This window comes from Electrophorus electricus, chromosome 15 (genome assembly GCF_013358815.1).
Source record: "Electrophorus electricus isolate fEleEle1 chromosome 15, fEleEle1.pri, whole genome shotgun sequence".
NCBI classification, from domain to species: Eukaryota; Metazoa; Chordata; class Actinopteri; order Gymnotiformes; family Gymnotidae; genus Electrophorus; species Electrophorus electricus.
Window position 1 is genome coordinate 12,893,882 of NC_049549.1, and position 117,835 is coordinate 13,011,716.

General features: G+C 38.1%; 4 protein-coding genes and 1 long non-coding RNA gene across 7 annotated transcripts; 2 read left to right on the forward strand and 3 right to left on the reverse strand.

Annotated features, from left to right (window-relative positions):
- Positions 1-16,026: 16,026 nt before the first annotated feature.
- polr1g (RNA polymerase I subunit G) lies at positions 16,027-18,157 on the reverse strand. The gene is made up of 3 exons (XM_027005860.2): positions 17,958-18,157; positions 17,673-17,805; positions 16,027-17,461 (listed from the first exon to the last, which is right to left on the reverse strand). The coding sequence occupies exons 1-3, from the start codon at positions 18,040-18,042 to the stop codon at positions 16,756-16,758; spliced, it is 924 nt and encodes a 307-aa protein (XP_026861661.2). The 5' UTR covers positions 18,043-18,157; the 3' UTR covers positions 16,027-16,755.
- Positions 18,158-18,522: 365 nt separating this feature from the next.
- On the forward strand, positions 18,523-28,477 carry LOC113574736. The gene is made up of 3 exons (XR_003410349.2): positions 18,523-18,599; positions 19,164-19,239; positions 28,337-28,477. It is a non-coding gene; the product is annotated as an uncharacterized LOC113574736 (long non-coding RNA).
- Positions 22,297-41,594, reverse strand: gpr4 (G protein-coupled receptor 4). The gene is made up of 2 exons (XM_027005858.2): positions 41,530-41,594; positions 22,297-25,291 (listed from the first exon to the last, which is right to left on the reverse strand). The coding sequence occupies exon 2, from the start codon at positions 24,807-24,809 to the stop codon at positions 23,718-23,720; it is 1,092 nt and encodes a 363-aa protein (XP_026861659.1). The 5' UTR covers positions 24,810-25,291; positions 41,530-41,594; the 3' UTR covers positions 22,297-23,717.
- A 6,185-nt stretch (positions 41,595-47,779) lies between these two features.
- Positions 47,780-65,569, reverse strand: eml2 (EMAP like 2). Of its 3 annotated transcripts, none has more exons than XM_027005810.2 (22): positions 65,372-65,569; positions 62,393-62,578; positions 61,951-62,077; positions 60,982-61,086; positions 57,213-57,241; positions 56,277-56,406; positions 55,832-55,981; positions 55,001-55,070; positions 54,667-54,777; positions 54,378-54,473; positions 53,729-53,863; positions 53,476-53,575; positions 51,882-52,036; positions 50,615-50,740; positions 50,353-50,484; positions 50,042-50,109; positions 49,643-49,731; positions 49,350-49,447; positions 49,166-49,253; positions 48,983-49,078; positions 48,553-48,683; positions 47,780-48,459 (listed from the first exon to the last, which is right to left on the reverse strand). In XM_027005810.2, exons 1-22 carry the CDS (start codon positions 65,439-65,441, stop codon positions 48,334-48,336), a joined length of 2,418 nt encoding a protein of 805 aa, XP_026861611.2. In that variant the 5' UTR covers positions 65,442-65,569; the 3' UTR covers positions 47,780-48,333. The 3 variants fall into 3 exon arrangements, with proteins under 3 accessions (XP_026861611.2, XP_026861612.2, XP_026861613.2); XM_027005811.2 differs by lacking the exon at positions 65,372-65,569 and adding an exon at positions 63,503-63,617; XM_027005812.2 differs by lacking the exons at positions 60,982-61,086; positions 61,951-62,077; positions 62,393-62,578; positions 65,372-65,569 and adding an exon at positions 59,684-59,800.
- A 31,722-nt stretch (positions 65,570-97,291) lies between these two features.
- Positions 97,292-107,023, forward strand: gipr (gastric inhibitory polypeptide receptor). The gene is made up of 13 exons (XM_035534286.1): positions 97,292-97,348; positions 98,421-98,517; positions 98,837-98,944; positions 99,107-99,228; positions 100,588-100,694; positions 101,583-101,736; positions 103,634-103,793; positions 104,659-104,719; positions 104,804-104,873; positions 105,364-105,452; positions 106,011-106,149; positions 106,283-106,324; positions 106,688-107,023. Exons 1-13 carry the CDS (start codon positions 97,292-97,294, stop codon positions 107,021-107,023), a joined length of 1,542 nt encoding a protein of 513 aa, XP_035390179.1.
- The last annotated feature ends 10,812 nt before the right edge of the window (positions 107,024-117,835 follow it).

Here is a 117,835-nt window from a genome sequence, read left to right on the forward strand (position 1 = left end):
GCCTAAAGCACCTACCTGGGTCAGAATCTCAATTTACTACCAGAGCACCTAGAGATTGTGGCGATTCTCTATGTGGTGTGCAGTCTGGTATTATTCTAAATGCTATTATTATTAGTAGTACTACTCTTATTACAAAAATACCATCTCCATCAACATTATTTATTAATATAATTTCACCCATAAGGACTGAGGTATTTCATTTTTTTCTTAATCTGTGAATTCAGGTTGACATGAATGTAAAGACAATATTTTGGATTTAGTTTTTTATTTAAGTGGATTGAATAGTGTGTCACAGTGTAATATATGTCTTATTTAACGTTCAGTGACAACCGTACCGTCGGCACCATCGGAGAGAATAGGAGCAGAGGTTAGATATGGTGTACTGTACAGTGATATTATTACATGAAAAACACACACACACACACATACACACACACACACATACACACACACCTGCACATACACACACACAAAAAGGGAACTGCACGTATTTGAGTTAAAGGTAGACGTGACATCAGTGGGACTAGACAATTTACGGACATATCTAATTATAGAAAGAGAATGTAGGTTTTTGCACAAGTCTAAAGGGAGTAAACCCATAATGAGAACAAATTGTAAAGTTTTCAGTCTCTTTCATGTGATCAAGGCCCTTTTTGGACTGGTTCTGTCTTGAATCCCATATAACATTCAAAAATGTCCTCTTTTTCTGTATTAGAAAGTGTGTTGCACTTTTATATTTACTTTCAGTGAGCTAAAGTTTCAATCATCTGCTCAAATCCCCTATCAATGCATACAGAAGGTTTGAGTAGATGTTTCATATCAAATAGAAATATGTCCCTTAGGGACCCTTGCCTCTCTTTGAAGACATATACTACTGAACAACAATAAACGAGAACAAAATTTCAGTTCTAATGAGCACAGGGAGGCCTGTAGACTGGGCAGACAACTTATCCAGCTGCCATCTTAGCAATGAATACAAAATCATGGTGGCAAAGAGAAGAAACAAACCGATGCTTGCAGTCTAATAACTGGTTCATCATGGGTTGAGTCAATTAACTATTCATTGCCTATGAGTCAATTAACCCTGGTTTGGCAAACTGTTTTTGGTGTCTGTGTGAAAGAACTCCTTGTACTCATCAGAACTGCCTGTGTGCAACATACATGCTGCTAAAAGGGAGAGAAAAGTATCCTGTAATACTGCATTTCTTTTGTTGTTAGAATACACTGAATTTTGTCTTAATGCACTGTGAAGTGTGGAGGCCATGTTTGAAGGCCAGAAGTCAGGGTTTCACATCATAAAACAAGCAGTCTAAAGACAAAACAAAACAAAAAGAGAAAGAAAAAAAAACTTGTCAGAAGAATGTACAAATGGACAAATTTTACAAATTTCAAAATAGATACCAACCTCTACAGTCCCAGTGCTGTAGGATATTAGGAGACAGGAGCTTAGGACAGACTAGTTTACTACACTACACATAGAAAGGAAGACATAGGTAGTTTAATGAATATCAAGCTGCTTTGGGCATGATATTGCTATATCAGAATTTCATTTGTCAGCTTCACTATTAATTCTTGCCATCAAAGGCCTTCCCCCAGTTTTGAAGTAGCAGATTTAAAGCTAAAGATTGGTCCCATTTCCCTTATATATAGCTTAAATGGCCCACAATCGTGGCATGGTTATGCCTTAACCGGCTTCGTCCGGAACGACAAGGACAGCAGAGAAAAGCAGCATATGAATCCTACAAATCAAACTCCGTTTACCTTAGTAGTGAAAAGCAGATTACATATCAGGACAGCTCCCAGCATTTCAAAACATCCATGCTTCGGCTCTAAAGGCTAGAGCGCACCTGCAAATAGGCTGGAGCCACCCCAGAAGCAACACTAAAATGCCAACAGAACCGAAGCAGAACGTAGGCAGCAGTGTGGTCTCTCTCTCCCCACCGACAAAACCTAGGACTGTCTTCCTCTCAGTTGCTAATGGAGTACCAGGGAGGGTATATCTGAACCAATTGGTAAGGAGGCTTCTTTATTCCCATCTAATGCCATCCACTTCCCTCACCTCTTCTCAACCCTGCCCTCCCACTTTGCCTTTATCCGTGCACCCCCATTTTGACACATCAACCCAGAGAACCTTCCTCTCCCATCTCTCCATGGGTGGCGGTGTCTGGTGCTGCAGTGCATGCTTGCTTGCCCTTTCACAAAACAATGACTCTACAGGCAGAAACAGGCAGATGTGTCCTAAGACATTACCATGTGGAGAGGAAATGTTTGCAATAGGCTCCGGTGCGGCTCCAGTAAGGGACCTGTGCATAGATGCCAAGCAGGCCTACCGATTTAGCGTAAAGCACAGCACCGTTGTACAGGACCTCAAAGCCAGAGTACCTCTAGCTGTTTTAGAGCACAGATTATCACCCGGCTGATTAGAAAATGTTGGTTTCGCGTCTCGCTGAATGCACTAATGACGCTCATTGCTAATTACACTAGCTACTGCAGTAAACTGCAGTGTAGATGATTTTTCCAAACAACTGAGGAGAGTGGCTATTAGGGGCTGCCATGTTTTCAGTACAAAAAGCTGTGAAGATAATGTCAAGGAAGCAATGGAAAGGAAGGGTCTCCGCATTTTAGAGTGCACCCATGTCTCACTCTTTAACCTCGGTGCAGCACGTAATCAGACACTTGGGTGCAGAAATGTCAGAATCAAAATCAATTATGTCCCTCATCATAAATGTCCCACTGTGCGCGCGCGCACACGCATACGCACACGCACACACACTCACTGACGTTTTATTTAAGGGGAAAAAAGATGGAGGAGGCCTCAATAATTACAGAGAATTTGATTAATAAGAACAAGAAAAGCAAGATATTACTGTGAAATTTCAATGTGAAAACTAAGAAAAGGTGCCAACATAGTGTGCCTAGGAGCAGCTTCCTGTTTTGTTTAATTTTTTTCATTTTTTCTTCTTTTTTTTCAGTACTTAGAGCGCATATTATGAGGGGCATCTGCATTTTCTTTCTTTTGTTAGTAACCGGGGAAATAGATAAAATGTGATGAGTACTGGAAGCAATATACGTAGTAGCATGTTGTCCTGTCTTGTCTTTTATTCTGTCTGTGTAGGAGCTTTCAATTTACCTAGGTGTTGAGTAGGTTTGCATATTTAATATTTTTAAGTTGTGAAGATGCTGCTATTGAATAAGTGACGTACTAAAATTTAAGATAAACATATCTGGTCAGTTGTTTAGCAAGATGTGCTAGTTCTAAGAGGTGTAATAAATGCTACATGATAAGATAACTGCTATATTAAACAGATTAAATAATCCTGTGCCAAAATAGATCTTTACAGATTCAGCAACTGTAAATGTGTGATTTAAACACCATTAGTTACAAGCAGACATAATTTTATAAATTTAAAAAAATGTGAAAAGTGCCAAAACACATTTAAGATATAAATAGCAGGGGTGACAGTGAGTTTTTAAAACTAGTAGGAGCAAAATAGATGTTAGTGCTGTTAAGTTGAAAGTTTTCTACCCCTTCAAGAACCAATATGAGAAAGGTCTAATGAGGGAATCATCTTGCTCACTAAACAAAGGCATATAGTGCCATGTGGCCATTACTGCTACGTTACTGGGGCTAGAAGACTGCCATAGACTTAGGCTAGCATGGTTAGAGTTTAATAAGTTATCAGCATTCTTAATACAGCCTTTTCTAGTTCTGAAAATGTATTTTGTGAAGATAGATGTTATCTTTTTTTGCACGTCTATATTGCATGATATCAAAGTGAAGCGTGGATTTAAAAAAAAACTTCAAGAAACAAAAACAATACAAAAAAATTAGGCAATGTGCATTAATTTTGAGGACAAATCTTTGCATGCCAACATTTAGAGCACTGGACTTCATTTACCCATTCTAACCTGTCTTTTAGTTCTGCTAAGACCAAGCTGATACGTTTTTTAGCCCATTTGAAGGAACCAGAATCATTCATACATCAACCAAATCAGTCTTTCTTTTTACTTTAAAATTTTGAAATAATTTGCCTGAGAGGCAAAACATTTTGAAAGAAAATTGTCCATTTTGTGATTAAGATATTTAAGATTAATGAGTTAATAACATAAGCAACCTAATAAAAATTGGGTTAAAAACTATAGTTCTTTTCTCGCTGAAAACAAGGCCCTGTCCTTGAATGTACCCACCCCGACATAAGTATGCATATAACTCTTTTGATCGTGATTTTTGGAGTATGTGTTTTTGTATATCCCGTGCCAATACTAACATCATTTCGGCAACCTAGTGCCCTGTACTTTCTTTATCTTGTCACAGCATCATAACTCACATTGACCTCTATCTCATTCTTACGATGATACGCACTTTATATTGTACACCTCGGTGCACCTACTAAGGCAGCCCAAATTCTCTAATGGTGAATGAGTTGCCAAGTTTATCACTTGCTCCCACTGTCTCTGCCAAACAGCTTTGGTGACTTGCATTCTGTTATGTCTGCCCAACCCTACGCTGACATGTAAATACTTTATATGACAGGTCAGCAAATGCTAATCTCTACCCATCACCTGTAATCTCCAGTATATGGAGAATATACGAATGCTCTTGTTTTGCATTCTTCGTAGTGAGGCCACAAAGGCAGTGTCGTCCTTGAGTTAGTATTGTTAGACGCATGAACAGCATGTACAAAATTTTGTCCCACTTATCCAAACAGGCCAGCAAGAGCAGGATAGTATATACAATCTACAGCATTTGGAAATGCACCTTGTTAATTTTTTAAAATAATATTTGGAAGAGAAATATGTGCCAAAAAGGGGGCAAATACAAGCCCATGACACTTTTCTTTTAGGTCCATGTTGATGCATATGATCCAAACATCGCACTGCCCACAGCCATGCTTAGTGTCAGGTATTTTGTGAACAAGTTTTTGTTTGTGTCTTTGTTTTTGCGCTGCGTTTTATTGAGGGTGTCCTGTGTTTTGTGCATACCAGCTTGTAGCATCTTTTCTGAGTGGACATGTTGTGGCCTTTCTTTGCCAGTGTACATGCAACATGTTTTTTCTCCCAGTCTGGCAGCTTTGTCTCATGCAGTTGAGTGAAGACGATTGCAAACTTATGGCTTGTCTGGTTCAAAAAGGTTGTTGCTTTTAGGTGGGCACATGGCGAGAGCAGTCCGCTCTCCTGCTGGCCCGCATGCCCCCAGCCCAAACCCGCCCTGACGACCCTACCTCCCAGGGCAGACCCCTGGGATCACTCTTAAGCTTGTACCCATCAAAGCACCAGCAATGTTAGAACACATTTGTCATATCACTGTTCTTTTCTCTTTTTTATTTACCTGTTTTTTATTTGTATGACACTCTCTAACCTAGACCAATTATAACAAAAATGTCATTCATAAATATCCTGTTTACTTCCCCTTTCCCCCTTTTGCACTTCTCACTGCCCTCTGTTTTTCCAACCACTACCCCCACTTCTGCTGACCTTTCCTGACCTTTCCCCCACACCCTCCCAGGCCTTCTCCTGAGTGCCAAACAGCAACAGTACCATTCCAAACGTTTTTGAGTTCTCTTGTATGTTGGACATCCATCCGGACGCACCCATGAAGCCAACATGTTCCTCCATAACATGATGTCAGTCATGACGCCTCAGCATTTACCCAAAAAGCAACCAGTTAAAAAAAAAAAAAAAAAAAAGCGAAACCTGGAATAACCCGGTAAAAGGCTGGCTACCTCTCATAAACTGCTTTTCCTAATCCTCTGTCATCTCTTCAACCTCCAGGACATCACTGATCGTGCGCCGTAATGTTGGGCGCACTTGTCACTCTCCTCACCCCAAGTCTCTCCATTTGATTTTCGATGGGAAACATTAAAACAACAGCAACAAAAAAAAATTCATTTCAGTGACAGTTTGTTTTTTTTTCTTTACCATAGAAACATGCTCAAAAAAAAAAAGCTGAGGAGTATAAACGTCAGCTGCGCAGCCATCTTCTGTCTTCTGAACTTTGAACTTTTCACCCCTCATGAACTTTATTGACCTTCTTCCTCCCCTTCTGTGTTCATCAACTGTTTGGACTTAAAATCTCCATTCCATCTCCAAACCTTTTTGAGACTGTGCAATTATAGTTGATATCATTGGATTTCTTTTTTGTGTTAAAATCATCATTGGGGACAATTCTCAGAGATAAAGAATAAAAACAAAACAGAAACAAAAAAATATAAACAAGATCCAAACTGCTTCTCCACAACTTCATTTTTTCCTCTCATTGTAAATATTTTTGTCAGATTTTGTTGAACTGTAACCAGAAGCGTGTTCAACAGAATGGGGCTGGCAGCATAAAATCAGTATTGTGGAGTGCTCCAAGTGACAGTGTTAGAACAGACAATTACTAACAGTATGGCATCCAAAGTCTGATGTTACGAAAACAGACTATAGAATCTATTTTTCAAAAAGAGCATTTATAAAACTCATTTTGAAAGGGTCACTTTGCACCAAATCATTAATTTAAAGTGTGTGTGTGTGTGTGTGTGTGTCTATATATATATATATATATATATATATAGAGAGAGAGAGAGAGAGAGAGAGAGAGAGAGAGAGAGAGAGAGAGAGAGAGAGAGAGTCGTATGCAACAATATTAAACTTAGCCCTGTGAACTTAACCTTATTCCTAGTTATTGCTATTGGACAGTTCATTTTGCCTTGAGTGCCATGCTCCTTTTGCTGTATCAAGCGCTTGCTAAGATTAGAGCTTCACTTGTTGAGACAACTTCATATTTGTGACATTTAGCTTAGCTGTGGGTTACCATCTCTCTATCACAGGTGCTTTGTCAGATTGCTAGATCAAGCGCTGTGTCTGTCTCATAACAAATACAGCTCACATCAGTCCATATCCGAAACATTTCTCTTCCTCGAAACTCATGCTCATCGCGTTTTTGTGCAACTAACAATAGAGGTAGACAGACAGACTGGGTTTCATACTTGAATTTATGATAGCTATTGAATTCACTGTACATATCAGATGTGTTGTGTGTAAACTGTGTCCATTAGATGTCTTTGACCATAGGAACATCAGTCCTGTTTCTCTGTAATGAAGAAAGATTGGCCATACCCATGAGTCATGACAACGCTTTGTGCTCCACATCTAATGTTTCTATGCTGCCAGCTTTACTTTCTGATAACCCTTCATGAGCTTATTTATTTTCAAACTACTATACATTATTAATAAATGACAACAACTAGAAAAGGGAAATGACTGGAAAGATGAATTACTGTTTTGTTTTAGTACTTTAGTGGTTTCTTTTAACACCATTCATTAACTGACTTAAAAAAAGTATTGAATATTTAATGTAATTGTAGCATTGTGTTTGTAAAAAAATAGTGAGTTGTGTTTCTTGACTTGTGGATTACCAGTGAAGTCAGCAATTTAGTGCTAATATATATTAAGTCGTTTTTAAGATTTTTTTTCCGACAGCAACAACAGTCATTATAAATGTTCATTTTAGCATCACCTGTCTTCTGTTGTCTTATTCTTCACCTCCCACTACACTCAATCTCATCAAGTAACACATTGCAAGTTTGTGCCTGAAACCATGTGCTCGGTTCTGGAGGGACCATGCTGCATGAGCGTGAGTGTGTGAGTGTGTGTGTGTGAGAGAGAGAATGAGAGAGAGGGAGGTAGGGAGAGAAAGAGAGAGAGAGAATGAATGCAGCTGCTGTGACATACTTGGGTGGGTGGTTGTTCTGTCCTCTGTCCACAAAAGCTAAAATCTGTTGGGTTTCCATTTACCAATGGAACCTGCTGATGTTATAGCTGATACCCATCATGTGAGCCTAGTTGATTTTTGGTTGTCCATAACCTCCCCTCTCCCAGCCACTCTCTCCACCACTCCCTCTCCCCCTCCAAGTCATTCCCTGCCACACACTCCACACCATGTGATGTTCTCATTGATAACATACTACCCAACCAGATCCACCTTAACTCTGTCTCCATGCCTCCCGAGGAGGCGGTTGCCAGTCAACCTTCCTCCGCTCATGATTCGCCACCATCCTTTATTGGCTGCCAGGGCCAGGCCCAACCCGACACTTCTAAATTTTAAAAAAGGAAAAAAAGATTAAAAAAGAAAAGTAATGTAAAAAAGGAAAGTAACATAAAACCAGACCAGTGATTCTCAGGGTGTCTACTTGATCTACCTTACTTTGTGATTTTGCTGAATCACAATCCAGCTCTCCCTCATGCTTTCTAAGGAGCCCAAAGACATTACAATGTATGCTTATCAAGTCTTCGAAAAGAATGATATGCACCCACTTAAAGAAGCAACGCAAAATGCTGTAATGTTTACAACCTTAACGAGACCAACGCTGTTGAAAGAATGTGCAGGAGTTAAAAAAAAAAAAAGTTCTTTAATAATGAGAAATTCCAAAATGACTTGGTTTTAAATGATTATTTCTATGTGACATGGAGTAATGTGATAATGGCACATTTGGAAACATCGCATGTTACTATTTTTTGCAATGACACATTTTTTTAAATGGATGGTACAGTGTATAGTTAGAGCTACATTTAGTTGCTAATAATAAAATACAGTGGTGTCAGTGTTTGTCACCTATCTTGAAGAAAGGTACTGGAGAACCGTCCAAAAAATGTGATTGCTACTGTACAGATTTTGTTCACACGGTATTTGTATATGGTGAAGGTGAAAATAAACAACGTAATAACTATCAGGGAGAAATTATTAGAGTCTTATGCTAGGGTGCATCTAGTTATCATAAGGGGTGCATAAGGGACTGTCAGTTTCATGCGTGATTAATCCGTAATAGAGGTAAGTCAACTGATGAAAAAAGTATACTTGACATAAAAACTGAAAGTGTGGGAATACATGGGGACAAACAACAATTTATGCAGGACAAAGAAGGGTGAAGAAAATACGTTGATAGTCTTTAGAAATACAATTGCAATTGGGGAAGCTAAGCTAAAGACTAGGTTTTAATGAAAGAGAACTTGATGTGAGAAGGGTTTAGGGAGAAACTGACTATAACACAGTTTGCCTACTAAAGCCTCTACAGTGCGTTCAAGACCATTAACTGTTTGGTATTCCGATGCACCCAATGCCTGGAGCACAGTACCTGAATGTTAACGGGAAACATTATGCCTGCAAAAACATCTATGTGGTTCTCTTGGTCATTCTCCATCCACCCACTGTTGTTGTAAACCAGATCATCCAACCAGCAAAAGCCACCATCACCTTCCCAACATGTTTCCCAGGCCAACATGCAGTCCAAGCTCCTTTGAGGGTCTCTCTGATTGCCATTGGTCAAGCGTAAATTAGTCCTTTCTTGTTGGCTACTGGTATGTTGTTAGCTGCAGTGGAGACTCCAGGGAATGCAGCAATCACAGCATGACTTAAAATCCTGTCTCATGAAACCAGCTCATAAAGTAAAGAAGTACCTCCAAGAGTTCAGAGAAGGGTTTGTTTAGCGAACAACGCCTATTGAATGCACAACATGCTAAGGGGAAGGAGTAGCATGAGCTAATAACATTCCGGGGGAGTTAGTATTCACTCCCGGAATGCCATGTTTCCAGGCACTTTAAGATGTTTTAGGACTGGGTTATAACAGGAACTAAAAATCATGGCCCAGTGAAAGCTAAATTTACCAGGCCTAAATTTAACAGTACAATAGCATGAGTTGGGGGAGGGGGTTGTGTTTTTTTAATCAGATATCATGTGACTCTATAGCAGTGTCCATTAATGAAGCCCATGCTCCTGGCTCCCTTATCATGATGCAGAATAATTGGGTCTTTCAATAGACCCACCATCTAACTCTCTCCACTGGGACTGGAGCACTGATCAGGGGGAAGACAGAGCTCCGCGGTTTCTGTGTAGCCAATCTTACTAATTGTGCACCTTTTCCAGCTGGAGGCCGCATTGATTTTCCTGCTCCTACTTGTCACCCCATCCCCCTTACCCTGCCACCCTATCTAAAGACCCAGAAGTCCTTGCTTCCTCTAAGCCCAGATGTTGCAGTCTGGTTCTTGCTGTGCCGCCCCCTGTCAGAGGCGGCGTGAGCGAGAGAGAGCAGCAGCAGACACAAATACACTCTCAGCCCTCATGGGTGGGCTTCCCAAGCTGGGAAGCAGGCCTTTGGAACATGTGCAGAGGTCTCCAGCTTGCTTGTCCAGTGCTTTAACTGGACTCCTCTATGTTAAGTGTCTGTCATTGCTTTTTGCTCTGATCTTTTGCAGTTGTCAAGAGATTAAGTCCATGAAACCATAGTGCACTCATTAGTTAAGTCATTAGTTACTTAATAAAAGTAATTAGTTACTTACGTAAGTTACTGATGTTAGTTGAAAAGTGGCTAAACTGGCGCCTTACGCAGATAATTTAATGTGCTTATATATAATGTCTCAACTTTATGACATATTTGGAACATAATATTGAAAATGATTCTAATTAACTTTATTGTTACATAATGAATACCTAATGATTTTTAGGATATGTTTAAAAAAAAGTACTGGATCCACCTCAAGTTTAAGCCTCAGCATTATTTCTTACAAGCATGTGCAATGCAAAGCATTCTTTAGAAGACTAAGCAGTTAATTCTAATATACACAAGCACTTAATTCTAATAAAAAAAATTTAAAAAAATAAAAAATTTTAAAAAACACTGAAGACATTAATCTGCCTGGATTACAAAAGCTGTATTTCTTGTCCAAATTTATGAAGTGCTGTGCAGACACAAAAGTGGAAACTATCAGTGCCCAAACTTTGGCCCAAATGACCAACAATTGTAGGCACCTAAAAGGTGCAAAGATTGCTTTTCTTTCTAAGCATTTTATATACAACAGAAATTGGAATTTTTAATTTTTCATAGCTTTACTTGTTGAAGATCAGTAAATACACTGGCAGTACACTGTTGTTAGTGAGTGTTTTATTTTTAATATTAATATATAATGTGAGCAAATCAGGCAATACTGACCATGTCTATAAATGTCAAAACAAACTTGATCCCTAGACTAGCAGTTAGACTCAAGATTGTATTAGCTACACTTCTAATCATTGGGGGAAAATACAACAAAGCTACTATTAAGGGATATTAGTTACTCAGTGTGTACTTATAAATAAAACTGTGATCAAACCAGACAGCTAATGTAAAATATTGACCAAACAGAGCAGTATGTACAAAGTGTATGTACACAACCTTTTCATTTAAATGCTGTCCCTATACATGATTATTAAATATTTTTAAAACATGCAATTAAAACTATAAAACATACTATAAAGTAGCAAAAAACTGTTCCAAATGATAAACTGTGAAAATATAAGGCACCAGGCTTCCACGATATGCTCACATTTTGAGCATCATTGCATATTTTTACCAAGAGATGACGATCAGTAATTGCTGGTACAAGGCCTAAGCCATTTCTCAACCTCCTACAACTTACAGAGCCCAAGAAAAGTGTGTGCTACTGACGACCTGTGTGCAAATCAGAGCATGCAAGTAAGATCATGAATGGCCCAGTTTCCACTCCTATTCTGCAATGTTAACCCATGCAGCTGTTTCACATGCATTTGGTGAACAATTAGTCTGTGCTCCATACTTTTACTGGCATTTAACATGAGGCTGAGAAATATCTCCATATGTATCTGACTGACCAAAACACCTATTTATTCATTCCCATTAACTTTATCTAAAACCATACTCTAGTTTTATCAGTGACGCAAGCAAATACTGAAAATGATTGTAATAGTTTTATATGTTTTTTGTTTCTTGCTGTTGTAATATTTCTAACAAATGAAGCTGACAAAATATAAACAAGTGTTTATTCATAATATAAATTCAACTTTTAAAAATTGAAGAATGTTTTATGGTATGTACATAAGAAAGAAATAAATTAAGAACATCTGAAATTGCAATGCAAAGCTGTGATTTTAAAGCACTGTAGCGCATACAGTGATTTTGTTTTATCAATTTTATGGTACATCTGATGTGTTCTGCATTTCTGCAGTTGTTTCTTCTGTTCTTGAGCATATGCTTTAATAAATACGTTTTTCTACAGCATACTGGCAGAAACCAAGCACTTCTTGGAAAATCATTATGCCATGCCATTTCCACATTACTTTAATGATTTGTTATTAGGCTTATGTGTAGCTGTAATCAAGATCACAGTGACAAAGAGGCTTGACCATCTGTAATTTCTCATCGTTTTTTCACTTCTACACCAGTGATATGTGTGACCTTGTTAACATGCCGTCTAGCGATCAGTGATATAAATGAAAAGGGGCTGTGACTATTTGTGCTATTCGGAACTGTGACTACACCTTGAAACAGTCAACTGGGTCACTGGTTGCTAGGGGATCCTCTACCCTCTCAAAATTAACAATTTGTGCTACTCAAGATTCATTTAAAAAGTATTTTTAGTGTAACATGTAGGCTGTCATGCCTGCATTGTAGTTACAGATGTACACTTAGATATATACATTGGTAAAGCACTGTAAATGCACAAACCTTTATTGTACATATATACATACACAATACACAGATAAAAGTCACTGATATTTTTATTAAAACGTCTTCAAAATCCACTTATTCTGCAATAAAAGGCATGAATATTAGTCAAATCTGAGACTCCACACAGGACTGATCTCAGCCAAAGCATGTTAATAATCTAGTAGATATTTCAGGACTGGGCATAAGACAAGCATAGACAACTTATGAACTGCACTCAGCTCATAAATAGTTCTATATTTAAGAGGCAACTTCAACAACACACCCATGATTTCCTAACAATGTAGAGTCTAAGCACTCAGCAAGGATTATATTCTATGAAGGGGGCCATTCAGACCCCAGGAGGTTGAACCGTGCTCTCCTACTGACTCCAGGCCTCTCACCGTCCAGTGGCTGCCCAGCTGCTGAGGGCAGCATCAGTGAGGACTACTTTAATGCTGCAGAGAGACATGCATCATATTACAGGGCCATATGAGAAAAGCCAACTTCTTGTGACCTTTCTGAGGAATGCCACTCAGGCCAGAAGCAGCGTAGAAGGAAGAGTTTGCAAGGTACTTACATCATGAGGGGACAGAAAATACTGACTAGGTCCTGCTCTTGCGTACAAAAGCTGCTGAAATATTTGAAAGTGCATGTGTGTGTATTAGCTTTACACACACACACACACACACACACACACACACACACACACACACACACACACAAATCCAAAACAGTTCTAGTTAGTTAAATAAACTCTTACATAAACTCTTATGGAAGCATGACAATCTGCATAAATATAACCTTATTTAAAATCCTATCGTGTGTTATAAAGCACATTTACGCAAATGCCAATATCATGTAACACTTCAAAACAATGTTGAGTTCATTGAGCAGTAAAGTTTTGCACTCAATGTGTTGCGCTTTTGCAATCTTACAAAAGTAAAAAGGCTATAAGCACTTGACAGACTAAATCTGTCTTCATCATTCTTCCCTATAGCTTTTGATGTATATCCCACAACTCATTTCATTTAAATCAAAGAATCAACACAGCTTTTAAAATTACCCTACTTTATCAACAATTCCATCTTTCTCTATGATTTTAGCACCTGTGGCTAACACCTGAAGGTTAACTCCAACAGCATTAGAGGGAAGATATAAAAAGCTCTTATGACCCATTTTCCACCAGCACTTCCCCGATTATCTAGTCCAGCCAGGGGTACGAAGAAGACATGGTGAAGACATCAGCGCTAAGCACCAGGTAGAGAGGCAGAAAGAGAGAGAAAGCGATGGGGGGAAGGGGGGGGGGGGGGGGGGTGGAGTTAGCAGCCAAGCTGTGACCCTCTGACAGATGGCCACACAGCAGGCCTGGCTGAGCCAAAGTCGGTCTACCTCGATGGGTCACGCTGCCCATCTCTACTGCGGTGAACCCTGGCCCTCAACAAAACGAGCCTCCACTAGAAGGAATTCTGTTGGACCAATGTCTGGGCCAGGAGCAGAAAGACATATAGATTTACCCAAGGCAGCAACTAAATTAGTGTACAGAAAAACATCTTTGAAAATGCTCACAAATATTTCAATATTTGAGCTATGTTAAAGTAGCAAAAACATGAGATGGCAACCATACATTCTGATGTTTGTAGGCAGAACTTTCGAAACAAAAGATTAGACTAAGCAAGCCTGTTTGGTTTTTTTTGTTCTGAAAACACATTCACAAACAGGTGTATTAAAAACGATATTTAAAAAAATAATTCCCCCAAAATCCGCAGTGCTTCGGTACTGAAGGATGGACGGGGATAGTATATGTCAAGCCCTATTATGGGTAGTGTCTTCTGACATTTTTTATCAAAACAAACAAAAAAAAAAAATTGGAGGTGCTTTGTCTTAGTATTTGCTTACAAAAACATTAAGTTCAGTTCAAATGAACTATTACACTCCTGTGTAGTCGTTAAATTAAACAGTGGTGGAGAAGCCTGAAGGCGACGGCAGGGTGATGAATTTTAGGCAGCGTCCTTGTGTAGCTTCAACCTCTAAACACATTGAGGAAGGTGAGCGACGCAACAATGGGGCAAAAATGGCATTGTGGTTGTCATGGAGACTAGCTGAAACGGGGCCGCTTTCATAACATATGTTGGACTTGACTTGTCTGTAAGCGCATAGCAACAGTAGCATCAGTACCCACCCCCACCGCACATAAAGGGACACGTGCAAGTTCAATTGGAACAAAACCAAAATTCTGTTACAAGACCTCGAACGTTGCCAAATTCGAAATCGGCCGAGAAAGGAAAACGGAACTGATCGAGAATGGGCGTGATGTTCAAGATACATCGGCTCCACGTGCGTTCCAGCAGTGGCGGCAAGGGGGAGAGCGTTGCTGAGCGCCGAAGCCGGGCGCGTCAAGCCAGGGCATTAGTATGCCAGCAGGTTGCTGGTGCGGAGCGCGGAGGCGCTACGTTGACACCCAAATGCCGCATAGGCCAGCTCGCAAGCCCTCCACTTGCATCAAAAAGACAATGCTGAGCACGAGCACGCAGTCCCACCATGCAGAAGGGTATGATCGGCGCGCCATGGCAAAGGGCTGGCAATTGTAGTTGAAAGAATGGAAAGAGGAAGAATGCTGACATGGAAACTATATGCATATATATTTTTGTCTGGTGTAAAAACAACAAGGCGGCCCTTTTGTCGACGAGCGAGGGAACGCTTGCACGCATCGATGTGCGCATGCAATGCCACTGCCATGGCGCTCCATGGTCCTTGGCAAGTCCACGTTGCCATAGCAACCCCACCCCCCCACCCCGAATGCCGCAGGCCGGAGAGAGAGGAAGAGCAAGAGAATTGAAAGAGAGGTTTACAGCATAAAACAGCGAAGGATTGCTGCAGTGGAGGGGGGGGGGGGGGTCCAGGGAAGAGGAAGGCACGGCGTACAAATGAGATTGGCTCTAAAAATTCATTACACCCCCTCCAAACCTTATCGTTTGCATCGGTCGGTCCACGCGGGGCTCGATCGCCTACTTTGCAGTCTGGACACGTTGCTCTCAAACTTCAGACTGCATTCAATTCAATTATTTATCGGTCCTGCCAGATAGCAGTGTTTCGGTGTCTCGCCACGCTGATGGTACACCAGCGTCTCCTATAAAAACAAAAAACCAAATCCCCCCCCCCAAAAAAACCCCACCATCATTATTGATGGAGTGCGATAGAAAAACAGACTCGGGGAAAACCTACTCAGCCCGCACGCCACCCGATGTCTGCCGTCGGGTTCTCATTTCTACGTCCGTGTTCACAACCGATGACAAATCCACCCTTAGCTACCATAAGGAACATGTATAATTTGTCCAAACGAAACAACTGTCACTCTATTCGATAGGTGTGAACTCCATGAAGTAATTTACTGATACGGAATATTAAATATTGTAAGAGCCAAACAGGACACACGTGCTTTATTTGTACTACGCTTTAACAGGGTACGCGAACCAACAGCTACTGAGCTTATCCTGATAAACGTACGTCATTTGCAGCAGTGTAAGTTTAAATGCAACTGTGAGGCTTTCACTTTACTAATTACAATTTAATTTCCACAGTAATCCGGTCCTCAGTACTGTACAGTCACACACAGAACCAGCAGGTGCCTGTCATTATCAAATCAATCGAGTATATGAAAAGTGATCCCAATTATGTGTACCGTTAAAAATGATTCGGTTTTGCTTGAATAATACAGAATACCGTGAAATTACTAGCTGCATGAGCGCAGAGGCGGAGAGCAAAAGCATTAAATCAGCAGGTGTAAGAGATGCTCAGTGCTCATTAGAAAACAAGGCCATACCTCAGTGCAGAACTCTCATCAAACCTCCGGCATATCCTGCCAGTGGAGGGAGCAATGCAAGTGGGTCATACCGCCACCTACCAGTGCATTCTAAGCATTGCACAACTGCACCACCAATTTTGATTGATCAGGTTAATATCAAATGCCAGGCACTGCCATCTTATCATGTCCAAGCAGTGCAAAAAAAAAAAGGACAATTACACATTTGGTTTCAGCACGGGAGAGGTATTACATTAAAAGCGGATTCAAAGGCACATAAACACTACATTTAGGAACACATTTTCATATTATCGCTGCCCTCTTCAGTGGCACAAAAAAATTCAGTCAATGTTTTGGCCTTGGTGCAGGTCTCGATCCAGGTCCATGGCCGTTTGCGGCATGTGGAGCATTTACCGACGAAACGGGTAAAAATGACATTCGTTACCATGCAAATATATCATGACCCACCCCAATTCCCTTCTACTCATGCAGCGTTTTCTTCTTTTTCTTCTTCTTCTTTTTTACTGAGCGGTCAACTTCATCATACGAAGTGTCCACAGGTTCCCGTTTGGCTATCAAGCTAGCATCGCATTCTGCCTCGTCTGGACAATCCTCTGTTGGCTTCTCTTTCTTCTTTTTCCTTTTCTTCCTTGTCGCCACAGTCCCATCTTCCTCCGCTGACTCTGGGACTTGCATCTCATCACAGCCATACGATATTTGCTCTCGTTTAATATCGAACACTTCAACATTCTCTTCTTTGCCGTGTTTCTCTTTTTTCTTCTTTTTCTTCTTTTTTCTCTGTTCATCACATCTTTCTGAGTCCAGCTTCACTCTCACTGGGGACAAGGAAGAGGCTGAGGTGGTGGCCCCTGCTGCACGAGTGGCCATGGAGCTACCAAAAGGCTGGAAGCGCTGTCTGAGGTCTGACAGCGGGACGCATGGTGCAGGGGCTGTCGGGATGGAGAGGGGGCGCCGGCTCCCCATGCAGTCCCCGTAACTCTCACTGATGCTGAGGATGCCCTTAAAGCTTGAAGTGGAGAGTGTGCCCTGGTTCTGACAGCTGGAAGTAAGAACATGGACATCAGTAGGCCCTGCACAGCTACCCAGAACGCTGTAGAGCTGTGGAGTCGCTCCAGTTGCCTGGATTGTCTTCAGGCCTGATAAAGACACTTTTAAATCTGTGAATCTGAAAAGCAGAGAACACAAATGATTAATCCTCTTCAATTAATACACTAAGACAACAAATTAAAGATTCACTTTTGTGTTGTTTGTAAAAAAAAAATAAATAAATAAAAAAAAAGAAAGAAAGAAAATTTCGTTAATTCTCAAAAACAGCTCAATTAATTTAAAGCAGGCAAGCAAACAAAAATTTCTGCATGCTAGTTTTCTACACTCACATTTTTGGGTCGAAACGAGACGGCGCTTTAATGAGCCACAGCTCTTTGTTTTGTTCATCTTTGTCCAGCAGAGCGCTTGCAGCGGAGTTATATTTAAGAGACACAAAATCGGCAGGGCACTTGTACTTCGAAACTGAAAAGAAAATCAAGTTCAATGAGATTCACTGACAGTAGCCGGCCGGGAAATACTGCGCTGATTTCAAATGAGAATGATAAATGTTAAAGGCAGAACATTTAGCTAAAGGTAAATATTGCCTGTTGGATGCTTGGCCATCCTGTATTCACCTCTCTTGTGCTTTTCCTGTGAGTTTTGTGATGTTTCGTGGTGGTCGTCTTTCTCACTGTCGGACGAAGATATGTCACACGACATACTGAACCTTCAGTAGTTCTTCAGTACGTGCTGCCGATAGTAAAAACTATATTTTTACTTCATCAAATTGGGCTGGCTAAACATAAGCTAACTTGATGCTAACCCGAAGCATGTAAACCACATGGTACAGACAAAACCTTTGACTCGGAAACCCTTGTCTACTGTTATTGCAAGTGAATCATGGTTGCGTAACATTTACGCACATACGTAGAATACCGAATTATAGAGTCATCTTGAAATTCTTTAATTTAAGTTGTTGTAATTTATAAGCATTACCCATTACTCATATCTGTTTTTATTGCTTAAGTTATCGAAATTGTCCTATTTAAAAAGCGGTTATTTGAGAAAGCATTTTCAAATGCGCTACTCATGAGGGCGCACGAAGCAACGAATCAAGTTTGTGTGTGTGTGTGTGTGTGTGTGTGTGTGTGTGTGTGTGTGTGTGTGTGTGTGTGTGTGTGTGTGTGTGTGTGTGTGTGTGAGTGAGGGAGGATATACTTAATGCGCATAAAAATGCATTTTTATTTCATGCAGTCAACAGGAACCACCATTCCGTGGTAAGCAAAAGAGAAATAAAGTTGTTAAGAGTATAACTATTAAAACAGAAAACGTCTATCTTAAAAAAAATCCCCCAAATAAGAAAAACTAATAAACTATAATCAATTACACTTAATTAAAGTGTACTTTATTACGTATACCCTACACATATAAGTTATATAGCTTATATGGTTAAATATTTCATTTGGAATATCTCTTTAAACGGTAATATGTAAATATATATGCTGAACTTTATATCCTACAGGCGAGGAATCAAATAGACATAGATTAGGTTTGTACAGACATTATATGTTACCATATGAATGTAAATGCCTGGGAATAGCTGACACCTCTAAGGAACTTGATAAAATATCCACTTTTGTGGAAGGCACCATTCTATTGCATCACATGGATGGTGTTGTCTTATTCTGCAGTGTTTATTTTTCTAAGGTCATCACGGGTTTGAAACTGTGGGAAAACTCGCCATGCAGCATGTAAAGTATAACCATTATGTAATTTGAGAGGGACCTCCTTAAACTCAGTGCTCCCTGTCTGATGTGATGCATATATTTACATCTACACAGGCTTCCTCCTCCAGGCTGAATGGGATACTTCTGCAAAGGTGGAAACAACAGACAGGACAAAGTTACATTTGAATGGGTACTTTTTTTCTTTCTATTTTAGAATTTTGCTTGTATACAAAGCTCCAAGCAAAATGTAAAGTTGTTTTCATTTATATTCAGAAAAGGACAATACAGTTGAAAGCTCTCCTGGATAGGTTAAGTAGGTTAAGTGTTTGCTACTTTATGTTCATATCCAAAGTATCTCTGTATCTTATGTTACTGTCTTTAGGAATAGTTGACAACTTTCTAAGATATCTGGCATTCATATGCACACATATTTCCTATCACAATCATTACTTGTTAATCATTACTAAATTTTAAGGGTAATCAGCAACTCATATCAGTATAATGACATGCGATATTAAACATTGTACAATGGACTGTGAAAAAGGTGATGGATTTGTTTTGACATGTAAACGGCACCTCAGCACACGCACGCACACATAAGATGACAATATTCAAGGCTGTATATATGTGTGCATACAATAATTTGCTTTAAAAGAACATTCTGGAGCATTTTTTTCTTATTTGTGTGAAAAGAGTTTGAGGCTTGGCCTGGAGAATTCTGTTCCATGTGCAGGAGGTCATCTTTTGGTGTTCCTCTTTTTAAGCATCAGTGCATTTTAAGGGGCTATTCACAAAGGAGATGAGAACATGGGGGATTTAAGTCCACCCCCATCCTCCAGTCTCACAGTCAGCAGGGAGTGCAGCTGTGTACTGAACTAGTGTCTCAATAGGACCCCCAGCAAACAATGTGACATTAGAAAGAAGCCAGGCATACCCTGGGGCATAATTCCCACACCTCCCTTTGCAGATCCTCAAATCACCCCTCACTAATTGTAGAAAGACTTTTAATGTATAATTTATGTATATATTACCACAGTCTGTTTTTATAGGGGTTTTCCTGCCATAGAACAACTGTACCAGGTATTTGTTTACCAGTTTTACCAGTGTTCTTGATTGTTTAGTTCAGTTGTGTTAGGTGCTGAAAAGGATTGTCTGGTGGTCCCTGAGGGTTGCCCTGTACTATTCAAGTCCAATTCAACACAAATTGAAACCCTAAGAGTCTGAGAGTGGTCAAATAATTCAGTCTAAGAATCCATATCTGGGTATATTTATTCCTATATCCGTTACTTAAAATGTCATTGTTTAATTTAAAATCCAATATACTGGAATATAGAATGCAAGTAACAAAATGTGTCACAGTTCAGATGCTTATGCACTCTACGGACTATAGCTTCAGGTATGCAATTTCTTATGGGAAGGGTTGTTTAAGTGCTTCACTAGTTATTTAGAAAGTATTACCAGAAATTAAATGAACACATGCCATAATACAAATATAACAAACATATTGTCTTTGTGAAATCCCTGCTGCTACAATCTCCCAAAAACTAACTACATCTAAGCAAAATGTTTCTTCATAATACATTTACATATTACAAAATATTATCACAAACGTGTAGGACATGACCCTTAGCATTTGTGTATATAATAACTAACGGTTTTGTACTGCAATCAAGTTCATACCAACCTGAAGACAAAAATGTATTATAGCTCATCTTAATTCTCTCACATCTGGCAGGGTTGAATCACAGGGAGCCAGTCTTACTATGAATTTACTGATGTCTGTCCTCTCAGCACTAGCTGTTTGGGAAGTGCATTCTATAGAAAATATGTCAGTACAGTACAGTCTTTCTGTAGTGAGCAGAGCATAATGTGCATTATCTGGACATAAACAATGGTAATTAACATGATTTGCTTATTTGTTTTCAGCAGTATTTGAGACAACTATATAAACCATTAATGCCACTATATTAGTCTTGGCATGGTTTCCAAAAAGTAGGTTAGTGTATATACAGAAATGATGATCCCTTTTCTAGAAACTTTTGCATTTTGATGCATTTAAGGTCCAATCAAGAATTGCTGCTACTTGAATGTGAGGTTTTAAGGACTGCAGCAGCAAAGGTTTTCAAACAATAAGATCCATACTTCAAGTATAGTTAATTTATATATAAATTTACCTTGCTCTGTGTTAGCAAGTTCTTTGCTAATTCTGGTGTTACTGTAGCAATGTATTGTCCATTTCTTGGGAGGGCTTTAATGATTAACTAGCATAGCTCCATCTTACACAGTTAGCGGTGGCGTTTGTTTATGCCAAATGTGACACATTGAAAACCAAAGATATAATGTGACTCTTTGTAGAGGCAAAATGGTTTGATATATGTTTATGAAGTGTAGGGGAAATGTCTTCTTACATTTAAATAAAACCTTTGGAAATCTCACTTTCTAAGATTTTAGAGTAGCAAGTTACTAATAAACCCTCATAGTCATAAGTATATTATCAACAATCCATAAAACCTTTATTTTTCTCTCTGACAGACACTTTAAAACCATGGTCTGAATACCATTTGACCTCCTTGTGCCATCACTTATAGATTGCATCACTAATGCAACACAAGTTCTTTCAAAAGAAATTGCATTGCAACATGTTTTCATCTAATGTCTCAGTTACTACCTAGTTCTTCCTCTAGGACTTACAGCAGGCACATCAGTGCAATTTGCCATCTTTAGATAAAAGCACATTGACCTTGCTACTGCTCAGGTCACTGGTCAACCTCATTGAGCTAGGGTGACAAGGTACAGACAAAATGACAAGGTGTTCAATTTTAATCAGGTGAAACATGACCTAGTGACCACTGACCCGGAATAGGCAGCAAGCCTCTCCAGGGATACATGGGTCAGGAAGTCAGCCTTAGCACAGTGTGCAGGTTGATTAACAGGTGAGAGGCTAGATTGGCTAGCGCAAGCTCAAGGTGCACTATATTGATGTATGTTTTCCTCTGTCATCAGCCAAGCACTGCTGTTTGGTCACGCCTCAAGAGAACCATGGTTTAAGGCTACATAATGATAAGAGCTGTGCTGACATGCAACTGGTAATGTTCAGCCTTGTTCTGGTGTACACAAGCACTTTGAACACCCTGTGAAAAGACCAAAGGCCTACTTATTAACACTTGCACGTAAGCTCTAATTTGCGTAGACTTGCTTTGATTACATTTCCAGACCCAGAAAACAGACTAAATATCTTTGTCCTCAAGAGTCTCTCTTCTGCTATAAAAAACAAACCTGCAGTAGAAGGAGGAACCACAAACAGAATAAACTAATTAAACTGGTAATTTATTTCAGTTTGACTGGACAGGTATGCTTAGTTGAGTTGCAAACCTCTAGCTGATGGAGAGAATTCAGAATTTACAGTGAAGAGCCCCAAGAAGGCATCAGGACTCAATTGTAAACATGTGCAAAGTCTATTATTTGGACACGTTTTCATTTTGGGTCTCTGTGGCTCAAACAAACAGGAGACTGAACTGAATGAGGCATGTAATTTAGTAAATAACATGCCTCTTCCTCTCAAGCATCATGTAGACAGGTCTCAGACATATTAATGATATTTCACTCAAACTGTCTTAATATAAGTCTCAGGTACTTACAGGAGTTCTTGGAATATTGTCCCATTTTCAAAACAGTTACTGCAAACCCCCAAACATGATCATTTATGCAAAATAATACATTTAGCCTCCAAAATGTTCTGACACCCAAAACCTTTATCACAAATTTTTAAAGCGAATAACATCACTCAGTAAAAAAAATGCATTAGAAATACATTTTAGTGTTCAGTGAAAAGCAACTGGATACTAATTTACACTACAGTATATCTTTGCACAGTATCTTGAACAATATGCCAATTTGCACAGTATGACATCATATATCACATAACTATTTATGTTTTTGAAAAGCTCTGTGGTAAAAATAGAATTATACGTAATGGTACAGTAAGGAGTTTGAAAAGACAACATTTTGCGGCTCACAAAATGAAACAGAAAGGGTAGATCACTCTCATTATTGTACATGTAATGTCTTCAATTTACATTCAGTTTTCTGTACCAGCCATGAGGTACAGGATAAAGCATGTGCAATGTTCTTTTTACGAAGGATGTATTTAGATACAAGGTGAGGTATGTAAAATGGAGGATAATTAAAAAAATAACTTAATGATTTTCAAGATTAGCATATATAGTGTGATGCACTAAGAAACTGTTTAGTCCTATATTGTTAAGGGGTTTGCAGCATAAACTGTTTCAGAGAATGCAAAGACTGTTTCAGAATTCACAAACAGCCCTGCCATGATAGCCTGTATTTTCTGGCCATTTTGTACTTGTTTTGAGGTTTATTGTGGTATGAGCTATAAATAAATAAAGGAAGATGCTCATAACAAGTACTGATGAATCACAGTAGCAGGAGTCAATGAGGATAAAGAAAACAGTATCGTCTGCAAATGATAAAAATCTTAACAATAATAAACAAGGCATCCGGCATAACATTCAGACAGAGGAGGCATATGCATCAACAGTTTATTCTAAAACAGGCTCTCTGTTTGAGAACAAACTGGTAGCACACAGTCCCTGAAATTTGCTTGACAAAGTTGTCCCTACATATGGAGTCTTCATTTTCACAAGCTTACTATTTAACACTAAGTTTGGTCATCTGAAGGCACTCTTCCTTCAGCACCTCAATGTCATTTTTGTAGGCATTTGTTTTGACCTCGCCATAGAGGTCAGGCTTCTTGCTAGCCAAGGGTGTTTCCACAGTGATGGACCCACTCATCAGTGTCTCTGTGACCTGCCCCCTGTGGAAGAGGCCTATCAGGGCGTAGAGTGCGCGGCTGACATCATTACGTGCCCCTTCGTTGACAAAACAGTAAAGGATTGGGTCAGCCACACAGTTGAGGCTGGTGAGTGCCAGTGTCACATGGTAGGCAGCAAAGAGCCTCTCCTCTACACCACAGTCACAAGGGTTGCCAAGGAAGAGCACGCTGCGCCAAAGCAGAAGCATGTGGTAGGGCGCGAAGCACAGCAGCACAATGAGGATGAGGCTGAGGGCCAGGCGCTTGATCTTGGCCTTCTCCTGCCGCTCAGTGGAGACGTTGCCACGCACTGCCTTCAGGATGCCTCCGTATGCCGCCAGCATGCAGCACCAGGGAGCCAGAAAGCCCAGAAAGATGCGGTAAAGGTTCATGCCTGCCACCCAGTCCTGCATCGGGTACCTCTCGAAGCAGAAGGTGCGGTTCAGGCGGGCCTCAAAGAGCTCATCATGGAAGAGAGGCGCTGAGTTGGCCACCACTTCTATGACCCAGATGACAACGCTGACCAGGATGGCTGTCTTGACACGCCGCACCTTGGCGAATTTGAGCGGATGTGCCACTGCCAGGTAGCGATCCACGGAAATGCAGCAGAGGAACGCGATGCTGACATATATGTTTGTGTAGAAGATGAAGCCGAAGAGCTTACAGGATCCTGGCCCATGGATCCAGTTGTCATGTTGGAGGAAGTAGTCAATCCACAATGGCAAGGTGGCTATGTACAAGAGGTCTGCCACGGAAAGGTTGATTAAGTACACACCAAGCTCATTTTTTTGCTTCACCTGCATGTAGGCAGCCCACAAAGCTGTACAGTTCGTAGGGAAGCCAAGGACAATGACGATAATGTACAGCACTGGCTGGAAAAATGGGTCAATGTTTGAGTCAACATTGCAGGAGTCTGAGATGTTGCACATGATCTCTTCTGAATGCTTTTAAAACTTGATATAATAATCAAGAAAGAGGTAACTCTCCTAAGTCCTGAGTCAGGCCATGTTTGGTCAGTCTTGCCATAAAATATAAGCACTGCTATGGTCCATATCTACAAAATGCCTACATGCCTTATAGTTTTTCCTCATATGTCTTCAGTGTACAACTCTGGCACATAAAAAACAACAGTCCATGCTCATGCATGGCCAGCTGAGGGCATCACATGTCTCGGTCACACTTCATAGATGCACCTTTAGCCTCCCGGCGACTCATATTTCCAGCTATTCCCATGTGTGCAGCCTTGATGGTGAACTTGCTATTAATCAGCGAGTGAAAAGCAAATGAAAAAGGGTCCGCTTCTTTCAGCAGCGTGTGATGTCTGGCCTCCACAGCATGGTCTCCTCCATCTGAGTTCTCACTGGACACAGCTCTCTGATTTATTTTGTTTGGCCCCATCAGCTATGTCCATCTGCAAAATAAAGGAGATGTGAGATAATATCAGTATGCACCAGGGTTCCATGCTTGAAGCTCTGAGCCTTTTCATATTTTTTTAAAATGTGCTAAAACAGCAGGTGTTAAATTATTGTCTTTAAATAATGGAATGCTTGAGTTTATTTGAGTGTGATGGACATATTATTTGAAAAATGTTTGTCTGATACATTACATTCAGGAGACATCAGCTTGATGTCAGCAGCAGAATGTACTATAATGGGCAATGTAAGGCATGACTCAGTGTTCCCTGTGCAAAGGTATATAAGTGAAATCGACTGACCTAGAATTCTAATTGGAAAGATCAATCTTACAGAAATAGCTTGTATTGTACGTTTTCTCCTTTACTTATTATTGGGTTACCAGTATCAACTGCTAAAGCCACAGTGCTCAGTGAATGATAACAAAAGCATTTTTGTTAAGAGTGTAGCCGTTAAACTATGCTGTCGTCTCAAAGCTACACAGAGGAAAGCAAAGCTGTTTTTGGGCTCAGGGCTGTTTACATCTCTCCTGGGACATAGGCTTACATGGACAATGGCTGAGCAGAGGAGATAAAATGAAATGTTGGGTACGTAGAATTAGCAAATGTCAGTAAACAAGGTTCACAAGAGGTAGCTGCTTCTAAACTTCAGTGCCTCTGTACACACTGACAAACCTGACAGCATTTTGCTAAATCAATTTATTCATCACTCTAGCAAAAATACTGAAGTGTACACAGATTGGACCACATCCCACCATTCAATTACAAGCTTATAATCAAACTGCTCTGTGATGTTATTTATTTTTAACAATAAATATTTTAATACTATTGTATATGTTATCATGAGGGATGGCTGACATTGATGGTTCCTTATACATCCCTAAAACCCGGGAGAAATTTCCAAGAAAGAGGGATGTTTGGCATCTACACAACTACAGATTATTTTAGGGTTGTGTATGTGGAGGAAGAAGAAAGGGAGTTTTACATGGTAGATATGACGTAATCTCCAAAAAACAATTTCAAACTCTGATTTAGGCAGCAGGAATGCATCTTCTATCAGGATGAATAAACATATGTTGTAGTATGTTGCAATATAATCCAGCTGGGATAAAACACTTGAATTCAGGGTTTTCACTCAAAAATGGAAAACTGATTGAAAACTGATTGATTATTCACTGATCCGACAGTTACACAATATAAATTATCTTCATAAGACAGGACAAATCATGTGAATTGCATTTTACATGGATTTTACATTGCATTTTACATAGACTAATAATTTTATTATTGGAGACATAGCAGGAGTAAACACATAATCAAAACAAATAAGGCCTGTCTTAGATTAGAATCATGTACTAATTTTGTTGATAAAAAATAGTTACTGACAACCTTATCAGTTTCCATTTTTACCATCAGAATAAAAAATGTCACAATAATCAGGCTTGTCTCAACAGGCTTTGACTGACTCTTTGTACTTACGAAGCACTTATGAATTTACATTTGCATTTGTTACTGTTGTCTAGAGAGGCTTACAGAAGTGCTTTGTAGTCTCTATCAAATATATATCCTCATAGACAGGTTAGTGTCAAAAATTCTATCAGGCTAAAGCCATGGCTAAAGATAGAAAAAGGTATTATTGTGCATATTTACATGCTAGGTGACTCCAGCCAGTGACTCAGGCATACGAACAGCCAGAAGAAGTACATTGCAGTCAGAGGCTCAGAGGCGAATGGGGTTTGATCAGTGCTCATGAGTTAGCTACTTCTCAAGTTCAGATGAGGCTTATTAGAGAGGCTTCCCTTTGTAACAATGAACAGTAAACAAAACAAGGGATAGCAACTATTGATCCAATTCAAATGTATTCAAGTTTTGTATATTTCCTTACACTACAACATCATATACTGACATAATGGCAGAAAAATAAGGGTCATCTCCCTTGATATATAGTTTATTACACTCTCTATTTAAATCATATTACACAATCGTCCATTTTCATTTTAAGGGGCAGGGTTTGTGAGAAAACAAAATCCAGAGTGGAAAATGTGGTTGGGGTACATTTTCAATCTTTGATATTATTATTATTATTTGATATTATTATAGTTTATATGGAGTAGAGCCTCATAGAGTGTCATAGCCAAAGGCTGCTGAAAAGATGCCTGATACTGATCATCATAACAACTGTGTCACGTAGCCAGACTAGGCCCTCATCGGACTACACTACCCACAAGCCTCCTGTGTCTGGTTTTCCCTAATGGTTCTCCTTATTGAGGTTCCATTTGTATTGTTTGTCCTTGCAAAGTCTCGGTTTGCCTGCCATATGTTTCTGAGCCGTTGCATTAGTACTCTCTGGATAACGTCTATATGTTTGTTATTTGGATTCACTCTATTTCCTATTCTCAGATTGGATTTTGCCTGTTTTCTGACTAAACCTTTGGATTACCCCTGTTTATCATTAAACTATGTCATACTGCATTCTACTCCATCTCTGCTCATCCCGTCTGACAAACTGCATATTCCACATAATGACATTATACCTGTGTTTCTTTCCAGCTTGTTCAATAATGATAAATATCAAAGTTACAAGTGTCCAATCATATATCGCATATGCTTCCAATTGAGAACAGTATAAAAATTATGAAAGACATCTGAACAGAGTCATTGGTGATCATAGCCTGAGTGACCAATTCATTATTATGTTTGATTTGGTAATGAAATGTCCCAATTAGAGACATGGACGTATGGAAGTGAGCCTGACATGAATTCTGCACATGTATTTATTTTTAATGTTTGCATTTAAATATAGGATATGACAATGAAGTGTGTTCCTCTTGTTATGTATAGCATATTGTTTCATATCCTATTTTATCATCTTGTACCCTATCATATAAGAAACACTAGCAATAAAACCTCCACTGAAACAGATGATATTGTTTGATGGACTTGATGAAAAAATATTCCAGAAAAGATCTTTTGGAGCTACACAATCGAGTGATAGAGTTGTTATTACATTTTGATTTATATCCTCTATCTCTTTGTTTTTGTCAGACCAAGGATTCTTCTGAACAACAACAGATTGTGAAGCCCAGCCCAGAACTAGAGACATCTCACAAGTCATCAGTTAGGAATTTCAAGTCACTGCTGGCTGTTTCCTCTGTTAGCATAAATAAAGGCAAATGCAAAAATGAAACCTATTTACCACAACATCTTATTGGCCACAAGTACCAGGCTAAAGGATGCAGGCAGGAAGGCCACACATCTCAGCAAATTTAACCATTTTCAAACAAACAGTGGATACCAAGTATATAAAGGGTACATTTAAAATAAATAGTCATATACATGTATTCACTGTAGGGCAGGACACCATGGCAATTTCAATACCAAGCAAAAGACAACATAAACACTTACTTTCTTTTATTCTACACAACTTAGAACTGCTGGGCATAGCTTGGGCTTTCTGTTTCCTTGTACAATTGAGCCCTTGCAATGACAACTCATACATCATACATTTACTGTTTTTTAGACATTCTACAAAATAAAAACAATAATATTAAGCATTATTGCAAGTTTTATTTTTAAAAGACCTACATGAATTAAGTAAATGAAGCATATTTAGCATTCTAATGTAATTTTAATATAAAAGTTGTACAAAATCAAAAACTAAAATAATTGATTACACAAAAAGAGAAAATGGTTTTTCGTGGCAAGGGCTCAATTTTCCAGCAGCAAGCATTTTACCATACTAAAAAAAACACTAAATCTTCTTGGCATGCAATGAATAATTTGTCACTATTACAATAATTGTGATTCACATAGGAATTTAACTAACAGAGGAAGTGAGTGATTGCGAAACCCAGGAATAGTTCAGTGTGAAGGAACAGAGCCAACAGTGAGAAATAAGGCTCTGAACTCTAAAACAATGAAGGAAGGAAATTTTCTATATCCTCACAGGTTTTTAACTGTAAGTGCCTGACCATAGCAGCTGAGTTCTGCACAGCACAGCACAGCATAAATGATCAGCACAGCATAATATGCTTGGAATATTAGTATATACCAGTATCATCAATATTACCAGAAAGGAAACTAAATCCCACAGTTTCAAAGACAGAAGAGCAAGCTGGAAAGGTCAAAGGAAAGGAAACTTAAAATGCAGGGTTGCACAATTCATTTATAAAGGACTGGGCAGAGTACTGCTGATGGTAATCTTAAAATAAAAACACCATGGTGGATGATGTCTGGAATATGGCCTGCTAGCCTGGATGAGGGGATTATTTTACTTCCAAACACAAAGGCCCTGCTGAGACTCACAGCTACTGCTCCAGCACAATGCATTTCATCCAGTATGCTTACCAGATACATTTCCATTTCAGAACCTCATTTCCATGCATGTTCACTTTTCTGTTGTTCTATATCTTTCTAAGAAGGTAGAGGGATGCTAAATGGGTGAATTTCCCGCAGGATTCATAGTTGTGAAGATTCAGTCAGTCCATCTAGACTAAAGCAGGAAGTTAGAGTAATTTCCATAATTAATTTAAATCTGAGAAACCATATGTAAATATTAATGGCGAGTGTACTTGTAATGTAAACACGCGTCACTACAAATGTAGAAGAAAAAAAAAGAATGCAAATTAATTGAATTTTTATATCTGGAAACTTAAAACAACATCCCCTTTGTGTGTGGCTTATTATTATTATTATTATTATTATTATTATTATTATTATTTAGAAATTGTATTATAATATTGTCAATCTCGTATCTGTATATGTTGAGGGAAAAAAACGAACTGTGAAAAAAAATAACCTACCATCGATGATGGTAAATCTTCCATTCCATATGCTAGCTAGGAGAGCATTATTCAGAAAAAAAGAACTAAAAACAGCCAGAAAATCCAGATCGCCTTTAAGCTGCCAATTATAAACGCAGTTACAGGTATAAATCATTACATACTAGTTGTATCACTGAATTACCGTGATCCTAATGGTGTTGAACTAATAGAACTGTAAATTATTGTTTATATTCAAACTGTGAATGTAATACAATAGACAATTCTTGACAGCAGGTATTACTAAAATTCAATTCAAAATTCATCTAACAGAATAAGATGACAGACTATGACCTTTTACTCATCTGTGTCCACTGTTCATTCTGTCTGTATGCCGCTTGAAACAGGTCTATTAAATTCTACTGACTGCAGTGTAATTAATATACCTACTAAAAACATCAGATCAGATCAGCAATTAGGCTAAGTGTTAAAGCTAATGCAGAAGTGAATATCAAGCTCTTATCAAACCTCTTTTTGAAAAGACATATTGGGGGCATATTTTTTCAGATATGCAGAAATAACATGCTGATAGGCAAGAAATAGTATCTCAAAGTCATCAACCAAAAACCACAAGAAATTGAGTGTTACTTGTTATCAGCCACATATTAGAATCACACTTTGTGAATATGCATGATGGTTTAATTTACCATTTAACTGAGCCACTCTCGGCATAAAATATGGTGGTCTTTACAGTCAAGCCAAACTCACTCAGCATGACCGAGAATGTCAGCCTTATTAATGAAGGCCTGAAAAGCCACAGACATAGTCAAGACTTGACCCACAAATTATCCCACTTTTCTTGGCAATTATGCTGTGCTACTGACACTATGACAATACACTATTTTTATATCATGAAAGGAATATAAATGCAAATAACAATGGCTTTGTGAAAACCCTTTGAAACAGAATATTGTTCAAGAACATGATGCACATGATACACATAAAGTAGAACTCAGAACGTTCCACTACAAACTCTTAAACACCACAACTTTCAAAAAGGGTGTCTCTATTTAGTCATGCCATATCTTTGTTGATTCAGTTGAGTGAGTACAAGCAGGCTGCCAGATGGCCTGCATTGAGCCATTATTGGCTTTGTGTTTGTGACAGGTGTCCCTGTAGATCATCCTGCAAGGTTGTACTAAATAATGAGCATACACACAGTCCTCCCCAATGATGTGGTCTCCTCATAGCCCTCCATGACTCCACACTGCCTCCACCTTGGTGTGAATAGCCCCACATTATAGCCTCAGACTCACAACAATATACACAGTATGAAGACAGAGAGCCTGGCAGATTTATAAATCGAGGAGAGCTGAGAATTGACCACTCAGTTTCCCGGGGAGGAACGAGATGTTGGATGGAGAGAGGAAGGGGTAGGGGTAGGGGGAGGGGGAGGGAGAGGGAGAGAGGGTCAGAGAAAGAGAGATCATGAAGCTTAGTCATGATGGACAGTGGTAGCTCAGTGTTTAAGGTACTTGACTTGTAATTGGAAGGTTGCTGGTTCAAGTTGCCACTGTTGGGCTGAGCAAGGCCCTTAACCCTCAATTGCTCAAGTTGTACTCAGTTGTAAGTTGCTTTAGATAAAAGCGTCAGGTAAATGTGAGGACTTTGACAGAGTCCATGATTATTCACTCTTTCATTCAGGGAGATCAATAGTATCATTGAATAGTATAATTCAGTCTGGCAAGATCAGCTGAGGGTTTTTTTGTGAATTGTACTGAGGAAGAACAAAAGGACAAACAAAAATGGTCACAAAACTAATTCACGACATTTCTCCAAGAGAGCTAAGATCGGACAAGCTTTAAAAAGGGCTTTGGAAGGGTCTATGACAGAGTGAAGTTATTCTGGGAAGTATACCCTGTGTTTTTTTACTCACTAACAGCAACCATAATCAAAAACATTTTCCAAAAAAGACCAAAATGTAGATGGGATGTATTCATAGATCATTATACAGCTAAAGGCTGATCCTGCATTTTTCAGTTTCCTAGAGCTATTGTATTTAGAGGCTAAATTACAAACAGTGACAGTTGATTTAGTACATATGCACAAACAGGAAGGACTGAACTGACAAGTTTCTCTGTAGGGAGCAGCCTAGAGGGTGTGTTTGAGTGACATCATGCAGCTTTTTTTTTTGGCAAATAGTGATTTGAAGATTAGAGAAAGCTGTATGAGAGTATGAGACTTATATTAACAGAACAGGCTTCAAACTGGCCTGGTTGTGAGTTAGTGATCATGAAGCAAACAGTCTATGGATCTGGGGGCTAAGGCTAAAATCTATTTTTCAGAAGTGGTTTAACTATGTTCCACACTGTTCATGTCCACAAAAGTGTCTGGGAAGGGACTAGAACATGATTCCACTTTATTTCTTCTTATAGCACAGCTGTTGTATATATGATTAAGACAACAGAAGCAGTAAAGTGCACAATATGCTACAGTACCTTTCAAAACAGTGTTTATAAGCTTATAAGCTTTATCAATGTAAGTAACAATAGTAGTAAGTTAATACTCTAACCATATTGTATAATAAATTAATAATAGTCACCAAAACACACACAAATATATATATATATATATATATATATATATATATATATATATATATATATATATATATATATAATTATGAGAAATTTACTTTTTTCAAAAGTATAGTAATAAAAGCCTTCATAAAATAAGAGTCCATTTTCAAGTAAAGGGGAGAAGCAAGTAGTTGGCACAAAAGGTTCTAGATATTAGCTAGAGGTAGAGTTTTGTTATGCATTACAAGGAATGAAACATCAGCTTTAATGGGCATGAGGGCATAACAGTAGCACAGGTCAACAAAGCACATGTCAGGCTGGTTCTACATATAAGATGATATAGTACAACTTAGGGAGTAAAGCAAGCCAAATGGAGGAAGGAAGTGCTTCAAACAACCAGAAATGAGGTGCAGCAAAACTACACTCAAAAAGTTCAAGTAAATGTAGAAAAATCAGTGCAACACTCACTCTGCCAGGGTCAATTCTAAAATGTATTAAATTAGAAAACATGATGCTTAGGGCACCATACTTGGCAAGACATGAGATGGGGCCATGTATGTGGGCTGATGCTGCCAGGCAATATATAACAATGTGACTTCATTTTTCAGTGTTTCTGGAATCGAAGTTGATGTGTGATGTAAGGGGTACATAAATGTTGTAAGAAAGTGCTACAATAAAGAATGTTGTCGGTCAGTGTAAAAATTTTAATCTTCTGAATTTGCCATCTTTCAGTACTGACAGTGAAAAGTCCTAAAATCCTATATCTTCTATTACAGCTGATGTTCACAAGTGAAGCCAACTGTAAAAAAGTAACTTTAGCTTTTTACAAGTAAGTTCTTAAATTGGAAATCAAGTGGAAATCAAGAGGTCCTTAAAATTTTGTAGCTTAAATCAAACACAGCATGACTTATTACATTAGAACATTTCTGTATATATCCAGTTAATAAACCATCATTAAATGTTTACATGGATTTTCTCCAAGACCTCTGTGTGAAACATGGAGACGTAAATGCAACAGAGCACTTATGCAGGCATAAACAATATTAATAAAGAGCTTTTAAATAGTTATATTGTTTATTTTATATTATTCAATACAAAATATGACAGGCTTTATGGAAAGTTTTTTTAGTTATAAGCGGGTTAATTGTTGGCACAACCTGTAAATATGGATTTTATTATATTTTTCAATAAAACATACCAATACTATAACAATGATGTTTAAAAAGGGTACAAATGTGTGACTTATATCATATGGCAGGGTTTGATATTCAATTTTAAACACATTCCCTTTGTTTTGGCTGTATACTTCAGCATGTTAGATTTGAAATAAAATGTTTGAGTTTTACCTCATAGGCTCCATGCTTATTATTTATTTGTTAATCTTAGGGCATGTTAGCAACTACTATGAATTATTTAGTAATTACAATAAACAATAGTTTGAAAGATATGTAGTTAAAGTGAGGAATGAGATTCTAGACCCACAAATGTGTATTTGGAATGTAAGGAGTTAAAGTACATAATGAACTTTCAAAGGTATTTCCCTCTAAACTGCCTGAATCAAAGCCTTTTTTAAAAGTCACCCCGCTCCTGTGCTACAGTGGACCAAATGTAATTAATTTAATTTTACATATATATTGTTACATTTAGTGTTTGGCAAATGTTTTGTAGTCAGTGACAGTTTGACATCTCTGACCCATCTGCCACATCACCAGATAGTAGATATCTTCCCTGGTGATGCTCTGCCTCACCTGTAATTTCTGCTTGTTTGGAGAGCTTTGATTATATTCCAGTGACTTTAGCAGCTTGGACTTCATATTAATTATTATATTTAAGGCTGATTCAAGCATCTTAGGCTGTCCCCCCTCAGACATGCCTCTTTCTGCTCTGGGTTGTGAGCAGGTGATGATAGGCTACTAATAATCAAAGGTATGTGTCTCAGTTTGCCAGGAGTCTATCAGCACAGGTCAAAAAGTGAAGAATAGTTGACTCAACACAGCCATAAAATGCTATGCATTTCATTCCACTTTCATAACTTTCATAACTCAGACCCTACAGAAAGTTCTTCTCAGTAATCTCATCAAGTATATCTACCTTCCAGCTAGGCTATTCCACTCATCTTGTGTAGTACTGCATGTGCATGTAGTTTATTTATGTTGTGAATTTAAAGATGGACAACATACATGCAACTTAAAATGCACATTAAAAAACTGACTCTGATCAGCTTTGCCCTAATACTGGTCTGATATTAAGATTATATGCTGCATTAATATGTGGAACTGATATAAGAAAGCAAGCTTACATCTAGTGACATTTTATTTCATAAACTACCCTCAGTGATCAGTAAGAATCACAAAGAACTGTATTTTATATATCATACTAGTAATAGGCCTTTGAGTAATTGATAGTGCAAAATATATGCACTATATGGCCAAATGTATGTGGACACTGCTCCAAATTATTGAGTTCAGGTTTTTCAGCCATATCCGTTGCTGACAAGTTTGTAAAATGATGTACATTGCCATGCAATCTCTAAAGGCAAACAATGGCAATAGAATTGAGCTCAGCAAGTAAGAGCTCAGTGACTGTAACCGTGGCACTGTCATAGAGTATGCCACCTTGCTAGATCTGACACTGTCAACTGTAAGTGTTATGGATTAGAAGCAACAACAGCTCAGCCACGAGGTAGTTCACCATGCAAACTTACATAACTGAGCTGCAGCGAGCACATAAAAATCATTGTATAACTCATTACAGCGTTCCAAACTGCATCTGAAAGCAACATCCTCACAAGATGTTCATGCTGGGAGTCTCATGATATGGGTTTCCATTGCTGAGCAGCTGCTAAGATCACAATGCATAATGCAAAGCATTAGCTGGAGTGGTGTAAAGCACACTGTCACTGGATTCTGAAGCAGTGAAAACATGTTCTCTGAAGTGATTAATCACACTTCACTATATGGCATTCAGATGGATAAATCTGGGCTTGATGGATGCCAGGTGAATACTATCTACCAGAATGCATAATGCCAATAGAGAGGTTTGGTAGAGGAGGGATAATGGAGGGGTCTGTGGCTGTTTTTCAGGGTTTGGGCTAGGCCCCTTAGTTCCAGTGATGGATAATGTTTATGCTACAGTATAAAAAGACATTTTAGACATTTATATGCTTCTAGCTTTATGGAAACAGTTTGGGGAAGACCCTATCCTGTTCAAGCATGATTCTGCCCCTGTGCATGATGTGAGGTCCACAGAGACTTGGTTTGATGACTATGGTATAGAGGAACTCCTGTGGCCTAAGTCCTGACCCCACCTCAATGAACACCTTTGGGACAAATTGGAATATCAGTTGAGAATATCTTTGCCTCATCTCACAAATGCTCTTTTGATTGAATGGGCACAAATTCTCATGGATAGAGACACAGACCTAAATATTGTACAAAGATGTTCCAGAAAAGTGCAGAAATCCATATTAATGCCCATGGTGTTGGAATGGGATGCCCAACAAGTTCATATAGGTGTGGTGGTCAGGTGTCCACATTCTTTTGGTTATATATTGTATTATTAGGTTCAAAATATCGGTCCAACACACACAAATGTGGACCAAATGCATTTCTCAATGTGGAGTTACAGCTGAACGAAGAAAGAACAAGGCGGCACAAAACAGAAACTGCAATTCTAAACTGAACTGACAAATAAGCACTCTCACACTATATTTATCAAGTACTCTAACTCAGCAGGTTGCAGAACAGATAATGGCTGCACCACCAACAACAATAAAAGGACTGTAATTTTCCCCTGAACATAACTGCCTTTAAAATAGAATGTGTTGACTGTGACTGATGGATGGGAGAGAGATTTTCACTTGCCCAAATTGTGATTGTCACCAAGAGTCTAATGTAGATGCTGGTCTGTTCAAACAGCAGAAGCCTTTAAAATATTAACATTAAGATGAAAAAGAACTAATTCAACTGGGTTGCAATGTACTCAACATAATGGATGAGTAGGCAATTAAACAGGACCCCAATGAGTCTTTCCCTGTTCCCATTCCCTGAATGGTGTATCACACCATTCATCCTCGGCCTTGTGACAAAACATTTGCAGTAGCTGGGGTAAAAGCTGTATAAGTCAGTAGTGTTTAAAGCATTTTTTTTATAATGTGGAAGGGATTTTACCACAACTAACGACATGTTATTCATAGAGCATTGCATGTGACTCACACTGCCTCCCCATGAGGTTGAAGGTTTCAATTCTGATTAAAGAAATATGCGAGACAAAAGCCTATTGCTCCAAAGGTATCTTAAACTTCCACATTATCTTAAACTTTAACATTAACATTTAACTCTATAGTTTTATCTGGGCTTAATATACTGGCATTTTCAAATATAATATACGATCATTCTGTCCCTGTATATGCCTTGGAACACTACAGAAAAGAGAGAATCTGATATTGTGTGTGTGCCTTTATTAATCAACAATATTTTAGTCACGTTGAGCTGTATTCTACATGGTAAATAAAATCCCCTTTGGGAAAGGAAATGGTTTTTTTTCATCTTTACTGGTACTTCTGAGAAATATTGTTAAATGAAGCTTTAACAATATTGTATCTAGATATGAAACATGTCTTAAAGAAAATCTGAAAATATCGTGCAAGCTTTTCACCATACATCTTAACTATCAGCATGTCCCTAACTAAATTTTGATAAATTCTGAAAAATAACCTAAACATAAGATCATTTTATAACATTCTGTCATGTGGTCATACATACTATAAATATGAAAATTGGAGAGACCACGATCTAAGCAGTGGAAAGCATCTTTACATTGTGTCCAAAATGCAGGCTGACCTCAGCAGGTGAGCTGAGCAGCACCTGTCAAACTCTCTTGGCACCAACACAAGGCAAGTATTTAATAGAGTTCTAGCAGCCTGTCCGTTTCATGCTCCAGTGGATAGGCGGCAGCGTGTCTCTAGCAAGCTCGGAACGGGCGCCCTACTGGGAGAATTAATGATTTCAAGTGGCACATTTTCCACTCAAAGTTTCCCCACTCAAGAGTTTTACTCACAAGGCTAAATGCAAATCAGACTGGTCTGCTGCTGTGGACACAGGCACAAACTCCAAGGGCTTTTGCTAGAAGTAGATGTCTGATTCAGGTGTAGCAGTATAATGTGGATGCTACAACAAAGGAGTGATGAAGAGTCCCAAGGAGTCCTGACAAAAAATGGCCTTTTTTGATACTGTGGAACAGCAGACTGAAAAGCTGTCTCATTATGACATTTTTTGTTTCCCAAAAATGCTTCCACATCTCAAATATTACCTCTAGTTCAATTTATGTTCTTATGTGTTTACATTATTTAAACACCACTTATTTATTTGGTGTTTAAATAACATTATTCAGTAACTACTATTAATTATTCAAAAACTATTGTGACTTTATATCAACACATGAAAGCAATGTAGTTGTCAGAGTGAGGAATGAGAATCTTGACCCATCGCTGAGTCCTTGGAGAGTAAAAGTTCAACCCAGCCTTTTGACTGTACATACACACCTCTGTCGCCTCCACAAACAGCAGCATTAAAAATAATAAAAACATAACGTCCAGAAGAACCTCACCACAGAGAGGGCTACTAGGAGGGAAACAGACTTAGAAGGTGCTTTATAGGATTGGGTTCAACAGCCTAATAGGCAGAATATCTCCATGGCACTGTTCAGTAAATTAAAAAGCCTGGCCATGGCATAGTCAAAAGAGAGAGCTCTTTGTCCATAACCATGCCTAAATAAAGGCTTTTTTAATTTAATGAAGGGTGTCATGGAGATGTTGTTTTTATGCAATCCAAGGTGCTGACACATGCTATGAAAATATCTTCAATCAATTTGTGACTAAGTCATATGATAAAGATAAACCAGATAGTTCAGTAGTGGGGCAAAATATAAAAAATACCAAAGATGAAAAGCAGTAATCATGATTTGTCATTCTGTGTGAGAAACTGCACTTAGAGTTGAGATTGGGAAACAGGCATTTGGCAAGCGGTAACCTGAAATTATATTCATAACATGTTGTTATAATCTTAGAGACCAAGCTTCTGTTCCTTGTTTGTGTGTGTGTGTGTGTGTGTGTGTGTGTGTGTGTGTGTGTGTGTAGGTGGTTGTGTTTGTTTTTATACATTTTCAGAACCAAAATATCCATGATTGTGTATGAAAATCAGATAAAAACAGGAGTAGCTTAAGGCAAATTGCTTTTTATAAATGCTATGTTTCAGTTGTTTTTGTTTTTTTTGTTAAAATGAACAAGCAAAAACAATTTTAGTTACTCAGGTTAAGGTTATTGTTAAGATCTTAGATGATTACATGATTCTTATTGCATTGATGTAGTTATTTGGTTAAATGAAACGTGAAATATATATGACCCCTTATTCTGATAAGGTATAGACACAAAAGTGTGTGTGTGTGTGTGTGTGTGTGTGTGTGTGTGTGTGTGTGTGTGTGTGTGTGTGTGTGTGAATATGTGTATGAAAGAGTGGGATAGAGGGATAGATAGAAAGGGCAAGTGCAACTTTTTCAACAGCTCCTACATTACAGCATAAAATTTCGAAAGCTTAAACGAAGATTTATTTATTATTTTAGAAGGACATCAAAACACTGAAGTATATAAACTACTTTATATTTACTTAAAATGACATTGTTTTTGCCATCTGAGAAGTTATAACAATGGCATGCAAGGAAATTCTGTACATAAGTACAGAACTTCCTGTTTTACATATAACAACCACTTTATAAATAAAGTCAGAAAGTCTCAAATAAAAATGGCCTGTATTGAAAACAAAAATGTAAATAAATGTGGCATCCAAACAAGCAACTTCAGAACATGCAAATCTTTTGAATGTCCTGTGATTTTCATACATCCGTAACAGCAGAGCTAATATAAAACCTATGGTGTACTAAACTAATGCTTCACATCGATTTTGCATTTATTTTCTGCAAGCTATCATCACAGCCACTCTATCCACCTCACTTTTCTTTCATCCTGAAGACCATGAGGGTCTATGGGTTACACTCAATGCAGAATGTCTTGAGTTACATAGATGAAGCCAAGAACACATACATACAATAGATGCTTCTAGCATCTTCTAACATCACTAAAAGTGAGCAGTTGTTAGTCGGTGTGGAAGGTTAGTCGGTGTGGAAGGAACAGGGTCATGTTTATATTGTTCTCTGCATGTCCAACCACTTGGAATGTCAGCTGTATTTCTCTCATGAATAGCATTGCTGAGGCTGTGGTGTTTACACATAACTGTGGAGTGAACTGGATATCAAATATCACTCTATGCGAGTTATATTAACACTGTGTATGAAATTGTTGGTTAAAAGTAAAAACAAAAAATATAGAATTTGAAAAACACTGTGCAATCAATCTGAGGGACACTGGTCATGAGGTTTATACAAGGATTTGACTTAACGGACTTACCTCTGTAAAACAGTTTGTACCGAACATATACTAAAATAAATAAATATATATATAAAAGTTGTGTGTGTGTGTGTGTGTGTGTGTGTGTGTGTGTGTGTGCGTGCGCGCACATCAAAATACAAATTACTTACTTGTATGATCATACTGGTGGTATGTTTTATCAAAACACCTTACATTGGTTCTGTACTGCTGTGATAAAGACTTTCCCTTTCACAACAGACATTACCCTTCCATAACACCCTCAAACACCCTCATTAAGCAGGAAAGAGGGGGGTCAATGGAGGGAGGACACCATTGGCCCATGGAGTAATTAGTCTCTTCTCCTCGTCATGTTTTAAATGTCCACTCTTATCTCATATCCCCAAGAGGGCAATTACTGTTCATTTAAAGGAGATTGATTAAATGTCTTTGAACTTTTCTCACAACACCAAATAAGAAAATCAGACATGAATGTGAAGAAATTACCCTTAACAAGCACTACATGTTTCAAACTGCTGCACTCAAAAAAAAAACCCAAAAAACAAAAAAAAACAAAAAAAACACTGGGCTGCAGAGCACACAGTTCAGTAAAATGCCTATAAAGTCAATGGCCCATCACATCATGGAGGAAAGGAAAATCCATGCATCTAGAGCCTGAGACTGGCTTTGAGAGTGGCCTGAGAATGTTTGGGATGCAAGAACATGGCTGTTTGCTAAAAAGACTAAAGAGCTATACTGTGCTTTCATGAATATTTCATGTATTCACCAAAAAAGGAAGAACAGCTACCTGTCGGACTTCATTTATTCATTAAAGGCTTCACATCGAGTCATAATGACGGATAAGTAATATTATCATTATCTGTCACACAGTCACAGCAAATAGTCCACTGCAAAACGTAATGTTAAAATTAATTTCCTGATTTATCCTAAACTCATACAGGACACCATACCCTACAACTTAAGCTTTGACTGATATGTACAGCAGTAAAAGATATACACTTATGTAGGCTACGTAAGTAACAAATAATTTATTGTTATAAGTTCTCTTAAAAGAGTGGGACGGTCAAAAAAACAAAACAAAACAACACCAAAAAAAAAAAAAAGCCCAATTCAAATCACCGCGGTACTGAACAGACGTTTATGGTGGGAGAACCGGTATCATCAAGATCGTTAACTATTTGGCTAGTTTTAAATATTGGTGTGAACAAGTCCAAGTCCTCTCGTTTTCCACAAATGAGGTACATCGTGTTACCATGAGGTAAAGGTTTTTTAAAAGACTTGTACGACAGAAAAGTGCTTTTAATTTAACAAAAATGTTTTTTAAGGGAACCATTACTAACAAAAACACATAACTGAACTGAAGCACTACGTTCCATTGTACAGTATAGACTGGGCTCTCAACTTAAAAGCTTCTCAAAAAAAAAAATGCCTCTAGTAAAATATCGTTAGGTAGGTACTTACTGTCTTGTACGTTCCAGTACAGCTGAGGCTGCCGAGTTCCTTGTCATTCAACGCGCTGATCTCCGTACTTCCCCTGGAGAGAGTGGTGCGCTATTTTGCAAGCGGAACTTAGTGACAACCTCCCTTGCGCGTTCCTTCCCTCACACGAAGGCGCCATGAGGAGCTCTCGGGTATATACTGGGGGGGGGGGGGGGGTCGTTAAACTTGTGAGCTTGTCTATTACATTTCCGTGCCGTACATGATAATGAACTCCCCCTTGATTCGAACATCTAAATTAAGATTTGCTTATGAACTAAAACACCTGTTCATTAAAAGCACGAAAGCACGTTACAATAAGGAAGTCTAAAATTAGCAAACATCCTTATTTATATGTTTATTCTGCATCCAGAAAGCCTATTTATTAGTGGCAAGACACAATCTGGAATGTAGTGTTCTGCCTAAAACAATTTTTATCTAGGCCTATAAATCAGTTTAGGGTAACTTCTCTTGAAGAACTAAACTTTATAAAATTACATTCTATAAATCCTATAAATACGTCAAATTCTACCAAATTAAAGACCCAGATTCCTAGTTTTTCCTTAACCTGCCTTTTGCACCAGAGGACCTGCTTTAGTGTTCTATCAAACGTGTTTTCAAGCCACGAAGGCTGTGGCTGTGGTATTTAAATGTGCAGTGCGTTAAAACACGATTCTCCCCAGGGTCTAGAAACCTCATTAGCATGCGCTCTTCCCTTTGTATTGCACCACTCTCTTTTAGTAAATATTAGAAGATAGTAGTATATTCAGAAAGCCTCTTAACAGAAGAAATAAAAGGCTCACAATATTCTGATCACATAACCATGAAACTATAAATAAAGAATTATTTGTATGATTTATGGTATATACAGACTCTTTCTAGATGATGCCTCATGTGCTAGTCATAATAATTTTTATGAACTATTTTTGTGCTAAAAATACTAGTTTGAAAGAACATGCTCCCAACCCCTTCATTCAGACATGCTTAGTATTGGAAGGCTGCATGCTGAGGATGCAACTTTCGGTATCTAAAATTATACAGCTTTTCTTTTTTAGTCTTAATTCTCATGTATCCTTTAAAAACCCTGGCTGTCTTTTTGACTCCTCGATCACCTTTGAGGCTCACATTTAGTCAGTAACAAAAACTGCTTTTTATCATCTGTGTAACATTACACACCTAGGCCCCATGTGCAGTGATAATGACTCCAGAATTCTGATAAATGCCTTCATTTTTTCCTGTATCGATTACTGCAATTTTATCTTCTATGGCCTTTCTGTCAAATTGATCACCTGTCTCTAGTACAGCCAAAACTCAGCACCTAGAATTCTCACATCTACCAAGTGCACTGCACATATTGTACCTTTCTTTCAACAACTGCACTGGCTCACTGTCATCCCTGACAATGTATAAAATTCTGCTTCTAACTTTCAAAACTCTACAAGGTCTGTCTTTTATCTAGCTTTTTGAACTTATTCTCCCATACTGTCCCTCTCATACACTTAGATCTTCCGACTTAAGGCCTGTCCCCCAAACTAGACATTCAACCATGGGTGGGAGAACCTTTGGTGTCGCTGCTCCCAAACTTTAGACTGCTGTAGCCCAATCTCTCTGTAACTGCTAATCATCATTTTACTTCAAATCTCAGCTTTAAGCCTTCCTGTTCACCTCTCTTTATCCTCCTTCATTTCTTTCCATTTTCTCATTTTTTTTCTCCCATTGTAAAACATCCTTGGGTTTGTAAAAGCTGCTTTATAAATCAGACTTCTTCTTCTTCTTCTTCTTCTTCTTCTTCTTCTTCTTCTTCTTCTTATTATTATTATTATTATTATTATTATTATTATTATTATTATTATGTCACAAATGTACTGTACACACATTTGTTATCTATTTCTATATATGTTATCTTTCATTTGTTTATCTTACATTTTTGAGTATTATTCATTAGAGCTTATAAAAAATCCTTGTCAGACTATTCATTGTTTACTGTGCAGTGTGTATGTTTGTATGAGCTGTATTCACCTGGGCTGAAGACATCATTCCCCCAGGCTCCACCAGCTACGAGTAACCAGCAGCAGGTACACCTATGGCTGTGATAAATGTAATGTGTCAAATGTACCGCATAAACAAGCAGGATAAACACTGCCAATTAAATCTCTAAGGAGATCAGCCCACAGAATTAGCACTGGGTAGAGATCAGGGATGCACAGAGGAAGGCACAAAAGACATCATGAATGGTTATAACAGTTTCTTTCAAATGTCGATCATCAAGAGTTTTTATGAGGATACATAATTGTCCTCTTATTTCTTCAGCAGTAGTCACACATATAGTTTATAGTAATGTTGTTTATACAGAGCCTTTAAGAGTGTTGATATAACAGTTTTTCTCTGTGGCCCATGCACAGAAATAACCTCATGTAATCCAAGGAAGATGCAAGAAGGTGCTCTCTGTAGCCAATCCCTGCTACTCTGTGCTCAGGGATCAGCTGCACAACAAACAGCTGTTCATCTTACATGTTTGTCTTTTACCAGCTAACATATTAAAATGCTGAAATTTAGCCAGATAAAGCTTATACAAATATCTATCCCACTTTGTCAAAGTGAGGTTGAGGGAAATGTCAGATGAATTTACTTAATTTGTCATTTTAGCAAGGTTAACAGCCCAGATCTTGCTTTAAAATAAAAAAGCAGGGGTCTCAAAAGCAACTTTTCATGTTATCTTTTTTTACCTTAGATGTAAAAGGAATTTGATTAATTAAAACCTTCACAATTTTAAAGGCTAAACTGGTTTAACCAAATGCACATATGCACACCCACACACACACTTATAGCTATGGTCAAGAGGAGGACAGCAGAGATGTGTGAGCCAGCTTAGTTGCGAACAGTTCTTGTTCAATTTCCCTGATTTATAGACTAATCTATTCCTGATTTGCGCGTGAATCCTCAGCACTCTCTCACCTGAAATTCAGCCCCCATGAAGCCCCTGTAACATGATATACATCAGCACTAATGTTCTGCCCCAGAGCACCAGTGCAAAAAATCCAATTATGTCATTATCTATGCCAGTGTCTGGCCTATAAAGTATCTGAAATGTTTACTGGAGGGGACCCTGTGAACAATTTATGAATAACCCAGAATGGGATTGATTTTTGTTTTCAGTTGGAGATTGATTCAAACGTCTTCTAAATCAGGGAAAGTAGGTCTAGTATCTATGTGACAAAGTCATAATGATTCTATTTGCACTGGAAAGCCAGTGGACCAAATGGGATTTAATGTATGTAGAGAGCTGGTCTAAGCATGAGCAGGGCAAACATTTCTACCTTTTTTGTTGAAAGTGTACAAGTAAAACAAATCTCAGTGAATGTTGCTAAAATGTTGTTCTTATCAGGTTTGTGTTATTTCTGCACTCAGGCATCTAGGCACTTAAGCCCTGTGTAGGCGTTTGCCCAAAATGCCCTTTGTACTTCATAGATGTAGGTCTCTTGAGATACCATAGCAAAACCATAAAAAAGTTACCAATACTGATATTAGCATTAGTGCATATGTGTATGTTGGAGGGGTGGGGTGTAGAAAAGCCTGTTGTTCTTTGCACTGAAATGCTTAGCTTAATCTTCTGGAACTACATTACAGTTAATGTACAGTTTCTTTTGTTTTTGTGTTTTGTTTTGTTCCTGACCCAAAAGACGCCACTGACACAAACCCATTTGAAGATGGCATTTAACAGTCTGAACACATTCTCTTAAAGATGGAAGATCAACTTCCCTGTTGATGCTGGCCTGCACGCACACTGTACAGCTTTGCTAATGCATGGCTTTGCTTATTGTGTTTTTTCAAATCTGAGGATAATGGAGATCAGAAAAAAAAAAATTAGTGTTGTTACACACTGGAGTCTGGGAGGATAAAAAAACAGGATTACAATTAAAAACAGAATATAGTCAAATATTCTTGTTTGGTCAAAGGATATAGGCATGAACTATAATAGGTTATGTGCATCGCTCACTCACCATATCATAAGGTTTAACCAGATGAATGCAATCATATGACTGAGCTGAATGTACCAATGTAGTATTAATCTCAACGGGAAGTTTCATTATGCCATGTTATTACAATATTACAATGTACTGAAGGATATGAATGTAACATAACCATAATATTGACACTCATAATATATACATTTTTATGCATGACCAAAAATCAACAAATGTCCACCCCTTTCTTTTGTTTGTTTTTGTTTGTAATTTAGAGTCTCCATTCACACTTGAATTGTAAATGGCTCATATGACAAGTGGGTTACTAAGGGGATTACACTTTAAATTTAGGCTTATTATTTAGTTATTAATCTCAAGGAACATTATTTAGTGATTGCTATAACTGTTCAGTAATTGGAGGAATAGGTAAAAACAGGTGTAGGAGATGTGTGTAGTTAGAAGATTGAGAAATGAGAGTCTGGAAGTTTGGGGCTTGGTCTAAGTAGGCTGCAGGAACTTACCTTTTTAAACCTACCTTCACAAGATTTATTCAGTCCACTTGTACAGAACACAGTACCCTCCATTGGATCAGTGAAACCTGAGGAGGGCTTTACTGCACTGAATCCATTACTGATGTAATTACATTAGCTTCCTTTTAGTTTGAGTGCCACTGAATCAAATGGCAATTGCAAAAATGCATAAAAACTGAGTGTAAGGAGAAGCATTAATTTGTTATGGTTAAGAAATTCAAGACAGATAAATTATGTGTCCCAATAAATAGAATTCTGCATTAACACTTGGAAAAAATGTCTTGCTGACATGTACAGTAAACAGAAATAAGAAAAATCTGAAAAGAAGAGGATTTAAAATGTCTTTTTCTTTTTTTGTTTTTTACTGTATTTATTTCACATCAGAAAGACAGGGACAAAAGACGGGATGACAACAACGTCTCGCAAAACAGAGACTGCCTTGTGGCATGGCTTCTTATAACTTCATTCCATTCTGTTTGAAAAGAGAAAGTGGAAGAGAAATGGATAAAGAAACTTGAGCAAGGACTATGATTAGAGTGATGGGTCTTCCTTTGAATGACTTAAAAGCAGGTCTATTTTGAGATGTCTTTTGTTTAATTTTTGCCTAAAAAGCACTTCCATAGGTGGCTGATCCACCCAGCTGTTAAGAAAGCACCATCTAGCTAATTCCACTTATTAAATGTTTGTTGAAGGTGGATGAAAAAAAAGGTTTTTCGTGTCCCCCAAAAAAGCATACATGATTTGCTCTCTAGTCAGAAGCTGGAGATAAAATTAGCGCTTCCACAAACTAGAGCTTCGAGAAGCCAGCATTTACCATACTGTTGCTCAGCAACCAATTAGCAGAGACATTCCCTTCCTCTATGAAGATTAAAAGCACTACACCATCTACCTGCTTGTCAGTGTTTAAACTATTGTATGTTTTGGTTTTTTTTGGTTTTTTGCGAGGAACCTGTACACATCAGTAAGACCACATTTTTGAAACATTTTGTTAGGCATTTTCACAAGATTTACAGAGGCTGCCATTAATTTTGAATAGTTTTCATTTTAACAGTTACACTTCCCAACTAACTTGGGATAGGACTGCTCAGATAGGAGACAAAATGTGGTTGGCACTTGCCTGCCCAGAAGGAAGCGAACAAGAAGATGTCCCTGGATTCCTAATTCCTCCATTGTTAAATATCTGACAACTTTAGGAACTTTTTGACAACTTTTAAAAATGGACCTGAATAGGAGGAATTTGAGTGGCAATTGTGAATGTGAGTAAATATGAAGTTGTGTACCTGTAAACTCTGGGACATGCCTATTTACATGCTTTTTAAACAATATTTTGGGAACCCATATGAAAACAACAGGGAGGGTATTTTTAGTGGAAATCTGAGGGTGGATGTTTGTTGTTCAGACTTACTATATGACCTTTCTAGCTTCCTTTATATGTTGGCAGTAAATACTGGAGACAATGCTCAATCAATCCCAAAAGCTCACTACAGAGATAGCACCCTCAGAGATTACAGTAGCTGCCTGGGTTTATGGAAGTAGGCAGTATGCCATGTATACTGCTCCATTAATATTCATAGATTTTTCTGGCATCACATGATATACTGATAGCTCAAACTAAACCTCCACATACTCTTCATACTCTTCATATTCTTTAAACCTTACAGCCAGCAAAAAAAAAAGGTTATGTGACATACATAATCGCAGAAATGTCCCACTGACATTTGAATGGCTGCTTAAACATAATGTGAATACAGTAGAAACTTTATTAACAAAATGAAAGCAAAGCACATCTTAAGTTCATTTCTAGTTATGCATGAAAAGCTAAGTGCCAGAACATTACCATTTACTTTCCAAATCACATGTACAGTCAGTGACTGCATAATATATTTTTCTTTATGGGCTTTTTCTTTATGCAAACAGGAGGTTAGAACTCTTGAAATAGATTTGAAATAAACAGGCTGAACAGTTAGGGCATGCTTCTTCTCCTTCACCCCAGATCCCTTCAGTGGTGCATTTGCATGATGCACAAGATATTTCAGGCAAAGGGCTGCTAGTAAATTGAATCAATGTCCCCACTTTCACTTATTCACACAATTAGTTAAGAAAAAAAGAAAGGGGGGGGGGGGGGGAAGACTGGTGCCAGACCAGCACGTAAGGTCACTCGTGTTAAAACATACAGTGATACAGCAGATTATAGACCAACAGGACAGTAGCAGTGCAGGGTATGCACAGCAGTGCTGCCCTCTAGTGTGCAGGAGGTTACAGTAAATAAGCAGCGAGGGTTGTACAGGAGTAGCTCAGAGGAGCGCCCATTGAAGGATGCTGGTATCCTTGCCTCCAGTAGAGATGAGGTGACTGTCATTGTGGAGAAAGGCAACGTTGGTCACATGGCTGCTGTGCCCACCATAAACGTGGCTGGGTGCCTGAACGGGTGGAAAAGAGTGCATTTTACAGACAGAAATAAATTTCTACAACATGTGTTAATGTGTTTGCAAAGACAAGTGCAGGAAGCTCACCCTCGGCTGGGAACAGGGATTGGAGAACAAGTGCACTTTGCCGAAATCATCACCCATAGCCAGCACTCCACGGTCATTTGACCTGCAAACAGCATTGATGTCTGTGCCGTCCGCACCGTCTGGCCAGATGCCTAGCAACATGAGGCAACGAAAAATATTTTCACAACACAACCTTGGTCTCAGCTCAACCTCAAATACAGAGGGTTTAAATATCATATGACGAGGAGGATACCCAAGTAGACAAACCAAATGAATGCAGATAACTAGTGAAGGATAGGGTTGGATTTTTTTTTATCTAATCCTGAATTTTACACATTAATGCATAACATGGGGGTCTGTGCTGAACAACTTTATCCAAATTAGGATTTTAAACAAATGTAAAGGGGTTATGTTTGATTACTGTGTGAGCATTTGCTGAGATTTTACTTACCAAAGACATTGATACCTAATACACAAGTGGAAGTGGCCCATTCTAGGTTGCGTACTACCTCCATGCTTGTAATATGTTTCCCTGTGGAAGCTTCCCCTTCAAAACAGAGATCGTTCAGATTTAAAAAATGAAAATTTTATCTGTATTACCTTATAACAAAGTCACACTGACAAAGCAACTTACAGAACAAGATCTCATAGTCCCCTGAGTTGGTGACAATATACTGGCTGTCAGTAGACCAGTCTAGATGGGTGACAAAACTGGAATGTCCCTGTGTAGAGAGATACGAAGTGGTGAAGACAAAACAGATGGAAAACCTGCCATAGAAGATACAATCTTCTAAAACATGATGTAAAAAATGACTCACAGTGCATTTGCCTACACGGCTATATTTCTTCCCATTCTCAGTCACGGCATAGATGTAAACAAAGTTGTCATGGGAACCCACAGATAGGTATGCTCCATCTATGACAGAAGGCACTGATGTTGAGTACCACATGTAACATGAGCAGCACACATACATTTGAATATCAGTGGAAATGTAAAATAGGAGCTTTGTCTGTCTTCATTTCTTTGTATTAATGCACTGATCTAAATTCAGTCTTTGTGCAATAGATGTTCATTGTTAACTAACACCCAGGTCATGGAAATTCTGCTGACCTGGAGAATACTTGACAATGGAGATGATTTCACTGCCATCTGTATGCATAGAAAGAAGGTCCCTGGTGTCAGTGTCCAACACTATCCACCTATAGAATTAACAAAGGTAGAAGATTTTCACATACCAGTTATTAAATTAGACTTTAAAAAATATTCAACAACAGGTAACAGTGATTAAGATTAAGGAATCCAAACAAAAATTAAGATCCAAGTTCTTTTACACTAATAGCTAAACAAAACAGCATGTAGCAGATATGGATGTTATTTCTTCAATCTTAGCTAAGAAAATTTTTGTTGGTGGTGTTTTTAAATTTTTTTAATTTGTTTTTTCAGTAAAATTACATTGTGATCATGCATGTTGTTTTGACCACATCTTGAAACCCCCATATGCAGTCATACCTTCCAGTCATGGTGCCCACAGCCAGCACACTGCCACTAGGGTGGAAGCCAACAGAACGGCTAGGGTCCTAGAGGCCACATAATATCAACACAGAGGTTGGTATATTTTTATATATTTTATATAATTTTATATATTTATACATTGACATTCCACTGCATGAGAAGGTAAACTCATAGGGCTAGCCTTTCCAAAGTAGTCAGGTACCAGAAAGTAACTGTAATTTGTCAAGTACATAAAAATACAGCCAAATTATAGGCCATCATGGGTCTCTGAAACATATTTTGTGTATAAGAATGATAAAGGCATAAACCTCAATGGCCTTGTTCCACAAAGGTTGATGGGAGGCTGCATCCCAAAGGTGGACCTGTTTGTCTTGGCCACAAGTGACAAACTGTTCAGTGTTGGGGTGTACATCCAAGCCCCAGAGCTCATCTGTGTGCCCCTGCCAGGAGAGCACAAAAACAAACAAAGAACAGGTTACAAATAATGACAAACAGATTTTTAAAGATATTATTAGAAGTATAGCAATTCACACAACATTCTTTGAGGTTTTCTTTTTATTTCATTTGTACCTGAACAATGGGAGTTAGAGCACCGGAGAATGACCCTTGCAGGATGACGTTTCTAGTTGTCCCCACAAATAATTCCTCTTGTCTCCCCTCGGCTAGTGTGCGCACAGGGCCAAAGGCTTCAGGAACCTTATAAAGGGTGATAACATAGCAGGTTTTCTGTCTGGAAGGAGTCTCACTAATTCAAAGTTTTTACATCTGAGCCCAAAGCCCATTAGATGTAGTTTTCTGGGCCAGACCTCTAAAAAAAACAAACACTTTTAACATAAGGCATTGTCTTAAATCAAGCTTTAAATTACTTGTAGGGTAAGGATGAAAGTTAGCGCTGAATGTACTTTTCCTGAAACCTCATAGACCACATAAATCTGGTTGATAAAAAACAGAAGCTACTGAATCAGGCATTTGCAGGGCTATGCTTGAATGCCCTTCTGTGTGGTCTTAGATGTAGTGGCTGACATTTGTTAATATAATTAACAAAAGGTTAAATGCACAAGGAGACCTGAAATGAAACCTGCCTTCTTCAAAGGCATCCTTCGAATTCACACCCTCATCTGACTCTACCACCAATTCTGGAACACTTCCCTTTGAATAAAGCCTTTTTTTAGAACAACAAAAATGACCCTGTCACTACATTAACTACAAGAGAGTGGGAAACAAACCACCCCCTTCAAATTTATAGACAGAGCACTAAATATAAGGGTCAGTTTGCAGTCAGATGAACCAGTATTTTAAGTCTCCAATGGCTTTGTTTACACTTGCATTGTTTCGATGGAAAATCTTCATATTCGGTCATGAAAGGACAAGAACACTCTTGTGGGATCTATAAGCAACTGTCTTTAAGAATAAATATTTATAGGCAATAAAGTTAGGCTATATTACAATTTACTTTAAATCACAGCATGGCTTTAACACAGTTCATTTTTATACATCAGGATTCCTCTTAAGTCTTTATACCATATTTAAGAATTTCAGTTGATGAACGTAAAGACCACAATTTACTGTAAAGATTAAATTTATTCTGAGCCTAGAAAGAAAACCTTCAGGCCAATATTTTTTATATGGGGACCGAAAATGTGTGACAGAATAAAATCTGTAAACAAGAGAAATGTAATAGCTGGAATATAAATGTAATTGACACCAGTTTGAAGAAATCTTTTCATATGCAACATGAACAAATTAGTTCATTTAATTCACACAAGACAGCTGTCTCTTGTAAAAGGAGCTCTTTGACCTGGAAATGTGTATATTGTTTTTCTTTCTACATCCTTACCTCTATCTCACTCCGTTTGTGGTATTCGTGATCCCACAGCACCACCTTGCGGTCTTTCCCTCCACCAGACACCAGTGTCCCATCCTTCAGCACACACACGGAGAAGATCCCGCCTTCGTGGGCTCCTGCCACCACCTGGCTGATTCTGTTACCACCTGTCCATCAAACCTCACTATCAAATCATGCTTCATAAGGAAGGACATGATAGCACATGACATTTAAATCTGATTTGTTTGATTATGGTCTTCTTTTGCATGAACTGAGGAATTTTTACTGGCCGTTTGATTTTTTTAAATTTACTATTTTCTCCATGCAAGTGAACCTAATAATACATCATTGCAGACTGACTGTTCACCAAACTCTGCATACCTAAAGCAGAGTAAACACTTTGCGATTAAATCCAGAACTTCCTGACAAATTGATCTCAGAACATTAAAACTGGGAAGTTTACTTCCTGGTCCATCACCACCCACACTGTAGCCCCTCGGGGCAGTGTGCTCAACCCCTTCCTGTACTGCCTCTCCACCCACCCGTGCCCAGCACCAACACTATCATATAATGATCAGCAGACCGACTATTTTTTCCTTTATAATGGCAGGTCTGTCAAGAAGTAGGCCATCAGCTTCAAGTACCAGGAACTTGTTTTAGGGTCCAAAAGTCTGAGTCTTACCAATAACTGAATTTGGCCAGAATTTAATTTTTCAACATTTCTAAGAACAATTTGGCCTTCAGCTGCAAGTTAAAGCACTAGCAGTAGTGACAATAATGCATAGAGAATCAGGCTAACTGAAAATCAGGTGTCCATGACTAACAAGAGATGACAACATTTTGCGTTATGAGCATGTATTGCCATGGATTAGTTTAAAAAAAAATAAAATAAAACAATCATGTTAGATATCTGGATCCAGTTCATATAGGGATTTTTAAAAAAGATCCATTTGGGATTAAATAATGCATTCCTGAATAAGGTTGAGATGAGGAAAATGTATTAGAGGCTCTCTTTTTACCCAATTTTATCTTAATTTAGTTACTGATTTTACCTGCTAGCTAGTTCTCCCACATCACATAAAAACCTAACAGGCAACCGTAAATGACAGATGGGGGTAACCTAAGAAACACGTGCAGTTGTCTTTGCTGCCCTGAACAATACAGGATGAGAGAATCAAGGCCATCCTTAACACCCACAGAAAAGGGCAGATTATGCTCTCTTGGATTCAAAGAAACTAATCTGCCTCCCAGAGCCCTCTACAAAGCCACTGTGGGAATCCTTCACATCAGCGTGGTACAACAACCGTGGTCCAACCCCTATTGCTATTATCATGGCCTGCAAAAATCCATTTAAAACTATTTACTGTGAACATGATTTTATTTAATGATATTTAATGTCTTAAACAACCCCCTGTATTTTCTTCATTTCTTTGTCTTTTCTCAATACCTCTGTACTGCCCTTAGTTTTGTTTTCCCTTAGTATCTGGATTCTTTGACGGAAAAGTGAACTTTGAAGAGCTATGAACTATATTCATCACATTAATGTTCTCAACTGTATACAGCTACGCCTGTAAAGCTAACAAAAGTTCATTAAAAACTCCCTAACCTTTAGCCCAGATATAGATATTTCCACTGGAGTCCCCTGTTATTGCATCTCCGTTCTCAGCAAAGGCGACACACAGCACATACTTAGGTTTCTCATGTTTCTGAAAAACACAAGAGAAACAAGAGTGGTCTGAATATATCTCCACTGAACACATATAGACCTGCTTAAAAAAACCAACAGAACTTTTCAGAAGAAACTCATTACTAGTGTTCTTCTGGAAAATATATTTTCAAAGGATGAGAATCCCACACACCTCAAATAGTCCTTGGCGCTTGGTTAAAGTGTTCCCCTCTATAGTCCAGAAATTGAGGTGGGACTTCCCGCAGGTGACAATCAGGTTGGCCTCCATGGGGTGGAAGACCGCCCCCAGCACGGAATCATTGGAGCACTGTATGGTGGAGAGGACACGTAATAGAACATTTAACAATTCTCGAATTTTAAATCAGGAGGAAGTAATTCTAAAAGGCTTTCTGATTCCACCTAATCTAAGTGTAGTCTCTTAATACAAACCAAAAGTAATGAAGCACTCCATTTTTTGGTCAAGTTGTGGACTCATAAGCAAACTAGTTTAAAATCCAATTCTATTTGCCTAGTAAAATGCACCAAAGGTGCATAAAAGCACTTGTTTCTGCAATGTCACGTCTTGGCAGTGCTGGTAAATGGCCTGCTGTATTACGCTTGCCACAAACCGCAGCACTCAGTGTAGCTCAAAGCAGCAGCAACTTTGCATTTATTACTTCCCAGTTCAGCCAACATACAGCCAACATCATGTGTTCTCTCACCTTTTACTATTATTTTTCTTGCATATTACCAGTAATGGTTCGGGACCACTGATTTGAGGTAGATAGGACTCTATTCTTCTCTCTCTCCAAACAGCAATGCTGTCAACCAGATGAACTCACCTTCACATCGGCAAGCTGCTTCTCTTTCTGCCAGTCCCATACAGACAGGATGTGGTCATTTGCATCATCAACTGCACACATGTGGGCACCACCGTTCTGTACATGTGGAGAGAATTTAACCATTTATCCATTCACATTCCTGCATTCGATCGACAAACAATCTTCAGAACGCATTCAGTTTGCACACCTCCCCCATACCTTTCATAATACAACTCAAGTCATATTTACAATACCGATTTGCAACTCTCTTACACTTTAGCAATGAGTGAATTCTTCAAATCCAACATACCGACTTGGAGAACGCTACACAGGTAACAGCGCGGTCAAACACACCCATCCCGATAACATGAAGTGTGTTCAGACTCACGGAGTCCCACACTCGAACGTGCGGTGGCAGCAGCTTATGGAAGAGGGTATGAATAAATAAGCAAGTGAATACACATATCCAAATGCATTCATTCTGCTGAAGCTTTATTCAAATACTTTATTTTCATGGATAAAATATCAGCCTGCTATTTACTCAAATATGCTTCTGTGGGTTTTTTATACTAAGAATAGATTTATTTTTCTGCTGAGCACACAAAGACCATTGCTTCATAAGTGAGTGTAAACACAGGCCTTACCTTGCCATCTTTGGATGTTCCGGCGACTTGTCCTGTCGCTATAGTGACCATGTCTGGGTGGATGGCCAAACTATAAAGAGAATATTGTCATGGTCAGGGCCAAGCAGCTGAGATTTGTGCCCTCTCTCTAGGGGATCCAAATCAGTCCCCTGATGCAGACTAACCCAGGGCCACTGGAAATGTTTTTTGTTCCACTTTTTCAAATAAACCCATTAAGAAATTTCAACAAACAGTGGGAATGATCCAGAAAACATGAGAAGTTTGTAAGCAAATAAAGAATTTCTGCTGTAAAATTGACTTTAAACACACATGTAGAACATGAACACTAGATAATAATCATTACGCTGTACTAGGCAGATAAGCCTCAGATTTGCATTACATAATCCTACTGAGGCTTTATTCACAACAGACACTGGCTTCAATATACAACAGTCAAGGCTTCCGTTTGAGTCTATTTGAATATAGCATAGGATTAGATTATCTAATAGATAAGGTCTTATTGAAGGACGTCAGGAGTGATGGGGGGAAAGCAGGACTGGTTCTTGTGAAGGCAAATGAGGTGCAAGACCATATTCACTTCTTCCCTTTTGGGATACATAGATAACATGTACATTAAATACAGAACCTTAGATTGTCAAGAAGTTTGATTAAATGTTTAAAAAAGAAAAGGTGGAAATGATTTTGTGTCTGCTTTTGAAAATAAATCCCCTACCATAACAGATTACAAACTGAATGAACAGTTTCATAATTTACTAATTAAAACTCAGTTTATGTTATGTTATCTTTGTGTTGCTATGAAGAGTGGCCCCTGCAGGTGGAGCAGGCTGTTACCACTTGACGTCATCGTTGTGGCCCAAGTAGTGCCTCTGCTGCTGTTCCTCCACGCTATACAGCACCACTACGGAAGCATTGAAGTAAACGATCTCTCCAGTGGGCAGCAGGTAGAGGTTAGAGCGGCAGTCCCGACCCCTGTAACCAAACCTAATTGACTGGGTTAAAGAACATGAAGACAAATGGTTGCTAGGAACCAAGAGTAAACCATGCAAGCATTCAAGTCATTAAACACTGATGCAATTCTATTTAGCATACATCGCCAAAGAGGGGAACACTAAAGGATGCACATAAAGTGGGCAGCAAACAGCTTGAAATGAACAAAATAGGAATAAAAACCATGTTGAAGAGAGAATGTCTTAAAAGATATTTATGGAACTTTAGGCCCACTACAGAACCTTAAAAATCACACACAATGCAGCTTTCCACGATGCATGAAGGATACACCCACTGGAGTTTGAGCTTGCGCTCCGGCAGCGCCACCTTCTGGTCAAGGCTGTAGCTGTCCCTCCGTTTGTCAGGAATGTGCATGGTGACTGGGCGGCCCCGCAGAAACATCCTCACATACCCATCCTCTGTTCAGCAGAAGACACATAAGCCACAGTGTGATCAGTTTACCCCTCCTCAGTGAAATCTGTCAAACCATTGCTGGCAGAAGTCATGTAATGAACCCAAAATAATGTATTTTGACACTGAATACAAATATATTTTGAACTATATACAGAGTACATTTTACCAGGTACTAATTGAGCATTATCCTACATGTCTGTCTCAATCAGCATTATTTCATACCATGGCTCTCATTTGAATTCTGCATAATAATGTCACCCAGTTAGCTTGGTTTACAAATGACTTCAGCTGTTCTGTCAAGCTGAGGATTACTCTTTGCCGTGGTCATATAAAACAGCACTCTGGTACAAGAGGATCTCTATAATGGACTAATAAGAGTCACATACAAGGGATGATTACCTCTTAGCAGTGATGATTTCCTAACTGACTTTCTTTTATTTTTCCATGCCAAATATTCTACATTCATTTATTTTGCATGTTCGTGCCAGTTAGCAGTCAAATGATAACACAAAACTTGCTTAAAATTATTGGAAAATAAGTTCTGAGGTGTCATTACTGACTCATTAACGTGAAACGCTGTTTTCACATTGTAAGGGCACTAGCACACGAAGAGGCAGGCAGGTGCACTAACCACTAGTTTCTAGACCGGGCTCTGGCAGTTTAGCCACGGTACATTTGACTCCTATTGCTATTTGTGTAAGGCATTGACAATAGTGTCAATATATGAAAGACCTCATGGCTAGGACTGGTCTGACCACCCCCACTGTACAGATTCAAGGTGGAACAACACACCTACTGTCCACAGACTTACCAGTATTGAAAGTACACTCTTTGGTTTTACTGAAAGAAAGCAAGAAAGAAAGCTTATTAGAATTACATGTTGTAGATCATACATATACATTTTTAATTTAGCTCGTCAACAGTATTTTACGGTGGGCTGAATAATTTAGCAGGCTCATCTTTTGCTGATCCTGCTTCTACCAGGCTCCATTCATGTGCCAATGTGCTAGGTAGATGGTGAGGCACGATAAGGGCGAAAGGGTCAGTGAGATCTGCCTTTGACATTCACCAACAATATATATATATATGATAATGTGCAGGTCTATTGGGAAATTAAGAAGTAGCATGCATGTGCTTTGGAAGCTTGTCTTGTACACAGACAGACAGACAGACAGACAGACAGACAAACACAAAATAATGATAATATGCTAAAAATTGTGTGTGTGTGTGTCTGCATGTTTGACATTATAGGCAATATCCTACAGTTCTTTGCTTTGTCAGTCAAAAAGTCATAAGAAAAGTTTGACTGCCAGGCAGCTTTACATAACTAAAAATCACACTAGAAGCAGTAGGGGCCATTGAATCAGCCTCACAATAAAAGAAGTTAGCCATTATTATTGTGCAGGAGATTTTATTATTATATCATTTCAAAAGAAAGTTCTCTAAAATTAACTTTGCCGAATACCAGGTGTCTTATGATTAAAAAAAAAGAAAAAGAAAAATGAGTTTGCTGATGGAGCAAGGGAAGATGTGCCCTGAAATGAAAACAAATCTAGGCTGTGAGTGGTGACACAGAAAAACTCTAACAATGGAGCAACTGCAGCCCTGTGGGTTCCCAAATGCAGGGCTATTTAAAAGAATTGAATTCAGGTAAAGCTTCAGTCAAAACAGGCCCCAGACAAGCCACCATCCAAACCCATTCACAGTATACTGCATGACTAATGTAAGACACAGATTTGGCAGCATGATACCGCAGTAAGATACTTCTGTATGGAACAGTAAACTGGTCTGCATATAATGCATTTCAGTATCAGCAGAAGACAGATGACATAGTGAAGAATCAATTTAAATGCAAATTTCTCATCAATTGACCATACAGAAAAATGGTTTGCAGGTTTACTTTCAGATTATAGCACACAACTGGCAGAAAAGAATTGGGAATATCATAATTTTCTAAACTTTAGGGAAAAATTACTCGAGTAAAGGCATATCTTCTTATAAAATGGGCTTCACCTCACAACAAAGAATATGCACATCTGATTCCTTTTGTTATTATGAGGATGCTAACATTCTCTGTCTGGGAATAACTATATATGCCTTGTAATATGTAACGTCACAGTCTCATGCAGTTCTCTTATACAATGAGAATAGTGCACAATAGTTTAGCAATATTTCTGCAGTACCAGAAGATCAAGATTAGACAGATCTACAACAATATTAACTTTTGTCCAACAAGATAGTAAAGGATATAACAGCAAAGCTGTTTTTTCAAAAAGACAACATTTGCTCTAACTGAAAGGAGCCAAACAAGTTCAAACACTTTAGTCTTGAGTCTGCTCTTTCTAGAAGAATGCAAACTCTAATTTGCAGCCACGGAGTGTGTTGTGTAGTAGGTCAATGATGTCATTACACTTAATGCATGTGGATAAAAAGAAAACAGGGTGGGTGGGCAATTACTCTGCACACAGTGCCATGTCAGCAGTCCAGTATGGTGTCCACTGGCCATCATGCAGCATATGCAAGCAGCTTTCTACATGTGCCTCCCAATACTAATAACCAAGGCAAGATGGTAATGTAGTAATGTGCACTTTTTCCCTGAGGACTGAAACATACCAAAACAAGTCACAAAATTACTCGATGCAGTAAAACAATTTATCAGCTGCAGACAAGGATGTTACAACCACTAAATGAGAAGCTCCTGCATTTAATTTTCTAAATTAAAGTTAGGACAAAGACAAAACACTGAATGCAAGACCAAACAGGCAGTGGCATATAGTAAACAACCACATTTAAAAGCTCAAAATAAATGTTTACTATCTTAAAACAAGTTGTGTCAGAACATGAAGGTACATTTTTTGCTCTCAAATGAGGTAGAGTTGTGTTCAGTAAATAAAGCTTCTGAAAGACCCTGTCTTTGTCAAACTGTGAAAATTCATGGTATAAAAAGATTCAAAGAGAATCCGTTACTGCTGCTTTAAATGAAAAACAAATGGTTAACTCCCTTTGTAAAGAAGTGTGGATTATACTGGTTTGGAAATGGGTTGGACTGTTTTGGCTATGGCACTGTTTGGCTTCAAAAGCCTCACCTTTTACAACTTGTAAACTTTTACAATTATATTTGATCATATTTAAGCAATTACAAATGAAGAAACCAATAACCTTAACCTATTTTAACATCGTGTACCACAACAGCAAAAATCTACAGATTTTCAAGAAGCTATTATTTGAGAGTAACTTGAAATTTGAAAAATGTCTAATGCAAAACAGAAATAATTTGTTTACCTGAGTGATTTCTTCATTGTGTTTTGCTTTTATGTAGTAGTACTAGCAGGACTTTGCAAACAGAGACCGACAGGCAACAGACGAGTTCCTTGTTTGAGAGAACTTAAGCACAGAATGAGTAGAACCCTCTCCAGCCAATGGCAGCACACTTCCTCACATTACATTGCTACCCCTTTCTATTTGACCACACCCTCCAGTACTTCAGTGCAGTAACATAACAACCTTACTGGTGGTGGGAGTAAACTACTGAAAGGGTGTCGGCCAACCAACTGCACAAAGTTTGTGTGTTGTTTAAAGCTTAATCACAGGACACCTTAAACCTGAGTTATTCTACTGCATTGTCTGCTACTCAAGCCATCTGCAGGTGCTCTGGGAAATTTGTTTGTTGTTATAGTTATCTCTTTCCCTGCCAAGCCCACATAATGGTAGAGCTGGTTTATGAAATCTGATCACCAGTCAAGGCTTTATGTTACCAAACCATGTCACTTTTTTTGGTCAACATTGGGTGTAAGTGAATATGACAACAGGAATGCCTGCTGTGAACCTGTAAACAAAAAGCAATTACAGTATCTTCAGATAGAGAATAATTCTCTATTTTTGAAAAGGTTTTGTCTGCTCAGCTGACCCATGGCAACTGGTAAGTAAAACAGAAGGGCAGTATTTTGGCTACATCTGTCTCAGTATCCAGTGTACCTTTTATAAGTAATAGGTGCCTGAATTGTTGTTACCACTTAACAGACCAGTTATCTATTTCCTTTCCACTATATGCAAGCTGAAACTTTATTGACCTTTACTGACAAAGGCATGTTTTGCTGAAGCAAGTGGAGTCATCTATGAGTAAACATGTTAGACTAAACCAATAAAAAAGAAGCACATAATGCAAGTTTAAAGGTGCAGGACTAATGATCTTAGCTCTGGCTTCTTCATCTAACTGGACGGGGGAGCCAGGTCTATTTTTATCCATCGTGACTTGTACTAGTTCCAGGACACTGGAGTCAGAATGAAGTTTCAGCAAAGAGGCCAGCTGTGTATGCACTCTTGTGGTCAAAATGGCACCTCACTTTTAAGGAAATGTGGTTACTTAACAAAACAAAAAAAAACCTGTTCTTTCATATTGGGCCAGTACAGATACAAACAATACCATCTGCCTCTTTCTATTATGGAAAATAAACTGTAGTTAATGCTAATAACATCACGCTGAAACTACAAACAGTGAATTCATCTCAGCACTGTCATTTTCATCCTTGTTAGCAGCAATAATGGCAAAAAAAGCAGAAGCTGAAATCTGTGAGGCCTACCTGTCTCTTTTGCAACAGGTGGAGCTGCTGGATGAGGTGGTTCTGCTGCGTGAGTCTGCAATCTCCTTCCTGACTGTGGACAGACGCTCTGTGGACATGCTTTTCCTGATATGTGAGGAGAGAGACCAGAGGCCAGCCACAAACAGGGCATGAAAAAGAGCACATTTGTAATTCGAAGGTTGTAAGAGCAGTAGAAAAAGAGAGCAGGAATGAAAGCAAAGTACAACAAAATGGACAAAAAGAGCAGTTGGGCTGGGAGGGGATACAAACATCACAGTTTCATCCTACAAAATGAGAAAACCTTTTACTGTTATGTCGTTTGTAATGTTGCTCACAGATTCACAACCTAAGACATCATAATGATTTGAATTTGAAGCAGGAACACCTATTTATTTAGTTATGAAAGAGGAAGCAGAGGTTTGCCTTCTTTGCATAATAAAACACATCAGATCTACATGTCCAATAGGCCTTAGGTCCTTAGAGAGCCTATAGGCCTGTCCAGCACTTTCACAGTACTGCCACCTTGAGGCAATTAAAAAACACCACTGATGTAATGCAAAAACTATATATAGCTTTTACATCTGAAAGAGCTAACAAAATGATAATACAGAGAAAACTGTAAATCAAGAAATAAGAATAAAAATACTAAAATTGTTAAAAGGTCAAAGCAAATAAAACCAAGTGATTACCATAAAAAAATAAATGCAAACTTAAATGCAAGATTTTAAAGGCACTAAAGACTGCATTGAAGACCAAACTAATATTATATTCCTAGTGACTAACATTGATATCTTGGCTTTTAGACTTTTTAAAATCAGTTTTTCCTGTTCCTTAAGCATAACAGTTAGAGTTGTATGAGCTTCTCAGTGCACACTTTACACAGAATGGAAATGGAGGGCCCAGTTTATAAAACAATAGCATGTAGAGTAAAATTTGTTTGATTTCAGGGCATTTGAACAGGTCTCTTACCTTTTAATAGACATTATCACCTCCTTTTTAGGAGAGGAGGGGGAGGATGGGAAGCCCCCCAACCTTTTCTGCTGAATGTAGCCATTGCTCAAAGGCTTGGGTGGAAGAGCTTGGAGAATTTGACGAACTATGACCAGAAATGGAGCAACAGAGGAAGCTCAGGCATGATAAGCAAATGAACACGTCTGGTGATTCAGCCTTTTCTATATCACATAGTACAGTTTCAGATGTAGCAATAACTGCAGTCTGACAAATGAAGCCTGTAAATATAGCAAGTGGACTACTTAACCAGTAACTAATCACCTTCAGAAAAATGAAAAATCCCAATGCTCCCCCAGTTGACACAAAACGCTTGCTAACACGTTGTGTTGCTGGCAGACCAGATCTGACCACACCCATAAGCCCCTATTAGAGGCTGAAAGTGTGGCGGTGGGTGGCTGACCTTTGGTGGGCGCGCCTTTCCGGCTGTTTGCCTGCGTGAGCTCCTCGCAGCAGCCCAACCGGCGCAGGACGTCAGCCAGAGCTGCCTTGAGCAGTTGGATCTCATCCTCCTGCAACTGGACACGTTGCTCTAGGTGGGACAGACGATCGTCCATCTCCATCCCGCTCCCCGCAGACACATGATCATCTGAGCAGAAGAGACAGGGAGCAGGAGACAGACTAAGACAATTGGTCCCTTTCACCTGCCATCTAGATGCTTTCAAATGAAAGCTGTCTTTTGTCTAAGAACCCATTTAATCTGTGCAACTGGAAAGCGGAAGAAACACGCCTTTGTATAGGGCCATGTTGTCAAAATATGAACAAATGTAAACATATGTTGTGATTATTTAGGAATTATATTCTTATACATGAGACTGAAAGCAATGAACACTGTGGTAAATGTCTACCCAAAACCACATTTTTAACAAAGTTAATGTGCAAATAATGTAATAAATAAATACTGCTAACTAGGCCCCATGTCTATTACATGGTGGCCAATCCAAATTCAATATTGCTTGAAAACTAACATTTAGTTTATGGCACACTTACTGGAAGTCAACAATAGTTTTTAACAATGGAGAGTCAGAAACAAAAGTAATGCTGATTCATCCAGCACAACAAGAGGCTGATTCAAATAAATAAATAAACTGCAATTAAAAACACACAACATAATTCCTCTTCATTATAACTATGTATTTCATCTACTTTCAAATTTTGCAGTTTGGGGAAATAAAAAACGAAACAAATCAATCTCAATGTTTCTTTTGTTACTGAGAATACACAGTTGCTATAGTTCAGCTTCTGGCTGTCTCTGCATGTCTCGTGCCCCTCTAATAAACCTAACGCCCAATTAGTACAGATACAAAGCATCTTCAGCAGGTGGCAAGCATGTCCACTGAAAGAATGAAACTGAATAGAGAGGATTCAAGGTGAGAGGGTGGAGGGGAGGAGGGTCAGAGAAGAGGAGATGGTGATGCAGGAGGACAAAAGAGGTCGGGAGGAAACTGGAGGCTCGGTGTGAACACAGCTTGCTAAAATATTCATAGAGAGGTGGCTTGCTTTCCTCTCCTACCTGCCATGCCAGTCAGGGTTCGAGCTGTCTGTCAGTCCGTCATGGACAACCCGTAGTGCTCTGTTCCACTAGCTCCCTCTCTCTAGCGTGTGCTTTAGCTGCTGCTTTCTCTCTTGCCCTCCTTCCCTTCCCTGGCTTGCTGATGCTGTGGTCAGACCTCCCCTCCTTACTCCCTCTACCCGACCCCTCCCTCCCCATCAATCCTCTCCGTGCCGTCTGCAAAGAGGAGTGCTGTATGGTGTAAAGGGACACTTCCTCTTCCAGTCATGGCTTATGCAGCAGGCATATAACCGTTGCTGCCCAAGAGGTGGAGAGGCCTGGCTGCTTTCCAGAACTTCCCTGATGCAGTGAGTGGGTGTTACCAGGAAGTGTACTGATCAGCAGCCTTCATCGATACAGCATTGTGACGTCACACCTCCCAGATCCATTCACTGATACTGGTTTTCACTTCTCAACATTCACGTTTAAAGAGGGAATGCCAAGCATCTAGCTGTCTAGCTGTTAAAACCCAACATCTCATGCCAGTCTTAACGTATCAAAATATGAAATATTCTGTGTCTAAAGAATACTGTTCCTATGGCCAGTCAACATATCTGAAAAAGTCCCACTTTAGTACCATTTTACAGTGAGAAATCTCATTGACCAGCCATCTGTCATTCAACCAAACCATCTGTCACAGTGAAACAATACTTAATACTTCAGTTTAATGGAGACTTACAGCCTGAGAAGTACCACTAAAATCAGTACATTCATATTTGTACAAATCTCTAATTGTTAGGGAGTTTGTTTATTTGGTTGGTTGATTCTTAGTTTTGTTTTTAAAACATCTTAAGGATGAATTGAAGTTGAAATGAAGGATCTTGCCATAAAGACACACCATACCCTGAGAGCTCAGTCAAGATGTTTTATGCTAGTGTGAAACAGTACTGAGTATAATGTTCACTTCCACACCCTTTTCTCTGAAATAAGGAATATTTTATTTAGCAAATATTTGGAACCTCTTAATGAAACAAATGTACATTGGAAACTTACTTAAAATGAAAATGCTATTTTAAAAAGAAATGATACAATAAATGTCTCCAATGAGCCATTGTTGATATTGTGAAGGACATGCTTTTATGTATAAATATTTCAGGGGTAGGCCATATTCTACAAGCCTCCATGCCTGACAACATACCATTCTCACATAGAGGCCATTCATAACTTGATAGGGAATACTGTAGGTTATAAATACTGTGTAAATAGAAAAAAGGGAAGTTACTATCTAAACAGAAGCAGGCAATATACAAAGCCAATCACAGACAAGAGAAAAGGGCTTGTAGGCCTATGTCACGTATGCTATATGCTAAGTCACGTGACTTAGAAATTACATCATCAGTTTATCTAACGCTGACGGTGTTACTCATCATTTAGGCAAAACATCTGGCCATATTATTATTAGAATCATGTTACCTGGTGGAACAGGAATGAGACTTTTATTTTCTAGTTACCGGGCAGGCTACCAACAACAACCAGATCCAAAAGCAACAATAATATGCAAATACCTTTCGTGAAACGAAGTCATTGGCAATTAGCTACCCAACATAATATTTTTACATTTATATTTATAACATATTTAAAATAAAACAAGAACTAGTGCTGTAACTGACAACGGGTTATTATATGGTGTCAAGAAGTCTTATAGTCTGAGCATGGCTCAACATACTGTATGTCAATATTCCAAAAATATTATCATGTAATATAGTGTTAGGCTATGTACCTGTGCACCTATGTGTGTAAATGGAATCTGAATCCCAAAGAACAAAGAATAGCTGGCGCTATCTTGTGCATTCATTATGAAAGCGAAAAGACAGTCGACGTCAAACTTACCGTTGTAATACCGTAGTAGAAGGGAGCTTGTATCACACAGGTTGCCACATGATGCTATTCTTTCCGACATTTCTTTAGCTTTTTCTCAGAATCTGTTATCGACAAACCTCTACCTTGCAATAACAAATGTCTTGGTTCCGTCTGTCTGCCACTTTCTTAACATCCGGGGGAACCCTCAACACCTTTCTAAACAGCCTTCGCTGCTACCTGCTCTGTGTTACTATGACAACAACCTCACCAACGAATCGTGCACCCATATGAAACGTTAGGACACGTTTCCTTTCGCAGTTGCCTAATTGTGTTCACACCTGCGAATTTCCTGATACATGGATATAGTCAAATTCATGTTCCCCTGGAGATAACACTACATATGATTAATTAGCTGTTTGCCATGCACGGATAATTCCTCCTTACAACTGGGAACAGACTTGGCAACATTGTTTTATTATTTATAAAATAACCTGTAATAATTATTATTATTATAAATACTAGTATGGTTGACATGTGCGTGAAAGGTAAGTGTATAAATGCAGGAAGATTTACATTTAATTAACAGAGAGAAGAAAAGTGCGATTCGTCTTTGATGAGGGAATTGTGAAATGTACTTGACACTAGGCGGCAGTGTTGTGCTGGCTAAAGCAAGAAGTTACTCTCTTGGAGACAAAGTTATTGAGACAAAATTATTTGTCTTGAGTTAGAAAGTACTCAATAATCCCCCTCATTTCTATAATATTGAATTAAATCGATTCGATTACATTGGTACATCAATTAAATTAATTAAGACGAAAGATCGAGAGTGGGAAGGAAAGGAGGTTGCAGGGAAGAAATAGTAGATGGATATTTTATAAGCTATCCACATCAGAAGGGAACGTATTCAGCAGTATTGTTAATGGTTTCAAACTAGACCTAACTAAAGCAACTGTTCACTATTTGCAGGTGAAAGAAGATGATCCATAGTTAGTCTTGGTGGAAGAAGTCCTGCAGCTCCTGGCTTTAATCGGAGCATGTCTGTGTTTCAATTTTCAAAAGCCTACTGTGCTAATAATGAGGAAATCTCTAATTTCCTCCAATCTATGTACAATCAGATGCACAAGTATTCAAATTCACTGCTGTGCACAAGCCTCCAGCTGTCGTATAAGTTTGTGAAAGAATGTTAAAATCTGTAACTATATACTCCACATGGTAAATAGTAATTCCAGAATTTCTGAATTAAAAAAAAAAACTAAGTCATTTCTAACTTAAATGAAGCTAAAGAATATCAATCCCTCCGCTTTAAACATTAATTTTAAGTGACAGCATGTATATGCAAAAGGCTTGTGCAATACACAAGCATGAGTCATAATCACATTTAATGCTCTCAGTAATGTCTTTGTGTAGTGGAAAGTCCACTGTAGTATGAACAGTCTACTCACTTCTGAGTATGAGTAATCATGTACCAAATTGACTTTTCTGACATGCCTGACATTTGTCTTTGTTTGTCAAAATCCTTGGAGCTGATGCTTGAAGTTTCTCGATTCATCTCTCTGATGGGAACAAGTGTAATTTAAAAAAAAATTTTTGTTTGTAGGTTTGTGTATGTATGTTAACTGTGAAACATAATTGTATGCTATTTATAGCAAATGTTATCTTGTATTAGCTTTCTTTTATGACTCTCTCTCCCTCTTTGGAGTAGTCATACCTTAAAGCCTGTGTTTCTAAGACTCCTGTGTGAAGACAAGAGGTATACCATTCTAAAGGAAATTAGTCTGAATGGTTCCTCCCCCTTGGTAGAACAAACTGCAGCATGTGATCCGGAAGTGCTGATAGTTTGAGCCTCTTTATTTAAGCTGGGTTACCTTTGGAATAAGTCCTAAAATAAGATAAAATAAGAATATTAACCATTTAATTTATCCAAAGTACACAGTGTAATACTTTCATATTTACATTATATCTTGTAACTCAAAGGCTAAGTCAAGGTAACAAAAGGTCTTAATTATCCTTGTACATTATTTACATTTTAAACATAAAACATACTTTATATATTACATTATATTTATATACATTTTAATCTACTTTCTATGCTTAATGTCATTTAACACATGTAGCCTAAAATAATTATTTTCTATATTCTTCCAGCATTGTAATTGCTAATTTCTTGTGCTGATCATGATGGACATTTATTGAACATTCTAATTATTAATATTAAATATTTATTTATCAAAGGATACACTGGGTCAGTGTAGTTTTCAAGGACAAAGCACACACCTTTAAAATAAGCTTGGTGTTTGTCCGTGCCTAGTGTATTGTTTGCCCACTAGACCAAATAGTTGTCCACTAGACCAAATAGTTGTCAAACAGTAACAAGTTTGCCCACTAAAAGCTGTCCAGCATGTGGGTCTGTGGATGATTTGTGTCATACAAGGACCGTGCTTGTGTCATAGCTGAAAGACCCTGGCCCACACATTACGTAGACAGGTTTTTATGGTGAGATGGGTCGATACAGCTAATTGACTGATGAGATATCTACAGTCCAGGTACATGCAAAAGGACTATTAATCTTGTGACGCACACTTGTTTTTGCATAGAAAGAAGGAATTTAAGAAACAAAGAAAGATGCATACTTCATAGTGTTATTCTGATGTGTGCTAATAATCATTTCCATGTCATGTGTTATATTTAAAATGTGCTGGCCATTCAAATAATTATTCACAGCAATGTGACTATTTTTAATTTGTTTTCTTCATTATTTTCAAAATGCTAACATCTATGAACACTACAGAAGAATGACATTTCTTCTGTCAGTGGTTTAAGAACATCTAATTCACTTTATCAGTAAATTATCTGGTTTGTGTTAGGCAATAACTAAACTGTGCAGATGTCTTGTCCTCCAAGGCTCTTGATGGGTACCTCTGTGTGAGAGATTAATAATGAGTTTTCTCCCTTCTTTTGCAATGAATCACTGGTTTATGGAAAGTATTCACCCACATTTTTAAAATAAAGTCATATTCTTGTTGTGCCATTATCTACTATTCCTAAAGCATCACCAACTCTTCCGTTCTACATGCTGCCAGTTTAACAGCATCTAGCTCTTTCAATCCAGATTATTATCCAGATTATATTGTCCTATGATAGCATGACAAATTGTGTTTACTCAAGGGTTACAATTAGCCTGTGTTTAGAACTTCATTTTGATGATATTTGCATACTTATGTGGGAGGTTCCTTCAGAGGAACAATTTTGGGCCTTGTCTATTGAATGCAACCTGAATACATTTCCAAAATACCTTTGTGAGAGATTTTTTTAATCTTTGCCTAGTTTTCTGAATATATATTAAAATGTATTTCTCTTGTATTCAAACAAAACAAATTAAAAAATTATTAACACTTTATTTGTGCAGGAAACAAAAATACTTTTACAGCTCAACTGAATAGAGCTCATCTGCACAGCTCACAGCTTGCTGGAACCGTTGGAATGGATTTGACGGCAGCCTACTCACTCACCAGGTTTAGCCATTCAGGGTGGAACAGATGGAGCTGGAGTGATAGCCTAAAGCCTCCTCTTACCCAGTATCCAACATTATACCCATTACTAAGATAGAAATGGAATGCTCACAAACCCTGTGAACTTTAGAAGCTTATCAAGCATGAGAGCTGAATGGGGTGGGGGTAGTGCATATGATCAATGGGACTAACTGATTTGATTTTTTAAAATTAACACAAATAAAGCATACTTAGATATCTAGGCTTTTTAAAATGGTACATGACAGTGCCAACAAAATGAAATAAAAATGCATGCAGTATATAACACTGTTGTCCTCATGGTGGGGTAAAACACATTAACACAATTTGTTGGATGGCTGCTAACACAGATAGGAGCTGGGTGTCATACGAATAATACAGTCTCATATCTGCCCAAGTTCATTGGCACAACATATTTTCAGTCTTTAACACAACCTTTTGAATATTTTTATATTATTTTTTTTATTTACCAATTTATATCATTTCTGTCTATTCAGCAAGTAATTGTGAATCATCACCCTGTAATCCATGGCATTTGATTATTTCTTTGCACGTCCTCTTATCAAGGAACATATACCGTGTATATCATTACTATATATGGCTAAGCATTGATATATAAATACTGTCATAGGAATATTATTGTTATTGGAAGCACCCCAGTCACACATTACACAGGTGGATAAATGGATAGCATTGATTTCCCACATTTTTGTGGCAATTCCAGCTAATCCAATAATAACTCATCCCACATCTGAATGCAGTGGACTGATTTGTGTACCTAAGACAATCTATAGAAAGATCTATACACTAAACTGTATAAAACTTTAAAAACACTATATATATATATATATATATATATATATATATATATATATATATATATATATATATATATATACACACTTCAGTTTAAGTACTGAAGTACTTGCATGTACATACATGTACATCACTGTGCATTATTCTACCTTTTACATTCTGATAAAGAGACCTTTGTAGCTTCTGCTCAGTTTTCTAAACCATATCTTTGAGATATGTCCAGACATGCTTCAGTACTCTGATCTCCATAGGCAATGCAAAATATACGTGTCTGGTCTTTTATTGATTCTTAATGGTGATAATTAGTCTTATAGAGCTAAAATAAGGGAGTAAACAAAATCAAGCAATTAAAAGGTGACAGATTTTACTCACTCTGAAAGTGTATTATATTCTTACATATTGTGATGTCGGGCACTGGCCAGGGAAAGAGAGAGAGGGTGAAGCGTGCATGGTTAAGTTCCCATGTTTAAATTGTAAATTAGTTTAAATGTATTGTTTAGACCGCTAATCCCTATGTCCCTGTGTCACAGTATTGTGTGTGTTTATTTTATTAGATATATAATTTTGTACTGGATTAGTGTGTTTAGTTTTATTACAATTTACATGTCATGTGTGGTTTTTGGTTACCCTCCCCTACTTTCTATAGTGAATAATTGAGTCTTGTTCTGCTTATTTGTTTACTGTTTGTGCTATTAACATCTTCCATATATACTCTACTACTGATGTTACAATATATTTTAGGCAAGGTTTTATTAACACATCAATATCATTATACACTAATTAATTTCAACATACACTCCAGAAAATGCAGAGGTGTGTGTGTGTGTGTGTGTGTGTGTGTGTGTGTGTGTGTGTGTGTGTGTGTGTGTGTGTGTGTCAGTGTGTCTGTGTGATATTTTACTTTGAAATTTAATGAAGGACAAGTTAAAATTGCCCCAAAACAGGAATATGTGAAAAAGGTACAGGCAGTTGGAAAATAAGTATAGTAACAGTGTGTCAGAAGGAAGTAAACTTAAAATTACCCCTATTTTTCACAAAAGAGTATGACTCCAGACGTCAGTGGAACACACCAGTGTGGTGACACATGGAGCCCAGCCAATAACCATGTGCAACAAATACAGGCTAATCCCATTCTAACCACCAACCCCTCATTTCACAGTGAAATCAAACCTCTTTACACTATGGAATCAAGAGGGGTTACTTTCCAGGGAAGCACTTTAGTGTTTAGCTGTAATGGTGGACTCTTACTAATCGGGGTTGAAACACAATTACACTCAGAGACACCAGGATCACTAAGGGACCTGGGAATTTAACTATTTGTGTATCAGCATTGGGTTAATTTGACTGTCTGTGTCTTTGTCTGTGCCTTTTCTCTGATAAATAAATTCCTCTTATGATCAGCACAAGAAGTTAACAGTCACAATCCTGCAAGAACATAGAAAATTATTATTTTAAGCTATGTGTAATAAACAACACTAAGCACAGAAAGTAAAATGTAGTTCTGAAATATGTTTTATGTTATAATGTAAATGTAGGGATAACTAAGACCCTTTTATACCTAGTAGCTTTTGTTTTACCATTAGGGAATTGGGGGGGGGGGGGTCGACGGACACATAACCCCCATAAAAATCCATTACTTCCACTACTGAAAAATGCTGCTTTATGAAGGCAGATATGCAAGCCACATGTGCAAATCTAGTCAGACAAATTCTGACCACTTCACATCTATAATTCTGTCAGATTTATTTTGAATTCCTGTTTCATTTGATTTACAATCCTAAAACATAATTTAATCTGTGTGTATGTGGGAGGTTGTAAGTGTAAGGAGACTGACTGATTTGTGTTAAAATATTTTGTCAGATGTATTCTGTACACAGAAAAAACAGACATCTCAAAAAACAAGCCCAACATTCAATGCATCACAATATGCTTTGTGTTTAGGCATTTTTAAGCCATGTTAATGCACTATACAAATAATCATATTGAAGTAAACTCCATGTATCCTCTCTGTCCATATGTTTCTGTGACGCAAATACACAGTCTCACCAAGAAGCAGTGTGACCAGTGGTAGCATGTAGGGTGTGTACAGTTGTGCCACGCAAGAAGGCAGGACTTATAAAGAATTACCAATGCAATGCAAGAATAACCACACAGTGTGTGGTGACTGTAGAAAGCAAATGCCAGTATGAAAGGAAAGCCTGGACATTTTAGCCATTTTAGAAATCCCAGCGAAACACATTTTTAAGGTCCCATAAAAAGGACATATATGATATAGGATATATGGTCACCCTAAAACTATTAATATTCTATCCTATGTTAAATAAAGAGGTACAAACATTGAGACTCAGCACTTCCAGACACATTTTGCCTAATATCCATTCCTTCCAGTGAAGGCTGCCCTTGAGAAAGATTGTGACAGACCTGCCTCTTGCCTTCACACAGGAGTCAGGTTTCACATTTAATTCTGATGGATTCTGCTGGATATATATCGAATATATAATGTATATTCTGCTGGATTATATTTTAAAGATGATATATTAAAGTAGGTGTCACTATCTCAATTTACAGAACGTTAAAGTAATTACCTGATCATTTTGAATTAGAGTTAATGAAAGTACTAGCCCTTGTAATGTTGAGTGGTAAGGAGGCGGACGCACATGCGGAGAAGAACGAGATTTATTGGGGCAAATCCAGAGTCGTAGTCGTTGCAGTAGTCCAGGGTCATAGAGCCAAAATGGAGATTATATGTATACATTATAAACAAACAAACAAACAAACACTTGAAGGCAAACTGGCTATAACATAGGCTTTGAAACACAGATGGGCTTTCATACATCCACCAAACACAATGAACAGCCAAAAACACAGGGCATCAGACAGGGTTTAAATACATGAACTTAACAAGGTAGAAACAAGGGGCAGGTGTGACCAATCAAACGAGGGGCAGAGAAAACGAAACTACAGCATAGAACTAAGATACACAAGACAAGGAAAACATGGAACATGGTAGCTAACCGTGACAGCCCTAATATTGTATTGAAATATAATAAGTATCAACCCCTCTATGCTGTTCAGAATTCCATATTAATAATACAGGATATCACAGTATTTTAAACAATAAATAAATAAAATAATTTTCTGTTTTCATTATCCAACAAAATAGAATTTGAAAATGTTTTGGCTTGCCTTGTATATCCATGTTGAAAATTGGTCACCAATACCGCTATGTCAGGAGTTGTTGGATCCAGTACATATTTCTCTGTGGGATGGACACTTGGTTAGGGGTTTCTGGCTGTTGCATCGATAATCTCCTTATTGTTATTCCAGAGGATGGAAGCAACTAAGGATATAGGAAATTCACTTGGCATGGTAAGGAGTGAGGACTCATCTGATATTCTCCAGATTCCAATGGTCTGTGAAGATCCCTCAAGCCAGTGCCTCCATTCCTCCAAGGCTAACTTAATGTCAAGGAGCTTTTGGTTGCCAACATCATAATTCTGTTCCACAGAGGTGAGTATCTTAGAGAAGAAAGTTCTCTACCTCCACCTCTATTGGGTGGAGCTTGGTTGGATTTTCTAGCCTCTGTGACAGTCACAATTCCAATCTCAGAGACATTTACCTCAAACATTAAGCACTTTGACAGGTGAGGATGAGGTGATGTTTTATGTTGGTGGACATTTTGAGATCAGGAAATATGAGAACTTCACAGTAACTTCACTAAGGCCTCAGTAGGTTATGTAGTAAACCCCTACATCAGGACCTATTCAATGTACCCTCAATGTACTCTCAATGGAACCACGGTGGAGAGAGTAGATTTCAGGTACCTTGGAGTTCACATCTAGCAGGACCTGTCTTGGTCCCGCCACACCAACTCCCTGGCAAAGAAGGCTTGTCAGCGTCTTTACCACCTCAGACGCCTAAGAGACTTCAGACTGCCCTCCGAGGTACTGCGGAACTTCTACACCTGCACTATCGAGAGCATCCTCACGGGGAACATCACAGTCTGGTTCAGGAACAGCACCAAGCAGGACAGACAAGCACTCCAAAGGGTGGTGCGTTCAGCAGAGCACATCACTCATACGGAACTTCCTGACCTACAGACCATCTATTACAAGCGGTGCCAGACCAAGGCCAGGAGGATTGTGAAGGACCCCACCCATCCCAACAATAGGTCAGGGAAGCGCTTTCGCTCCCTGAAGACCAATACAGAGAGACTGAAGAGGAGCTTCTTCCCACAGGCCATTTAGGCCCTGAATCAGGGAAACTGATAAACTGTGGGGACCACCACCACCATGTGACTGTAAATCTGTAAATTTGTAAGATGGAATTGTACATTGTGTACATACACATATATCCACATATCCATATATACATTGTACATTGTGTATATATACATATTATATATATATTGTACATGCATTGTTATATATATATTTTTGTGTGATAGATAGATAGATAGATAGATGACATACTGAGGAGCAAGGTATTGCACCACGAAGGAGAACAGTGGCACAGTTCCAGGAATGGTGTGGTGGACTTCTGTGGCTGCACTCTTGCTGATCATCTCCTTGAGATCCTGATACTCCTAAGGAATGTGCTTAGTCCCCTTTATGGTATTACTATCATGCACACTGTCATACAAAAGTCTTTTAAATGTCATACATTCATATATCAAGGTGTGCAAAAGAGTCAATAATGCACAAGGAGATGAACAGGGATTTTCCAGTGGGTGAGCACAACTTGTTGAACAGAAAAGGGCCTGACCATGGACCTTCTCTAGAGCCCAGTGGGCAGCTATCCCCCGTGTGAATGAGTAGTGGTGAGTGACATGGATTAACAGGATTTGGAGGGCTCATGGAGGGCTCATGACACAAGCTGATCAATTAAACTCCCTGTAGCTTCAGAGTCTATCAAACCTAAAATAGACACATAATTTTTGTTCCAGAATAGTCATACTGGGACAAGATCAATGCTACATTCATTAGAGGCTGCCTGTGAACTTTCTTAGCTACTGGGCATTCATGGGATGAACCATGTAAATGACCCGAAACCCCACTGTGTAGACAGAGTACTGGTACAAGCCTTTATGGGGCCATAAGCAGAATTTGATTTTGGGGCCCCCAACACTAGTAGTTGTAGAAGTAGTATCATTAACATAATATTGGATATGTTCGTATGCTTGCTATTAACATATTTACTAAAAATGAAGCACTCTTGGGGGCCTCTTGTGACTACGAGGGCCCTAAGATGGTGCTTAGTTTGCTTATGTGTCAGGCCAGCCCAGGAGACCACCCAGAATGCGATTTCTGTTGCTATTTTTCTGAGTTGAATCTCATGCATTCTAATTCCAGGGACTCAGGGGATCTTGAGACTTTTTCTTATGTAGCAGATTAACCAGCCAGATAGCCAAGAATATTATTTGGTCATGAATTAGATTGTCATAATGGCAGGCAAATTTTTTGAGTACTTCTGTGAGAAAACTAGAAGTGTTATAATAAAGTGTCAAATAAAGTGAATAGTGAAGCAAAAACCTCTTACCCCTTAAAAGGTTTACCAACATGTTCTTTGGTTTGGACAGCTTAAGATCCTGGGAAACAACATGGAGACTCATCACCTTTTCTTTAGAGGTGGATATGGATGATGCATGGAAAGCAGTCAACGGATGTGTAAGAGCATCCACGATGGAGGTCAGTCATTCCAAGGGTTGATGTTGCAGGTGTGGCTGCTCCTGTTGTTGGTGAATCTGCTGTTGCTGCTGTAACAAGATTTGTTCCAAGCTGTCTGCTCCTGTAGATGAAGTTCCTCTTTCTGCAACATTCAGGGTTCAGGCAAAGACTTTTGTAATCATTCAGACACACTAGTGGATTATTAAGTAGAAAATGAAATAAAGAGAGTAACAAAGACAAAAATCTAACAAATAAAAAACAAGAATTGGGAATTCACATGTTATGAGAAATGGCAAATCACAAACACACAAAAAAGGTGTAAGGCTTTGTAACAAACAGAAAGACAAAGACCTTATATATACATGCTAATAATAAGTAAACCAGACACAGAAAATAATAATAATAATAATAATAATAATAATAATAATAATACTAATAATAATATTCAGGGGAGGAATAGCACCAAGGAATTGCCAAGAGTCCTCTCATTAAATATATGAACCTACATACACAGAACACAGATATGGATAAATCATTATAGCCATGGTGCCTCTGCATAAAGATTAAATATGTTAACATCATCAGTAATTATCTTCAATAGTTCAGTAGCTAAAGTATCTTGACTGTTATGAGGTGTAGGTTTGATTCTATGCAGTGGCATAATCAGAGAACTGAGAATGGCCTTCTAAGTCCAATTGGTCATGTCTTAACTGCATTAAGCACAGAAATTCAGTGGAATAGCAGTGGAACTCATTCCTCACCTGATCACTAGACATAAAGCATAGTAACAGAGATCATGTTTGGCGCCATGGATGATGGACAGTTTGTCTAATCAGTCTAGGTCCAAGTGAGCATGTGTATGCTTTAACTCTGTGAATACCCTAGTGATTCTAAGAATGTCCCCATGACTTGGCCTTTTTAAACAGATCCAAAGAGAAACATCATAAACTTGAACCTGCATCTTGACAGCTGTGAAATTTTCCAAAGCACTATTGTAGAGCGCTCTGGCTGACACAGCAACTGTTTTCTTTTTTATAGGCCTTTGCAATGCCTGAATTTAAAATGTTTAATTATTTACTCAAATTCACCATTATGTAAAGGGTCATTAGAGGCTCTTGACTCTAATTTGTTTTCCATTAATCTAACCTTAATGGGATGACCTGTGTAAGCATGGTAAACAAACACTATTATGAGCCGACTCCCTCCCCCATCAACACCACCAGGCCTGTCCTCAGACTGTAAAGAATTCATTTTCTCACGTGGGAGGTTTTGAACATCGGCTATGTCAGCCAGACAGTCTGTCACTTAAGGGTGGTTCCATTTTTCTCTCATCATACAAAAGAGTAGACATCCTGGTGCCTACATTCATCTACTAATCATTTATTATTCTCCTCCACCTCAGTATGCTGCAAGGCTTTTATTGATAAACATGCCAAACATTCAGACTTCTCTTATTGCAACTTTAGTAATGTTTGCACTAATAAAATACTTGCCAAATAATTGTGGTTGAGATACATACATTCTTGACAAATACATACTTGACAAATAATTGTGGTTGACAGATATTTCCTTGGAGGAATGATGCAAACTCCAATATTATAAAACCCCTTGGTTTTATTAGGTCCTACTAGTTGTTCTCAAGGTAATCCCTCGGACAACTGAAGTCGATAGTGTAATTCACTGTATGGTAAGAAAGGCCCTTGGTATTCAGCTGTGCTTGCTGATCTGTCATCATTACACTCATAAAGACCCAAGCAATCAGGCTTTTTTCCTAGAGCCACTCCAGGTACAGTCATGACAGCCAAGATGGTTCTGGATCAGAAGCAAAACGATTGCTTCATCTGTATTCAGCTCTGTCTTTTTTCATATAATGAAAAATTAATGTTGTCATATTACAATTTGAATCTATCAAAATAAATAATTTAAACTAATAAAATCTTTTTTCACTGTAATTATTTATACCTCAGTAAAACAGGACTACTATGAAAAAAAGGAATTATTTCCTGAGAAAACATATGTAAGATGACTTTTCTTCCATTACCTTCTTCATCAAAGATTCAACATTTAAATCATTCTAATAGAGGCTTTAAAAATACAGCAGATATTCCACTGTATGACTGTAAAGCAAAAAAGACTTATCACTGAGCCAAGCAGATGTTTTACAAGCAAATGGCTTTCTGATTAACAGCAGTTGTCCTCAACTGGTGAAATGGCAATGCCAGTTTATTTCCCAAGCTGTGTGGTGAAGATGCATAGTTTGTGCTTGTTTTGGTTGTCACATTTAATTAATTCTTTCCCTAGAGTTGGTCTGATAGCCATGAATACAGAATGCTTTCAGATTGTCTTTTCTATACGGACACTACGCCGCAATCATTTGCTGAGGTTTACATCTAGATTTACATACAGATAAATGCTTTAGAAATTGCATTATTGTGTCAGGCCAACAAGCATGGACTATCAGGGTTTTTTCCAGTCACTTTCACTTGATTCATCATGGTGCTTTTGTACAAATCCAAAATTAGATGATAACATGCACTATGATCTGATTGCTCGTTCCTGATGATGCCTTTGGCATTAGCATTTTCCAAATGCTGCTTGTTTGTGTTGGTGGCCATGTAAATCAAATGCATGAATTTAAACGAAAATGAATAAGATACTAGGCTGTACACCTTGTTTTTCTACAACAAAGGTCACTTTGTACTAACACTTACTGCTATTGGCAGATCACACACAAATTGATTTAATATCCCAGGAGTTAGTTTTGGTGTGCACTCCTGTGGAAACTATCAGCCAATGAGAGACGACTCCTGTCCTGTCAGATCCATGCACTTGTCCCTGTCTCTGCTGTCACTATCAGCAACAGCCTAATGCGTGTAATGCAATCTCTCACCTAATATAAGAACCCAGTCACCATAAACTGCTAGCTTCAAGTGACTGTTAACATTCTCATTTCTGGAAGTGGAACTGATGGGTTTATTTTTATGGTTGTTTCACAACTGCTGAAAAATCAGCAATTTATATTAATACAATGCATGCATTTTACTTCAGGAGCATAGATGCTACCCTTATTCTGTACTCAAATACATTAGTAAACATAACAAGCAATTTTGCTAATATATTCATTAAACCAAGGAAATGGTCAGGATTATGATGTTTAAAAATACAGGTTGGAATGTACAGAATAAACCACTGTATACTGGCCAAAGAGAAAATGACCTATGGAACTGCTGACATGGTATGCTCTGAAACAGAAGTAAATTATAGTAGAACTGAATAATCTTTATTAGTAATAACAAAAGCGTTATTATTAAGTGATCGCCTTATGCATTCCCATTGTGTTGTTTTATACACCTTATACACTATCGCCATGCAATACTCACTTTATGGTCATAAGCCTTTGATGAGATGAAATTGTTCTGCCTTCACATTTTTAGCAGGCTGCATATATTTGGCTCCCTATTACTGACTGCTCCTATTACGGATAAAGCCATTCTTTAAAATAAATCTCTATAGACCTTAAAATAGTGGCACTGGGGCTCCTAAATGAATTGTAGTAATATGCTGTTGGCTGGCATTCCCTTTGTCCAGTAGAGACTTGCAATGTTTTACATGGTCTCTATACAACAGGAAAGCCTGAATGTCACATTTTGAAAAACAATTTCAGGTTTGCATGTTCAAGATGCACTGCAAAGAAGCCAGGAGGTAATAAAATCACGCTGTATGGGCGTGGTGAAAATTAACTTGTACAAATAAAAATGGATTAAACTTAACCAAATATTAAGCTTTTACACTTACAGCACATGCACAGTTTCAGCACATAACCATGCCACACAGAAACCTCAATTACTATAATAACCATCCCTCACATATACTTCAGTTTAGTAGACAGTGAAATGTTCATCATTAAGAGGGCCTGTGAATGATATACTCCCAATCCCACATAATAGAATATGACATTTGCAAGCTTTAGTCTCATCTCAAACCTTGCAGGAACTGTTTCTTGAGGTGCTTTGTGCCTCCTGTGGAATCAAATCACCACACAGTTTAATATGTATGATTTTTGCAGTCTAACAGGCTGATTTGTGGGTGAGCAGTGGGTGGGGCAATAATAACCAGTTTTTCATCGATCATTATGCATTATTACTTGGGTACTGGCTTGTTCGAATGTTTCTAGGACAATGATATTGCTGGACCTTGCAGACATCTGTACAGATTTTACAGTTAAAATTAATTTTCATTGGACAGTGCTAAGTGACAAGACAAAGGCATTACTCAGAACCCTATGTATCTTTTGTCAAGCTGGCCCCTGTAAACTAATAGTGATATTAAAAACACATACATTTTTTCCATTAATTTCTTGCATAAATCTAAAGCAGTGGCAAGTCATATACATAACTTCTTGGATTTCTAATTCTTTTTTTCTTTTTTTGCTCTCTGCTAAATTGTGCTGTACTACATTCACTACTTTTAGGTAGGGACAGTCTTCTGAATTGCTCATTCTGTAGCCAGAGAATATGTGGTGCACTCAAAAAGGCTCAATGCAATGTCCATTTTTCTTTACTATCTTTGCTTTAAGGCAAAACCTTTTAGGGTTTTTGAAGGCTCAAGATAACCTATTTGTGTCCTTAGCTTTTACTGGTTTTCAATTTGATTCCAAAACCTAATTCCATTTTGTCAATGAAGATTTTCTTAAGTGTCATATGATCACAAGAGTGAACAACCCTCATAATTATTGACTTCAGGTGTTTCAGCTATGCTTCTTGCTAACAGGTGTATAAAATCATGCACATAGCCATGCAATCTCTATAGACAAGCACTGGAAGTAGAATGGGTCATACTGAAGAACTCAATAACTTTAAACCATCATAGAATACCATATTTGCCACAATTCAATTTATAAAATATCTGTCCTACTAAATCTGTCCCAGGTGAATGTTAATGCTAAAATTGTGAAAAGGAAGTGTATAGGAGCAACTGTTGCTCCAGTCACAAAATAGTAAAGTATGCAAACTCACAGAGTGGGGTTGTCGAGTGCTAAGTGTATTGTGCATATAAATCACCCATCCTCTGTTGCATCATTCCCTATAGAGTCCCAAACTGCCTTTAGAAGCTACTTCAGCTCAGGATCTGTGCATCAAGGGCTTCATGAAATGGGTTTCCTCAGCTGAGAAGAAGCACACAAGATTATGCTCACTGTGCAATGCCAAGCATTGGCTGGAGTGGAGTAAAAAGCACATCACCACTGGATTGTGAAGAACTAGAAACATGTTTTTTGGAGTGATGAATCACACTTTGTGATCTGGGCATCTAATGGATGAATATGGCTTTGGCAGGTGCCAGCACAACCCTATCCTTTAGTCCTTTTTTTTTTTTTACTACTATTACTACTATCCACTCTGTAGTAATGGAAATGTTTTCTCTGGAGAGGTGATTCACACTTCACTCTCTGGAAATATAGGTTTGCCAGATGACAGAACAGTGCTACCTTATGCAATGCATAGTGCCAATTGGGCTAGGACCCTTAGTTCCAGTGAAGGGGAATGTGAATGACACAGCATGCAAAGACATAGTTATATGCTTCCAAATTTGTGACAGCACTTTGGGGAAAATCCTTTCCTGTTCCAGTAAGTCTGCCACTGTGCAAAAAGTGAAGTCCATAAAGTTTGATGAATTTGGCACGGTGAGTTTGAGTATGAGTTTGAGTTTAATGAGTTTGGTCTGGTAAAAATCCAGTGGCCAGCACAGAACCCTGACTTCAGCTCCAGAGAACACCTTTAGTATGCATCAGAAAGTCTTATCATCTTATTAGGTCTTATCATTCAAAATTATTGCCTGACCTCACAAATTCTCCTTTGACTTAAATCTCACAAACACACCAAATCTTTTGGAAAGACTTCCCAGAAGAGGGAGAAGACTCCATATTACTCATATGGTCCAACATGCTCATATAGGTGTGATTTTCAGTGTCCACATACTTTTGGTCATAGAGAGCATAGTGAAATTCAAAATTAAAAAGAATCCATTTATATATCTCTGTTCTCTGGGATGATGGCCAATAGCTGACTGTAGCTTTATGGTAATGATCTATGAAAAAAACCTGTAAAGACTTGTAAAGCAAGCACAGAATTAGGGCAATAAAATTTTAGAGTAGCAGTAAAACAGTAAGGAACAAAAGATTGTAAAAATAAAAATGCATTATTTGCTTACAGGGCAAGGAATTTAGTAGTTGGTCACAGCAATAAATAATAGGAAGATATCCAAACCAATTAAAGGACAACTGAAATGACTGAACACAACCCTTTTCCATAAATCATTACAAGAAACCTAATTATTGTAATGTTAGAAGGCAAGCAGACTCCCTCTCTTGGCCTTATTTAGGTTTACGTATTCATGAAACTTATAAAACGATATCTCCCTCACATTGACTCCTCCTGTCTCACATTCACATCAATAGCAGTATTCAGGCATCTGTGGGGCACTTGTGTTCAGAGGAGTTTTGTCAGTTTTCTTTTGAAAAGTTCATATATTGATGAATAGTAAAAACTAAAGAAAAGTTAACTCTAGTCTAGACCTTTGCTGTGGTTTGCATTAATCCTGCTGAGTAAACATATAGCCTAGTCTAATTATATTCTTTGGTTATTTTATTCATTTTGATTATTGGCCTAGATTGCATGATATAGCAAAAATACTTAAAACTGTACTGTTTCTAGGTAGAAACTGCAGGTTTATCTTGCAGGTGCTGAGTGGCAAGTGGCAAAAATAGACCCCAAGCATATCTTTTATGCAACCATTACCATTGAGGTGCCACATGTTGCACACTGCTAGTGTAAAAGGTTACACTGACAAACACAGGAGCATGTTGCCTATTGTGTGCCATGGCACACCAATCAGCACCTTTACCAAGTGGTGAAAAATGGGCTTAACATATCAGAATGCACAGCTTGTCATTCTTTAGCACAGATGGGCTATAACACCAGATGACCAGTTCAAGTGTCATTGCTGGGTAAGGGAAAGGGAAGACTCCAATGGGCAAAAGAGTATAAAAATTGGATCACTGAGCAATGGAAATGCATCAACTGGTCAGATGAATCCAGATGGGATGGTCAGAAATTGGCCCAAGCAGCATGAATCAATGAGTCCTTCCTGTCAGGTGTCAACAGTTCAGGCTGGTTGAGGTGGAGTCATGGTGTAGGGATCCTGTGGATGGACATTTGGACAGTAGGGCTTACCTAAACATTGTGGTCGACCAAGTTTATCCCTGGCAGTTACCCTATGACAGAAGGATACATTCAGAAGAACAATGCATCATGCCACAAAGGCGATATAATCATGGTTCCAAGAACATGACAGTGAGTTTTTCTTTTTTCCCTGGCCTTCATAGCCGGCGTCTTAATCATATAAATCAACTCTGGGACAAGGTAGAATGGGCTGTTCAATACCATCTAATTCTATCTAATTTGCAGCAATTGTGAAAAATTATTCTGGCCATATGGGCCAAGATGCCTGCAGTGATTTTCACACTTAGTTGAATCTATGCTACAATTAATTGCTGTGGTTCTGAAGGCCAAAGGAGGTCCCACACTACAAGATGGGTGTCTCTAATAAAGTGGCCATTCAGTGTGTGTATCTGTTTGCATGTGTGTGTGCGTGTGTATGCGTGTGTGTGTGTGTGTGTGTGTGTGTGTGTGTCTGCATGTTTATATGGTTGTATGATAATAATATTGATAATTTAATGTACAATAGATTAAATTAACAGTAAAGTCAAATAAAGTTAAACTGGGCTACTTCTAGAATTTTACATTTCCTGTATTATGATGGTACAGTTCTCATCATATATCATTATTTTTGATATATTTTTATTATGTGATATTAATTGTTTGCCAATAGTTTCTGGACACCTAGCTTTTTAAAATGCCTTTAAAATAAATTTGAATATTTTGTAATACCTGTTTTAACTGTTTAGACCTTGCTATTACTGTTTGCATAAGCTGAATAAAAGGCCAAAATGAAATGACAACTAACAAAAATACTACCTTGAGAATAATGATATATCCCACACATTTTGTAAAGCCATTGTGATGTCAGCAGTAATCAGCACTCATGTTGCTCAGGTATTTAAATCATGTGTGTGGCAAAAGATTTTTACTATGTGCTTTTAAAAGTTAATTAGATCATTATTTAGTAAAGCTTATATTTCAAGGAAGAAGATAACAATTTTATGATTTTAAAAAAACATTCCAAAGTAATGTTTCTTTCTTAAATGAAAAGTAACAATGAAAATCATATATTTTAAAAAGGGGAGGTTTCCCCAACTTTTGATAGGCAGTGATTAATGCAGTAAGTACACAAATATATAATATAAAAATTTATTGACTGTTGGAATATGAGGAAAGCTAGAATTAATGCTAGAAAACATATTGCAATAAATTTTGAAATAAATGCCAAATATTTGTCAGAATAAGGAGTTTTTACAGAAAGTGTTTTAAATCACCATTTGCACTTCCACAGGGGAAAACCTGAGTCATGGTGTGTTTGGCTCTGACTAACAAAGCACTGCTCCCCTACTGGGTTCTAACCATGCAAACAAATTGAAGACTGTGAAGTCACACAGTTCTACTATAGAATTCTTTTTCATTTCAGTGGTGACAGGCAGGGTGGTGACCGCTACCACTCCCTTTGTCTTGATAAAGTTTGGATTATATTCATATATATGTGTGCCACATTACATTTATATGGTGGTAGGACCTACAACAGTTATAACTGCAAAAGGTGTAAGTTACTCCTTAATAACTTGTCTCTGCCCAGTCTATTTGATGATATGGTTAGGCAAATAGTGTCAATAAGTAGAAAGGACTCAATATAGAGCATATTTGTATTATTTACTGCAAAGTATTAGACCAAAACAAGTGTTTGGTTTATTCTATAAAGGAGGCAAAAGCAAAAAAAAATCCAAAAACCTGTTGCTGAACTCAGGTCAGGCTTGGAATTGAGCTCATGTGCCTTACATCCTGACAAACCTGACCAGAACTGATCTTAAATCACCAGTATGGCAGTAGCATGGAGCAGGTCAGTACCCTGATATGTGAGTGAGAACAAGATAGTATTCTAGAAGCAATAGGACAAAAGCCACAATGGTTGTGTAAAGGCCTAAAGTTAAACAATTCAATATCAGCAAATGCTGTTGAACAAAGAGGAGTGGTGATAAACTTGCAGCACACCAACTGGAGCCACACTAATGTAATCAGAAGTAAAGAGTAAGTTAGGTTTTGAGGAATACAGCTGAGATACTTCTCATTTTAAATAAATAGTTTCTTTACCACAGCTAAAATACTTCCACTGCCATTGCCTTTGATATTTATTGACTGTTATTACCTATTACCTTTGTATACCTTATAATGCTTGTTGCTACGTCTGCCTGTTTGTTCCCATTGAGGCCACCTTTTTCTATTTCAGGAGCATGTTCACATGAGTCAACAATCAGTCAACAAAGACAACCACACCTTTGATTAGTTGCTTAGATGTGTTGAAGACCAACATTAGCTTTTAACAAAAAATAAATTCCCCACTTGCTCTCCCCTGGGTGGTCTTTTTTTTCTTCATGCTTGAGTCCTCTACCAGAGACCTAGGAGTTTAAGGGTTCTCTGTAGTATCTTAATTGTTCCCAGGACTGTACTCTTCTGACAGAGATCTTGGATGTTGTTCCTGGAATCTGTTGGGGCCACTTTCCCAGTTTAGGGTCACAGCCTCTAGTGCTCCAGTTACCACAGGATCCACTGTTGCCTTCACATTCCACATTTTTTCTAGCTCTTCATTCAGCATTTGATATTTCTCACGCTATTCGTATTCCTTGTTCTTGATATTCCTATCACTTGGGATTGCTACATCTATCCCACTTTGCCCTTGGAACTTCCAGCCTGTACTAAGCATAGATGTTTCTGTATTCTGTGCCTACCACTTGGTTATGACGTTCCATGTACACTCTGCCTGCTAGCATCTTGCATCCCACTGTTATGTGCTGGATTGTCTCAGCAGCATCTTTGCACAGCCTGCATCTGGGGTCCTGCCTGGTGTGATAGATCTCTGCCTCTATTGATCTTGTATTCTGAACTTGTTCCTGTGCTGCCATGATTACTGCCTCTGTGCTGTTTTTCAATCTAGCCTTTTCCAGCCATTGGTAGGATTTTTCTATATCAGCCACTATTTTCTGGTGGTAGATGCCATGAATGGGATTATGCTCACATTATTGTTTTTGCTCCTGCTCCAGAAAACAGCAGTGGTAATAGACGTGGGAGTCCCAGGTGATAGAAACACCCAAAGAATAGATTATAAGAAGCTGGGACTGAAAAATACCAGGGACTGAAAAAAGATATGGATAGAATGTGGAAGGTTAAAACCAAGGGTATCCCCATTGCCCATGGGAAAAGGTGCTGTTATGAAATGCCCTCTATACCACCCCTACATGACCCAAAAAGCATCCGTCCCAGGAGAGAAAATGGGATGCAGTACTGTATAGCATACTGCTACAGGGTTCCTACAGTACTGTATAGCATACTCCAACAGGGTTATCCTCTATTGGAGGCATTCCTCTCCAGTGGATCAAATGTGCAGGGCTGTGAAGGGTGCCCCTACATGCATGAAAAATGGGTAAGATTCCTAATGGATACCCATCCAGTGGAGAAAACATAAGAATATTCCATATAGGTGCCCTCACAATGTGATAAATCTGATCATCTCTACAGCTGCCTTTCTCATGAAAAAAAAAACAACAAAAAACAACAACTCATGAAGTGCCCTCTTAGTTTCTCACTTCTAAGTGGGAAAACATGATGAAGTGCCCTGGCAATGAAAAAAAAAAACAGTCAAAAGTATGAGATGTACTGCTCTACAGTCTCCCTTTGTCATGGGATACTGTCTGGGGATGCCACCAAATACTTTGATTTTGAATCTGATTTGTTTAAATCTGAATTTACCTCTCAAACCTTGATTAAATTCAATACACATTGTATGGCTGTTAACAAATCTCTTCTGCATTTTGTGGCGCCTAGGTGCCCTTAAAAAATAATAAATAAAATGTAACCTTTTTTTCCCTAGGTGCCCTTCCAACAACCTGTTTCAAACATAACTATGTCACGGGTAACTTTTGAATTGATATATGACACAGAAATGAGTATGTGCACGCTCCCGCTAATGGGTGTGCTCGTTCACAAACGGAGTTAGAGATGAGCTAGTGTTAGAACTGTTACTTCAGAGTGTCATGTTACCGGACTGCGAAAAAGACCTATTCTCTTTTTTTTGTACAAAAGCCTTCCAGAACAAATCTTTTACTTTATCGAAACTGGACGATTACTGCATTCTGCTCTAATCAATAGGACCCAAGACGTTCGCGGAGGAGTTTATACTTTCAATTTTACAGTTCACATTGCACAAAGATACAGTTTCACCCGAACAGGAATTCTTCTACCGGTAAGAGGTTGGATTTATGCCGTGGTTGTGGGACGTTTTTCTGCTGCCCTTGGTTGTGCTGCGGGATCAATATGTTCGCGAGATAACCGAATAGTGTACTTTCCCTTTTTGGCATCGTTTGCTTTTCAAAACACAACAAACCAATCTTACTTCAATCTCAAACAGAATTAAAGGTGTATGTCTTAATCTCGTACGCTCGCTCTTAAATGCTAGTCTTTATGTGAGTATTACTTCTTAACATCTTATTAATTCTTAAGTCATTAAGCTACGAATGTGTTTTCCACGCAGGAAGATGTTGCGAATAGGACTGAGAAATGACAATCAGACCATGAAACTATTTTTTTTTTGATAAGTATTCCATGTTCCTGCGCTATACAGGCAAATCTCAAAGGTTCCCCAAGCTCTGGTGTAATTTACAGCGTGCTAAATAGATTGGTAGTCTATAACCGCATCAAACAAAGGTCATGAAAAGGATTTGTGTAAGAATTCATCTGACACTGTGTATTAATAGATTAATTTCAAAACAACCCTACTACTTCTCAACAAATACTGCTCTTATATGACCAGACATAAGTACTACTTTTCGTTTGGGGAAACTCATAACATCTCGCAAGTGTCCTCTTATATATTGCTAGAATTATACATCCGTGATCATTTGGTTCAGAATAGTTTAAATTGGCTTGAACGTTTAACGTATCGTCGATTCTCTGGCTAAATTTGTGGACTAACGGGATAACGCGTGTAATTCAGTGTTACAATAACACAGTGTTATCGTAATTCATTATCAGTCTGACAGATAGTAGTTTCTTGTACATTCCACTAAAACTGGAATGTGGCGTTTGAGTGGACCGCTGATAGCAACCTCTCTGGAAGCGTGCACACTGTCTTGTGTAAAATACGCACAGCCTTTCTGGGATTATGTTATCAGCGTTCTGATTCCTCAAAGTCGTATTTGCACGCAACAAAAACCAGGAATTTGACTACTTATAAAACGAAACCAAATCAAATGACGTGATTCTGCAAGGCATCAATACAGCAAAGCATTAGTGAGAGGGAAAAACATTATTGTAGAAACATTTATGTAATTTACATCAATGAATAATTTGATCAATGAATAATATAAAAATATATAATTTGGTATAATAAACAGGCCAGCAACACTCAGAGTGAATATGTTTACACACACACACACACACACACACACACACACACACACACACACACACACGGGACGGATATGTTTAAGAGACAAAAAAAAATGGTACAAATAAAATCGTACATGTGCTTTGGAAAGTAACTTTTTTTTGTGTGGGAAAAATACTCATCATCTTTCTTCGAAGATACTACTATATAGATGTTTTGCTGCCATGGAACTAAATATAGGTACATGTGCACATCCAATTATGAAAACAGAAAGGTTAGTGCAGTGAAATATTTTATAATGATATTATGAGTAATTAACTAATTCAGAAAAATCTAAAATTGTTTACTACATTTTACAGTTGTTGAGCAAACGGGAAAAGATTTAAATGTTTAGAAGAAGGATGGGGTGAAAAGTTTGCCTCTAAAACCAAATCCTGCACATGACAGCCAATATTAAGATGACAGCATTAAAGTGTCAGTCAGAAAATGCTGCAACTTTCAGGAGAGTTTTGTATACTGCAATAATAGAGGCTTTGAAACAGACACACAACATCTTAACACCATACTCTGGAAAACATGACAAGTGCATTTACCAGACCTTGGATAACCAACTCAGCTGTGGTTCTGCAGGCTGAGACACTGTAATGGCAGGGGCTTATTGGACCTTTATCTCAAAACCATACATCTTCATGACGAAATCAGCATGCACTATAGTCCACACTTGTAACCATGTTGTCTTAGTGTACTTGTAACGTTGGGAGAACATCAGATGAACATGAGCAGGAGTCTAGGAGGAGGGGGCCACACCGTGACTTGGGTGCCAACAGGCTCTAGAGCGGCATGTTCTGGGCAGAGCCTTAAGTGCAGGTGGCTCATCGCTATCGGATTCCCCAGACCCTGTTTCCGACATGGAAGTAGGATCCACATGGTTGGCCTCCTTAACCTCCATTGAAGGGTCCACTAAGTGGACTCTGCATCTGACCTGAGGCTCGGGTCATCAGAGCCCTCACTTGTGCTATAATCTTCTCCCCCGCTGCACTGGCAGGGAGTGTGCCCACCAGAATGAAGGAGTCCTCCACATGTGTTGGACTGGGGAAGTTATGCCTCTCTTTTCCTAACTTCCTTTTTGCTTTGACTCCTGGCATCCCTCAGCAATCGGTGCTTCTGTGTTGTGGAGGCGAGGCAAGATGCAAAGATGAGCCATGTTCACACAAACACAGATGTTTATTATTACATGTAACAAAACACAACCATAAAACACAAACAACAACACTAAGTGATTAATAGGCCAGAGTGTACTCATTAGAAGGATATCTGCACCAAACAATAGCAAGAGGTACATCTTTAAAAATTATGGTACAAATTAAGTTTGGGAGAAATTGCTGGAATCTCTTTTCTCCAAGCTAACTTTCTAATCCCAATTTCCTTTTTCTGACAAGTTCTTTCTGACACCACCATATCCTTGTCTGCCCATGTACCTTCCCTACTCCTGCATCTATTTCTGTGTTCCTTGGAAAGAGGTTTGATCCAGGCTTCTAGCATGCAGCAGATGTCACTTGAAGCAAGCAAGCAGTTTACAAGTTGCTCACTGCTGGTCAAAAGCTTCCTATACTTGTTGGTAACATTTGCCTCATAGCTTGTCAAATTAAGCAAACTTTTTGATCAATCAATATGGACAGAGTTTAGATTAAAACCAACAGTGATCACAAATAATATATAATATATATCATATATAATAATACATTAGTAACATAATCTGTTGCTTAAGAGTTCAGACAGATATACACACATTGCTATTGTACATTTATGCTTATTAAGCAGTTCCACTTATCCATCAAACACTTAAATGGGAAATGTTTGAAAATCTATAAAGTTCAAGATTAAAGGATGTTTTACATTTTTTAAATAAATAAGATCTACTCTTCCATGATTTATACTTCCTTATAGAGAATATGTTTTAAGGGGAAAATTTAAATTTAGGTAGTTTGTGTGAAATATTACACTTTTTTTACTATATTCCTATTTTTCATGTAGTTTCCTGTTTCATATATATATATATATATATATATAATATATATATATATATATATATATATATATATATATATATATATATATATAATTTATTGATTTATTTATTTTTGCTTTATTTCTAAAGAACATGTGACTTTTAAAAGGTTCACAAATTAGTCTTTTAAAATTAAATAATTAGGATGTGGCACAGAACCAATACCCATTTCTTGAGTAAAGACAGAATAAATTGGCAGTCATTGAGACAGCAGGAAAGGAGCCTGGTCAGAGTAGGTAGGCGGCAGGATGTGACTAACTGGTGTGTCGGAGGAAGAACACAAGGCAACTAGAGCAACCAAAAGGATATTTCAGTGTTAACAATCTAAAATTATTTGATTGGGATTGGTTAAAACAAAACAGGAGTCACTGTTAATGGAATTTCAAGAACTTTAACCAGCCTGAGCAATTTCAAGAGAGGTTGATGTCCACTTTTTTGCTCTGTTAACAATGCTGATTTACTAGAAGCAAAACATTTTTGTGTGTGTGTGCTGAGAACAATTTCAATAGGAACAGTTTTACACTTGAATGGACTGCATACTATTTTCATGATTTTGTTTTTATTTAAAAAACAAAAACAAAAACACACAACCAGAACATCAGTAAAAAAGGATAGAGCTATAGGTGCCAGTGTAGAGTTACATAAGCGAGCCCAAAACTTTAATCTTCTGGCTAACAGTCCTCTGTCAAGAAGGTGGCAGACAGACTGAGTTAGTTTGGTAGGGGCTCATAAGTGATAAATGTCCCTACAACACAAGTGATCTTAGTACACTGTCTGTCTTCTATTGTCCATAGTTTAAAAAATAAAAATGTCATCATGTCTACAGCATCTTCTTTCAGAAAGTTGAGTTAGAACTTTAAAGGAATGAACTCATATTTTTAGATCTTACAATACATCACTTCCTCTCCTATGTGTATACAGGGGATGAAGTCAGCAGCCTGTGTACAACAAATATCCAATGAAACAGTAGGCTATATAGCTACAACCTGTGGTAGTCTGGTCCACCAGAATTATGGTCCATGGGACAAGGAGCAGGATGCACAGACCTCTCAACATAGACATACATTTATTTACACAAGACACAAATGCATACAATATAGCACACACACATAACAATCAGTGCAGCATGACATAAATGATGAATGATAACAGGTACAAGAACACTAACATCAACACTTACATGGCATGATACCAACAAAAACTGACATCAAACAACACACACACAGGCGTCTAAATACATACAGAGATGAAACAAAGAACCAGAGTGCAGGAGTGTGCTAACAAGGTGGTGTAGCAACAAGCAAGGCAGTCACAGTGAACAGTAAACTCCCACTGCATGTGGTACCATGTGATAAGTGGCAAGGGGAGTATTCCCTGACACTTTCATAAAAGAACAAACAAACAAAAAAAAACCTTATTTTTGAAAACAGAGCCTTTTAGAAAAAAAGAAATCTTAACATTTGCTAGCAGACCTACTAGATTTGATTCAAAGTACTTTTGGACTACTGTTAAGTTCAACTTGAAATGTTCCCACAATGTAAATGGTTGCAAGTTTTCAACAACACTGATTATATGCAAAGCAACAGATTTCACTAAACCCTGGAATTCACATATCACAGTTTTTCATCAGTACATAATTTGCATAGGTTCATATGATGAAAAAAGCATTTTTAATTTTTTTGGCTGAGGCAGTAATCTCTTTTTTGACCTTTTAGAACATGCATTGTATTTATCTTTGATTAGGTTATTTTATGGTTTGTTTGTTTTTTATGAAATGGCCACATTAAATTAGTACACGTTGCATTTATTTTGAGCTAATTATGTAACAGACACAATGCAACAGCAAAAAAGTAGTGCTAAAAATAATTTTTTAAAAGCTATTAAAAACTTTTAATTAATTAATGATTTTTTAATCAGAATTTATAAAAAGGAAAGGGGAGAATGTATTGGTGCAAAAGGCTTACATCTAATCTGCTATTTATTAATATATAATACAAATTTGCCATTAAGACTCTTTATAGTTGGTCTAAATATAATTTTTTAAAGAAACTGCTCATAACTTTATATATACTGAAGATTCCCAGGATGTGCTGACAAAAGCATACTGCAACCAATTTCTCAGGCTAACTATGATATATTTAAATTTACTTGACACTTTTATCCAAAGTGACTTATGATTATGACTGACCAACTGAAGGTTAAGGGCCTTGCTCACAGGAGGCCTTGAACTGGCAACCTTTTGATTACTAGGGAAGCACCTTAACCACTGAGCTACCACAGCCTGTCTTAATGGTTCTCATTAACGAATATGCTGACACTAGATGACTGGCTTACACTGCACATCATAAAATCTCATAAGTTTCTCATTTCTGTAGATAACAAGAAAAATTGCCATTGCATCACCAAAGTTATCCCCAAACACAGGCTTTAACTGTTTCTTCAGTTCTGTACGTAATCAGGTCTATTTTGTGTCCCACTGTGGTGCAGATGTCTACTTCCAATATCCGATTTGTTTTTGTGATGCTTACATTAACCAATCCTGTGGCAAAATGCATTTTTTATACAGGGAGCCATGCAGATGAAACTTGAAAATGACACTCATTCAACTGACCTTCCATGAGAAAATGGAAGACATTAGCATCCTGCCATGAAACACTGATGCACTGAACTTTTGTTTAATGTCTTATTTTGTGATGAGCATCAGTTGCAAAACAAATCAAAACAAGGAGACACTGCCTGGAGCCATCTTGCCAAGTGTCTTTGTGCTCTCAGACAGGCGTGATTTGTTTTGTGTGCTAGATAGCATTCCCTCATCCAAACATATTGAAATACAATTGGAAAAGTTTTCATGTGTTATGGAATACTGTAAGCAACATGACCTACAATATACCACAAAATAGTGGTTTGCTGTGCTTTTTGGTAATTAATTAACCAGAAATCCTGTTATGTTATTTTGAGTTTTTTTGTTTTGTTTTTTTATATCGCAGTCTGAATTGTCTGTACTCGTTGTGGGTAATCAGTGGGTATTAGTGTTGCTTTAACTTCCGAGAGACTGTAATGTCACAGACTGGTAAGAGAGGCTTGCAGATAAAATCAGAAGAGTCGGTTTTCTTTATTAAAGGATAATCTAGAACCGTAGTCATAGAACATGAAAAAGTAAATAGCCAAAGAGAGCAGACAAAACACATGGTGTAGGCAAGGGCATAAACAAAAGACCAGTCGAAAACTTACTAATCCAGATGCCAGTCCAAGGAAGCAAACAGACCAGAGAGGGATGAGTCAGAGACAGTAACCCAAGTACAAAACAGGACAGTAACCAGTAAGACAGGCAGAGTGACCACTCAGTATGTGGAATAGACATGGCAATACTTCATAAGGAAACGCTCTAACAGGTTTAAATAGACAGGTCAATGAGAAGAGGCAGGTGCATATAATTAAAAAGCAGGGGAGGTGGAACGGATAATAATAAGGGAAATGGTGGAGCTGGATGGATTGACAGAAGGGCTGCTAGCAGGTGTATGCTGGGCCAAGGAGCATGACATGGCTTAAGAGTTACTTGATGTGATTTCATTTCCTTTATATGAAACGAATAATGCAAACAGGAACAATGGCCAACAAAAACAGTGGTTTAAATGCATGCATAAATAAGACGATGAGGGGTGCAGGTGTAACGTGTTGGTCTAACAAGATGGGTGTGGGTACAAACAAGGGGCAGTCACACTGTGTATGGGCATACTATTAAGGAATGGGCATACATGGCCAAAGTGCTGTATCATCAAATTAACCACAACCATAAGCAGAGCAATAAGACACAAAGATCAGTTTAAACTAATGACAAACAGAAATAGAGGAAAATAACACAACAAAACTAGTAATAAAAGAATAAGAGCTCTCATACTGAGTTAAAAGCTAAGTGATAAAAATTAGTTTTAAGATGAGATTTAAAAACAGGTAATGTGGGGACCAGTCTAACATGTAAAGGGAGCTCATTCCAGATCTTGGGAGATATTACTGCAAAAGCACTATGCTTCAACCTTGACTTGGGGATGACAAACAGGAGATGGTCAGTAGATCTGAGTGACCTGGATGGGATGTGGGGAATTAATAGGTCAGAAAGATAGGTTGGAGCTAGGCCATTCATGGATTTGCAAGCAAATAATAAAACCTTGAATTTAATCCTGAAATGCACAGGAAGAGAATATGGGGTAAAACTTTTCATGCTTCTGAGTTCCTGTCAGAAGACGTGCTGCAGCACTCTGGACCAACGTGAGAGGGAGGCTAATACTGACATAAAGGGCATTATGATAGTCAAATTGGGATTAAATAAAAGCATGTATAACCCTTTCAAAATCATTAAAGGTAAATGTCATCATGATTTAAAGGTTTCTGTGGCCATTGCCAGATGTCACCAGGTTTAAGAGCTTTGTTCCTTTTGATCAGACTTAACTTCAGCTGAGTTGATTTTGAAATTACTTTTTACTAAACTGCCACAGACACCAGGAAGAGAGGCTCCATTTTGTTAGTGGTAGCTCAGTAGTTAAGGTACTTGACTTGTAATTAGAAGGTTGCTGGTTCAAACCACACCACTGCCAAGTTATCGCTGTTGGGCCCCTGAGCAAGGCCCTTCGTCCTCAGTTGCTCTAGTTGTACTCAGTTGGTAAATGTTTAGCAGCTACTGCTGAGACAGTTGTTGTTGAAAAAGCCTTGTTCCATATTTTTTTCCCTTGTTGTTTTTTATCCATAATGTAGTCAGTAGTTACAATTTATGCATCCACAAAGTACAGTACAGTTGTGAATAGCTTTATAAACTGTTCAAATTCATTACATGATACAAAGAGCTTCTAAGTGGTGCACAAACCTAAAGCATAAGTTAGGCAAAGTTTCTCCAAGTTATGTCAACATTCTCTTAGAGTCAAGGCATGTTTAGGCATGTATTAAATATAAGACACCAACAGGAGAAACCAATAGGCACATTTATATGCACAAAATAACTAACTGAAAATAACTTCATTCAATTATTTCCAAAAGGCAGTGAATAGTGGGTATCAGTTGTTACCTGGAAACAACCTCCTCTATGAACGGCCAATACGTTTTTGGCAGCAAACATTAATATATAATATCTCATTCAACTACTGGAGTGAACAGTCAATCAGTGCAGTAATGGCTACATAGAAGCATAAAAACAACAATTTGATTTTGCTTAATTAACTGATCTATTTATGCATAAAACAGTATCGAAAGAATGGAGGCTTACTCAAATAACTGCTTCTGTATTTATCAAAACTGAGTGTATAAATGGTGTCATTAGTTCTGTTGCTGTTCTTGTTCTATACTAGCCCATCAGGTGGAACTACTGATTGCAGCTTTACTGTGCGTGTCCACAGCCAATAACTGTTCCTCGTGTTGTGTTTTGTCTATATGTAACACTTGTGAGGTAAGCAAGGTACATTGAACCAGTAGAATAGGTTTGTGGGAGTGGTAGTCTTGGAATAATAAAACTCAGACCTAAATCTAGGGTTTAAACAATTAACTTGTTCTCGTTTCCATTAAAATGAAATTTTCTCTTTTCAACAATGAATGACCAACCAAAAGAAAATGGAAAATCAATAAAAATAATAATTGGAAAAATCAATTACCATAGTAACTCAAAGAAAATAAATCACCACCTTACAGGTCTTATTGTAATCTCTTTTTCCTTCCTAGTAAACTTATTTATAAAATTTCTGTATAAAACTTGGAATTTACTTCATCTACAAGCTTTATTGTATCAATCCCTACTGAGGTTTAACTCTAATCTGTGTTTAATCACTTATTGAAATGTTTATTGTAATCACAGTGCCTGGGGTTTCTTATTGTTTAACCCCATAGCTTTTTTTTTCTTTTAGGCTAATTATGTATTACCTTTAACAGGGTTAACAAAACACGTCAATTGGTTGACCTACACTTAATTCACTCTACTCATGAACAAAATGAAAACAACAGAAGAAATCTGTGGACAATCAACTGCAATGAAACAAAGAAATACACACAATACCAAATAACAGTACTGTATACACATATATATTCACAAAGCCCCGATGAAATAATGAGGCACAAAAGATGAAAGGGGCGTTCAAATGGAAGGGAAAAAATCATTACAAAGATAGGTTTACAAACGCCTTGGGTGGCTCGCCGTTTCAGGTCTCTGCCTGACGTTCATGTAGCTGAGGAGGCGTTCTCACAGAGGGGAGAAAAGAAAACGAAAACTAGAAAAGCGGGAAGTAATCAAATAAGACAAAAAAACCCAGAACTGCACCCAAGTAGTAACAACCTTAGTGTGTTTTTTCATACAAGCATTCAGTAAGATAACATGTCACAACTGTCATACATTCAAATTAAAATCTGCCTCAGAGAAACGTACGCTTTTATGACAGCTAAGTTTTCATATGCACGATTCAGCACATGAAGAGATTATCACCAGCACAACTCAATGTGTATTATGTAATGCACACAAAATTTCAAACAAATCTTTACACTTTTCTGCATCAATTATCACTCAAATTAGATGAACAACATTTAAATTTATACTCTCGCTTTTTAATCTATTATCTGGCTTCCTTCATCATAGCATTTTTCCCCCGCAGCGTCATGCTAATTAGCTTCTTTTCCTCGCTAATCATTTTGTGAAGTATTTCAAATTTTTTTTTTAAATCACCAAATCTGGACTTTTTAGTCTCAAGACGAGGCAATGGTTAAGATAAACCGTAGTTCTCACAAATTTGGTAGCCTTGGTCCAAATTTAGTAGTTTTATTAAGTTCTCAGATTGTGAGCTCGTTTAACGTGCGTCTCCGCCCTCTCCCTCTCTCTCTCTCTCTCTCTCTCTCTCTCTCTCTCTCTCTCTCTCTCTCTCTCTCTCTCTCACATCTACTTGATTTACACACTGGAAAATGGGGCATGACTACGTCATGAGTAAAAGTAATTCAGTACTATTTCACTACTCCATATTCATGGTTCAGATATTTTATCCCATATTGGACAATTATAATATTTTATTTCAGAGGAGAATGTATTTCCTTATTCATCTATTTACTAATTTTCTCTATTCATGTCTCAAGTTGAAAGGCAAATAAAGTGCTATTTATTTATCTCTCTCTTCACATTTTTATTAGAAAGTACCTGCAAACCTCTAAGGGTTACACATAGCTGATCGCCGAGAGGCCATGGGCATGGCTGGGTGATAGACCAGTCCTGAGATGCTTGGCCCCCATCTTGGTGCTGGCCTCAGTGATGAAGAGTGCCCTTAACATCCTCCTCCTCACTCTATCTGTCCTGTACAGAGCTGAGGTATGTGACTATCTAAAGTAACTTAACATGTTTCCATCATACAGTATTTAAGAAGTTCCAGGAACATCATCTTTAAATCCAGAACTGCTCTGTTGTATGTGCTTAAGATGATTCTGAGTGATTAAAACTTGTGCCATGTCCCCTATTTTGGCTATTTTGCATGCATATATATATATATATATATATATATATATATATATATATATATATATATATATATATATATATATATATATAAGGGACTGAGACTTTATAATCACTCAGAATCATCTTAAGCACATACAACAGAGCAGTTCTAGATTTAAAGATGATGCACACACACACATACACACACACACGCACAGTGCATCTGTGTGTGTGTGTGTGTGTGTGTGTGTGTGTGTGTGTGTCACTCTTTGAACAATATAAATAATTCACACATAGCAATCGAGAGGCAATTTTCGAGACCCAAACAAACGCTGATTTTTCTGCGGTCTGGAGTTTTTCTCAGCGACCTCTAAAATCCGTCGTGAGCGGAAAATCAGGTCTAAAATCATGTAGTGTGAACTCAACATTATGTGGCCTACAGGAATTTCCACTAGGGGAACAGAACTAGGGGAGGTGCATATTTGACTATAACACTGCTCATTTAAATAACAATTGTCTATGCCTATCAGAAAATGTAACCAACAAACTCTCTCACATTCACTATCAAAACTCTCATTTTCACTATCAAACTGTCTCTCATTCACTGTCAAACTCACATTCACTATCAAACTCTCAATCACTATCAAACTCTTTTACATTCACTAACTAATTCACTATCTCTCTCACTAATTCACTATCTCTCTCATTCACTATTAAAATCGTTCATTCACTGTCAAGAATGCCTGAGTATGACAGTGAAAATGAGAGAGTCTGATGGAGCATGTAAGAGGTTTGATAGTGTTTGTAAGAGAATACGATGGTGAGTGTAAGGGATTTGATAGTGACTGTGAGAGGTAAGTTTATATAATGGCCTAAATGGCCTCTCACTTCACATTCACATCAAATTAACTGCATGCTGTGGCATCTCATGGGTGCCATCTAGCAGTGTGTCTGTGGGAAGACACTGAAGGACATGGTGCAGGAATGGCAGAGGTATCGGGAAGACTGCGAGCGGAATATCAGCTCTGAGCCTACACCCTCAGGTATCCTGAAAAACCCTCCCTTTCTGCCAGTCAAGCCACAGGTCCAGTTCATGAGTGTTGGGTGTGTGGCTTCATGCATAAACATACTGCAAAAAAAAGAAAAAAAAGTTGAGACTTACATTACTGAACACCCTACATTGGTCTGAATTAAGAGCTCTGTTGTTTGCATAGGAAATGTAGATGTGATGAAATACTTGTGATAAAAATTGTGATGAAGATAGAATACCTTTAATAAACTGTTGTCTCTCACATGATGTCATAATATTTCTGTTAAAACTGTTTCACTGCAGCATTCATTTCATCCTGTATCCTTACCCAGGTGCATTCTGCAGACGCATGTTTGATATGTATGCTTGCTGGACAGATGGTATGCCAAACACCACAGTCAAAGTGCCATGCCCCTGGTATTTGCCTTGGTATGATCAAGGTACTTGATGCCATTCATAGTTTAGAGTAGAATATATAATATATATAGTAGTGAAAATAGCAAATTTTAGCAGAATATGCTTTATGCTCTTGACTAGAAATGCAAGAAGATAGGGTGATTATAAAGTATTCAGCTATTGCTTGTGATTCCCATTTTCTGCAGTGCGAACTGGGAATGTGACCCGGGAATGTGGCCCAGATGGCCAGTGGCACACTTTCAACACCAGCCACACCTGGAGAGACCACTCGCAGTGCGACTTCGATGCAAGCAACCTAAGAGAACAGGTGTGACTTCCCTTCATGGCTGTAGTGATGTCAAAGAGTGTGAACATTAAAAACAAAAGAAACCCACCATCAGTTTTTCGTATTTGTTTTCACCTTCATGGGTTCCCATTCAAAACAAGCACAATCTTAAAAAAAGCCTGTAGAGCTTCCCTGATATGCTTCAGTTCAGTAATTTAGGCTGTGCTCATAGGCTTTTTATACCTGTCTCCTCACAGCTTTATTAACTTTCTACCTACTTGGATATTTAGATACCACTCACTAGGTGAAGGTTAAAAGTTCTAAGTAAATTATGTGTAATTGCATGAAGTAGACTGATATGTAGGCAATGACTTTTTACTGGCATTCAGAACTAAATTCTAGACCCTTATATAAGAGATGGAAACACAATATATTTGCTCTAAATAAACTTAGAATTTTTATAAATCACTTATTGACTTATGGATTCATATAACCCTGAAATGTGCTTCTGTATTTGGTGCATGTACCAGCATAGTTAAGCTAAAGGAAAATGTATTAGCGGCATATTAGTGTTTCTACCATGATGGTTTTCTCCTTCCACCTAACATATATATTTCATGAGCCATATGAGAATGAAAAAGTATTTAAACATGATAACTTACAGCTATTAAGAAACTATAAATTGTACTATTCTACAGCTTTACAAACTATTCACATTTATTATATGATATGAAGAGCTTGGTTGTGGTCCACAACCTAAAGGCATAAGGCACACTGCAAATGCTCCACTGACCATATGCTGTAGACAACGGGTCTTGCTCATCAGGTTACTGCTAATGGACCTCCAGTTACAGTCCATTACATGGAAAGGGACCCCCAAATGTATAAAATTATTACCATGCCATGGTCTGCATCTCAAGATGTGCAAGGGCCATTTGCTAGACCTGCAGGGTGAGGAGATAGTGGCAGTGAAATGGGCTGTAACTGGAGAATTGGAAAGTTCTGACATTACACAAACATGGCAAGCTCATTAGCAGGTTCTTGATCAGAATTCACCTGGCATCGTGTTGCACACCAGGCATGTGAGAAATGACTTGTCATAACATCCTGTCTGGTTTATAGCGATTGCAGGCCCACACTGAAATGCACAGGAAATGTGCTGTTAGTAAAAACTTGCAGCCTTTCTCATATGGATGCCATAAATACATTTTGTACATTTATGATATAGGGTATTCAGGAGGTAAGAGTATGTTGCCAAATTGACACATTTGATAATGCAGTTATAATAAGTAAAAATCTATTTGTGTCAGTTATTAGATGAACCTGTTCTGTGAGGGAATGTAAACACATTTAGCTGTTTTAATATATGCTTTAACTGGCCAATTTTGTCTGGTTTAACAGGAGAATCAGATTTTGATCCTAGCCTATTTCAGGGTCATGTACACAGTTGGCTACTCTTTGTCCCTGGCCAGCCTGTCACTGGCCATCATCATACTGCTTCTTTTTAGGTGAGTACAAATTGCTCCAGTCTTGTCTGATGTGTCCTTTATCTATTTTTCAGATTTAAAACAACAACAACAAGAGAACAGATTGTCATCTAGAAATGAGGTTGAACTGGCATGTGTAATTGCCTGTAGGCTATGCTTGACCAACTACATGACCATTACAATTTGATAATATGTGAACTGTACACATTGTAAATGATCATGTGAGTGTGGTTGCGTTAACATGAGGATTCATGGTCATTTGCAGTGTGTAAATGCATTACATAAATGTCAGTCAGAGGCATTAGCATAGCCATTAGCAGCATGAAACACTAGATTTTTCAGTGCAGAGCAGAGTCTTTATATATTTTTTAAGTTTATGTGTTTTAAACATAGTCATATTTCTGCTGTCTTTCCTCTAAAGCCTCCAGCTAAGTTTCATATGTTTTTGCCTGTATGTAGCCTGCATCAATGCTCTCCAGCAGTAACAATCAGGATGTCTAATGATGACATTTATGTGGTTCCTTTTCTTTATGCAGCGCACAATGTGTAACATCATTATGCTTATTCTAGCCTATTATGTTTGGGGAACACTTTATGCTGGCTTACATAAAACTTTCACAGAATTCTACACAATGAATTTATAACACCTTTATGGATGTTAATTACACCATAATGAAAATGTTCCATAATTGTGCACTGGCACCATATAATGCAATAACATGGAACAAAACAGCCATGCCAAAATCAAATTTCAAGTACTGAAAGTTGTATTACTTATTACTAAACACCTAACACTTGAGGTGACCTAATGTATATCACTAAACCTTGGATCTGCTACTTACATTCATTGACATTTGCATTTGTTTCTGCTTCTTTGGAATTGGTTATTTTGTGATTACAATATTGTAGGAAACTCCGCTGCACCCGCAACTATATCCACACCAATCTCTTCACTTCCTTCATCCTGCGTGCTGTGTCCATCCTCACACGTGATGCTCTGCTCTCCAGGGAGACACCTCAGTTCAGAGATGACAGTAACATGTCCCATGTCCTGAGCGAGCAGGTCTGTCCTCCCATCGACTGAAGCCAGTCTCAAATGCACACATAACAAAACCTCTAGCACTTCCCAATGACCTATAGTCTAATATTTCCCAATCCTGGTATATATCTGGACAGATCAGAAACAGAAAATATGGCAATAGTCTCCAAATTCTCTCTCTTGAATTGTATCTAATTCAAGTTTGCAGTCTCAAATGACAAGTTAGCCTACTCTAAAATCATATATCTAAACTCATACAGTTGTGTAAAATAATAGCAGTCTAACATTACTAATGTATTTAATTACTGATTTTGGCAGAAAAGATAATACAATATGGGGAAAAATCCATGACTGGGTGTAGCTGAGTAATGGGCAACTGACAGAATCAACAGTCATGGCATGCACACTGCTAATTGGGTGTAATTGACTAATTTAATGAAAGGGGCGTGTTCAAATTAATAGCAGTGTGGAGTTCAATTAGTAAGGTCATTCATTCTATGAAGAAACAGGTGTCAATTACGGCCCTTATTTAAAGAAAGAGGGCAGCAAATGTTGTGCCTGCTGGTTTTAGCCCTTGCTCAGTGAGTAAAATGGGTCGTTCCAGACATTGCACTGAAGGAGAAAGAACTTTGATCAAGAAGTTGATTGGAGAGAGGAAAACATATAAAGAAGTGCAGAAAATAATTGGCTGCTCAACTAAAATGATCTCAAATGCTTTAAAATGGCAAACAAAACAGAAATACTACGATCCGTGTAGATCATAGAATAATAAGAATGGCAAAGAAGCATCGAATGATCAGCTCCAGGGAAATCAAAGAAGATCTTTAATTACCTGTGAGTACTGCAACAATCAGAAGACACCTACATGAAGCCAAACTATTTGCAAGAAACCCTCGTAAAGTACCGTTGCTGAAAAAAAAGACATCTTTGCCAAAGAACACATTGACTGGCCTAAAGAGAAGTGGCTCAACATTATATGGACAGATGAGAGCCAGATTGTTCTTATTGGGTCTAAAGGCCACAGATAGTTTGTGAGACGACCCATAAACACTGAAGCCACAGTACATTGTGAAGACTGTAAAACATGGAGGTGCAAGCATAATGGTTTGGGGATGTTTCTCATACTTTGGATTTGGACCCATTTATCGCGTACCAGGTATCATGGACCAGTTTGAATATATCAAAATACTGGAAGAGGTCATGTTGCCATATGCTGAAGAAGAAATGCCCTTGAAATGGGTGTTTCAGCAGGACAACGACCCCAAACACACCAGCAAGTGGGCAACATCCTGATTCCAGACTAACAAGATTGATGTTATGAAGCTCAATCTCCAGACCTCAGTCCGATTGAGAATTTGTGGAGTGACATTAAAAATGCTGTTTTTGATGCAAAACCCAAAAATGCAGAAGAACTGTGGAATATAGTCCAGTCATCTTGGGCTGGAATATCTGTTCGCAGGTGTCAGATGTTAGCTGACTCCATGCCATACAGATGTAAAGCAGTTATCAAAAATACAGGTTATACAACTAAATATTAGTTCAGTGATCAACAGAAAAGTTAAATCTGTAAACAACTTTCAGTTTATACTGTAAATATTTGAGTTTGTAAATGAAAATGAAGACACTGCTATTTTTCTGAACAGCCCATTATTCTTTTTTCTTCATTTTCAGTTTAAAAATTGATATTTCGTTCATGTTTTCATGTGGAATTGAATGTACAGTGCTCTCAATGCCTTTGTGTCTATGGAAATAAATGCTATTATGAGGACTGAGCTTTTTCTCAGTTGTTTTAAACACACTGCTATTATTTTGCACATAACTGTATATCACTAGTTACTTTTTAATCAAAAGCTTTGAAGTGAAGCCACAGTCCTGTGGATCCCTGACCCATGAACCTTTACCCTCTGTGCTCTGCCTCCAGGCTCTGTCTGGCTGCTGCATAGCTCAAGTGATGATGCAGTACTGTGTGGGAGCCAACTACTTTTGGCTGCTGGTGGAGGGCCTGTACCTGCACAACCTGCTGGTGCTCATGGTGTTCTCTGAGCAGAGCTTCTTTTGGGGTTACCTCCTCATTGGCTGGGGTCAGTATGCTCTCCTCTGGACACAGAGGGCTTTTGATACGACCCGATCAGCAATAATATTAAAACCACCTGCCTAATAATGTGTACGTCCCTCTCATGCTGCCAAAACAGCTCTGACCCATTGAAGTATGGTCTCCACAAGACCTCTGATGGTGTCATGTGGTACCTGGCACCAAGGCATTAGCAGCAGATTCTTTAAGTCCATGGATCAGACCTGTTTTCCCAGCATATCCCAAAGATTCTCAGTTGGACCTAGAATCTTTGGACCAAGTCAACACCTTGAACCCTGTCATGTTCCTCAATGAAGGAGTGTACTTGGTCTGCAACGTTTAATAGGTGGTATGTGTCAAATTAATATCCACATGAATGCTACAATGGATCGGTGACAGCAGCTGCGATGCACTGTGCTCTGACACATTTTTATCATAGACAGCACTACCTTTTTGTACAATTTGTGCTACAGTACCTATTCTGTGGGATCAGGCCAGATAGGAGAGTTTTCACTCCTCTTGCACATCAGTGAGCCTTGGGCACCCATGACCCTGACTCTGGTACACTAGTTGCTCTGTCCCTAGCTGCTACCTGTCACAATTTTGTCCTTGTCAAAGATACTTAGGTCCTCACTCTTGCCCTTATTTCCTGCTTCCAACATATCACCTTCAAGACTTGACTGTTCACTGCTGCTTACTATATCCCACCCCTTGACAGGTGCCATTGTAATAAGATAATCAGTATTATTCACTACACCTGTCAGTGGCTTTAATGTTATTTATATAAGCAAGATATTGATGTGTGAGCCAAATTCTTGTAATTTTAATATTTGTCATTTTAATTCTTTCAATAAACATCATTCATTTTTTTTCAGGTACTCCCATATTCTTTGTGGTGCCATGGATCATAATGCGCTCCTTGTATGAGAACACAAGGTAAGCTCCATCAGCTAGGCTTTGCTTTGTTTTGTCTTTACTTTAGTGTTTTAAAAACAACAAACATTGCCTAATGCCTTACAGGTGCTGGGAGGTCAATGGCAACATGGCATATTGGTGGATCATCCGAACTCCAATCCTCCTGGCTATTTTAGTGAGTCTTGGTGATTAATGGTGAAAATATCAGTGGACTCATAAGTAAAACATTTTTAGGTGTTTGGACTTAATACTAGTAACACCTTAAAGTAAATCACAGCATGGTATTTTCCAGTATGTCTCAGTACTTCAAAACTCTAAATTTCACTTGAGGCTGCAGCAGTTGCAGATGAGATCTTAGCATAAGTTAAGTGTTAAGTTGAAAGCTAGTTAGCATGGTTTGATTATTATGTTAGAACCTTCTTGTGTTACTTTTTTGGAATGTCTTTTTGTAATTGTGTAATCGTTTATTCCATGATTTCTTTCTGGCTGTGTGAAACTGCACACTTATGCCCCAAGTTGCCCAGCTGAACATCAAGATTAATATGATGAATATTGCTACTATAGCCTGCTATTATAATTTATTATAATCATGTCACAAATTTGTATATTCATATCTATGCTATATTTAATGAGATTTTGCATTCTGATTGTGTGATACATTGCAGGTAAACTTTTTCATATTCATGAGGATTATTCAGATCCTCATCTCCAAGTTAAAAGCACACCAAATGAGATACACAGACTATAAATTCAGGTAAGGCTGTGCAAATACAAATCCAACTAACTGGGCTACATTCAGGATTAATAAATTTGACTGACTAACTTTTGTATATTTGACATTTGACATTCTTCAGGCACTCCAGACACTCATGCTCAGTGCAGTGATTTGCTTCAAACATCTTTCTCTATCCATATTTTTATATTGTTAATATCGTTAATAATAATTCAAATGTATTCACATGATTAGGACTTCCTGTACAAACCTTCAAGGTTTCCTTAGGCAAAAGTAATATTCTTATCTTCTGATATTAAATGTTGCCTTTATTTATAGCAGGGTCTTTAGGAGTTTGTATCTAAGCCAAATCCTGTGGGAGATTTCAGATGTCTCATTTTAAGTGGTGACATTATTGTAAAACGTAAATTTAGAAACATCTTCCATTCAAAATATGTGCCCAAGTGCCCGCCAAAAATGGAAAGAAATCAGATTTCAAGTCACTGTTCTTCTTGTTATTTAGTAATTATGAAATAATAGTACAATGAGGATAAATCATTCTTAAGCTTTGAATTAATTTAAATGCATGTTGATCTTTAGGCTGGCCAAGTCTACCTTGACACTCATCCCTCTGCTGGGAATTCATGAGGTGGTGTTTGCTGTGGGGACGGAGGAACAGACAGAGGGTATACTACGCAGCATCATCCTTTTCTTTCATCTGTTTTTCAGCTCCTTTCAGGTACAGATGATATCTTTACCAAGACAAGAAAGCCCTTCCATTACATGGTGCAAATCATGATATGCTCTCTTGAAGAAAACTGATTAACTTCTGACACATTTAAGAGATTATTCCCATCTGTGTTCCTCTGCAGGGTTTTCTGGTGGCTATTTTATACTGTTTTGTGAACAAAGAGGTAAGAGCCACCAAAAGAACTTCCAAAAGAGTTGGTAAATATACATGCCACCTGTTCCTTCAAGATCAAATGCTCTCCTATCAACTTTGTTTTATGATATTTAAATGTATTTATGTCTGAAGACTAAGCGTTTGAAGACACACATTGATGTTACATGTCCATTTGCTATTGTCTTACGTGAGAGGATATTCCAAAATTAATGAATTCTAATACATTAGATAATACAGCACCATGATGTAATGCATCTCTGAAATAATCACATGCTCAGTATGTGTGTGCGCGCGCATGTGTATGTGCATACCTACTTATACCCACTATGACCCACAGGCCTAGAGTTTTTAAATGGACCTCTGCCTATCCCAGGTGCAGTCAGAGATCAAGAAAAAGTGGCAGCGGTGGAAGCTGGGAATTAGCGTTCTGGATGATCGCAACACAGGCAGCCACACTGCACAGGGATTTAAGTGCTCACAGGACCATCCGTGTCAGCAGGACTGTTCTGAGAGGGACAGCAGCCACAAGGGCTCAGACCCTCCCCCCACCCAGCCCTCTGTCCAGCGGCATCAGCATACTGAAGCTAAGAAGGGCAGGGCGTACTGCTATATCTCTGGGCGCAAGCAGGTGCTGAATGGATTAGACACACCAGCTTTGGGCCACATTGAAATAGAAGGAACAAACCAATACTGTGAGAGCTACTGCTAAGAGAAGTGGAAACGGACCTTGCGTAGCAGTGGTTGTAAAGTGCTACAGGGAGAGATATGGAGATAGCAGTTGCACACATAGAGGCAAGCTGCATATGATAATAGGAAGTTTCTTGCGAGAGTGTTAAATTCAGTACAGTTTACAGGTAGCATGATCCAGCACAATTACAGCTTTGAATGGACCTTTTCTGAAAGCAGTGCAGCTGTAAGGGTTGGCACCAAGCTGAGGCCCCTTCCAGCCACCAGAGGGAGGCCTCGAGTCAACCACGCTACTAATCAGGCTTGATGCCCAACAGTTGGGCTAGACCTTATATAAGCCCAGTGACCCAGTCACTCAGTGCTGGGTCTTTTCTAAAGTTTTGAGCCAAGCTCCTAGGTGGTAACTTCAGGTTTTGAGGTCTGTGAGCCCTTATGCTACAACTCATTTCTTCCCTGCGAGGGTGTCCGTGTTTTTACACATCCCTTTCTCTCTTCAGTTTTCCCCTCTCGAGTCTGTCTCTCTCCCAAGGCTTCCCTTAGCCATTCAAGTTCCTCCACCTTTTTCTGGTTTTGTTTGGGAGGTTTTAGTTTGGTTTTCCCCAGTGCATCGGGGTTGCCGTTCTTCCCGTGGTGTCCTTTGTTCTCCCTTTTTTCCACGCTCGGCGTGTTTGTTTATTTTTCCTTTTGGTTTACCTGATTCAAGATCTAACTGCACACAGGCCCACTATCATTAGTGTGGCTGTGCACCCAGTAGGCTCTCAGTGTCATTACCTAGCTGACCTGGGTTTGAGCCCACTTTACAGCAGCAGTCTATAACTGGACTTTATGAAGCCTTCAGTGCTTTAGAAGCAGAAGGGTCCAAACAAAGTTGTGCTCTTTGTTGTCTTTTTATTGTTTGTTGCTATTTTCTACCTCTTTGAAACATTTTGGCAATGATCTATGTCACTTGAGGACCATCACTCGCAAGCAAGTATGGCCATAGTAAAACATTAAACTCCTGAGGATTATTGAGTATATGTTGTATTCACAGGTAAGACAGCTAGAACCTTGTTATGGTGGCTCATAGTCATAGACTGCCAAATACAATGCATAGCTCTCTGCAAATCTGAAAACGTCATGTTTGGTAAAGGTTTACACAGTTTGGCTTATAAGAGCTATATATCAAGAGCCCTAATCACTATTTCTAATTAGAACCACCTATTATTCATTGATGTTTAAAAATATTTGTGACATAAATATGAGCTCATGAGTCATGAATAATATTATTGCAAGACATTGCAGATGTCATTTAAAACATTCCATATAACTTGGAAAAGAAAATGTTCACCTATTATGTCACCTAAATTCTTACAATTCTGTATTATACTTAAGAGAATTCAGGTCTGTGCATACAACAGGAGATCTAACCTGTTCATTATGACATGACATTCCATTCAGTGGCCTAATACACTCACATGGACATAGCACAGATGCCAACAGAGCACTGTATTAATACTACAGACGTCCCAGCAGGACACTATTTCTGAAACCATGACTAAGCAAGTTTAGAATCTGAATCTGTCACCTATTGTTCTGATCATGTTGAGCAAAATGCATGGACCAAGGTCTGAAATGTTCTGCTTAAAAGATGTAGTTTACCATTTAATGCCATGAAAAACATGTCACAGAGACTCATATGAATCTTAAATAGTGGAAGTTTGGTGTGGCCCATTTGAAAGCTAGTTGTCATACTTCCAAGAGCCCTCAATATTTACCAAAACCTTGTTTCTTGAGATTTCAATAACAAACCCATTTTCTGTTATATTACTGAATATGGTGCAATTTCACTGCTTGCCCTCTTTATTTTCAAATGACTATGATATGGTATTCTGAGTTAGTTGAATTTTACCAGTAAATAAACTAGACAAACTAGTTTTTGGAGTTGGCTACAAGGTTATAAAGTCATTGGAAAAACTCACAAAGCTAACACTACATGCTTCACCATACAGTATGTTTTCAGCATATGCTTTATCATTCAACTGAAAGAATATTCGGTGCATTAAGGCAGAATCTGAAAGGCATACTTTGGTATACATGGGACTCAGAAGAAAACCCACATACACACAGCCCTCCACTGCAGCTCAGCTTTGATTATTCACTGCAGTAGAACATGACGTTGAAGGTCGTTCCATACCTTGGCAATAGTCGCCATCTAGTGGAAGTAGCTAAAAAAGAATCAAAATTGCTTACCTTCACTTCTAGGCCCTCTGTCATCCTAGCAGTGCTATATCTTATAAGGCAGGAACTAAATTGTAAATTGTAAGTGTATGGATTTGTGTCTCATGTTTAATATATAAAAGTATATTAAAAGTGGACATGATAAAAAAAAGTGATCTTGGTATTGTGAATCATATACTTGTTTCAACATGTGTTAATCCCATATTCATTTTTAAATCCCATATTAATTTAAGATTCTGAAATGTACAATGATGCCACAAGTCAGAAATCTGTTGTAATGTTGTGTGCAGTAATGTTATCAACTGCTATGTTAGTTCATTCTTCTAGGGTATTCAGTCATTTGTGACAGAGTGATAAGTAGGAAATTTCAGATACCAGTCCTAAGAACTCTGCTTCCTCTCCAGAAGCCTTGATTTAGTCTGCTAGGTGGTCAAGCAAAAAACAAAGAGTGGATTTAGTTCTAATAGTCATTTTTGGACTAGGAGCAAGTGAATAGCAGTCCCACCTCTGTTTTACCTTTACTTCTTATCTTTTCTGATCTGTTCAAAGGGGTCACAAATATAGATCTGTCATAAAAATCTGTTTTTTTTTTCTTTTTGTCTTTTTAAAACCTAATGAATTCGAAAAATCTGATTACTGAATACAATATACTGAACCAACAGCCTACAGGAAACAAGAATTATAGAAAACCACTCTAGAATTTCAGGATGGTATTATTACAGGATTTCTGTTAAATTCATGAATGTTTTAAATCAAGTGGCTAATGTGTATTTTTTACCAAGTGAATGATAAATTATGGATATAAACAGTATCACAAAATGAATAAGATTTTGACATTTGCACAAAGTGTGAGATTTCAAGCATTTAAAATTTGCAAAGATATCTAAAATTTGATAGTACAGTAACCAGGTAGAAGCAATTTGCAGTACATAAATGCTGACTAGAAAAAAATTGCATTTACTATTTGCCTTGCTATTTCTAATTTGAACAAGTGTTAATCCAGAAATACCTAGGAATTAATTAAATAATTTGTATATGCATAAATATACATAACCTGGTGTATATGCATAAATATAAATATCCTGGTGTCATTACATCAATATCAAATATAGGTTAGAGACCTGGTTTTCCAAGACGTTTATGGGACTTTCTGGTTGTAATTTGGTTAATAAAATTAAAATTGAATTTGAAATTACTGCTGGATATAATGGTTATGATGAAGCTACAGAAGTATGGATTAAAAGAGATTTATAATAATTAGATTTTAATTAAAGTAGAAAGTAAATTTTTCTATGACTCTAACATGGCTTTTACAGTTGAGTTCTGATTTGAGTTTAAGTTTAAGACAGTTTCCTCAAGTGTTTTGTCATTAAGAATGCTGAAATGAGACATTATAATTAAATTATTTCTGTCTGTGCCATGTTACATGAGGAATGTGTTTATTAATGATATCAGAAAAGTATACATGTGGATACATAATTGAGATCCAGTAACAAAATGAGCCAGGCCACTTCAGTGTGTGGATTTTCAGATCAGATCAATAAGGCCAAGATCCAAAGGTAGCATGTACATACGTGAGATTTAATGTGCCCTGGCATAATACATAGACAAATTCATGATACAAATACATCTGGTCTCACCTGAAAGAGAAGTGTAACCACAGGCCTTGCATGTTGCTGGTGGTTATTGGTGTGATTGAGTGCTGTCTATGCCCTGCGCATAGCAAAGCATTCGTAAGAAAGGAGAACATGGCCAAAGCTGCAGATGAGGGGAGTGGTCTCAAGCTCCTCAGGAGGCAGGGTGGTCTTGAAGGTGAAGTGCTGGAAGAGGGAGGTGAAGAAGATGAAGCGCTCCACCTGGTCAGAGCTTCACCTAGATAGGCCCACTTGCCTGTGAAGCACATACACACACAAAGCAGTATTAAAGAAATCAAGCACAATTTTAACATACATTTGTTTTTTAATTACGCTTTGTTTTTATCCAGGAGATTTATTAAGTAGTTGCTTGGTATTTAACATACTGTAGTTGCAGGGTACAAGAACACAGTAGCTCTGAAGAATACATCTCTGGGAAGCCTTGATCTGTACATTTTTATGTTCAAACCGTGAATTCTTTCATATGTTGGTCAGGTGTGTTAAAGCAGGAAGAAAACGTTTATTCTACGTAAGAATGGAAGGCTACATTTGTTTTTGTTTTTAAACACAACCTTCAGAGATTTTCCCTTTAAAAGTTCAAGTTTTAGGGGAAATATCCTGACATACCAATGACATGTACTGGAAGTGAAAGAGAGTGAAAGAGGAAGCATTGTTTATAAATGTATAGACATGTGTAATTAGATGAGTCAATGATGCATTCCCTAGCGTTAGGATTACCCATTACAAACACAACAAATGCATCATTCATCTTCAACTGGGGGCAATGGTAGCTCAGTGGTTAAGGGACTAATAATCATAAGGATGCCACTTCAAGCCTCACCACTGCCAATTTGCTACTGTCAGGCCCCTAAGCAAGGCCCTTAACCCTCAAGTTGTATTCAATCATAATTGTAAGTTGCTTTGCATAAAAAAACATTTTAAAAAAGGATTAGCCAAATATAAAAAGGAATTGTACCTCTCCATCAGGGAAGTTATTTTGGTCAAAATGGTCTGGGTTCTTCCATTTTCTAGGGCCAGAGAGCACAGAGGATAGCAATGCAAGAATTATTGTTCCCTGCAGAAACAGCAAAATATTCTCAGTAAAGAAAATGAGCAAAATTTAACATTCAAGGAACAGTTAATGACTTTGCGTTGCACACTCTATAAAAACACAACTTATGTACTTTGAGGGTGTGATTGTTGTTAAACTCAGTGTCATGGAGCATAACACGTGGAACAGCAGTTGGACCAAGGTTCATGCTACACTAGGTTCTCATGGATGACTGCATCTGTGTATTTTATGTTCTGTCTGTCATCCAGGGAGGGCCACTGTTGTGGTGGTCTCAATGCCAGCACTAAACAAGTTCCAGACTGTGCTGAACGTGTGAAAATGAAATTCTTTATTAGGATTGTGTTTCTCCTGCAAAAGAGCTGACAGTAATTAGTCAACAGTAACTCACATTGTCTAACAGAAATAATACTTGACTACCACACTCTGTAATCATGACTTTGTTATCTTTGCTGGAATTTGGATATATAATGAAAAAAAAAATATCTATTTCAGAAAGATTCTATGGGAATGTGTAGAGAAACAAAGTTTAATTGTGTTCCTATACTGATTTCAGTAACTCTGTTTTGAGAGTTTTTTCAGCATGACATTAAATGTACCACAATTTTGTGTTTTCTCACAAAGGGTATTCAATACTCAGTATCATGAACAAAAAATACATATTAAAACATGCACGCTATCTTCATATCAGTGGAGAGAATTTTTCCTCTTCAGTTTGTATAATAAAAGTCCTATGGTGAAGTAACATCTAGTGTTTTCATATACGCCTCTGCCTCAAGTCCTATGATAGCTCTGACCTTTGTATACAGTTTAAATAGATCATGGCGCTTTCCAACTAATCTAGGGAAAATGTAATAGGCCTGTAAGGGACAAAAGACAGAAGTGTCAGTGAAAGGAACATCTTGTGCAGATAAAATTATCATTTGCCTAGTCTTCACTGTGCTTTGCATTCATCTGAGCAGCTCCAGTGATAGGTCATAATATTTATTTACATAAACCTCAGTTACAAGGTAATTCTGGAATAGCAAATGTGTAATGATTTCCAAATATAATAAAAAATAAAAGGCACAGGACAGTGTGATGAATACTTAAAAACTATGTTCAAGTCAACAGTAATTCTTCAGAGAAATTTTAGCCTTCTCAGAGCTCTTCAGGATTTTTAATATGTTTGGATAGATTAAACTGGTTGTAATCCACTGTGTATTTTATTCTCTTATTTCATTTCCAGCTAAGTAGTATTGGAAATACTTATACAGAACTCAGTTTGTATAAAAAAGATTGGAATTTTTGGAGTTTTATTTTAACTGTACAAAAAACTTCAAGATACTGTTTGGTTGTAACATTTCCTCAAAGTCAGGATCGAGGCATGAGAAACAAAAGAGAAAAAAAGAAACAAAGCTTCAGGACCATAGCAGATGCTAACAGGCTTGCACTGTTTCCAGCGTAACTTGTGGGGACCATCAATGCAATGTACTGTGGGGACAAGATAAGTGAGAGCAAATGAAAAAAAACAGATGTGTGCAATAATCAATAACCTAGTGATTGAGAATGCGAAAGTGGAAGGGAGCTGACAGTGGTAAGTGTGGGGAAAACAGTCCTGACCAGTGCATGCAGCAGTGCTTAAAGAACTATGAGCTCCAAATTAACTTGAACTACCAATAAAACAATAATTTTTTTTTTTTTTAAACGCCAATGTTGAAGTCAAAGTGTCCTCAAGCAAAGAAAATATACGGTTATGTAACTCATTACATTGCACTGCAGGAGAGAGCAACACAGTAAAATTATGGTGAGATTAGTTTTACTTGCCTAATGTGTGCCAAAGAAAAGCAGTCTACCATTAAATTTAAATTCATATTATGTAGGTTATGGTATATTACCTGCCTAAGAGGACTACATAAGACACTGAAGTAAGCATCGGCGGTTTCCATAATTATCTTGAGGTGTGGGTCATCACATTTAAATCTGCAGCCAAAGACAAACAAGCCAATCACACTGTCTACTACTTCAGTTAACAAGTTCAAGTTCAAGTTCAAGTTCGGTTTATTCGTCACATACATAGTCATACACAGTATAACTCGCAGTGAAATGGTGGAGAGTGCTCTGTCCAAACTGAGGAAAGGAAACAGGGGTGCATAGAGAAAAATGTATATATGCAAGATAAATATATATACTCTATGTATGTAACATGTCTATGGGACCGAAAGCAGTGTCTTGGAACTAGAATTTTCTTATCCAAGTCTACTGATGAGTAGTAGAAATATTACATTTATCAGACACTTTTATCCAAAGCAACTTACAATTATGACTGAGTACAACTTGAGCAATTGAGGGTTAAGGGTCTTGCTCAGGGGCCCAACAGTGGCAGCTTGAACCAGCAACCTTCCTATTACAAAGTACCTTAAACACTGAGCTACCACTGCCCCTAAAATACTAAAACGCACCTTTCTTGTCTTCTGATGAATATAACTCAATGACAGACTGGATTACAAGTGATTTATTCCTTGTCAGTTTGATATGGCAGGACATGGGTTCATTTTCTTAGGGGAGGCCGATAATGCTGTGGATCTGGCTAGCTTGTTGCAGTTAAAGCAGCTGGTTTTAGGCAGCTTCCTTACAATTGCCGGTATATTGCCGTCTAGTGCACGTATGAGCCCGTTGGTTATGAGTGTCTGTGTATTTAAAGGCGCAGGATTGAGCATTATAAAATGCATATGCTTTATTGCTGGTAGAAGGCGATTGACAAATGTTTGCGTCTTTGCTAATAGACTTATAAAAACAGCAGTAGTACAGCGCTAAGTGATTCGGAAGGTTAATTTTTAATGTGACCCGATCCGATACTGGGGCTGGTGCAGAGTAAAGAAGCTTTTTAAGCGTTGAAGTACTTGTTTTAGGATGTAACTAGCGAGATGTTTGTGCCCTGAATGAGAGAGGAGAGCGGTGGGGAAATTAAACACAAGTTGGTTTTGTGCGCAGGGCTGAGTCACTTTTTTGTTCCCGCTAAAGGTTTTTTCTGATTATATGAGCCTCTATGATGTAGAATTTCATAGTAGAGGTTTTATTAGGTTTGGTGTGGAAATATTTTTAAAGTTTATGAATTGTATTGTGAAATGACTTATGCGTCGGCGAAGCAGTTTGCAATTGAAACTCAGAACAAGATTACACGCTTATTGTATCTGATTGTTTGTTTTTTAAATAATAATAATAATAATAAGCTTGTAGTTTTCCCTGGCACTACTGGTGTTTTTTAAAAGGCACACGGCCGCACCTGTGACATAAGCAGTGGTTGGCGGTGCTGTCGACGGCTGGGCTTTTAACAGGCGCTGGGTACATATTTGTGACTTATTTTTCCATTTTATACGCAATATTGTTTTGGCCTAATTTGTGGACGCTACCAGTTTGTAGGTGGTAATAGGCTGAGGGTGGATGGACTGCTGCTGCGACCAAAGAGGAAGAGTCATAGCGTCGTGTTGTGGAATACGACGCGGTTTTTGCCTTTTTTGAGGCGATTTGTCTATGTCTTACTCTTTATCGTAGTTCTTTCGTGTAGTTTGCTTGAATGGCAAACTCTGAGGCAGGTATATTTGTGTTTTCCCGATTCGGGTAACGCCCCACTGAAATTGGGTACATCATTGTATAGATTGTAGTGCTAAAGGAACTCTGGAAAGTTTGCGTCTGCTATGAGTCAGCACCTTTTTATATTGGCTCTTTCTCCTCATATAATGGTATTATATCTAGTCATCTGACAATTTTTAATTTGTGGAATAAAATCCAATTACATTAATCTTTAAATTGCACATTAGGAACCCCTGTCTTGCTCTCCTTGGCTAATGAATTTGTGGCCTTTTTCTAGAGGTTTTTAATTCCTTGGATGAAATTCCCAAAATGGTGTCGCCTGCTTTTTTTTTTTAAATCAATTGCATCTGAACATAACTCTGCCACAGTGAGAACGGTGTTAAATAACAATGTATCTAAAGTAGTTTTAATGTTCACCCAACTGCAATGTTTTAAAGTTTAAATTGCAGCAATGGAAAAATGTGAAATTAGAAATAACCAAACTGTATATTCACAGACACTGGCTTCAGATCAAGTGTTAATGCAAAATTTACATCTATATTTCAAATAAATGCAGTGGATCAAATAACATGCCCATCAAGTTACTGCAGAGGATTTTCTAATTTCTTCAGTGAGCTTGTATAGCTGGGTGAACTCTTTCCCTGTGCCAATCATAGAGTCCTTCAGGGCTTGACGTCCAGCAATCACCACAGCTGGAGTGTTGGCAAACCAGATGTTGACGACAGGGCCATCCATACTTTTTACTGAGCTGGTAAGTCATGCATACGTACGGTCACTTTAAAATAACTTATCTGAATTGCTACACTTCAGTGCACTCAAAACAGCTCACAAAACATTTTGTAAGTACACACCTAAAATCCACCACAAAATAAATATTGGCTGGTGGCTAATGTGAAACATTGGTACAGGTCATTTCATGCGCTTATGTAACTATGTCAGAGGTATTAGAGTCCTGGATTTTGTAATCACTGATAGTTATGTAATAACATTTCAATTCAATTATGTAAAAACATTTAAACTAATGATTTATTAAATCTAGCACTTGAAATTGAGGCTCAGAGTTCAATATTTTTAGTCCAGAGGTGCCAAACAGCTCTAATTCAATTAATTGCCAGGTTTAGTAGGAGTTCCCTGAGACACCATGATGGGTATCATAATCAATGCAAGGGCTACAGACAATACTCGTTTTATGTCTTTCCAAATATATCATGTGACCAAAGGAGATTAAAGTGGTTAAGGTCAAGTGTGGACTTGATAATGCAAAGGGTTCCCATATGTAGGCCTGGTGTGATCAACTGGCAGGAAGGGAAATCAAGAAGCCCTTTGGTGGAAAGCTGCCTAAATACAAGTAACTATGTAGGTGTATAAAGACTGGTGTTTGTGTAGGGGCAGGCAAGAACCTTTTGAGTTCTATGTATTATGTTCAAGAGAGAATTTTTTATTAGGGGATTTTTCTTCACATGCATTTTTCTGGTTGAGTTAAATAATGTGTGGTTTCTGCATCTGCACTTTTGTGTTTTGGCACCGAGAGTGAATGAGTGATAAAGAACAGTGCGGAAAAGAGGAAAGAGGCTGCTACTACCACTCTACCATTGAGAGTGTGCCGACTTTCTCCATCTCTGTACGGTATGTTGGCTGCACAGAGGTGGAAAAGAAGAAGCTGTTGAGAATTATAAGGTCAGCAAAAAAGATAATTGGCTGTCATGTGCCTGCCCCCCCAGTTATTCAGTCTGCTCCCTTCTGGAAAGAGGTACAGGAGCATAAAAAGCAGGACAAAATAGACTGAAGTTATTTACCTTATGCCATCAGGACTCTTAATTACATGGGACACCAAATGGAAAATTGGCATCAACTTAGCACACAACGTGCAATAACATTACCTCAAGTGCACAGAAATATATAGGACCTGTGTAATGTTCATAACCTTCATCCCAAATCGTCTTCCCTTCTCTCTATTCTGTTCTGTTCTATTCTATTCTACACCAGCAGACCTAATCAAAGCCAAATGTATAGGAGAAAGTAAAATAATAAACATTTTAATAAGTTGACCACAAAAAAAAGAAAGTGATGACTAGTGTGGCTAGGAAATAGTTTTGTGCTGGCTTGTTATTGATATACACTAAAAATGATAGAAACGCCCAGTCTTTGACTCATGGCCAAGTAAAAGATGTGTTCCCAATTGTACCCAAAGACCTATACTTTACTTCAAAATTGCATTTTTTTTTCAAGTTTTCTATGACAGCATTAACAAACTGCCTGCGCAAACCGTATTTCCCAGCCACACTAGTTTGATGTTTTAATTCACACAGTTCCTGCTCACCGTTTGTTCATGGATGGATTT

Bases quoted from the DNA above. Each gene is read 5' to 3' on its own strand.
- polr1g (XM_027005860.2), bottom strand. From the start codon at position 18,042: ATGTCGTGTGACATATCTTCGTCCGACAGTGAGAAAGACGACCACCAC. The intron at 17,806-17,957 runs GTGAATACAGGA...TTTTCTTTTCAG, and splicing joins ACAGGAAAAGCACAAGAGAG to TTTCGAAGTACAAGTGCCCT. The intron at 17,462-17,672 runs GTGAGTGTAGAA...TCTGCTTTTCAG, and splicing joins TCTCGTTTCGACCCAAAAAT to ATTCACAGATTTAAAAGTGT.
- gpr4 (XM_027005858.2), bottom strand. From the start codon at position 24,809: ATGTGCAACATCTCAGACTCCTGCAATGTTGACTCAAACATTGACCCA.
- eml2 (XM_027005810.2), bottom strand. From the start codon at position 65,441: ATGTCGGAAAGAATAGCATCATGTGGCAACCTGTGTGATACAAGCTCC. The intron at 53,576-53,728 runs GTGTGTGGGATT...TGTGTTTTTCAG, and splicing joins AGCGCCAAGGACTATTTGAG to AAACATGAGAAACCTAAGTA. The intron at 49,254-49,349 runs GTGAGTCATTTT...CTCTCTACACAG, and splicing joins GCCGTGTAGGCAAATGCACT to GGACATTCCAGTTTTGTCAC.
- gipr (XM_035534286.1), top strand. From the start codon at position 97,292: ATGAAGAGTGCCCTTAACATCCTCCTCCTCACTCTATCTGTCCTGTAC. The intron at 103,794-104,658 runs GTCAGTATGCTC...ATTTTTTTTCAG, and splicing joins TTACCTCCTCATTGGCTGGG to GTACTCCCATATTCTTTGTG. The intron at 104,874-105,363 runs GTGAGTCTTGGT...GATACATTGCAG, and splicing joins CAATCCTCCTGGCTATTTTA to GTAAACTTTTTCATATTCAT.